General features: G+C 48.2%; 3 protein-coding genes across 4 annotated transcripts; 2 read left to right on the forward strand and 1 right to left on the reverse strand.

The window, feature by feature from the left end:
- The first annotated feature begins 5563 nt into the window (after positions 1-5563).
- On the forward strand, positions 5564-39416 carry TIMMDC1 (translocase of inner mitochondrial membrane domain containing 1). The gene is made up of 8 exons (XM_073551074.1): positions 5564-5710; positions 5807-5938; positions 13647-13812; positions 13894-13982; positions 14074-14141; positions 37488-37566; positions 38606-38716; positions 38798-39416. The coding sequence occupies exons 2-8, from the start codon at positions 5841-5843 to the stop codon at positions 38928-38930; spliced, it is 744 nt and encodes a 247-aa protein (XP_073407175.1). The 5' UTR covers positions 5564-5710; positions 5807-5840; the 3' UTR covers positions 38931-39416.
- On the forward strand, positions 11685-13024 carry LOC141053872 (uncharacterized; the record flags this gene model as incomplete). Its single annotated transcript, XM_073551015.1, has 1 exon — positions 11685-13024. A coding segment is annotated over exon 1 (1323 nt), but the record flags the coding sequence as incomplete, so codon positions are not given.
- A 1710-nt stretch (positions 39417-41126) lies between the features above and the next one.
- Positions 41127-96975, reverse strand: CD80 (CD80 molecule). 2 transcript variants are annotated; one of them, XM_073551073.1, is made up of 5 exons: positions 96896-96975; positions 64989-65094; positions 46095-46445; positions 44143-44415; positions 41127-44012 (listed from the first exon to the last, which is right to left on the reverse strand). In XM_073551073.1, the coding sequence occupies exons 2-5, from the start codon at positions 65083-65085 to the stop codon at positions 43885-43887; spliced, it is 849 nt and encodes a 282-aa protein (XP_073407174.1). In that variant the 5' UTR covers positions 65086-65094; positions 96896-96975; the 3' UTR covers positions 41127-43884. The 2 variants fall into 2 exon arrangements, with proteins under 2 accessions (XP_073407174.1, XP_073407173.1); XM_073551072.1 differs by having other exon boundaries at positions 64989-65097; positions 96896-96971.
- Between the last annotated feature and the right edge of the window lie 47204 nt (positions 96976-144179).

The raw sequence follows: 144179 nt of genomic DNA on the forward strand, positions 1-144179 counted from the left end.
GGGGGGGTCACTATAGGGGGTGGACAGCGTTACCGGGGGGTCATTATAGGGGGTGGACAGTGTTACAGGGGGGGTCACTATTACAGGGGGAGTCATTATAGGGGGTGGACAGCGTTATAGGGGGGGTCACTATTACGGGGGGGTCATTATAGGGGTGGACAGTGTTACAGGGGGGTCACTATTACAGGGGAGTCATAAGGGGTGGACAATGTTACGGGGGGGTCACTATTACAGGGGGAGTCATTATAGGGGGTGGACAGCGTTACGGGGGGGTCACTATTAGAGGGGGAGTCATAGGGGGTGGACAATGTTACGGGGGGGTCACTATTACAGGGGGAGTCATTATAGGGGATGGACAGCGTTACGGGGGGGGTCACTATTACAGGGGGATCATTATAGGGGGTGGACAGCGTTACAGGGGGATCACTATTACAGGGGGAGTCATTATAGGGGGTGGACAGCGTTACAGGGGGGTCACTATTACAGGGGGAGTCATTATAGGGGGTGGACAGCGTTACAGGGGGGGTCACTATTACAGGGGAGTCATTATAGGGGGTGGACAGTTACAGGGGGGTCACTATTACAGGGGGGTCATTATAGGGGGTGGACAGCTTTACAGGGGGGTCACTATTACAGGGGGAGTCATAGGGGATGGACAGCGTTACAGGGGGAGTCATTATAGGGGGTGGACAGTGTTACGGGGGGTCACTATTACAGGGGGAGTCATTATAGGGGGTGGACAGTGTTACGGGGGGGTCACTATTACAGGGGGAGTCATTATAGGGGGTGGACAGTGTTACGGGGGGGTCACTATTACAGAGGGAGTCATTATAGGGGATGGACAGCGTTATGGGGGGGTCACTATTACAGGGGGAGTCATTATAGGGGGTGGACAGTGTTACAGGGGGGTCACTATTACAGGGGGAGTCATTATAGGGGGTGGAAATTGTTACGGGGGGTCACTATTACAGGGGGGTCATTATAGGGGGTGGACAGCGTTACAGGGGGGGGGTCACTATTACAGGGGGAGTCATTATAGGGGTGGACAGTGTTACGGGGGGGTCACTATTGCAGGGGGAGTCATAGGGGGTGGACAGTGTTACGGGGGGGTCACTATTACAGAGGGAGTCATTATAGGGGATGGACAGCGTTATGGGGGGGTCACTATTACAGGGGGAGTCATTATAGGGCGTGGACAGTGTTACAGGGGGGTCACTATTACAGGGGGAGTCATTATAGGGGGTGGAAATTGTTACGAGGGGTCACTATTACAGGGGGGTCATTATAGGGGGTGGACAGCGTTACAGGGGGGGGTCACTATTACAGGGGGAGTCATTATAGGGGTGGACAGTGTTACGGGGGGGTCACTATTGCAGGGGGAGTCATAGGGGGTGGAAAGTGTTACAGGGGGGGTCACTATTACAGGGGGGTCATTATAGGGGGTGGACAGCTTTACAGGGGGGGTCACTATAGGGGTGGACAGTATTACGGGGGGTCACCATTACGGGGGGAGTCATAGGGGGTGGACAGTGTTACAGGGGGGTCACTATTACAGGGGGAGTCATTGGGGTGGACAGCGTTACAGGGGGGGTCATTATAGGGGGTGGAAAGTGTTACAGGGGGGTCATTATAGGGGGTGGACAGCGTTACAGGGGGGTCACTATTACAGGGGGGTCATTATAGGGGTGGACAGCGTTACAGGGGGGGTCACTATAGGGGTGGACAGTGTTACGGGGGGGTCACTATTACAGGGGGAGTCATTATAGGGGTGGACAGTGTTACGGGGGGGTCACTATTACGGGGGGAGTCATTATAGGGGGTGGACAGTGTTACAGGGGGGGTCACTATTACAGGGGGAGTCGTCATAGGGGGTGGACAGCGTTACAGGGGGGTCACTATTACAGGGGGGTCATTATAGGGGGTGGACAGCGTTACGGGGGGTCACTATTACAGGGGGAGTCATAGGGGTGGACAGCTCTACGGGGGGGTCATTATAGGGGGTGGACAGTGTTACAGGGGAGGGTCACTATTACAGGGGGGGTCATTATAGGGGGTGGACAGCGTTACAGGGGGGTCACTATTACAGGGGGAGTCATAGGGGTGGACAGCTCTACAGGGGGGGTCATTATAGGGGGTGGACAGTGTTACAGGGGGGTCACTATTACAGGGGGAGTCATTATAGGGGGTGGACAGCGTTATAGGGGGGTCACTATTACAGGGGGGGTCATAGGGGGTGGACAGCGTTACAGGGGGGTCACTATTACAGGGGGGGTCATTATAGGGGGTGGACAGCGTTACAGGGGGGTCACTATTACAGGGGGGGTCATTATAGGGGGTGGACAGCGTTACGGGGTGGTCACTATTACAGGGGGGGGTCATTATAGGGGGTGGACAGCGTTACAGGGGGGTCACTATTACAGGGGGGGTCATTATAGGGGGTGGACAGCGTTACAGGGGGGGTCACTATTACAGGGGGGGTCATTATAGGGGGTGGACAGCGTTACAGGGGGGTCACTATTACAGAGGGGGTCATTATAGGGGGTGGACAGCATTACAGGGGGGTCACTATTACAGGGGGAGTCATTATAGGGGGTGGACAGCGTTACAGGGGGGTCACTATAGGGGGTGGACAGCGTTACAGGGGGGGTCACTATTACAGATGGAGTCATTATAGGGGTGGACAGCGTTACAGGGGGGTCACTATTACAGGGGGGGTCATTATAGGGGGTGGACAGCATTACAGGGGGGTCACTATTACAGGGGGGAGTCATTATAGGGGGTGGACAGCGTTACAGGGGGGGGTCACTATTACAGGGGGATCATTATAGGGGGTGGACAGCGTTACAGGGGGGTCACTATTACAGGGGGGGTCATTATAGGGGGTGGACAGCATTACAGGGGGGTCACTATTACAGGGGGGAGTCATTATAGGGGGTGGACAGTGTTACAGGGGGGTCACTATTACAGGGGGGAGTCATTATAGGGGGTGGACAGCGTTACAGGGGGGTCACTATTACAGAGGGGGTCATTATAGGGGGTGGACAGCGTTACAGGGGGGTCAATATTACAGGGGGGGTCATTATAGGGGGTGGACAGCGTTACAGGGGGGTCACTATTACAGGGGGGGTCATTATAGGGGGTGGACAGCGTTACAGGGGGGGTCACTATTACAGGGGGGGTCATTATAGGGGGTGGACAGCGTTACAGGGGGGTCACTATTACAGGGGGGGTCATTATAGGGGGTGGACAGCGTTACAGGGGGGTCACTATTACAGGGGGGGTCATTATAGGGGGTGGACAGCGTTACAGGGGGGTCACTATTACAGGGGGGGTCATTATAGGGGGTGGACAGCGTTACGGGGTGGTCACTATTACAGGGGGGGTCATTATAGGGGGTGGACAGCGTTACAGGGGGGTCACTATTACAGGGGGGGTCATTATAGGGGTGGACAGCGTTACAGGGGGGTCACTATTACAGGGGGGGTCATTATAGGGGGTGGACAGCATTACAGGGGGGTCACTATTACAGGGGGGAGTCATTATAGGGGGTGGACAGCGTTACAGGGGGGGGTCACTATTACAGGGGGATCATTATAGGGGGTGGACAGCGTTACAGGGGGGTCACTATTACAGGGGGGGTCATTATAGGGGGTGGACAGCGTTACAGGGGGGTCACTATTACAGGGGGGGTCATTATAGGGGGTGGACAGCATTACAGGGGGGTCACTATTACAGGGGGGAGTCATTATAGGGGGTGGACAGTGTTACAGGGGGGTCACTATTACAGGGGGGAGTCATTATAGGGGGTGGACAGCGTTACAGGGGGGTCACTATTACAGAGGGGGTCATTATAGGGGGTGGACAGCGTTACAGGGGGGTCACTATTACAGGGGGGGTCATTATAGGGGGTGGACAGCGTTACAGGGGGGTCACTATTACAGGGGGGGTCATTATAGGGGGTGGACAGCGTTACAGGGGGGGTCACTATTACAGGGGGGGTCATTATAGGGGGTGGACAGCGTTACAGGGGGGTCACTATTACAGGGGGGGTCATTATAGGGGGTGGACAGCGTTACAGGGGGGTCACTATTACAGGGGGGGTCATTATAGGGGGTGGACAGCGTTACAGGGGGGTCACTATTACAGGGGGGGTCATTATAGGGGGTGGACAGCGTTACAGGGGGGTCATTATAGGGGGTGGACAGCGTTACGGGGTGGTCACTATTACAGGGGGGGGTCATTATAGGGGGTGGACAGCGTTACAGGGGGGTCACTATTACAGGGGGGGTCATTATAGGGGGTGGACAGTGTTACAGGGGGGTCACTATTACAGGGGGGGTCATTATAGGGGGTGGACAGCGTTACAGGGGGGTCACTATTACAGGGGAGTCATTATAGGGGGTGGACAGCGTTACGGGGGGGTCACTATTACAGGGGGGGGTCATTATAGGGGGTGGACAGTGTTACAGGGGGGTCACTATTACAGGGGGGGTCATTATAGGGGGTGGACAGCGTTACAGGGGGGTCACTATTACAGGGGGGGTCATTATAGGGGGTGGACAGCGTTACAGGGGGGTCACTATTACAGGGGGGGTCATTATAGGGGGTGGACAGCGTTACAGGGGGGTCACTATTACAGGGGGGGTCATTATAGGGGGTGGACAGCGTTACAGGGGGGTCACTATTACAGGGGGGGTCATTATAGGGGGTGGACAGCGTTACAGGGGGGTCACTATTACAGGGGGGGTCATTATAGGGGGTGGACAGCGTTACAGGGGGGTCACTATTACAGGGGGGGTCATTATAGGGGGTGGACAGCGTTACAGGGGGGTCACTATTACAGGGGGGGTCATTATAGGGGGTGGACAGCGTTACAGGGGGGTCACTATTACAGGGGGGGTCATTATAGGGGGTGGACAGCGTTACAGGGGGGTCACTATTACAGGGGGGGTCATTATAGGGGGTGGACAGCGTTACAGGGGGGTCACTATTACAGGGGGGGTCATTATAGGGGGTGGACAGTGTTACAGGGGGGTCACTATTACAGGGGGGGTCATTATAGGGGGTGGACAGCGTTACAGGGGGGTCACTATTACAGGGGGGGTCATTATAGGGGGTGGACAGCGTTACAGGGGGGTCACTATTACAGGGGGGGTCATTATAGGGGGTGGACAGCGTTACAGGGGGGTCACTATTACAGGGGGGTCATTATAGGGGGTGGACAGCGTTACAGGGGGGTCACTATTACAGGGGGGGTCATTATAGGGGGTGGACAGTGTTACAGGGGGGTCACTATTACAGGGGGGGTCATTATAGGGGGTGGACAGCGTTACAGGGGGGTCACTATTACAGGGGGGGTCATTATAGGGGGTGGACAGCGTTACAGGGGGGTCACTATTACAGGGGGGGTCATTATAGGGGGTGGACAGCGTTACAGGGGGGTCACTATTACAGGGGGGGTCATTATAGGGGGTGGACAGCGTTACAGGGGGGTCACTATTACAGTTGTCCTCCGTGCACACAGAGGGCGCTGTGCCGCAGACTGGTCGCTCAATGATTGGCCGATGACGTCCGCCCACCAATAAGATGGCGCTGCGCGGGCGGCGACATTCCACGCTCTCGGCGGTGGCGGCGCGGTTTCCGGGGCACGTGATGCCTCTGCTGCCTGGTGACGCCCTGTCTTCGGTGACCTGCAGCAGCTCGGAGGCCGGTGAGTAGCGGAGACAATCGCCGTATCGTGCAGTGTCTGTTCCGGGGCTCCAGCCCCGGCTCTGTACAAGCTGCAGTGATGTGGTATTTCCTGCAGGCGGCGCACGCTCGGTGGTCTGACGTGCCCTGTGATGGCGGAGATTTCCGGATCCTTCTTCCGCCCTGGATTCCGCGGTTCTGAGCGATCACCGAGCGGCTGGGAGCGGGTCCGGGAGCTCTACCGACGGAAGTAAGTGCAAGCGGCCGGCAGGGGGCGCTGCGCGGGGCGGAGCCCTGCAGGTGATGATCGTGTGACGTCATCCTCACCGCAACCAATCAGGCATGCCCAGGACGACACGTCTCTCCTGACCAGGATTGTGCTTCGGGGCGGCCTGTGGGCGGAGCTGTGAGCCAGGGGGGTGGGTCTGTGGGCGGAGCTATGAGCTCCTGCTGGTCTGTGGGCGGAGCTGTGAGCTTCTGGTGGTCTGTGGGCGGAGCTGTGAGCCCCCTGGGGGGATGTGGGCGGAGCTGTGAGCCCCCTGGGGGTTTATGGGCGGAGCTGTGAGCCCCCTGGGGGTTTATGGGCGGAGCTGTGAGCCCCCTGGGGGTTTATGGGCGGAGCTGTGAGCTCCTGGGGTCCTGTGGGCGGAGCTGTGAGCCCCCGGGGTCTGTGCGCGGAGCTGTGAGCCCCCTGGTGGTCTGTGGGCGGAGCTGTGAGCTCCTGGTGGTCTGTGGGCTGAGCTGTGAGCCCCCTGGTGGTCTGTGGGCGGAGCTGTGAGCTCCTGGTGGTCTGTGGGCGGAGCTGTGAGCCCCTGGTGGTCTGTGGGCGGAGCTGTGAGCCCCTGGTGGTCTGTGGGCGGAGCTGTGAGCCCCTTGGGGGCGGGGCTGTTGGCGCCAGTTTTCTGCAACCAAATTATTTTTTCCTGCAAGAAAACGCCGGCAGTGATTGCTCAGCAGCCTCGGTCAGTGACACATGCAGGATCCCGCACAGCCGCTGCCAGCGCTGCAGTTCTGCTAGATGTCATTTTATTTTTTAACATCACAGTATGTAAAATAGGGGGTGGTCAGTGCGGGATCAGTGACCAATCAGAAGCCCAGACTGATGAATGTGTCAGCAGAGCACCACATAAAGCCCCTCCCACTGGCTGCACACAGCCCCTCCCACTGGCTGCACACAGCCCCTCCCACTGGCTGCACACAGCCCCTCCCACTGGCTGCACACAGCCCCGCCCACTGGCTGCACACAGCCCCGCCCACATGCCACCCGTGAGGACGAGAATCGCAGTAACTGAAAACTACGACTAAAGATTCCACAACAACTACAAGACGGATTTCATCAGCAGGTATCGGTGTAATCAGTATAATGGCGCCGACCTGACACTGTCTGGAGTCACTGAGCACATGGCCCGTCCTCATATTCAGCTATGACCTCTCCCAGTTACCCAGCGCACCCACGTCCTCGTTGTTCTCCTCGATGTCGCCCTTGTTCTCCTCCTCGATGTCGCCCTTGTTCTCCTCCTCGATGTCGCCCTCGTTCTCCTCCTCCTCGTTCTCCTCGTTGTCGCCCTCGTTCTCCTCCTCGATGTCGCCCTCGTTCTCCTCCTCGATGTCGCCCTCGTTCTCCTCCTCGATGTCACCCTCGTTCTCCTCCTCGTTGTCGCCCTCGTTCTCCTCCTCGTTGTCGCCCTCGTTCTCCTCCCCGTTGTCGCCCTCGTTCTCCTCCCCGTTGTCACCCTCGTTCTCCTCCCCGTTGTCACCCTCGTTCTCCTCCCCGTTGTCGCCCTCGTTCTCCTCCCCGTTGTCGCCCTCGTACTCCTCCCCGTTGTCGCCCTCGTACTCCTCCCCGTTGTCGCCCTCGTACTCCTCCCCGTTGTCGCCCTCGTACTCCTCCCCGTTGTCGCCCTCGTACTCCTCCCCGTTGTCGCCCTCGTTCTCCTCCTCGTTGTCGCCCTCGTTCTCCTCCTCGTTGTCGCCCTCGTTTTCGATGTCACCCTCGTTCTCCTCCTCCTCCTCGATGTCGCCCTCGTTCTCCTCCTCGATGTCGCCCTCGTTCTCCTCCTCGATGTCGCCCTCGTTCTCCTCCTCGATGTCGCCCTCGTTCTCCTCCTCGATGTCGCCCTCGTTCTCCTCCTCGATGTCGCCCTCGTTCTCCTCCTCGATGTCGCCCTCGTTCTCCTCCTCGATGTCGCCCTCGTTCTCCTCCTCGATGTCGCCCTCGTTCTCCTCCTCGATGTCGCCCTCGTTCTCCTCCTCGATGTCGCCCTCGTTCTCCTCCTCGATGTCGCCCTCGTTCTCCTCCTCGATGTCGCCCTCGTTCTCCTCCTCGATGTCGCCCTCGTTCTCCTCCTCGATGTCGCCCTCGTTCTCCTCCCCGTTGTCGCCCTCGTTCTCCTCCCCGTTGTCGCCCTCGTTCTCCTCCCCGTTGTCGCCCTCGTTCTCCTCCCCGTTGTCGCCCTCGTACTCCTCCCCGTTGTCGCCCTCGTACTCCTCCCCGTTGTCGCCCTCGTACTCCTCCCCGTTGTCGCCCTCGTACTTCTCCTCGTTGTCGCCCTCGTACTCCTCCTCGTTGTCGCCCTCGTTCTCCTCCTCGTTGTCGCCCTCGTTCTCCTCCTCGTTGTCGCCCTCGTTCTCCTCCTCGTTGTCGCCCTCGTTTTCGATGTCACCCTCGTTCTCCTCCTCCTCCTCGATGTCGCCCTCGTTCTCCTCCTCGATGTCGCCCTCGTTCTCCTCCTCGATGTCGCCCTCGTTCTCCTCCTCGATGTCGCCCTCGTTCTCCTCCTCGTTGTCGCCCTCGTTCTCCTCCTCGTTGTCGCCCTCGTTCTCCTCCTCGTTGTCGCCCTCGTTCTCCTCCTCGTTGTCGCCCTCGTTTTCAATGTCACCCTCGTTCTCCTCCTCGATGTCGCCCTCGTTCTCCTCCTCGATGTCGCCCTCGTTCTCCTCCTCGATGTCTCCCTCGTTCTCCTCCTCGTTGTCGCCCGCGTTCTCCTCCTCCTCGTTCTCGCCCTCGTTCTCCTCCTCGATGTCGCCCTCGTTCTCCTCGTTGTCGCCCTCGTTCTCCTCCTCGATGTCGCCCTCGTTCTCCTCCTCGTTGTCGCCCTCGTTCTCCTCCTCGTTGTCGCCCTCGTTCTCCTCCTCGATGTCGCCCTCGTTCTCCTCCTCGTTGTCGCCCTCGTTCTCCTCCTCGTTGTCGCCCTCGTTCTCCTCCTCGTTGTCGCCCTCGTTCTCCTCCTCGTTGTCGCCCTCGTTCTCCTCCTCGTTGTCGCCCTCGTTCTCCTCCTCGTTGTCGCCCTCGTTCTCCTCCTCGTTGTCGCCCTCGTTCTCCTCCTCGTTGTCGCCCTCGTTCTCCTCGTTGTGCCCTCGTTCTCCTCCTCGTTGTCGCCCTCGTTCTCCTCGTTGTCGCCCTCGTTCTCCTCCTCCTCGTTCTAGCCCTCGTTCTCCTCGTTGTCGCCCTCGTTCTCCTCCTCGTTGTCGCCCTCGTTCTCCTCCTCGTTGTCGCCCTCGTTCTCCTCCTCCTCGTTCTAGCCCTCGTTCTCCTCGTTGTCGCCCTCGTTCTCCTCCTCGTTGTCGCCCTCGTTCTCCTCGTTGTGCCCTCGTTCTCCTCCTCGTTGTCGCCCTCGTTCTCCTCCTCGTTGTCGCCCTCGTTCTCCTCGATGTCGCCCTCGTTCTCCTCCTCCTCGTTCTAGCCCTCGTTCTCCTCGTTGTCGCCCTCGTTCTCCTCCTCGTTGTCGCCCTCCTTCTCCTCGTTGTCGCCCTCGTTCTCCTCCTCGTTGTCGCCCTCGTTCTCCTCCTCGTTGTCGCCCTCGTTCTCCTCGTTGTCGCCCTCATTCTCCTCCTCGTTGTCGCCCTCGTTCTCCTCCTCGTTGTCGCCCTCGTTTTCGATGTCACCCTCGTTCTCCTCCTCCTCCTCGATGTCGCCCTCGTTCTCCTCCTCGATGTCGCCCTCGTTCTCCTCCTCGTTGTCGCCCTCTTTCTCCTCCTCGTTGTCGCCCTCGTTTTCAATGTCACCCTCGTTCTCCTCCTCGATGTCGCCCTCGTTCTCCTCCTCGATGTCTCCCTCGTTCTCCTCCTCGTTGTCGCCCGCGTTCTCCTCCTCCTCGTTCTCGCCCTCGTTCTCCTCCTCGATGTCGCCCTCGTTCTCCTCGTTGTCGCCCTCGTTCTCCTCCTCGATGTCGCCCTCGTTCTCCTCCTCGATGTCGCCCTCGTTCTCCTCCTCGATGTCGCCCTCGTTCTCCTCCTCGATGTCGCCCTCGTTCTCCTCCTCGATGTCGCCCTCGTTCTCCTCCTCGTTGTCGCCCTCGTTCTCCTCCTCGTTGTCGCCCTCGTTCTCCTCCTCGTTGTCGCCCTCGTTCTCCTCCTCGTTGTCGCCCTCGTTCTCCTCCTCGTTGTCGCCCTCGTTCTCCTCCTCGTTGTCGCCCTCGTTCTCCTCCTCGTTGTCGCCCTCGTTCTCCTCCTCGTTGTCGCCCTCGTTCTCCTCCTCGTTGTCGCCCTCGTTCTCCTCCTCGTTGTCGCCCTCGTTTTCAATGTCACCCTCGTTCTCCTCCTCGATGTCGCCCTCGTTCTCCTCCTCGATGTCTCCCTCGTTCTCCTCCTCGATGTCGCCCTCGTTCTCCTCCTCGATGTCGCCCTCGTTCTCCTCCTCGATGTCGCCCTCGTTCTCCTCCTCGATGTCGCCCTCGTTCTCCTCCTCGTTGTCGCCCTCGTTCTCCTCCTCGTTGTCGCCCTCGTTTTCAATGTCACCCTCGTTCTCCTCCTCGATGTCGCCCTCGTTCTCCTCCTCGATGTCTCCCTCGTTCTCCTCCTCGTTGTCGCCCGCGTTCTCCTCCTCCTCGTTCTCGCCCTCGTTCTCCTCCTCGATGTCGCCCTCGTTCTCCTCCTCGATGTCGCCCTCGTTCTCCTCCTCGTTGTCGCCCTCGTTCTCCTCGATGTCGCCCTCGTTCTCCTCGATGTCGCCCTCGTTCTCCTCCTCGATGTTGCCCTCGTTCTCCTCCTCGATGTCGCCCTCGTTCTCTTCCTCGTTGTCGCCCTCGTTCTCCTCCTCGTTGTCGCCCTCGTTCTCCTCCTCGTTGTCGCCCTCGTTCTCCTCCTCGTTGTCGCCCTCGTTCTCCTCCTCGTTGTCGCCCTCGTTCTCCTCCTCGTTGTCGCCCTCGTTCTCCTCCTCGTTGTCGCCCTCGTTCTCCTCCTCGTTGTCGCCCTCGTTCTCCTCCTCGTTGTCGCCCTCGTTCTCCTCCTCGTTGTCGCCCTCGTTCTCCTCCTCGTTGTCGCCCTCGTTTTCAATGTCACCCTCGTTCTCCTCCTCGATGTCGCCCTCGTTCTCCTCCTCGATGTCTCCCTCGTTCTCCTCCTCGATGTCGCCCTCGTTCTCCTCCTCCTCGTTCTAGCCCTCGTTCTCCTCGTTGTCGCCCTCGTTCTCCTCCTCGTTGTCGCCCTCCTTCTCCTCGTTGTCGCCCTCGTTCTCCTCCTCGTTGTCGCCCTCGTTCTCCTCCTCGTTGTCGCCCTCGTTCTCCTCGTTGTGCCCTCGTTCTCCTCCTCGTTGTCGCCCTCATTTTCGATGTCACCCTCGTTCTCCTCCTCCTCGATGTCGCCCTCGTTCTCCTCCTCGATGTCGCCCTCGTTCTCCTCCTCATTGTTCTCCTCCTCGATGTCGCCCTCGTTCTCCTCCTCATTGTTCTCCTCGATGTCGCCCTCGTTCTCCTCCTCGATGTCTCCCTCGTTCTCCTCCTCGTTGTCGCCCGCGTTCTCCTCCTCCTCGTTCTCGCCCTCGTTCTCCTCCTCGTTCTCGCCCTCGTTCTCCTCCTCGATGTCGCCCTCGTTCTCCTCCTCGTTGTCGCCCTCGTTCTCCTCCTCGTTGTCGCCCTCGTTCTCCTCCTCGATGTCGCCCTCGTTCTCCTCCTCGATGTCGCCCTCGTTCTCCTCCTCGATGTCGCCCTCGTTCTCCTCCTCGATGTCGCCCTCGTTCTCCTCCTCGATGTCGCCCTCGTTCTCCTCCTCGATGTCGCCCTCGTTCTCCTCCTCGATGTCGCCCTCGTTCTCCTCCTCGCTGTCGCCCTCGTTCTCCTCCTCGTCGTCGCCCTCGTTCTCCTCCTCGTCGTCGCCCTCGTTCTCCTCCTCGTCGTCGCCCTCGTTCTCCTCCTCGTCGTCGCCCTCGTTCTCCTCCTCGTCGTCGCCCTCGTTCTCCTCCTCGTCGTCGCCCTCGTTCTCCTCCTCGTCGTCGCCCTCGTTCTCCTCCTCGTCGTCGCCCTCGTTCTCCTCCTCGTCGTCGCCCTCGTTCTCCTCCTCGTTGTCGCCCTCGTTCTCCTCCTCGTTGTCGCCCTCGTTCTCCTCCTCCTCATTGTCGCCCTCGTTCTCCTCCTCCTCGTTGTCGCCCTCGTTCTCCTCCTCCTCGTTGTCGCCCTCGTTCTCCTCCTCCTCGTTGTCGCCCTCGTTCTCCTCCTCCTCGTTGTCGCCCTCGTTCTCCTCCTCGTTGTCGCCCTCATTTTCGATGTCACCCTCGTTCTCCTCCTCCTCGATGTCGCCCTCGTTCTCCTCCTCGATGTCGCCCTCGTTCTCCTCCTCCTCGTTGTCGCCCTCGTTCTCCTCATTGTCGCCCTCGTTCTCCTCGTTGTCACCCTCGTTCTCCTCCTCCTCCTCGTTGTCGCCCTCGTTCTCCTCCTCCTCGTTGTCGCCCTCGTTCTCCTCCTCCTCGTTGTCGCCCTCGTTCTCCTCCTCCTCCTCCTCGTTGTCGCCCTCGTTCTCCTCCTCCTCCTCGTTGTCGCCCTCGTTCTCCTTCTCCTCCATTGTTGTCACCCTCGTTCTCCTCCTCCTCCTCGTTGTCTCCCTCATTCTCCTCCTCGTTGTCGGTTTTGTTCTCCTCGTTCTCCTCCTCCTCGTTGTCGCCCTCATTCTCATCCTCGATTTCACCCTCGTTCTCATTGTCGTCCTCGTTCTCCTCCTCCTCGATGTCGGTCTTGTTCTCCTCCTCGATGTCGGTCTTGTTCTCCTCCTCGTTCTCCTCCTCGATGTCGGGTTGTTCTCCTCCTCCTCGTTCTCCTCCTCCTCGATGTTGCCCTCATTCACCTCCTCGATGTCGCCCTCGTTATCCTCCTCATTGTTCTCCTCCTCGATGTCGCCCTCGTTCTCCTCCTCATTGTTCTCCTCCTCGATGTCGCCCTCGTTCTCCTCCTTGTTCTCCTCCTCGATGTCGCCCTCATTCTCCTCCTCGATGTCGCCCTCGTTCTCCTCCTCGATGTCGCCCTCGTTCTCCTCCTCGATGTCGCCCTCGTTCTCCTCCTCGATGTCGCCCTCGTTCTCCTCCTCGATGTCGCCCTCGTTCTCCTCCTCGATGTCGCCCTCGTTCTCCTCCTCGATGTCGCCCTCGTTCTCCTCCTCGATGTCGCCCTCGTTCTCCTCCTCGATGTCGCCCTCGTTCTCCTCCTCGATGTCGCCCTCGTTCTCCTCCTCGATGTCGCCCTCGTTCTCCTCCTCGATGTCGCCCTCGTTCTCCTCCTCGATGTCGCCCTCGTTCTCCTCCTCGATGTCGCCCTCGTTCTCCTCCTCGATGACGCCCTCGTTCTCCTCCTCGTTCTCGCCCATGTTCTCCTCCTCGTTGTCGCCCTCGTTCTCCTCCTCGATGACGCCCTCGTTCTCCTCCTCGTTCTCGCCCTTGTTCTCCTCCTCGTTGTCGCCCTCGTTCTCTTCATCGATGTCGCCCTCGTTCTCCTCTTCCTTGTTGTCGCCCCTCGTTCTCCTCGTTCTCTTCATTGATGTCGCCCTTGTTCTCCTCCTCCTCCTTGTTGTCGCCCTCGTTTTCCTCCTCGTTGTCGCCCTTGTACTCCTTCTCGTTGTCGCCCTTGTACTCCTCGTTGTCGCCCTTGTTCTCCTCATCTTCCTTGTTGTCGCCCTCATTCTGCTCCTCGTTGTCGCCCGTGTCATCCTCCGTTACCCCTGGACCACGGTCTCAGGCTTTGTTCGCCTTCTTGCAGTGAGCGCGGTGAGTTCTCGCCGGAGGTGGAGTTTATAGTGAAGAGCGCGCTGACCGGGGCAATGGTTGGCATGGTGTATGGCGGTGTACCAGCAGCTCGCATCAGCCGGGAGCAGTATATAAAGCACAGCCAGGCGGAGGTTTACCGTCACCGGATAGAGGCTGTGGTGAGGACCATGAGGCTTATATGGTGGTGGTTTATTTTTCGGGTCACCTCATCACATTACCGCATTTCCGTGTCTCCGTAGAGGTCAATGCATAATGCCGCCATCCGGAGCTTTCTTCGGTACGGATTCCGTTGGGGATGGAGAGTTGCCGCCTTTGTCAGCATCTTTAAGTAAGTGCCCCCTTAGTGCTTATCCCCAAAGTCATCTCTGTGCAGTCGAACCTCTTCACATCCGTCAACAACCATGACTTGTGCTCCACAGCGTAACCAACGCCAGCCTCGCTGCATACCGTGACAGAGTGGTGGTCAGCAACTTCGCTGCAGCCGGAGGTGAGGAGGAGAGGGTGGTCTGCGAGGATGAAGCCTATGAGGGAGACCCTGGTCTGTGTGCCCCTGATATGTGTGAATGAGAGGATGGTCTGCAATGATGAGACATATGAGAAAACCCTGTGTCACGGCTCTGTTGTCGGATGTCCCAGGACCATGGGCTTCTTCCCTGTCCCTAACTCTAGGGTCGCCCTTGCTTGCCCTGTTCCCCGGATTACTTCTGATGGTGAAGACGCCGGGGCCATGTACGTTGCCTTATCTCCTGAATCCCCACTCAGTCTGTACCCTTCGCCCACTCAGGGAAGAGGAGAGTAGTAGTGTACCGTAAGACACCAACTAGAGTAACAAGGTAATACGAACATGGATAAAGGAAAATGCCAAACATACAAATATACAGTTGTGCTCAAAAGTTTACATACCCCGGCGGAACCTTTGCTTTCTTGGCCTTTTTTCAGAAAATATGAATGATAACTCCAAACCTTTTTCTCCACTCATGGTCAGTAGTTGGGTGAAGCCATTTATTGTCAGACTACTGTGTTTTCTCTTTTTAAATCATAATGACAACCCAAAACATCCAAATGACCCTGATCAAAAGTTCACATACCCCATTTCTTAATACTGTGTATTGCCCCCTCTAACATCAATGACAGCTTGAAGTCTTTTGTGGTAGTTGTGGATGAGGTTCTTTATTTTCTCAGATGGTAAAGCTGCCCACTCTTCTTGGCAAAAAGCCTCCAGTTCCTGTAAATTCCTGGGCTGTCTAGCATGAGCTGCGAGATTGAGATCTCCCCAGAGCGGCTCAATGCTACTGAGGTCAGGAGACTGAGATGGCCACTCCAGAACCTTCACTTTCTTCTGCTGTAGCTAATGACAGGTCGACTTGGCCTTGTATTTGAATCGTCGTCATGCTGGAATGTCCATGTACGTCCCATGCGCAGCTTCTGGGCTGATGATTGCAAATCTGCCTCCAGTGTTTGCGGATAACGTGCTGCATTCGTCTTTCCTTCTACTTTGACCAAGTTTCCTGTGCCTTTGTAGCTCACACATCCCCAAAACATCAGTGATCCCCTCCATGCTTTACAGTAGGAATGGTGCTCCTTTCATCATAGTCCTTGTTGACCTCTCTCCAAATGTAACTGTTACAGAACCACTCAGCACCCAGAATATGTTGTGCAGTTATATGTATATATAATAGGTTCCATGTGAGATGCATGTCCTTAATGTATCAGCAGTGCCCGCCCTCCCCCTACCTTTGTAATTCCCACAGTAAACATACGCAGGCTCCGGCCACCTGCTGCTTTTGTAATGCATGTCTGGCCTGACGCTTTTCTATTGGCCGGCCCTCTGTATCTGTGTGATATATTCTGTGTCCTGTGAGTAAAGTGTTGTCAGACTGGAAATACATGGAGAAGCAGTGATCTTTTATATGCGCCCATGCACTCAGAGGAATTCCAGCCAGCGTCCTTCATTCAGACTCCAGCCAACGCAGAGCGGACCTCCGAAAACACGGGGTGGTACTGAAAGAGCTACCCCAGCTTGGTAGACCCCGTTACACTGGTGGCAGACAGCGGGATTTGATACCTCTTCTACAGGAGGAAAGGAATGAATGGAAAATAACTACCAGAAGTTAAAGAGGACTACATTAAAATATCTGGTGAAAGCCCGAGGGTTGATCGCCAGCAACAAAACAAAAGCGGATTTGATAGCAGCCATCATGGAACACGACAGTGCAGCGCCCCCCAACGTGAACGTGGAGGAGACCGAATTCCAGAGGGAGGTAAAGAACAGACTGGCGTTCTATGGCCCAAACCCTGCAGTAGAGATCATACGAGAGGTGATGGCTGATGTGCGTACTGATCTGAAGGAAAAGATGGCCGAGCGGACCAGGATAGAGCTTGCCAAGATGGAGATGGCAGAGCGGAGAGAGGAGAGTCGGCGAGCAGGGGGAGTGCTCGCCTTACCTTCAACAGTAAGCCACAAAAAGATCCATCATGGAACACGACAGTGCAGCGCCCCCCAACGTGAACGTGGAGGAGACCGAATTCCAGAGGGAGGTAAAGAACAGACTGGCGTTCTATGGCCTAAACCCTGCAGTAGAGATCATACGAGAGGTGATGGCTGATGTGCGTACTGATCTGAAGGAAAAGATGGCCGAGCGGACCAGGATAGAGCTTGCCAAGATGGAGATGGCAGAGCGGAGAGAGGAGAGTCAGCGAGCAGGGGGAGCTCTGGCCTTCAACCAGGTACCTTCAACAGTAAGCCACAAAAAGATCCAGTATAATGCCTTCCGACAGTTGGGGGAGGCAGAGGAAGACATTGATGGCTTTCTGCAGGACTTTGAGCGGCAGTGTGCCCTTCATCAAGTAAAGCCGGAGGAACGGGTTCAGATTCTGGCCAGCAAGCTGACAGGCCGGGCAGCGGACGCCTATCGCACGGTACCTGATGAGGACTGTATGGACTATGAGCGGATCAAAGAAGTGATCTTAGCCCGGTATGCGCTGACACCAGAGGCCTACCGCCAAAAGTTCCGCGGACTTATAAAACGCGTAACCGATACCCACGCTGAATGGGCCTGTAAATTACGGCAGTCACTGCAACAGTGGGTACAAGGGAGCCAAGCAACCACTAAGGAGGATGTCCTCCAGCTCTTCCTGTTAGAACGATTCTTTAATGGACTAAACCCCGAGACACAGGAATGGCTTCGGGACAGGCGGCCAACGACTCTTGAGGAAGCCGCTCGTCTGGCCGATGAACATCATGATGCCAGGAGGCCGCAGTTCTCCGGATCAAAGGTGGTCACTAGGGGCCCGCCCATGGACCTGGAGGGCCCCAAACCACCGAAGATTGTAGGGGGATCAGCTAGAAACCCGGCCTACCACAGTCCTCCTGGGGCGCGATGCCACACCTGCCGTCAGCTGGGCCACCTGCAAAGACAATGCCCCAACCGGACTCAGCATACCCAGTGGCCAAAGGCGGGAACAGCTACCTTCAGCCGGGCTGCTGTACACTGCTACCAAGGCGGAGCTGACCCGGCATTGGGGGCTACGACTAACCAAGGGGTGGAAGAGATGGAGGAAGTGCTGCATGAAGTAGACCCCGTGCAGGCAGCCCGGGCAGATAATCGACAACAGCATCGACAGGTCGTGTGGGTTAATGGGAAACGTATGCAGGGACTAAGAGATTCCGGAGCAACTTTGACCCTTGAGAAGACGGACCGGACAGTGGCAGTCCGTGTAGCAGGGGGAGCCATACATCGACTACCCACTGCCAGGATTCACCTGAACTGGGGAGTCGGGGATGGCCTTGTTGAGGTCGACTTGATGGAAGATTTGCCTGCAGACGTCTTGCTGGGAAATTACTTGGGGCCCATGTTGTCTGCATTCTCGGTGGCCCCTCTGGCTGAGACCTATCCTGTGACCACCCGGAGACAAGCTCGAGCTGCAGAGGCGGAATCACACTCAGAGGAGGCCCAGGTAAGACATCCCAGCCCTGCACGTATTCCCATAGCCAGACACATTTCTTGGGCCACCCCAGATGAATTTAAGAGGGAGTTACTTGAGGATCCTTCATTGGAGGGATATCGTGGGAAGGCACAGGAGGGGAGAGGAGTACTAGAAGGGGAACAGTTTGTATGGAAGCAGGGACTCCTCTACCGGATCACAGAGCAGCACCACACAGGGACGAGCCCCACTATAAAACAACAGCTGGTAGTTCCCAAGAAGTATAGGCAGGAGCTACTGCGAATCTCTCATGATATACCCTTGGCCGGGCACTTCGGCATCAGTCGCATCAGGCATCGTCTGACACAAAACTTCTTTTGGCCGGGGGTAACCTATGATGTTCGTCAGTACTGCCAGACCTGTGACAGTTGTCAGCGCATTGGCAAGAGGGGGGATCGATGCAAGGCCAAATTACGCCCCCTCCCCATTGTGGAGGAACCATTTAGCCGAGTAGCGGTCGATTTGATAGGGCCGTTAGCCAAACCCAGTCCGTCCGGGAAAAAGTATGTATTGACAGTGGTAGATTATGCCACACGGTATCCAGAGGCGGTTGCGTTACCTAACATACTGGTAGAGACGGTGGCGGCCGCCCTGCTCCAGGTTTTCTCACGGGTTGGATTTCCCCGGGAGATTATCTCGGACCAGTTTACCTAGTTTACAGCAGAGTTGACCAACCAACTGTGGAAGCTGTGCGGCGTAAAGTCCATTAGAAGCGCCCCGTACCACCCGCAAACCAATGGGTTGTGTCAACGCTTTAACGGGACATTAAAACACCTCATTGGGACTTTTACCAGGACCTACAGGGACTGGGAGAAATTCTTGCCACACCTCCTGTTTGCCTATCGGGAGGTGCCCCAAGAATCCACGGGGTTCTCCCCGTTCGAGCTGGTAAACGGGAGACGGGTAAGGGGACCCCTAGACTTAGTGCTGGAACACTGGGAAGGGGAGGGCCTCATAGAAGGGGTACCTATTGTACCCTATGTGCTGGAATTCCGGGACCGCCTACAGGAGCTGACTCAGGCTGTACGTGAGAACATGCAGGCGACCCAGCGGCGCCAGCGCATATGGTACGATCGGAGGGCCAGAGAGCGCACCTTGGAAATAGGACAGAAGGTCCTGGTGTTAGAGCCCACTAAGCAGAATAAGTTCCAAGCTGCATGGCAGGGGCCCTACCAGGTAGTGGGGAAAATAGCCGACACAACCTATAATGTCGCCGATTGTGACGACCCCAGGGTTATCCGCATGTTCCACGTGAATATGCTGAAGCCCTACCGGGAGCGCCCTGAAGAGGTAGTGACTATCTGTGCACCTGAAGCAGAGGATTTAGCCGGACTTCCCTTGCCGGATGTCTTAAGGGAAAGGACTCAGTCTAAAACATGGGACCAGGTACACTTGGGTGAAGACCTAGGCCCCCGGGAGAGACAGCAGGCGGAGGCGTTGTTGAGGCTGCGACAGAGGATGTTTTCAGAGAGACCGGGGTACACTCGCCTGGCACAACACAAGGTTGAGACCCAGGATCAGACCCCCGTGCGACAAAACCCCTTCCGCGTCCCTGAGTCGGTACGATAGGGGATGCGACAAGAGATACAAGAGATGTTGCGTTTAGGGGTCATTGAAGAGTCAGATAGTCCCTGGGCATTCCCCGTAGTGTTAGTGCCCAAGAAGGATGGGACTGCACGGTTTTGTGTAGACTATCGTAAGCTCAATGAGAAAACAGTGACGGATGCATACCCCATGCCGCGTGTGGATGAGTTTAGACCGGCTGGCGGGGGCAAAGTATTTGACCACCATCGATCTATGCAAAGGCTACTGGCAGATTCCCCTTAGTCCTGACGCTATTCCCAAGTCGGCATTTGTCACCCCGTTCGGCTTATTCCAGTTTCGAGTTATGCCATTCGGGATGAAGAATGCCTCGGCGACCTTCCAAAGGCTGACTGACCGGCTTCTGGATGGTCTCCAGGACTATGCTTGTGCCTACCTGGACGACATCGCCATCTACAGTGCGACATGGGAAGATCATCTAAATCACCTAGAAACAGTATTGGACAGGATCCACCAGGCCGGAATCACCCTGAACCCAAACAAGTGTCACGTGGGCAAAACAGAGGTTCAGTATTTAGGGCATTGGGTGGGAAGTGGGAAACAGCGACCAGAACCAGCCAAGATTGAGGCCATAGCCAAATGGCCCATGCCACGCACTAAAACCCAGGTCATGGCGTTTCTAGGGACAGCGGGGTATTACAGGAAATTCGTTCCCAATTACAGCAGCGTAGCCAAGCCCCTCACTGATTTGACCCGTAAGAACCAACCCCGCCAGGTAACCTGGACCTCAGAGTGTGAGGAAGCCTTCCGCCAACTAAAGGACGCCCTCACCAATACCCCTGTATTGGCCGCACCCGATCCAACTACACATTTCCTTGTTCATACAGACGCTTCTATGTTTGGATTGGGGGCTGTACTGAGCCAAGTCGGGCCGGACGGCCAAGAACACCCGGTAGCTTACCTGAGTCGGAAACTACAGCCTCGTGAAGTAAGCTATGCATCCATCGAGAAGGAGTGCCTGGCGGTAGTATGGGCACTCAAGAAGTTGCAACCATATTTGTATGGACGACAGTTTTCCCTCCTAACGGACCATAATCCCCTAGTCTGGCTTAATCGGGTCTTTGGAGACAACGCCAGATTGCTGTGGTGGAGTTTAGCCCTACAACCTCTGGACTTCAGCATCCACCACAGACCCGGCAAACAAAATGGTAACGCCGATGGACTAAGTCGACAAACGGAACTTGTACCAACCCCATAAACTTCGGTCATCCCCAAACCGATCCGTTGAGGATCAGACTGTGTATGTCGATCGCGTCGCTGAAAAGGGGAGCCGTGTTACAGAAACACTCAGCACCCAGAATGTTGTGCAGTTATATGTATATATAATAGGTTCCATGTGAGATGCATGTCCCTAATGTATCAGCAGTGTCCGCCCTCCCCCCACCTTTGTAATTCCCACAGTAAACATACGCAGGCTCCGGCCACCTGCGGTTTTTGTAATGCATGTCTGGCCTGCCGCTTGTCTATTGGCCGGCCCTCTGTATCTGTGTGATATATTCTGTGTCCTGTGAGTAAAGTGTTGTCAGACAGGAAATACATGGAGAAGCAGTGATCTTTTATATGCACCCATGCACTCAGAGGAATTCCAGCCAGCGTCATTCATTCAGACTCCAGCCAACGCAGAGCGGACCTCCGAAAACACGGGGTGGTACTGAAAGAGGTACTCCAGCTTGGAAGACCCCGTTACAGTAACGTTTATGGTTGTGGCCAAAAAGTTCAGTTTTGGTGTCATCACTCTAAACTACCTTGTTCCAGAAGGTTTGAGGCTTTGTGCTGTTTTGCGTATTGTAGGCGAGATACTTTGTGGCATTTGCGCAGTAATGGCTTTCTTCTGGCGACTCGACCATGCAGCCATTTTTCCTCCTTCTTGTGCATCTTGAAACAGCCACACCGCTAGTTCTCAGAGAGTCCTGTATTCCAGCTGATGTTATTTGTGGGTTTTCTTTGCATCCCGAACAATTTTCCTGGCAGTTGTGGTGGACAAATTATTTGTTGGTCTACCTGACCGTGGTTTTGTTTTTACAGAGCCCCTGATTTTCCATTTGTTAATCACAGTGTGAACGCTGCTGACTGGTGTTATCAGTTCCTCGGATAGGTTTTTGTATTACTTTTGTAAGGCAGCGCTCACTGAGTGCATTGGGGAGCGCCCGCTTGGCAGCGCTATAACATACAGTAAGACTCAATTTCCTTAAAAGTTCTGCTGGGTTTATTGCTCCATATCCCCAGCAGCACAAACACCGAGTAGTCAGCCTTTAGGTCCGGCAACATAAAATAATAATGCCCATAAACAGGGCTTTGCTCCCTCAGACCCTGTTCACACACAGGCCAGGGCAATGTCCGTTAAACACTCAGTTCCATCGGACAGTACAGTCTCTTACTGACTGGGGTCAGTGCCACTCACGGTTGTCCGACCGTCCACTCTGGAGGTATCTCACAGACCTCGTTCCTCTGGTTCAGGAAAGCCAGCAGGGTTGGCCTGGAGCCACACACACACGAGACCTTCTACCTCCCTGGTCACAGACAACTCTGTAGTGTCCCACCTGGACACATGGAAGTCTATGCACAATCCAGACTCCCAGCACTCTCTCATGTGCTAAACACACCTTCATTATGTAGGCTGTAACCCCACCCCCAGGTGAGGTATGGATCACATGGCTGGTCACTTGGTCATGACCTCACGGCAGGTCCCGAATATACCTGCAGCTTCTTAAGGAAAATGGGTACAGCCAGCACCCTCACCCAAATGTGAGGTCATATGGGTAGCCTGACCCTCCCATATCTCATAGCTACCTGCAACCCGGGCCCAGATGCATTAACCGTTATATTTGTGCTCACGTGCACTAAGGCTGAGTGTAGACGGACTTTTTGGCCCTGCGGATTTTTCCGCGCAGAATGGAAGAAATCCGCAGGTCAAATGACCTGCATTTTTCCTGCGGATTTCTTCCATTTTTCATGCGGTTTTTGTGCGGTTTTCCACTGTGGTTTTCCCCCTGCGGATTTGGTGACAGGGGAGATGGAAAACCGCACAAAAGAAGTAACATGGTGCGGATTTTGTACCGCAGAAAAATCCGCAGCGTCTGCACAGCGTTTTTTTTTTACATTGATTTTAAGGCTACTGTACATCACAATGCAGATATGCAACGTTTCTGCGCGGTAAAATCCGCTGCGGATCCGCTGCAAATCTGCATCGTGTGCACACAGCCTAATAATAAAACACTCCGGGTGGCATCTCAGGGGGCATCCATCCCTGTGACATACAGTATATCAGCCATTCACAACCCTGCCAGTCACTGTTTCTGCATCACCACAGAGGGAACGCCTGTATACATGACCTGGGGAGCCCACATAGCGCCCCCTAGCTGTCACAGGGGTCACTGCATTACACTTTCCTGTTTTATATTGTTCAACTACCTTTTTCCAGTAGATCCTTTGACAATTCGTTTTCTTTCCCCATGACTCACAATCCTGAAGTGTCAGTGGCTGGATGAAAGATGCAAGAGTCTGTCTGGATCCCAGAAACTCACTCAGCTTTTATTCCCACACACTGATGACAAGCAAACAGGTCACAAGTGAGGATGTTACCGTTAGTAGCCATTCAACCCCATTTGTGTCAAATTCTGTGCATGTTAGCAGCTAGAAAGATTGCACCTCAGTCAACAATCTATCGCATCATCAAGAACTTCAAGGAGAGAGGTTCCCTTGTTGCCAAAAAGGCTCCAGGGCGCCCAAGAAAGACCAGCAAGCGCCAGGACCGTCTCTCAAAAGTGTTTCAGCTGTGGGATCGGGCTACCAGAAGTGCAGAGCTTGCTCAGGAATGGCAGCAGGCAGGTGTGAGTGCATCTGCACGCACTGTGAGGCGGAGACTCTTGGAGCAAGGCCTGGTCTCAACGAGGGCAGCAAAGAAGCCACTTCTCTCCAGAAAAAACATCTTGGACAGACTGATATTCTGCAAGAGGTACAGGGAGTGGACTGCTGAGGACTAGGGTAAAGTCATTTTCTCTGATGAATCCCCTTTTCGATTGTTTGGGACATCTGGAAAATGGCTTATTCGGAGAAGACCAGGTGAGCGCTACCACCAGTCTTGTCTCATGCCAACTGTCAAGCATCCTGAAACCATTCATGTGTGGGGTTGCTTCTCAGTCAAGGGAATGGGCTCTCTCTCAGTCTTGCCTAAAAACACAGCCATGAATAAAGAATGGTACCAGAATGTCCTCCAAGAGCAACTTCTCCCAACCGTCCCAGCCATACATCATAAGTTATCTCTGGCAATGAGTGCTAGCTAGGACCCAGGTAATATAGGAGATGGGAGTGGTTAACAGTGAACAGCTGAGAGCCTTAATGCAGGAAAGCTTCCAGGAGCTCTCAACTGAGATTAACCCCTGCACTGCTAAAAAAAAAAAAAAAAAGAAAACCTGCACCATTTAATATGAAGGTGAAGTGCTTCTAATCAGTTCAGGACTTGGAGAAATCAGACGATGTGGTCTTCCAGCTTCTCTGTCCCGTGACAGTACCCCACCGTTCTACGAGGGACTTCCTAAACCTCAGAACCAGGTTTATCAGGGTGGCACACATATGGCATATGTTAAAAGACCGGATCAGCCTGGCCGCATGGATGTCAGATGTTGGTACCCACATCCTCTCTTCAGGACCGTATATCTTCCAGAGTACTAGTTACGGAAGCGACCAACTAAGCGAGAATTGACGACATTGGCTATTTGAAATTACAAATCATGCTGTTCGTTAAGGACTGTCAGACAAAGATTCACAGGAGCAAATAGTTCACCTAACAGGCAGCAGGGGCGTCCACCTGAGCGTCAACAGCCTCTTTCCAGGTCAGAGCCTATAGATGCCATAACCACCAGTTTTTGTAGTATGGGAACCGATTCGCCCTTATTTCCTCACCCAAGAAAACAATGAGATGAGGCATCCGCCTTAATGTTTCTGTTTCCCGACCTATATGTAGCAAAAAAGCTAAACCTGATGTACAACAATGCCCATCTTGCCTGTCGAGTCGTTAGACGTTAAACTGACTCTACAGATACGAGATTCTTATGATCCGTGATCATAACCAAATGATCTGCCCCCTAAACCAATGACGCCACTCTTCAGAAGCCCACTTCATTGCCAAGAGTTCCCGGTTACCAATGTCATTTTTCTCAGCAGATGAGTTTTTTAGAAAAGTATGCACAAGGTTGCCATTTACCAGAAGATACACCCTGCGACAATACAACCCCCACCTCAGACGCATCGACCGCAGCGATGAGAGGCTGAGAGACGTCAGGCTGTATGAGGATCGGCGCAGAAGAAAAACACCTTCAACGTATCAAATGCCTCCCTGGCCGGACTGGACCACTTGGAGAAGTCTGTCCCTTTCCTAGTCATATTCGGGCGTAGACCTGTGTAACGCCATCAGATCTCCAGGACGATCCCAATCCAATACCGCCTGAACTTTTCCCGGATCCATGCAAAAACCAGTGGACGATAAAACATATCATAGGAAAGGGATCTCCTCTACACAGAACATAAACTTTTCGGGTCTGACATATAACTTATTGTCTCTGAGTATCTGCCTGACATGTACCTGATGTGACTCAAGGTCAGGTGAATTAATATGTCATCAAGATAGATAACCACGAATCTGCCTACCAGGTGACTAAAGCTGTCCGTAATAAAGTGTTGGAAGACGGTGGCAGCATTTGTTAACCCAAATGGCATCACCAGGTTCTCATAGTGCCCCTCAGGTGTACTGAACGCTGTTTTCCACTCATCCCCCTCTCCCTTTGAGACGAAGCCTCTTTTCACCTTCATGACCGGGCCAATTTTTACAATTCTGACCACTGTCCCTTTATGAGGTAATAACTCTGGAACTTCCATGGATCCCGGTGATTCTGACATTGTTTTCTCGTGACATATTGTACTTCATGTTAGTGGTAAAATTTCATTCATATAACTTGCGTTTATTTGTGAAAAAAAACGAAATTTGGCAAATTTTTAAAATTTTGCAATTTTCAAACTTTGAGTTTTTAAGCTCTTAAATCACAGAGATACGGCACACAAAAAAACTTAATAAGTAACATTTCCCATATGTCTACTTTACATCAGCACAATTTTGGAAGCAAATTTTTTTTGTTAGGAAGTTATAAGGGAAAAAGTTGACCAGCGATTTCTAATTTTTTTCAACAAATTTTACAAAACCATTTTTTTTAGGGACCACCAAACATTTGAAGTGACTTTGAGGGGTCTATATGGCAGAAAATACCCAAAAGTGACACCATTCTAAAAACTGCAGCCCTCAAGGTGCTCAAACCCACATTCAAGAAGATTATTAACCCTTCAGGTGTTTCACAGGGCAGAAGCAACGTGGAAGGGAAAAATACCTTTAGTCACAAAAATGATCTTTTAACAACAATTTTTTATTTTCACAACTGTAAAAGGAGAAAAAGGACAGATAAAGTTTCACTGGTACCCCATTTGTGGGGGAAACCCACTGGGTACACGGTAGGGCTCGGAAGGGAAGGAGCACCGTTTGACTTTTTGAACACAAAATTGTCTGGAATTGAGATCGGGCGCCATGTCACGTTTGGAGAGCCCTGATGTGCCTAAACAGTGGAAACCCCCACAAGTGACCCCATTTTGGAAACTAGACCCTGCAAGGAACTTATCTAGCTGTGTAGTGATCATTTTGAACCCCCAAGGGCTTCACAGAAGTTTAGAGCTGTGAAAATAAAAAATCAAATTTTTTCCCCAAAAATGAACTTTTAGCAACAATTTTTTTTTATTTTCATAAGTGTAAAAGGAGAAAATGGTCTGCTAAAGTTGTTAAGCAATTTCTCCTGAGTACGCTGATACCCTATATGTGGGGGAAAACCACTGTTTGGGCGCACGGCAGAGCTCAGAAGGGAAGTAGTGACGTTCTGGAATGCAGACTAATGGAATGGTCTGCGGGCGTCATGTTGCGCTTGCAGAGCCCCTGATGTACCTAAACAGTAGAAACCCCCCATAAGTGACCCCATTTTGGAAACTAGACCCCACAAGGAATTTATTTAAATATGTGGTGAGCACAGTGAACCTCCAAGTGCCTCACAAAAAATTATAACGTTGAGTTGTGAAAAAAACTATTTTTTCATCCAAAATGATCTTTTAGCCTCAATTTTTTTTTTTTAATTTAGTTTTATTTTTTATTTTTCCAAGAGTAATAGGAGAAAATAGACTGAAAAAGTTGTGTAATTTCTCCCGAGTATACCGATACCCCATATAGTTGGTGTACGCAAAGAATTCAGAGCCCTTTAAATTTTTCACTCTTTGTTTCATTGCAGCCACTTAATAATATTAACAATAATAATAACTTTATTTCTATAGCGCCGACATATTCCGCAGCACTTTACATTTCGGAGGGGACTTGCACAGACAATAGACATTACAGCATAACAATAATCACATAGATCATAACAGATACCAAGAGGAGTGAGGGCCCTGCTCGCAAGCTTACAGTCTATGAGGAAAGAGGGAGACACGAAAGGTGGGTGGTAACAGTTGCTTTTATTGTTTTTATGGTTTGGACCAGCCCTAGTGTAAGAATCAGGTGTTCCTGTTGCTGCATGAACCAGTTAACAGTCTAAATATGTAACAGTACAGACACAGAGGGCTATTAAATGCAAAAAGCATGTGAGAACATGATGTGAGGAACCTGGTTATGGTAACATAGTTTTGAAGGCTGAAGGAAGACCTTATGTCCATCTAGTTCAGCCTATTTTTAGTGCAGCTGTTCTGCATTGTTGATCCTGGGGAAGGCAAAAAAACTCAGAGTAGAAGCCAATTTTCTCCATAGGGAAAAAAAATTCCTTCCCCTAAGCTGGGTCAACCATCTACCTATAATATTCTGTTATTCGTAACCTTCTATACTGTTACTCACAAGAAAAGCATCCATTCCTTTCTTACATTCATTCAGTGAGTTGGCCATCACCACTTCCTCAGGAAGAGAATTCCAGAGCCTCACTGCTCTTACCGTGAAGAACCCTCTTCTATGCTGGTGCAGAAATTGTCTTTCCTCCAAACGAAGAGAATGCCCCCTTGTTCTTGTCATAGTCCTTGGTACAAACAGTTCATTGGAGAGATCTCTGTGTTGCCCTCTGATATACAGTGGGGCAAAAAAGTATTTAGTCAGTCAGTAATAGTGCAAGTTCCACCACTTAAAAAGTTGAGAGGCGTCTGTAATTTACATCATAGGTAGACCTCAACTATGGGAGACAAACTGAGAAAAAAAAAGAAAATCACATTGTCTGTGTTTTTTTTTTCCTTTTATTTGCATATTATGGTGGAAAATAAGTATTTGGTCAGAAACAAAATTTCATCTCAATACTTTGTGATATATCCTTTGTTGGCAATGACAGAGGTCAAACGTTTTCTGTAAGTCTTCACAAGGTTGCCACACACTGTTGTTGGTATGTTGGCCCATTCCTCCATGCAGATCTCCTCTAGAGCAGTGATGTTTTTGGCTTTTCGCTTGGCAACACGGACTTTCAACTCCCTCCAAAGGTTTTCTATAGGGTTGAGATCTGGAGACTGGCTAGGCCACTCCAGGACCTTGAAATGCTTCTTACGAAGCCACTCCTTCGTTGCCCTGGCGGTGTGCTTTGGATCATTGTCATGTTGAAAGACCCAGCCACGTTTCATCATCAATGCCCTTGCTGATGGAAGGAGGTTTGCACTCAAAATCTCACGATACATGGCCGCATTCATTCTTTCATGTACCCGGATCAGTCGTCCTGGCCCCTTTGCAGAGAAACAGCCCCAAAGCATGATGTTTCCACCACCATGCTTTACAGTAGGTATGGTGTTTGATGGATGCAACTCAGTATTCTTTTTCCTCCAAACACGACAAGTTGTGTTTCTACCAAACAGTTCCAGTTTGGTTTCATCAGACCATAGGACATTCTCCCAAAACTCCTCTGGATCATCCAAATGCTCTCTAGCAAACTTCAGACGGGCCCGGACATGTACAGGCTTAAGCAGTGGGACACGTCTGGCACTGCAGGATCTGAGTCCATGGTGGCGTAGTGTGTTACTTATGGTAGGCCTTGTTACATTGGTCCCAGCTCTCTGCAGTTCATTCACTAGGTCCCCTCGCGTGGTTCTGGGATTTTTGCTCACCGTTCTTGTGATCATTCTGACCCCACGGGGTGGGATTTTGCGTGGAGCACCAGATCGAGGGAGATTATCAGTGGTCTTGTATGTCTTCCATTTTCTAATTATTGCTCCCACAGTTGATTTCTTCACTCCAAGCTGGTTGGCTATTGCAGATTCAGTCTTCCCAGCCTGGTGCAGGGCTACAATTTTGTTTCTGGTGTCCTTTGACAGCTCTTTGGTCTTCACCATAGTGGAGTTTGGAGTCAGACTGTTTGAGGGTGTGCACAGGTGTCTTTTTATACTGATAACAAGTTTAAACAGGTGCCATTACTACAGGTAATGAGTGGAGGAAAGAGGGGACTCTTAAAGAAGAAGTTACAGGTCTGTGAGAGCCAGAAATCTTGATTGCTTGTTTCTGACCAAATACTTATTTTCCACCATAATATGCAAATAAAATGGAAAAAAAAACAGACAATGTGATTTTCTGGATTTTTTTTTCTCAGTTTGTCTCCCATAGTTGAGGTCTACCTATGATGTAAATTACAGACGCCTCTCATCTTTTTAAGTGGTGGAACTTGCACTATTGCTGACTGACTAAATACTTTTTTGCCCCACTATACTTGTACATATATATTAAGTCTCCCCTAAGTCTTCTCTTTTCTAGAGTAAATAGACCTAATTTTGATAACCTTTCTGGGTATTGTAGTGAACCAACTCCATTTATCATTTTAGTAGCCGCCTTTGAACCCTTTCAAGTTCAGTAATGTCTTTCTTGAGCACCGGCGTCCAAAATTGCACACAATCCTTCAAGTGTGGTCTGACAAGTGATTTGTACAGAGGAAGAACTATGTTTTCATCTCGTGTCCCCAGACCTCTTCTAATGCATCCCATGACCCTATTTGCTTTGGTGGCAGCTGCCTGACACTGGGCACTCCAATTTAGCTTCTTATTGACTAAGATGCCTAAGTCTTTTTCCATGTCTGATTTCCCCAGCAGTTTCCCATTTAGTAAGTAATTGTAGCCTCTGTTTCTCCTTCCCATGTGCATAACCTTACACTTATCTGTGTTAACCCTCATTTGCCATTTTTCAGCCCAATTCTCCAATTTACTCAAATCTGTCTGTAGGTAAAAAATTTTGAATGAGCCACACAGGGATATTTAGGTCAATGTGTTGAGGCGATAGGCCAGTCTGAATAAATGAGTTTTCAGGGCACGCTTAAAACTGTGGGTATTGGGGATTCATCAAATTAACCTGGGTATTGCATTCCAAAGAATTGGCGCAGCACGTGTAAAGTCTTTGGAGATGGGAGTGAGAGGTTCTGATTATTGAGGATGCTAACCTCAGGTCATCAGCAGAACGGAGGGCGCGGGTAGGGTGGTATACTGAAACAAGGGAGAAGATGTAGGGTGGTGCTGAGCCATGGAGGGCTTTGTGGGTAAGGGTAATAAGTTTATACTGAAATCTGGAGTGGATGGGTAGCCAGTGCAATGACTGGCACAAGGTAGGGGGATCGATGTAACGATTGGTGAGGAATATGATCCTGGCTGCAGCATTCAGGACGGATTGGAGGGGGGAGAGTTTGGTAAGAGGGAGACCGATTAGAAGAGAGTTACAATAGTCGAGACGAGAATGAATAAGAGAAACAGTAAGAGTTTTTGCAGAGTCAAAAGTAAGAAAAGGTCGAATTCTAGAAATGTTTTTGAGGTGCAGATAACAAGAGCGAGCCAGTGATCGAATGTGGGGGGCAAAGGAAAGCTCGGAATCAAGTATGACCCCAAGACAGCGGGCCTGTTGCTGGGGAGTAATAGTGGAACCACACACAGAAATGGCAATGTCGGGTATAGGTACATTAGTAGAGGGAGGAAACACAAGGAGTTCCGTCTTTGACAGGTTCAGTTTCAGATATAGTGAGGACATGATATTAGACGCAGCGTTTAGACAATCGCCGGTGTTTTCTAGAAAGGCTGGCGTGATGTCAGGAGAAGAAGCGTATAATTGGGTGTCATCAGCATAGAGATGGTACTGGAAACCAAATCTTCTGATTACTTGACCAATAGGGGCAGTATGCAATTTGCCATTTGGTAAATTCAAATAATTTCTTTTTTTCCTCATTAATGTGCACTCTGCACCCCATCTTGACTGAAAAAAAATACAGAAATGTAGAAAGTTTTGCAAATTTATTAAAAACAAAAAACCTGAAATCTCACATGGTCATAAGTCTTCAGCCCCTTTGCTCAGTATTGAGTAGAAGCACCTTTTGAGCTAGTACAGCCATGAATCTTCTTGGGAATGATGCCACAAGTTTTTCACCCCTGGATTTGGGGATCCTCGGCCATTCTTCCTTGCAGATCCTCTCCAGTCCCGTCAGGTTGGATGGTGAGCGTTGGTGGACAGCCATTTTCAGGTCTCTCCAGAGATGCTCCATTGGGTTTAGGTCAGGGCTCTGGCTGGGCCAGTCAGGAATGGTCACAGAGTTGTTCTGAAGCCACTCCTTTGTTATTTTAGCTGCGTGCTTAGGGTCAATGTCTTGTTGGAAGGTGAACCTTCGGCCAAGTCATCCTGTCCCTGCAGCTGAAACAGCCCCATAGCATGATGCGGCCACCACCATGTTTCACTGATGGGATTGTAATGGGCAGGTGCCTGGTTTTCTCTAGATATACACTACGGTTCAAAAGTTTGGGCTCACCCCGACAATTGTGTTTTGCATGAAAACTCATACTTTTATTAATCAGATGAGTTGCCAAATGAATGTAAAATCTCGTCCAGACATTGACAAGGTTCGAAAAAAAGATTTTTATATGAAATAATAATTTTCTCCTTCAGACTTTTCTTTCGGCACATAATGCTCCTTTGCAGCAGTTCCAGCATTGCAGACCTTTGGCATTCTAGCAGGTAATTTGCTGCGGTAATCTGGAGAAATTTCACTCCATGCTTCCAGAAGCCCCTCCCACAAGTTGGTTTGGCTTGATGGTCACGTTTTGCGTACCATACGGTCAAGCTGCTCCCACAACAGCTCAATAGGGTTGAGATCTGGTGATGGCGCTGGCCACTCCATTACAGACAGAATACAAGCTGCCTGTTGCTTCCCTAAATAGTTCTTGCATAATTTGGAGGTGTACTTTGGGTCGTTGTCCCGTTGTAGGATGAAATTGGCTCCAACCAAGCGCTGTCCACTGGGTATGGCATTGCAAAATATATAGGCCGGTGAGTCTGACTTCTATACCTGGAAAGATCTTTGAACAAATTATTAAACAACATGTATGTCAGTACCTGGATAAGAATGAAGTGATTAAACAGAGTCAGCATGGGTTTCTAACTAATAAGTCATGTCAGACTAACTTAATTCCCTTCTATGACGGAATCACTGATTGTGTAGATCAGGGAAATGCTGTAGATATAGTATATCTTGACTTCAGCAAAGCATTTGACAAAGTATCTCATATGATCCTTATTAAAAAAAATGACTAAGTATGGAATGGACAAGGCAACTGTTAGGTGGATTCATAACTGGCTTAGTGATCGGACCCAAAGAGTGGTCGTAAATGGCTGCACATCCAGTTGGAAGAATGTCTCAAGTGGGGTACCACAGGGCTCTGTCCTGGGCCCTGTATTGCTCAACATCTTTATCAACGATTTAGATGAAAAAAATCAAGAAAGGCGCATCCAGCCCATGAACGGCAGCGCTTCCCAGGACTCACATCCAAAGATGATATTTCATATTTTTTAATTTCATAGGTTAAAAAAGAAGAGATACAATGCGTTTCGGATACAGTGCATATCCTTGATCAGGTATCATAAAAACACAGTACAAATCCTAATAGTATAAAATTCAGTTACACTTATAGTAGCAACCTTTTATCCCAGTCTCAGAAACTTGATTTAGGGTGTGGACCAAATTCAGGAACACACCCATTGATTGATTCAGCCTTGACAACATAGATGCAAGAAGGAAAGAAAAAATAAAAACCCCAAAAGGAAAAAAAACCCAGAGAGGAAAAAAAAGGCAACATTCAAACTCTCTCTCTATCATAGAGTGAGTTTGAACGTTGCCTTTTTTTTTTTTTTTTTTTTCTGAGAAGTATCCCAGAAGGAAGGATTTTTGAGGATACACAATCTAAAGCCATATTAGTCTTCTATCAGGTGAGTGCATAAAATTGTACACCCTTTAAAGACTACAATCTTGTGTCTACGCACTTAGGGCGCTGCGATTTGCCTGTTCTCTCCAAAACGGGTTTTTTTTGCAATGATTTAGATGAAGGAATTGAGGGTAAACTGATTACATTTGCTGATGACACAAAGCTAGGAGGGATAGCTAATACTAGAGAAGAGAGAGAGAGGATTCAAACAGATATAAATAAACTGGAGAAGTGGGCAGCAACTAACAGAATGGTTTTTAACAGGGAGAAATGAAAAGTACTACATCTGGGCAATAAAAATGAAAAAAGCATATACAGAATGGGAGGAATAGGACTAAGCAACAGCACATGTGAAAAAGACTTGGGTATACTAATAGATCACAGACTGAATATGAGTCAACAGTGTGATGCAGCAGCAAAAAAGGCAAATGCAATTCTAGGATGTATTAACAGAAGCATACAGTCTAGATCACGTGAAGTCATTATTTCCCTCTACTCCTCTTTGGTCAGACCTCATCTGGAATATTGTCCAGTTTTGGGCACCACATTTTAAAAAAGACATCAACAAACTGGAGCAAGTTCAGAAAAGAGCGACCAGAATGGTGACCGGTCTGCAAACCCTGTCTTATGAGGAAAGGTTTCAGGATTTGGGATTGTTGAGTTTGCAGAAGAGAAGACTGAGAGGAGACTTAATAGCGGTCTACAAATATCTAAAGGGCTGTCACATTGTAGAAGGATCAACTTTATTCTCATTTGCACAAGGAAAGACTAGAAGCAATGGGAGGAAACTGAATGGGAGGAGACACAGATTAGATATTAGAAAAAACTTTTTGACAGAGTGATCAATGAGTGGAACAGGCTGCCACGAGAAGTGGTGAGTTCTCCTTCAATAGAAGTCTTCACACAGAGGCTGGACAGACATCTGTCTGGGATGATTTATTGAATCCTGCACTGTGACTATGGCTGCGTTACCTCTATAACTACGCTGTACTAACTATTATTTTTTTTCCTACAATACAAACCGGACGTTGCTTAGACTGCGACATCCGCTACACTAACTAGCTAAAAAAAGAAAAAGTCCTGTGGCGCAGTCTTTGATCAACAGCAATACTGATCAGAGCGCTGCGGACATAGGAAGAGCACGAATGCTCTGCGCAGGATGCCACGCATGCGAAAAAAGTGCACTAAAACTCAATGGGGAGAGGAGGGTGGGGAGACGGATGGGGAGGGGCTGCTGTGATCACTGATGACTCACACAGCAGAGCACAGATCGCAGGAGATCGCAGGGCATACCACTGGCCACCAATGGATTCTTTCTCAGGTGACACAGAGGGGCTAGAGAACCGCTCTGCACACCAAATCTGAGACAAAGATGGCGTGCAGGGCAGTGATCGCTATTTTAAACTAACCTCTTTGGCGCTGATTGGCCAGAAACTATTGTTCAGCCAGTCGGCGCCATAGGGGTTAATCACGTGAGGTGACGCCACGATCACACCCCACCCATTGTGACAGCAGTGACTGGTGCCGTGTCACACAGCACAGATCACAGCATGCCACTTTTTTTCCTTATTAACTTTATTGTCACATTGGTCAGAATTGACCAGCCAATCAGCGATTGCGGGGGGGTTTTGCAGTGCAGCGATCACCTGCTCTGAGGGACAGCAGCCATTGTACCCCGATCACCGCGCGTTGACCGGAAGACGGCGGCACCGTACTAGCACTCTGGTCACAAATGCGCCTCCTGCAGAGCGGTACTAGTCCGGCGAAGGCCACGAACGGGTTCCTACAAATGAGATTATATGCCCCCTGAGGTCCAGTTTAGGAAACCATTTTGCTCCTACAATCTGATTAAAGATGTCCGGGATGAGAGGGAGCGGATACGGATCCCGGACCGTGATCTGATTGCGTTAATGGAAATATAGCAGACTCGTAACCCCCATCTTTATTTTTTTTACAAAGAAAAACCCTGCAACAATGGTGGAGGAGGCTGGTCTGATATGACCCATTGCCATGTTCATCGTGATATAGTCCTTCATGGCCTGTCTCTCTGGACCAGATATATTATATAGTCTGCTCTTTGTCAGCTTGGCCCCAGGGAGCAGATTAATGGCGCAGCCATAAGGACGATGGGGAGGGGGTTCTTGGCCCCCCCTGCTCTGCACATTTGGGTGTTTCTTTATATCTGTCGAAAACGGCAATCCACCCAGATAGCCAGAAACATGGCCGCCTCAAGGGAAACTGGAGTCTCATATAGGGCTAAGGCATCCTTCACCCTTACTCAACTGGCTACGGAGCATGGGTTCATTCCACTTAGGGTCCGTGGACCACCTCCAAAACTCTGAGCAATACTCCTCCGCCGGCCGGTCTCCATGCTGAAGCAGATGTAGAGTGGACTCAGCCAAGGAGACGTGGTCAGGGTCATTGCATATATTACCCAGTGCTATTAAAAATTGCTCCACCATCTGCAGCGACTGGGAATCGGTCAGGAGAGAGAATGCTCATGCTTGTGGGTCCCTTTGTAGGAGCGAGATTACTATCCCACACGTTGCTCCTCTGTACCTGAGAAACTAGGATGTAACCTGAAGTACAGTTTACAGGCCTCCCTGAAAACAACAAACTTGTCACGCCCCCCAGAGAACCTGTCAGGCAAAGCCATCTTGGGCTCCACTAAGAGTTGACTGAAAGTCATGATCCCCAAACCTGATGTGTTAGGGTGCTGTAAAACAACAGTGTGGAGATCTGGCACCTCCAGACTGCACTATTGCAGTTGCCCTGTCAGAGCAATAATAACATTCATAATGGACCAAAGAACGGATTCAGTCAGAGCTAATGTCACGTCTCTAGGGGGTCCTTCCCTGTCACTAACGCTAGGGGGTGCCCTAGCTCGCCCTGCTTCCCGAATTACTGAAGATGCCAGGGCCACGTACCTGGCTTTAGCTCTTGCATCCTCAATCAGTCTGTACCCTTCCCCCACACAGGGAAGAGCGGAGTAGTAGTGTACCGTAACACACCAACCGGACTAACATGGTAATACGAACAGGGATAATTAAAAATACCAAACATACAAATATACTCACACATACAGCAGAGGAATGCATCGAGGAGTGGAAGATGGGGTTAAACCATAGTAGGAGAAAGGGAATTATCACATATTCAAAACCTAGCAACAGTCTCAGATAAATCCACCAAACGCCTTCTCTAATAATAACCACCAACAACAACCTCCAGCCATGCAGCATAAGCTAGTTCTGACAATGAGTGGTAGCCAGGCCCAGATTATATAGGAGATGGGAGTGGCTAACAGTGTACAGCTGAGAGCCTAATGCAGGAAAGCTTCCAGGAGCTCTCAACTGAGCAGAATAACCCCTGCACTGCTAAAAGAAATCTGCACCGTTTAATATGAAGGTGAAGTGCTTCTAATAGGTGTAGGAGTAGGAGAAATCAGACGCTGCAGTCTTCTGGCTCCTCTCTGTCGCGGTAAACCTAGACACCCTGGTCTCTTTTCCCCCGATACTTGTGAGGAGATGGTAATCTTCAAGGATGAGGCAAGACTCTGGTCTGTGTGTACCCCTCCCAATATGTGTGAGGAGAGGATGGTCTTTGAGGATGAGACATATGAGGAGACACTGGTCTATGTGCCCTTGATACGTGTGAGGAGAGGGTAGTCTGTGAGGATGAGATATGTAGGTAAAGTGAGAGAATGTCCGTTGACATACATCAAGAGTCAACGAACAGTCTCACATGAAACAATGTCACTTTACCAACTGAACAAGGGAATAGTATATCTGGCACAATTAGTAAAAGTTCACCCCAGCAATGTGGCAAGTGGCCAGATTGATGCAGAGTCGTCACCCCAGGGTCTCTCTCCTATGTCTCATTTTCACAGACTACCCTCTCCTCACACGTATCGAAGGCACACAGACCAGTGTATCCTCGAAGACCACCCTCTCTCCTCACACGTATTGGGTCACAGAGACCAAGGTGTCTAGGGTTAATTTGTGGAATGCCTGTTGATTACTTATTGCATCTGCCACCTCGTGTGTACTCATGACTTGGAGGACAAATATGAAGTCTAATTGAACAATCAAACAATGAGGGAACAGCCATAAGTATCTCCCCCCCCCCCAATCCGGTGTGACACAATAGCCTGAAATGGGAGCTGAGGGGTATATAAAAAAAAAAAAAAAAAAAGCCTTTTCCTGTCACCGCCGTGATTCTGCAGGACATCTGCCCAGGAACCACGGTTCGAGCTGGTGGAATACAGATCTGCTCCACTGCCGAACTGCCCACAAAGTCGTTCGTCTCAACCTGAGTTATCCCATTAGGTCACCTGGCCACATACCTCGCTGTGCTCTGTCAGCGTCCTAAACTTGCTGCTGCTACCTCCTCTCTGTGGGTGCTCGCCAAACGCAGAGTGGTACTAGTTGGGGTACTTAATCTTAGATGCCCTGAAGTCGCATAGCTTCTAATCCCGGCAAGTCAGCGGAAAGGTGAGACTCTGTAATTTGCCCCATCTTGTGTACTTGCTGGGACTGTACTATATGCTGATAACGGTTTGTGGTTCAATAAATCATTGTCTCACTGTGTTACCCTCACCCTATGTTGTCTGAGTAGTGTTCTGCCCACCGGGAGAGAGAGAGAGTTCAGTGGTTTGAGCTCTGGTCCATTCAGTCTTTTTAAAGACAGCCAGGCCAGCAATGAGAGCCCCCACTGACCCTCGTGTCTCCACACCTGGTCAGTGTGCTCCTGATACATGTGAGTAGAGGGTGGTCTGCAAGGATGAGACATATGAGAGAAACTCTGGTCTGTGTGCCCCACAATACGTGAGAGAGGGAGGTTTGTGTGGCTTTGTCTACATGCCAGTCGAGGATGGTCTGCATGTTTGGCTGTATGTGCGAGTGGAGACATGCTGTACTTTTAAGTTGTGTGGCACCAGTATCAGCGGTGGCTGCACATAGAGTGACTTTTTCTGTCCTATTCACAGCTGTCACTGGTGGAATATTCAGGCTGAGCCTGGGCCTTCGGGGTCTGGTTGCAGGCTCAGTCATTGGGACCTTACTTGGGTGAGTGACACTTCTGTGGCAGCTCCTCCACATTAGTTTGGGGCTTGGTGAGTGGGACTTTCTATGGTGGGAGACCCTTCTGTTGCAGCTCTCCACATTAATTCGGGGCACTTCTTTGGCAGGTTTCCACATTTATTTGGGGCTTGATCAGTTGCACTTTCTGTGGTGATTGGCACTTCTGTGGCAGCTCTCCACATTAATTCGGGGTTTGGTCATTGGGACTTTCTGTGGTAGGTGGAACTTCTGTGTCAGCTCTCCACATTAATTCAGAGCTTGATCAGTGGGACTTTCTATACTGGGTGACACTTTTGTGGCAGCTCTCCACGTTAGTTTGGGGCTTGGTCAGTGGGACTTCCTATGGTGGGTGGCACTTATGTGTCTGTGGCAGCTCTCCACATTATATTGGGATTTTCTATGGTGTGTGGCATTTCTGTGTCTGACTGCTCTCCATATTAGTTCAGAGCTCGGTTATTGGGACTTTCTATGGTGGCTGGCATTTCTGTCTGTGGCTGCTTTCCGCATTAGTTTGGCGCTTGATCAATGGAACTTTCTATGGTGGTTGGCAAGTCAGTATCTATAGCAGCTCTCCACATTATTTCGGGGCTCAGTTATTGGGACTTTCTATGGTGGCTGGCATTTCTTTGTCTGTGGCTTTCATCCACATTAGTTCAGAGCTCGGTTATTGGGACTTTCTATGGTGGGTGGCATTTGAGTCTGGCAGCTCTTCACATTAGTTTGGAGTTCGATTATTGGGACTTTCTATGTTGGGTGACATTTCTATGTCTGGCTGCTCTCCACATTAGTTCGGAGCTCGGTTATTGAGACTTTCTATGGTGGGTGGCATTTCTGTCTCTGGCAGCTCTCTACATTAGATTGGGGCTTGGTTGTTGGGAATTTCTATGGTGGGTGGCACTTCTGTGTCTGTGGCAGCTCTCCACATTAGATTGGGGCTCGGTTATTGGGACTTTCTGTGATGGGTAGCATTTCTGTGTCAGCCTGTACATTGCTTGATCTCTCATGTCCATCTATCTCTCCTCAGGATTCCTGCTGGAGCTTTGATCTCTGGATTACAGACTCTCATTGGAGAGGATTTGGGTGAGCTGAAGCGGCAGGAATGTCAGCGGTTGCTTGACCTCCAGCTTCAGGAATGGTGCGTATGTTACATACCTGTACACACAGTGCATGGTGCTGAAGGTGGCGGTCACATGTCCATCTGGTCTCTGTCTCCTAGGGCCGATCGGGTGGCATTCACGGACGTTGTTGTGCAGGAGATTCAAGAAGCTGGAGAGGAGCCCACCGAGAGAGAGGTGGAAAAGATTAACCAGTTACTACAGATATCCAGAACTACTGCTCCAGAGCAATGAGGAGGAGGATGGGGGTTATACACAAGCTACAGTGCAGGAAGATGGATGTCATACTCGCTGTGCCGTATGGATCCTAGAGAAGGCAGTAGGATCTGGCCGCGGTTCTGCTCACCACCTGTATCCGAGGAGGACAATAAATATGAGAATGTCCTTGAGCGCCTTCTTGTAGTAATACTGATGTCTTCAGTCAGCTTGCCACCAGGTTTTAATATTTCTGAAGGCTACACATGGACTGATCCCTGAGGGCTGCTTTAACCCCCAATGGGTGACATGGTAGGCATGGGTGCAAGAAGCCTCCTAATGTCTGCTCTTACAGTGGCTTGTGAAAGTATTTACCCTCCTTGACATTTTTCGTATTTTGCTCCCTCGCAGCGTGGAATGTCACTGTTTTTATTGAGGATTTGCATCAGTTCATGTAGCGAACATGCCGACAACTCAATATTTTGTTTTTCCTTTCATTGTGACATAAACAACAAATAGGTCAAATATTTGAAAACTTCATTGTGTGTAACTATTCACGCCCCTAAAGTCAGTAATTTGTAGAGCCTCCTTTTGTGGCAATTACAGCTGCAGTCGCTTTGGATAAACCTCTGAGTTTTCCACATCTGGCCACTGGGATTTTTTTCACATTCCTCAAGGTAGAACTGCTCCAGCTCCTTCATGGTAGATGTTTCCTTGTGTGAACAGCGATCTTCAAGTCTGACCACAAATTCTCCATTGGATTAAGGTCTGAGCTGTGATTAAGCCACTCTAAAACATTTCCACATTTCCCCTTAAACCACTTGAGTGTTGCTTTAGCAGTATGCTTTGGGTCATGATCCTGCTAGTAGGTGAACCTTCGTCCCAGTCTCAAATCGCTGACAGATTGAATTAGACTTTGTTTAAGAATATCCCTTTATTTCGCACTGACCATTTTCCCTGTCCCTGCTGTCGAAAAAAATCCCACAGCATGCTGCCACCACCATATTTCATTGTGAGGATAGTATTTTTGGGGTGATGAGCTATGTTGGTTTGGCGCCAGACATGGTATTTACCTTGGTGGCCAAAAAGTTCAATCGTCTTATCTGACCACAGCACTTTCCTCCATACATTTTGGAAATTCTCCACGTCTTTTGGCAAACTCAGAACGAGCCTTACAATTTTTGTAAGTAAAGGATTTTTTCTACCCACTCTTACGTAAAGGCCACCTCTATGGAGTGTACGGCTTATTGTGATCTTATGGACAGATACTCCAGTCTCTGCTTGGGAACGTCTCGCTCCTTCAGGGTTACATTTGGTGTCTGTGCTGCTTATCTGATTAATGCATTCATGGTGTTTGGAAATCACCTTGGTCTTCATGGTGTTGTGTAGAGATCTCCTTGGTCTTCATGGTGTTGTGTAGAGATCTTGGTCTTCATGGTGTTGTGTAGAGATCTTGGTCTTCATGGTGTTGTGTGGAGATCTCCTTGGTCTTCATGGTGCTGTGTAGAGATCTCCTTGGTCTTCATGGTGTTGTGTGGAGATCTCCTTGGTCTTTATGGTGCTGTGTGGAGATCTCCTTGGTCTTCATGGTGCTGTGTGGAGATCTCCTTGGTCTTCATGGTGTTGTGTGGAGATCTCCTTGGTCTTCATGGTGCTGTGTGGAGATCTCCTTGGTCTTCATGGTGCTGTGTGGAGATCTCCTTGGTCTTCATGGTGTTGTGTGGAGATCTCCTTGGTCTTTATGGTGTTGTGTGGAGATCTCCTTGGTCTTCATGGTGCTGTGTGGAGATATCCTTGGTCTTCATGGTGCTGTGTGGAGATCTCCTTGGTCTTCATGGTGCTGTTTGGAGATATCCTTGGTCTTCATGGTGTTGGTCTTCATGGTGTTGTTTGGAGAGATCCTTGGTCTTCATGGGGGTGGTTGGTTAGTGGTGTCTCTTGTTAATGGTGTTGCAGGCTCTGTGGCCTTTTAGAAAAGGTTAGAAAAGTGTATATACTGACCGACATGTGATTCACACGGGTGGATGTCATGTCACTTATCATGGGACTTTCGAGGGGAATCACTTGCACCAGTAATTTATAGGGGCTTCATCTCAAAAGGGGTAAATCATATGCACATGTCAATTTTTGGCTATTTGATCCCATCAATTTAATTTTTGCAAATATTTTTTTTCTCACTTCACCAACTGAGACTATTTGGTGCTGATGAATCACGCACAAATATGAATACAAAAATATTTACACACAGCCTGTAATGTAACAAAATAGGTAAAAAGCCAAAGGGGGATACATTTGTATGACGCTAGATCTGGTGTTAGTTCCCGGAACCTGTAGTTACAGTACAGTACAACCCATAGAGCAGTGTCACCCCTCTATGGTAACGATAACTGGCATCTGACTAATGTGTCTTCTACATCCATCCTCCATTGTGAAGTGCGTCCTTCCTGCCCGCTGTGACCTTTACATTCTGTACTGTTCGGTGCATCCTTCCTGCCCACTGTTCCCATCACATCCTATGTTGCTCGGTGTGTCCTTCCTGCTGCCGTGCCATCTACATTGTGTACTGTTCGGTGTGTCCTTCCTGCTCTCTGTGTCCATCACATCCTAAGTTATCGGCGCATCTTTCCTGCCTGCCGTGCCCTCTACATTCTGTACTGGTCGGTGCTTCTCTTCTGCCCACTGAGCACTCTAGATCTTCCATTGGTCGGTGTGTACTTCCCGCTCGCCGTGCCCTCTACATTCTGTACTGGTTGGTGGGTTTCGTGCGTCCTTCCTGCCCGGTGAGCTCATTCTATTATGTTCTGTGTGTCCTTCCTGTCCATCCTACCCTCTACACCAGTCAGTGCATTCTTCCTGCCCACTGTGTCTTCTACATTTTGTTCTGATCATGGCCACCCTCCTGGCCACCGTGCCCTAAAAAATGGTGCATTTTTTTGCCACCTCTGCCCTCTACATTGACTGGTGCATCCTTCCTGTGCCCTCTAGGTTGGTCGGTGCATCCTTCCTGCCCCTCTACCCTCTACATTGTTCTGTTCATCTTTCCTGTGCCCTCTACATTTGTCAATGCATCTTTCGCACCCCTTCTGCCCTCTACATTGGTCGGTGTATCTCTCCTGTGACCTCTACGTTGGACAATGTGTCATTCCTGCCTCCTCTACATTAGTTGATGCATCTTTCCTGTGCCCTCTACGTTGGACAATGCATCTTTCGCACCCCTTCTCCCCTCTACATTGGTCGGTGTATCTCTCCTGTGACCTCTACTTTTATCACTGCGTCATACCTGCCCCCTCTGCCTTCCATATTGGTCGGTAGAGCCTTCTTGTGCCCTCTACATTTGTTGGTGTATCTCTCCTGTGACCTCTACGTTGGACAATGTGTCATTCCTGCCTCCTCTACATTAGTTGATGCATCCTTCCTGTGCCCTCTATATTGTCGGTACATCTTTCCTGTGCCCTCTTTACCTTGGTCTGTGTGTGCTCCCTGCCCCCTCTACGTTGATCGGTGCATCCTTCCTGTGCCCTCTACATTAGTTGGTGCATCCTTCCTGTGCCCTCTACATTGGTCGGTGCATCCTTCCTGTGCCCTCTATATTGGTTGGTGCTTCCTTCCTGTGCCCTCTATATTGGTCGGTGCTTCCTTCCTGTGCCCTCTACATTGGTCGGTGCATCCATTCTGTGCCCTCCATATTGGTCGGTGCATCCTTCGTGTGCCCTCTACATTGGTCGGTGCGTCCTTCGTGTGCCCTCTACATTGGTTAATGCATTCTTCATTTATCCTCTACGTTGGTCGGTGCATCCTTCCTGTGCCCTGTACATTGGTCAGTGCATCCTGCCTGTGCCCTCTGCCTGCTACATTGGTTGGTGCGTCCTTCCTGCGCCCTGTACATTGGTTGGTGCATCCTTCCTGTGCCCTCTATATTGGTCGGTGCTTCCTTGCTGTGCCCTCTACATTGGTCAGTGCATCCTTCCTGTGCCCTTACATTGGTCAGTGCATCCTGCCTGTGCCCTGTATATTGGTTGGTGCATCCTTCCTGTGCCCTCTACATTGGTCGGTGCATCCTTCCTGTGCCCTGTATATTGGTCAGGGCATCCTGCCTGTGCCCTCTGCCTGCTACATTGGTTGGTGCGTCCTTCCTGCGCCCTGTACATTGGTCGGTGCATCCTTTCTGTGCCCTCTACATTGGTCGGTGCATCCTTCGTGTGCCCTCTACATTGGTTGGTGCATTCTTCATTTATCCTCTACGTTGGTCGGTGCATTCTTCCTGTGCCCTGTACATTGGTCAGTGCATCCTGCCTGTGCCCTCTGCCTGCTACATTGGTCGGTGTGTCCTTCCTGCGCCCTGTACATTGGTCGGTGCATCCTTCCTGTGCCCTCTACGTTGGTCGGTGCATTCTTCCTATTTCCTGTACATTGGTCAGTGCATCCTGCCTGTGCCCACTGCCTGCTACATTGGTTGGTGCATCCTTCCTGTGCCCTGTACATTGGTCGGTGCATCCTTCCTGTGCCCTCTACGTTGGTCGGTGCATTCTTCCTATTTCCTGTACATTGGTCGGTGCATCCTGCCTGTGCCCTCTACGTTGGTCGGTGCGTCACTCCTGTGCCCTCTGCCTGCTACATTGGTTGGTGCGTTCTTCCTGTTTCCTGTACATTGGTAGGTGCGTCCTTCATTTGCCCTGTGTACATTAGTCAGTGCGTCCTCGTGTGCCATCTACACTGGTCGGTGCGTCCTTCGTATGCCATCTACACTGGTCGGTGCGTCCTTCGTGTGCCCTCTGCCCTCTACACTGGTCGGTGCATCCTTCGTGTGCCCTCTACACTGGTCGGTGCGTCCTTCGTGTGCCCTCTACACTGGTCGGTGCGTCCTTCGTGTGCCCTCTACATTGGTCGGTGCGTCCTTCCTTCCCCAGTGTGACTTTATGTGGAATTGTAACAATTCAGAATAATTCATAACCTCCCGGAGGTCGGAGAGGTCGCTCTATCCAGAAAGATGGGATTATCCCCACACACGTGCGCCCGCATACTGCAGTGAGAGCAGGATGAGCGGCATCATCAGACTGAGGAGAACTGTGCTTTCCCCGCTCTTTTGTCTCTCAGATCCAGATATTTCTGAGTGAATGTGGCCTGTGAGGAAGAGACCAAAAGTTACTGCCCAAGAAGGTGGCTATAACCCCATAAACCCCATAATGGTAGATACTGCCCCAGTATTACCCCCACCACATATTAAATATTTTCCCCATGTCTCCCCACTTACCAGTTTTATCACTGCAGACTTTTCGCCGCGCTGTCACCACACAACAGGAGATGGAGCCAGTTGCTGACTGTGGAAGGGTCAGACGTCCGGATACATTGTACAGCAGGGTTTGGGGATCACTGTCGTCCCAGGTCTCTGTCAAGTTCCTGAGATCGAGTTTGGGGTTAATAATCCACTCCACATCCCCCCTGGGGTAGCCTCCAGTAGACGAGCAGACTGCAGAGCGAACTGTCCCCTCCCTGAACACGGAAATCTGCGGCCTCGAGTAATCGGCTGCAAGGTGGAAAATAGAGCAATTGATACACAACCATGAAAGATGCAGCAAACACGGGATGTGATACTTCTATAAAGACGTGGCCTAGAACTCCGCACAACTCTGACATGCAGAATACAGCTTCACATCACACGCCATGTCCTCCATACACCTAATGGCTGTACACTCTTCCTTGTACCCCCACACTTATAACTAACCTCACCCTCTGTTACCCTCTACATCTCATTACACTTGACACTCTACTATTTATCCATTCTGCACCCCTGTCCTGTCTCCCTGCCACGCTCCTCTGTTCTTTTGTATGTTCTCCGTCCTTCTCTTCGTTGCCTTGCCCGTCGCCCTGCCCCTCTTTGTCTCCCTGCCATACTCATCTCCCCACCGCTCCCTTCTTCAGTCTCCCCCCAAGCCTCTATTCTGTCTCCCTGACACACCCATCTCCCCGCCGCTCCCCTCTTCCGTCTCCCTGCCGCTCCCCTCTTCCGTCTCCCTGCCATGCCCATCTCCCCACCACTCTCTTCTGTCTACCCACCGCTCTCTTCAGTCTCCTGGCTGTGCCCATCTTCCCGCCGCTCCCTTCTGTCTTCCTGCTGCTCTCGTCTCCCGGACTCACCCCTCTTCCGTCTCCCTGCCATGGCCATCTCCCCACCGCTCTCTTCTTCAGTCTCCCTGCCGCTCCCTTCTTCCATCTTCCTACCGCTCTGGTCTCCCGGCCGCACCCTTCTTGTATCTCCCTGCCATGCTCATCTTCCCACCACTCTTCTATCTCAACACCGCTCTCTTCCGTCTCCCGGCTGTGCCCATCTTCCTGCCGCTCTCGTCTCCCGGCCGCACCCCTCTTCCGTCTCCCTGCCATGCCCATCTCCCCACCGCTCTCTTCCGTCTCCGGCTGTGCTCATCTCCCCACCACTCTCTTCTTTCTCCCCACTGCACACTTCCGTCTCCCGGCTGTGCCCATCTTCCCGCCACTCTCTTCTTTCTCCCCACCGCTCTCTTCCATCTCCCGGCTGTGCCCATCTTCCCACCGCTCTCTTCAGTCTTGCTGCCGTGCCCTCTTCCGTCTCCCGGCTGTGCCCATCTCCCCACCACTCTCTTCTTTCTCCCCACCGCTCTCTTCCGTCTCCCGGCTGTGCCCATCTTCCCGCCACTCTCTTCAGTCTTGCTGCCGTGCCCTCTTCCGTCTCCCTGCCATGCCCATCTCCCCACCACTCTCTTCTTTCTCCCCACCGCTCTCTTCCGTCTCCCGGCTGTGCCCATCTTCCCGCCACTCTCTTCTTTCCCCCCACCGCACACTTCCGTCTCCCGGCTGTGCCCATCTCCCCACCACTCTCTTCTTTCTCCCCACCGCTCTCTTCCGTCTCCCGGCTGTGCCCATCTTCCCGCCACTCTCTTCAGTCTTGCGGCCGTGCCCTCTTCCGTCTCCCTGCCATGCCCATCTCCCCACCACTCTCTTCTTTCTCCCCACCGCTCTCTTCCGTCTCCCGGCTGTGCCCATCTTCCCGCTGCTCTCTTCAGTCTTGCTGCCATGCCCATCTCCGTCGTTCTCGTCTTCCATCTCCCCGCCGCACCCTCCACACTTAGCCCTGCTGTTCATCACATCTCCCACAGTTCTCCATTATTTGAGTTCTCTACCTTAATCCACTGGGGCAAGGAGTATCAATCCCTTTCTTCCCCGACTTACCCCATATGGACAGAACCAGTCGCCCCTTGTACTCCAGTTCATATCCCCAGGATTTTTTCAGGAAGACCTTGCAGTCATACTCTCCCTGATCACGGAGACTGACGTGTGAGAGGGACAGCGTGAGGTTGTCTTTAAGGAGGTGGCAGCGGTTCTTGTACTCCCCGTCCTGGTGATCGGGCTGCTCCTTGCCATTTGAGAAAGAGAATACCACTTTTGGAATGGCGGAAGGTAAAGGTCTCTGGAGGAAAAGCCGGAGCGTTCCCCACTGGGTAATGTTGGGCACCGGGTCCACACATTGCAGGCTCACGCTGTGCCCTACCTGTGCCTGTACCTGACGAGGCTGCGCAGCACCTGGGGGAACAGGCAAGCAACCATTACTATAAAGAATGCAGCAACGATGTGTGCAGGCACCATCCATGGGAGCCAGACCCTACAGGAACACGGGTGCGTATAAAACAACATAGCAGGAAAAATCGCACTCGCCGTCCTTTAAAACGTTTCTTTTTTGTTTGCGGGGATGAATGTTGTGCTTGCAGGACAATAAACGGAGCTTCTCCAGGTCCTTGAGTATCACCTGTTGGACCTGTTGAAGCTCCAGTTGGTTGGAACCGTCTGTCGTCCTGCAAGCACGCCATTCACCACTGCAAACAATAAAGAAGAAACGTTTTAAAGGACGGCGAGTGCGATTTTTTTTCTCTACTTTTTCCTGTTCTTACTGTAAACATACAGTAGTGTTCATAATAAAAGCCATGTGATCAGAAACATCCAGAATCTTTCTAGTTGTTATGGCCATCTGGCTGAGGAGCCCGGCGTTGCCCGGGCATAGTAACTGGTTAGTTATAACAAATAATGATTATATTGCACATAAAAACATTTCACATCATATATTCCACACTACAGATCTGCAACACAAATTAAATGATCACCCAAGTATTGGTAGGATTTGACTTTTGCTGGTGCTCCGGGACGTGCCGGTATGCGGATCTTTTATGGTGCTCTGACCTCATCATGATCATTCTGGGCTTAAATGACAGGTCACTGAACCTTCAGTAACATGCTTCCTATTTTAAATACTGCGCCTTTTAATATTTTGGGCTTCAAAGAATACAAAATTTTTCTTCAACAAAACCGTGCTGGCGCATGCGCAATAACATCTATCAGCAAGCCATGCGCTCAATCTGCACATGCGCAACCCACTGTGTTACGGTGACCAGTGTGAGAATGCGTAGAAGAAAAAGAAATTGTCGCTGTTGAACATAGCAACGCTCCCGCACTGGGATACGGATCACAACCAGCACCAGTTTGTTGAAGCAATTTTTTTTAACCCAATATTAACCCCTTAACGACTGCCGATATGACTTTTAACGGCAGCAGTTAAGGTGCCTTATTCCTCCTGCACCTCATACTCCTTTTTACACAGCACTCTTATTTTCCCCTCAATCCTCTCATTTTCCCCCTCACTCCTCATTTTCCCCCTCACTCCTCATTTTTCCCCCTCTCTTCTCATTTTCCCCCCTCTCTTCCCATTTCCCCCTCACTCTCATTTTTCCCTCTTCTCATTTCCCCCCTCCCCTCTTCTCATTTCCCACCTCACTCCTCTCATTTTTCCCCCTCTCTTCTCATTTCCCCCCTCCCTCTTCTCATTTCCCCCTCCTCTCATTTCCCACCTCACGCCTCTCATTTTTCCCCCTCCCTCTTCTCATTTTCCCCTCACTACTCTCATTTTTCCCCCTCTTCTCATTTCCCCCTCACTCCTCTCATTTTTCCCCCTCTTCTCATTTCCCCCCTCCCTCTTCTCATTTCCCCCCTCCCTTTTCTCATTTCCCACCTCACTCCTCTCATTTCCCCCCCTCCCTCTTCTCATTTCCCCCCCTCCCTCTTCTCATTTCCCCCCCTCCCTCTTCTCATTTCCCCCCCTCCCTCTTCTCATTTTCCCCCTCACTCCTCTCATTTTCACTTCACATCTCTCATTTTTCCCCTCACTCTTCTCATTTCCCCCTTCCCTCTTCTCATTTCCCACCTCACTCCTCTCATTTTTCCCTCACTCTCATTTTCACTTCACACTTCTCATTTTCCAATCACACCACTATTTTCCCCCTACTCCTCATTTTCCCCCCTCACTCTTCTCTTCCCCTCGCATGTGCACAGTAACTTCCTGTTATGAGCACAGTGGTGTAATCCATGAGGCTCCTCCCTTTCTCTTGACATCATGCCTCACAGGAGCAACTCCATTCTAGACATGACGGAGCTAGTTGTGGCCTGTGCCTGCTGCGCACTGATACTCTGAAGACAGTGGCCCTGATTGTAGGTCGCAGCGGCTGGGACGTCACAACCGGTGAGTTTTGCAGGGTGGCTTTCGAGGTGAATGTCTCCACCTGTGTGCGCTAACAACGTGGGCCGTGTGGACGGAGCTTTGCGTGTGGAGTGAGTGTGGCTATGCGGAGTGAGTGTGGCTATGTGGAGTGGGCGTGGCTTGATACATACACACACAGATACATACACTCAGCTTTATATATACAGACATATATAAAAAAAAATGTTTCAGGTCTCAGAAAATGGCAACTTTTTTTTTTTTTTTTTAAACACAAAAAAAATAAAATTTGGTATTGCCATAATTGTACCGACCCAGAGAATCGTGTCACCAGGTCATTTTTACCACAGAATGAACGTCATAAATAGGAAAAAAAAAAACAACAACAGTTAAATTGTTTTTTTTTCCTCATTTCACTGCACTGTGAATTATTTTTCCATTTTTTCCAGATTTTATGGTAAAATGAACAAAATTAAAAATGGCTACATTGGGAAGGGGTTAATGGGGGCGCTCCAGCATTTGGGGCTGTGGGATGCATTTATGAGGGGACTTGTAACACAAGATGACACTCAGCCACCCACCAGATAACGTGGGATATCAGTTGTGGTTTTACATTTCAAGGCAGATTACATGAATAAAGACCAGTAAAGGTGACATTTACCTCAGAAACCAATAATATCCGTACAATTCACCAGGGCCGGTTTTAGGCAAAGTGGGGCCCCAAATGCTGACATATTGCACATCACACAGAAGCATTTTGGTTGTAGTTACATGCGCTGAGTTCAGGACGCTAAAATGAGTGTGATCGACAATACTGAAGTTGTTAGACGCTTGTTTCCCGGCCTCTTTCCACCGTCTGAGAAAGAATGATGGGGACAGAATCATCACTAATGGATCAATCTGTCCCCATACAGTATCATGTTCATCCATTATAAGTTTATGCTTAGAACATACAACACTGCCCTTCACCTCTCCAAACAAATCTATTTCAACGTCCTCATCACCTCACTGTCCAATAACCCGAAACGTCTCTTTGACACTTTTCATTCTCTACTCAACCCAAGAGTACAGGCCCCAACCACGGAGCTCCGAGCTGACGATCTGGCCAATTACTTCAAAGAAAAAATTGACCAGATCCGACAGGAAATTATCTCCCAATCCCCTCATACCATGCACTGTCCTCCCTCCCCCACTGCATCTAGCTCACTCTCTGATTTTGAACCAGTAACAGAAGAAGAAGTAAGCAGGCTCCTTGCATCTTCTCGCCCAACCACTTGCATCAGTGACCCTTTTCTGTCACATCTCCTCCAGTCCCTTTCCCCTGCTGTCACTCCTCACCTAACTAAAATATTTAACCTCTCTCTCTCTTCTGGTATCTTTCCCTCCTTATTTAAGCATGCCATCATACATCCACTACTTAAAAAAATCATCCCTCGACCAAAACTGTGCCGCTAACTATAGACCTGTCTCTAATCTTCCCTTCATCTCTAAACTCCTGGAACACCTAATCCACTCCAGTCTTATCCGCTATCTCTCTGATAACTCTCTTCTCGACCCTCTCCAATTCGGTTTCCGCTCTTTACACTCTACTGAAACTGCCCTCACTAAAGTCTCTAATGATCTACTAACAGCTAAATCTAATGGTCACTACTCCATGCTAATTCTCTTGGATCTCTCTCCAGCATTCGACACTGTGGATCATCAGCTCCTCCTCACTATGCTCTGTTCCATTGGCCTCAAGGACACCGTTCTCTCCTGGTTCTCCTCCTATCTCTCCGACCGCTCCTTTACTGTATCTTTTGCCAGTTCCTCCTCCTCTCACCTTCCCCTTACTGTTGGGGTTCCTCAAGGATCGGTCCTAGACCCCCACCTCTTCTCTTTGTACACTGCCCCTATTGGTCAAACAATCAGTAGATTTGGTTTCCAGTACCATCTCTATGCTGATGACACCCAATTATACGCTTCTTCTCCTGACATCACGCCAGCCTTTCTAGAAAACACCAGTGAGTGTCTTACCGCTGTCTCTAACATCATGTCCTCACTATATCTGAAACTGAGAAAAACTGAACTCCTTGTGTTTCCTCCCGCTACTAATGTACCTATACCCGACATTGCCATTTCTGTGTGTGGTTCCACCATTACTCCCCAGCAACATGCCCGCTGTCTTGGGGTCATCCTGGACTCCGAGCTTTCATTCACCCCCCACATCCGATCACCGTCTCGCTCTTATCTGCACCTCAAAAACATTTCTAGAATTCGACCTTTTCTTACTTTTGACTCCGCAAAAACTCTTACTGTTTCTCTTATTCATTCTCGTCTGGACTATTGTAACTCTCTTCTAATCGGTCTCCCTCTTACCAAACTCTCCCCCCTCCAATCTGTCCTGAATGCTGCAGCCACCAATCGTTACACCGATGCCTCTACCTTGTGCCAGTCATTACACTGGCTACCCATCCACTCCAGAATTCAATATAAACGTATTACCCTCACCCACAAAGCCCTCCATGGCTCAGCACCACCCTACATCTCCCTTGTCTCAGCCTACCACCCTACCCGCGCCCTCCGTTCTGCTAATGACCTGAGGTTAACATCCTCATTAATCCGAACCTCCCACTCCCGTCTCCAAGACTTTTCATGAGCCGCGCCAATTCTTTGGCACTTCCCAGGTCAATACGATTATGTCACGCGGGGCTTAGGTCAACTAAGGCTGAAATACCCGGGGCCCCTGTGGTGTCCCTTTAGGGGAAACCCTGTCTGACCCTCAACCCAGGGTTTTTGCTGATGGTGCAAATGCCTGAGCCTCCAACCTCTCCTTATCTCCTGCTCAGCCCTAAGCTTAACCCTCCACCTTCCACCCAGTGAGGAGACAAACCACCAAAGCCCCACACAATAATGACAGACAGGGAGAACTTAAACTGCACCGCGCCGCACACACACAGGACTATACAGTAATGTGAACAGGGCACAACAAAACACAAATATGGGAAGGTGAAAAGGTAACAACGGATCATACGACACCAGATACGAATCTCTCTCTCTCCAACACCTCCACTCCAGACCGGAACCACTTGGTATGAAACACAAGCTATAATCGGCGATGCCCATAGGCCAGCACGACTATTTAAAGACCATGGGCGTGACCAAACATCCAACCTGATCTCCAGCTAGATTAACCCCCGATAGCCTGAGAAAATCAAGCCGGCGCCACTGAGGCTATAGTGGACGGAGGTGGAACTACCTCTGCCTGCCGGACACTGGTGTGAATAGCGTCCGACATGACAGTACCCCGTCTTCTACGAGGGACCCCAGGGCCCTCAAGACTCATAGGACCCGGCTTGTCCGGATGACGACGGTGAAAAGAACTGACCAGCCGATCCGCATGTATGTCCGAGGCTGGTACCCAAGACCTCTCCTCCGGACCATACCCCCGCCAGTGTACCAAATACTGAAGAGTACGGCGCACTACTCGAGAGTCCACTACCTTGGAGACCTCAAACTCTAAATCGCCATCCACCATGACCGGAGGTGGCATCGGCGTCGTGTCCACAGCCTACCACCTTTTTCAATAAAGCCCTGTGAAACACGTTGTGTATCTTGTATACCGCAGGAAGTTCCAACCGATAAGCAACTGGGTTAATGATGGCAGCAATCTTAAAAGGCCCAATAAACCTTGGACCCAATTTTAAAGATGGAATTTTGAGTTTTATGTTTTTAGTAGCTAACCACACCCATTCACCCACACACAGGTCCGGACCTGGCACGCGTCTACTGTCAGCCACCCGTTTGTACCTCGCACTCATGCTCAACAATCGCTGTTTCACCCTCCTCCAGACCGATGATAATTGAGCTCCTAGCTGGTCCTCCTCCGGATCGCCCCCCGAGTCACCCTGACGTAAGGTACAAAATTGAGGATATTGACCGTAAACACAAAAGAACGGAGACTCTCCCGATGACTCTTGGCGGTGATTATTTAACGCGAACTCGGCCAGAGGAAGGAAAATAGACCACTCCTCTTGGTTGTCGGACACAAAGCATCGTAAATACTGCTCCAGATTTTGGTTCATGCGCTCAGTTTGACCATTTGACTGTGGATGAAACGCCGATGAATGTGACAACTTGATCCCCAAACGTGAGCAAAAAGCTTTCCAAAACCTCGCCACAAATTGAGTTCCCCTATCAGATACTATGTCCGACGGAACTCCGTGGAGTCTGACCACCTCCTGCACAAACACCTGAGCCAACGTCTTTGCATTGGGCAAGGAAGGCAACGACACAAAATGCGCCATCTTTGAAAATCGGTCAACCACCACCAGGATGACCGTGTTCCCCGCCGAGGCTGGCAAGTCAGTGATAAAATCCATGGAGATTTCTGTCCATGGCCTATTAGGTACCCCCAGAGGCTGTAGCATGCCAGCAGGACGGGCTTGGGGCGACTTGACCCTAGCGCACGTGATGCAAGCTGCCACGTATGAGACCACGTCCTGCCGGATTTTGGGCCACCAGAAACGACGCGATACCAGCTCTAAGGTGCCCTTAACCCCTGGATGACCAGCCAGTACTGAGTCGTGGTGTTCCCTCAACACCTTAAGACGAAGATGAAGGGGTACAAATGATTTGTTGGTGGGTAGTCCTGGCGGTACCTCCTCTTGGGCCTTGGCAAACTCTGCCTCTACCTCAGTCGTGAGAGCCGAGACCACTACACCTTCCTGGAGGATGGGTACCGGCTCTTCCCGAGGTTCTCTCCCTGGAAAACACCTAGACAAGGCATCCGCCTTGGTGTTTTTAGCCCCGGGACGGTAAGTCACCAGAAAATTGAAACGTGTAAAAAACAATGCCCAGCGAGCCTGCCTAGGAGACAGAAGCTTGGCCGACTCCAGATAGAGCAGGTTCTTATGGTCGGTGATGACTGTGACCTGGTGAGTCGCCCCCTCCAAGAAGTGTCGCCATTCCTCAAAAGCCAATTTGATGGCCAACAACTCCCTGTTGCCGATATCATAATTCCGTTCGGCCGGCGACAGCTTCTTGGAGAAGTAGGCGCATGGATGCATATCGCTCAAGGACGAGCCTTGTGACAGTACTGCCCCCACTTCCACCTCAGACGCATTAACCTCCACCACAAAAGGTTTAGACACGTCCGGTTGTACCAGAATGGGGGCTGAAGCAAAACTGTTCTTCAGACGCTCAAATGCACGTATCGCCACCTCAGACCAGCTAGCCAGATCGGTACCTTTTTTTGTCATGTCCGTGAGCGGTTTGGCTATAGTAGAAAAATGTTTTATAAATTTCCTATAATAATTAGCAAACCCAAGGAACCGCTGGAGCGCTTTCAGATTATCAGGTCTTTCCCATTGCAGCACCGCTTGCACCTTCACGGTGTCCATTTTAAACCCTGCAGCGGACACAATATATCCCAAAAAAGGCAACTCCTGAACAAAAAACACGCATTTTTCAAGCTTAGCATAGAGCTTATTCTCACGGAGCAGCTGTAACACCTGCCTGACATGCTCTAAATGAGTGTCCCGGTCGCTCGAATAAATGAGGATATCATCCAGGTATACAATCACAAATCTCCCCAGGACATGAGCAAATACATCATTAATAAAATGTTGGAAAACAGCCGGTGCGGTTGTCAACCCAAATGGCATAACCAGGCTCTCAAAATGACCCTCAGGAGTGTTAAACGCCGCCTTCCACTCATCCCCCTGACGGACCCTTATGAGGTTATACGCCCCCCTGAGGTCAAGCTTGGAAAACCACTTCGCCCCCGCTACCTGGTTGAACAAATCAGGGATCAAAGTCATCGGGTAGGGATCACGGATCATAATCTGGTTTACCTCCCGGAAATCCAGACACAGGCGTAACCCCCCATCTTTCTTCTTAATGAAGAAAAACCCCGCTGCTACAGGCGAGGACGAAGGCCGGATGTGACCTTTGCTCAGACTCTCCGCGATGTAGTCTTTAAGAGCTTGTCTCTCTGGACCAGAAATATTAAACATCCTCGCCTTTGGCAATTTAGCCCCGGGTTTTAACCTAATCACACAGTCATAGGCTCTATGTGGAGGCAGTTCTGAGCAACCCCTCTCAGAGAATACATCCGCGAAATCCTGCAAAGCCTCCGGAAGGCTGGGCGTCACGGCGGACACACATGTGGCCAAGCAATTGTCCTGGCAGAAACCACTCCATTGGACTATGTCCTGAGTTTTCCAATCAATTACCGGGTTGTGCCTGGACAGCCATGGAAAACCCAGGACCATTTGTGCTGGGAGATTACGGAGGACCCTACATGTAACCCACTCAGAATGTAGGACCCCAATGTGGAGTTTCACCTCAGCCACAAACTCCGTAATCTCCCCCTGAGGGAGGGGAGCGGCATTAATGGTAACCACGCGAATAGGATGAGGGAGTTTTTCGATCTTAAACCCGGCAGTGCGTGCAAACTCCTCATCTATGAGATTGGTGGCTGAACCGCTATCCACAAACACTGATATTGGTAGCTCTCTGCCCGCGATAATAACCTTGGCAGGGAGCATACATTGAGATACCATCATGGAGGATATGCATACGCTCAGTTAGGCCTCCTCCATACCCTCTGAGCTTAACAGTTTTCCGCCGGTGTGACCCTCTTAGGTAGCACAGGACAAGCGTTAACATGATTCCTTTTACCACAGTAAAAACATGCTCCATGCTTCCTGAACCCAGGAACGCGACGCTGCACATGTGATACCCCAGCGATTTGCATAGGTTCCGTGGGCCCACCTGCAGCAACCACACGGGCACCCCTGCTTTCCCCCAGGGGCAGCGTCTCCTGTGCCCCCTGACGCAAACGGCGATCAATACGTATAACCAAACACATGGCAGACTCTAACGATGCAGGAGTCTCATACATCAGGAGGGCCTGTTTAACCCTCCCTGACACCCCATGAATAAACTGGCTCCGCAGTGCTGGGTCATTCCACTGTGTGTCTACTGCCCAACGGTGAAATTCCGCACAATAGTCCTCCGCCAAGCGCTCCCCCTGGCGGAGGGCGCGGATTTTAGATTCCGCTAGAGCAAGTCGGTCAGGATCATCATAAATGAGCCCGAGTGCAGAAAAAACATTATCGACAGAATGAAATGTAGCAGAGTCAGCTGGTAAGGAAAATGCCCATGCTTGGGGGTCACCACTCAGTAATGATAACACCAGACCCACCCATTGAGCCTCATTACCTGAGGAGACCGGGCGCATGCGGAAGTATAACTTGCAGGCCTCCCGAAAGATGACAAATTTGCTGCGTGCCCCTGAAAATCATTCTGGCAGCGGGATCTTCGGCTCTGCACCGATACCTGCAGATGCCGTTTGCACCTTCGCTACTACCAGGCCCTGCTGCTGAACTGCCCCTTTCAACTCGGAGACCTGTAAGGATAGCGCCGCCAACTGGCGGGTTATGGAATCTAAGGGATCCATGGACTCCTGAAAAATGTAGGCCGATTATAATGTCACGCGGGGCTTAGGTCGGCTAAGGCTGAAATACCCGGGGCCCCTGTGGTGTCCCTTTAACTAGGGGAAACCCTGTTTGACCCGCAACCCAGGGTTTTTGCTGATGGTGCAAATGCCTGAGCCTCCAACCTTTCCTTATCTCCTGCTCAGCCCTAAGCTGAACCCTCCACCCTCCACCCAGTGAGGAGACAAACCACCAAAGCCCCACACAATAATGACAGACAGGGAGAACTTAAACTGCACTGCGCCGCACACACACAGGAATATACAGTAATGTGAACAGGGCACAACAAAACACAAATATGGGAAGGAGAAAGGAAAACAACGGATCATACGACACCAGCTACGAATCTCTCTCTCTTCAACACCTCCACTCCAGACCGGAACCACTTGGTACTAAACACAAGCTATAATCGGCGACGCCCACAGGCCAGCACGACTATTTAAAGACCGTGGGCGTGACCAAACATCCAAGCTGATCTCCAGCTAGATTAACCCCCGATAGCCTGAGAAACTCAAGCCGGCACCACTGAGGCTATAGTGGACGGAGGTGGAACTACCTCTGCCTGCTGGACGCTGTGGTGTGAATAGCATCCGACATGACAGATTAGTCCCCAATTCCCACAGTTTTAAGCGTGCCTTAAAAACGCATTTATTCAGACTGGCCTATCATCTCAATGCATTAACCTAAGCATCTCTGTGTGGCTCATTTCAAAATTTTTTTACCATAACCAGGTTGCTCGCATCATGTTCTCACATGTTTTTTTGCATTTAATAGCCCTCTGTGTCTGTACTGTTACATATTTAGACTGTTAACTGGTTCATGCAGCAACAGGAACTCCCAATTCTTACACTAGGGCTGGTCCGAACAACAAAATCAATAAAAGCAACTGTTACCACCCACCTTTCGTGTCTACCTCTTTCCTCATAGTCTAAGCTTGCGAGCAGGGCCCTCATTCCTCTTGGTATCTGTTATAATCTGTGATTATTGTTATGCTGTAATGTCTATTGTCTGTACAAATCCCCTCCGAAATGTAAAGTGCTGCGGAATATGTCAGCGCTATAGAAATAAAATTATTATTATGTTAGCAGCATATCTGCAGATTACATCGGCGATGTGCTGCTGAGAACAATGATTTTTGTTCCGGCATAAACAATCCAATCACTCAATGAATATGCAGCATTTTTGCTTGTTTAGTATAATACACCCCATAGTCCTCCATATATTATAATGTGCTCCACAGTCCTCCATATTGCAAAATGCACACCCCATAGTCCTCCATATAATATAATGTGCCACCATAGTCCTCCATATATTATAATGTGCCACCATAGTCCTCCATATAGTATAATACACTTCTCATTGTCATCCATATAGTATAATACACTCCCCATAGTCCTCCAGATAGTATAATGCACTCCCCATAGTCCTCCATATAGTATAATGCACTCCCCATAGTCCTCCATATAGTATGATACACTCCCTATAGTCCTTCATATATTAAAATAGACTCCTCAGTCCTCCATATAGTATTATACACTTCCCATAGTCCTCCATATAATATAATACACTCCTCCTAGTGCTCCATATATTAAAATACACTCCTCAGTCCTCCATATAGTATTATACACTTCCCATAGTCTTCCATATAATATAATACACTCCTCCTAGTGCTCCATATATTAAAATACACTCCTCAGTCCTCCATATAGTATTATACACTTCCCATAGTCCTCCATATAATATAATACACTCCTCCTAGTGCTCCATATATTAAAATATACTCCTCAGTCCTCCATATAGTATAATACACTCTTCATAGTCCTCCATATATTAAAATACACCGCTCAGTCCTCCATATAGTATAATGCACCACCATAGTCATCCATGTAGGACAATTCACTTCCCATAGTATAATGTACCCCATAGTTCTTCATAAAGTATAATGTATTCTCCATAGTCCTTGATACAGTATAATGCAGACCACGTATAGTAAATGCAGCCACCCCACAGAATATAATGTAGCCCCCTCAGAGTATAATGCAGCCCCGCCATACAATAAAATGTAACCCCCCATAGAATATAATGCAGCCCCTTTATATAGTATAATGGGGTCCTTTCATAGAATACAATCTAGCCCTCCTCATATAGTATAATTCAGGCGCCCATACAATATAATGTAGCCCCCCCCATAGAATATAATGCAGCTCCCATAGAATACAATGTAGCCCACTCATAGAGTATGATGTAATCACCCCTCATAGAATATAATAAATATAACACAGCCCCCCATAGACTATTATGTAGCCCCCCATAGAATATAATACAGCCCACCTACCCATAGAATATAATGTAGCCCCATCGAAGAGTATGATGCAATCCTCCCTCATAGAATATAATGTAGCCCCCCCTAGAATATAATACAGCCCACCTCCCCATAGATTATAATGTACCTGCCCACCTCTCCATAGAATATAATGTAGCCGCATCGAAGAGTATGATGCAATCCTCCCTCATAGAATATAATACAGCCCCCCATAGAATATAATGTAGCCCCCCATGGAATATAATACAGCCCACCTCCCCATAGATTATAATGTGCCTGCCCACCTCTCCATAGAATATAATGTAGCCGCATCGAAGAGTATGATGCAATCCTCGCCCATAGAATATAATACAGCCCCCCATAGAATATAATGTAGTCCCCCATAGAATATAATACAGTCCACCTCTCCATAGAATATAATGTAGCTGCATCGGAGTATGATGCAATCCTCCCTCATAGAATATAATACAACCCCCCATAGAATATAATGTAGCCCCCCATAGAATATAATACAGCCCACCTCTCCATAGATTATAATGTACCTGCCCACCCGAGAATGGCCCAACAGTCCAGTCCAGCGGCAGCACACAGTGGGTGCGCGATGAAGTGATGTCATCGCACACCCGCAGTGTCAGGCGGAGGGGAATGATGGGAGAGGGAGCATCATCTGATGCTCTCTCCATCATTGCTTTGAACTGTACCAGTATAGTTGAATGTGGCGCAGGGGTGGGGTGGAGTCAGCGCTGGCGGCAAGCGGGCCCCCCCGACTCATGGGCCCCATAGCGGATGCATGATGTGCCGCTATTAGCTGGCTGGGGGAGCGGGGACCCTAGGCGTCTGCCTGCCTCTAACACCAGCGCTGCCATTCACCACAAGGAGAGAACCACATGTGTCATTGTAAAATGAGGGCAGGGTTGTAGTCTTGTCAGCAGAATCCACACTCACTGTGCCGTCAGCTGCTTCTTCCCTGCTGTCCCCCGTTCTTCCTTTCACTCAAAAGACAGGAGGCAGAGTCCAAAGCAACTTTAAACCAAACAGATTTATTCTCTTCAGGACACATCCATAACACTTCCAGCACACGTGTCACAGTACCAGCCATGCATCTTCCTCGTCTTTCCCTGACTTCTTCTGTTTCACAGGAATAGGTCGCAGAGATGTAACGGGACGAGGAGCCCGATGAAAACGCCACTTCAATATATCTCTCTGGAACCGACTTCAGCCCAGACACAGAAATACTATCTACTGGGTCGTCCACCCCCTTACGGTTATCCTGTCCACGCTCTTTCACGGTGGCCCACTCTACTTCTTCTGTACCCGAACTTCTTCTGTCACTTCTTCCTTAATACTCCCACTCTTTCCTTGGATGGCTGGGCTTCTACTTCAGAACGTTTCGTGGTAGCTAAGCAGCCCCAAGCCAAAAGCCACCTGAGCAGCACCCAGGGGTTTACCCCGACTATGAATAGGAAATCTGTCTCACTTACTCCCTAGCTCCTAGTATTAACCTCTAAGTGCCCTACAACTAAACCTTCCTATGCAGTGCACCCAGTGCCCCCATGTAGTGGCCCTTTTCCCTAACTGCACAATGAAATATATAACAATTATATACACGACCCATACAAATACGGCAATTATGTACATGTAAATAGTAGCATCAACATTTACAGGAGCAGACGTGATGTATGGGGGGTGTAGTCCGCACACAGATGTGATGTAAGGGGGGGTGTAGTCCGCACACAGACGTGATGTAAGGGGGGGTGTAGTCCGCACACAGACGTGATGTAAAGGGGGTGTAGTCCGCACACAGACGTGATGTATAGGGGGGTGTAGTCAGCACACAGACGTGATGTATGGGGGGGTGTAGTCCGCACGCAGACGTGATGTATGGGGGGGTGTAGTCCGCACGCAGACGTGATGTATGGGGGGGTGTAGTCCGCACGCAGACGTGATGTATGGGGGGGTGTAGTCCGCACGCAGACGTGATGTATGGGGGGTGTAGTCCGCACGCAGACGTGATGTATGGGAGGTGAAGTCCGCACACAGACGTGATATATGGAGGGGTGTAGTCCACACGCAGACGTGATGTATGGGGGGGTGAAGTCCGCACGCAGACGTGATGTATGGGGGGGTGTAGTCCGCACGCAGACGTGATGTATGGGGGGGTGTAGTCCGCACGCAGACGTGATGTATGGGGGGGTGTAGTCCGCACGCAGACGTGATGTATGGGGGGGTGAAGTCCGCACACAGACGTGATGTATGGAGGGGTGTAGTCCGCACACAGACGTGATGTATGGGGGGATGTATGGGGGGGTGAAGTCCGCACACAGACGTGATGTATGGAGGGGTGTAGTCCGCACACAGACGTGATGTATGGGGGGGTGAAGTCCGCACACAGACGTGATGTATGGGGGGGTGTAGTCCGCACACAGACATGATGTATGCGGGGGTGTAGTCCGCACACAGACATGATGTATGCGGGGGTGTAGTCCGCACGCAGACGTGATGTATGGGGGGGTGTAGTCCGCACACAGACGTGATGTATGGGGGGGTGTAGTCCGCACATAGACATGATGTATGGGGGGGTGAAGTCCGCACGCAGACGTGATGTATGGGAGGTGAAGTCCGCACACAGACGTGATGTATGGGGGGGTGAAGTCCGCACACAGACGTGATGTATGGGGGGGTGTAGTCCGCACGCAGACGTGATTTTTGGGGGGTGTAGTCCGCACGCAGACGTGATGTATGGGGGGTGTAGTCCACACGTAGACGTGATGTATGGGGGGTGTAGTCCATACACAGACGTGATGTATGGGAGGGTTGTAGTCCGCACGCAGACATGATGTATGGGGGGTGTAGTCCGCACGCAGACGTGATGTATGGGGGGGTGTAGTCGAAACGCAGATGTGATATATGGGGGGCTAGTCCGCACGCAGACGTGATGTATGGGGGGTGTAGTCCGCACGCAGACGTGATGTATGGGGGGGTGTTGTCCGCACGCAGACGTGATGTATGGGGGGTTGTAGTCCGCACGCAGACGTGATGTATGGGGGGGTGTAGTCCGCACGCAGACGTGATGTATGGGGGGGTGTAGTCCGCACGCAGACGTGATGTATGAGAGGGTGTAGTCCGCACGCAGACGTGATGTATGGGGGGGTGTAGTCCGCACGCAGACGTGATGTATGGGGGGGTGTAGTCCGCACGCAGACGTGATGTATGGGGGGGTGTAGTCCGCACGCAGACGTGATGTATGGGGGGGTGTAGTCCGCACGCAGACGTGATGTATGGGGGGGTGTAGTCCGCACGCAGACGTGATGTATGGGGGGGTGTAGTCCGCACACAGACGTGATGTATGGGAGGTGAAGTCCGCACACAGACGTGATGTATGGGGGGGTGAAGTCCGCACACAGATGTGATGTATGGGGGGGTGTAGTCCGCACGCAGACGTGATGTATGGGGGGGGTGAAGTCCGCACGCAGACGTGATGTATGGGGGGGTGTAGTCCGCACGCAGACGTGATGTATGGGGGGGTGTAGTCCGCACGTAGACGTGATGTATGGGGGGGTGTAGTCCGCACGCAGACGTGATGTATGGGGGGGTGTAGTCCGCACGCAGACGTGATGTATGGGGGGTGTAGTCCGCACGCAGACGTGATGTATGGGGGGTGTAGTCCGCACACAGACGTGATGCATGGGGGGGTGTAGTCCGCACACAGAAGTGATGTATGGGGTTTGTAGTCCGCATGCAGACGTGATGTATGGGGGGTGTAGTCCGCACACAGACGTGATGTATGGGGGGTTTAGTCCGCACACAGACGTGATGTATGGGGGGGTGTAGTCCGCACGCAGACGTGATGTATGGGGGGGTGTAGTCCGCACGCAGACGTAATGTATGGGGTGGTGTAGTCCGCACGCAGACGTGATGTATGGGGGGTGTAGTCCGCACGCAGACGTGATGTATGGGGGGGTGTAGTCCGCACGCAGACGTGATGTATGGGGGGGTGTAGTCCGCACACAGACGTGATGTATGGGAGGTGAAGTCCGCACACAGACGTGATGTATGGGGGGGTGAAGTCCGCACACAGACGTGATGTATAGGGGGGTGTAGTCCGCACGCAGACGTGATGTATGGGGGGGGTGAAGTCCGCACGCAGACGTGATGTATGGGGGTGTAGTCCGCACACAGACGTGATGTATGGGGGGTGTAGTCCGCACACAGAAGTGATGTATGGGGTTTGTAGTCCGCACACAGACGTGATGTAAGGGGGGGTGGAGTCCGCACGCAGACGTGATGTATGGGGGTGTAGTCCATACACAGACGTGATGTATGGGGGGGTGTAGTCCACACACAGACGTGATGTATGGGGGGGTGAAGTCCGCACACAGACGTCATGTATGGGGGGATGTAGTCCGCACACAGACGTGATGTATGGGGGGGTGTAGTCCGCACACAGACGTGATGTATGGGGGGGGTGTAGTCAGCACACAGACGTGATGTATGGGGTTTGTAGTCCGCACACAGACGTGATGTAGGGGGGGTGTAGTCCGCACACAGACGTGATGTATGGGGGGGTGTAGTCCGCACACAGACGTGATGTATGGGGTTTGTAGTCCGCACACAGACATGATGTATGGGGGGGTGTAGTCCGCACACAGACGTGATGTATGGGGGGGGTGTAGTCAGCACACAGACGTGATGTATGGGGTTTGTATTCCGCACACAGACGTGATGTAAGGGGGGGTGTAGTCCGCACACAGACGTGATGTATGGGGGGGTGTAGTCCGCACGCAGACGTGATGTATGGGGGGGTGTAGTCCACACACAGACATGATGTATGCGGGGGTGTAGTCCGCACACAGACATGATGTATGGGGGGGTGTAGTCCGCACACAGACGTGATGTAAGGGGGGGTGTAGTCCGCACACAGACGTGATGTATGGGGGGGTGTAGTCCGCACGCAGACGTGATGTATGGGGGGGTGTAGTCCGCACGCAGACGTGATGTATGGGGGGGTGTAGTCCACACACAGACATGATGTATGCGGGGGTGTAGTCCGCACACAGACATGATGTATGGGGATGTGTAGTCCGCACACAGACATGATGTATGGGGGGGTGTAGTCCGCACACAGACTTGATGTATGGGGGGGTGTAGTCCGCACACAGACATGATGTAAGGGGGGGTGTAGTCCGCACACAGACGTGATGTATGGTGGGGTGTAGTCCGCACACAGACGTGATGTATGGGGGGGTGTAGTCCGCACACAGACTTGATGTATGGGGGGGTGTAGTCCGCACACAGACATGATGTAAGGGGGGGTGTAGTCCGCACACAGACGTGATGTATGGTGGGGTGTAGTCGGCACACAGACATGATGTATGGGGGGTTGTAGTCCGCACACAGACATGATGTAAGAGGGGGTGTAGTCCGCACGCAGACGTGATGTATGGGGGGGTGTAGTCCGCACGCAAACGTGATGTATGGGGGGGTGTAGTCCGCATACAGGCGTGATGTATGGGGGGGGTGTAGTCCGCACGCAGACGTAATGTATGGGGGTTGTAGTCCGCACGCAGACGTGATGTATGGGGGGGTGTAGTCTGCACCGCAGACGTGATGTATGGGGGGTGTAGTCCACACACAGACATGATGTATGGGTGGTGTAGTCCGCACGCAGACGTAATGTATGGGGGTTGTAGTCTGCACCGCAGATGTGATGTATGGGGGGTGTAGTCCGCACACAGACGTGATGTATGGGGGGGTGTAGTCTGCACCACAGACGTGATGTATGGGGGGTGTAGTCCGCACACAGACGTGATGTATGGGGGTCGTAGTCCGCACGCAGACGTGATGTATGGGGGGTGTAGTCCGCACGCAGATGTGATGTATGGGGGGTATAGTCCGCACGCAGACATAATGTATGGGGGAGTGTAGTCCACATACAGACGTGATGTATGGGGGGGTGTAGTCCGCACACAGACGTGATGTATGGGGGGGTGTAGTCCGCACACAGACGTGATGTATGGGGGGGTGTAGTCCGCACGCAGACATGATGTATGGGGCGTGTAGTCCGCACACAGACATGATGTATGGGGGGGTGTAGTCCGCACGCAGACGTGATGTATGGGGGGGTGTAGTCCGCACGCAGATGTGATGTATGGGGGGTATAGTCCGCACGCATACATAATGTATGGGGGAGTGTAGTCCACATACAGACGTGATGTATGGGGGGGTGTAGTCCGCACACAGACGTGATGTATGGGGGGGTGTAGTCCGCACACAGACGTGATGTATAGGGGGGTGTAGTCCGCACATAGACATGATGTATCGGAGGTGAAGTCCGCACGCAGACATGATGTATGGGGGGGTGTAGTCCGCACGCAGACATGTTGTATGGTAGGGTGTAGTCCGCACGCTGACATGATGTATGGTGGAGTGTAGTCCGCACGCAGACGTGATGTATGGGGGGGTGTAGTCCGCACGCAGATGTGATGTATGGGGGGTATAGTCCGCACGCAGACATAATGTATGGGGGAGTGTAGTCCACATACAGACGTGATGTATGGGGGAGTGTAGTCCGCATACAGACGTGATGTATGGGGGGGTGTAGTCCGCACACAGACGTGATGTATGGGGGGGTGTAGTCCGCACATAGACATGATGTATGGGAGGGTGTTGTCCGCACGGAGACGTGATGTATGGGGGGGTGTAGTCCGCACACAGACGTGAGGTGTAGTGGGGTGTGGACCCCACCGTAGGAAGCGCTACACATAGGGATTACAAGTTACCTGCAGTGATGAGGCTGCACAGAATCGCACTCACGTCCAGTAACACCCCGACTCTCCGGATGCGCCGCACATCTCTGGCCGCCGTGGTCTCAGGCATGTCCCGCTGCTGCTGTAGGAGGCAGATGACATCGTGTGATCGCACCATCATTTCATACAGACACCCAAGAGAACAAGCGATCGTACGGCCCAGGGTGATGACAAGGTAAAAAGCAGGTAAGAAAAGGGGAGACCACAGAGCGCATGTGTGCAGTATCCAGGGAGAGGAGTCAGCGCGCTGGGGTGGGGGGCAACACATATTGTATGATCTGTAATTGGCAAAATCTGAAACTGCTCAGACCCCACAATATCAATCACACCAGCATGATGGTCAATCACAGGACGTCCGCATACACCGGCATAGGTGGAAAACGATATACATAGATATGGAGCAAATAATTACAGATGGGCGGCGTACCTCCCCGAGACAACAGGGAGGGGGCATCCGATAGCACAGCGTCCTAATATTGGCCATCAGTCTGCTAGTCTGTCCTTTATTCGTGTGCCATGTTAGGTCACAGATAGTTCATTGTGATAATGTGCTATTATTTCTGTGGAGCTATGTTCACATCATTTCATTCACTCTAACCATTTATTCTTTGTATATATACCTCATAGAAGGAAACAAAAATCATTTGGTGACAAATTTATTTATTTTCATTTAATCTTTTTTATTAGTAACAAATGTAAAAATATTAAGAAATTTACAGGAAAAAGTCCTGGAAACCAGAAACTCTCAGAGACCCACAGAAGCTCTCGGAGACCTGCAGAAGCTCTCAGAGATGCACAGAAGCTCTCGGAGACCTGCAGAAGCTCTCAGAGACGCACAGAAGCTCTCGGAGACCCGCAGAAGCTCTTGGAGATCCGCAGAAGCTCTCGAAGACGCACAGAAGCTCTCGGAGATCCACAGAAGCTCTCAGAGACCCACAGAAGCTCTCGGAGATGCACAGAAGCTCTCGGAGATCCACAGAAGCTCTCAGAGATCCGCAGAAGCTCTCGGAGACGCACAGAAGCGCTCAGAGATGCACAGAAGCTCTCAGAGACCCACAGAAGCTCTCGGAGATGCACAAAAGCTCTCAGAGATCCACAGAAGCTCTTGGAGATCCACAGAAGCTCTCGGAGACGCACAGAAGCTCTCAGAGACGCACAGAAGCTCTCGGAGACACACAGAAGCTCTCAGAGACACACAGAAGCTCTCAGAGACCCGCAGAAGCTCTCAGAGACGCAGAGAAGCTCTCGGAGACGCATAGAAGCTCTCAGAGACGCAGAGAAGCTCTCGGAGACACACAGAAGCTCTCAGAGACGCACAGAAGCTCTCGGAGATCCGCAGAAGCTCTCGGAGATGCGCAGAAGCTCTCAGAGACGCACAGAAGCTCTCAGAGACACACAGAAGCTCTCAGAGACACACAGAAGCTCTCAGAGACCCGCAGAAGCACTCAGAGACGCAGAGAAGCTCTCGGAGACGCATAGAAGCTCTCAGAGACGCAGAGAAGCTCTCGGAGACACACAGAAGCTCTCGGAGACGCACAGAAGCTCTCGGAGATCCGCAGAAGCTCTCGGAGATGCGCAGAAGCTCTCGGAGACGCACAGAAGCTCTCGGAGACGCACAGAAGCTCTCGGAGAGCCACAGAAGCTCTCAGAGATCAACAGAAGCTCTCGGAGACGCACAGAAGCTCTTGGAGGCGCACAGAAGCTCTCGGAGACGCACAGAAGCTCTCAGAGATCAACAGAAGCTCTCGGAGATGCACAGAAGCTCTCGGAGGCACACTGAAGCTCTCAGAGACGCACAGAAGCTCTCGGAGGCGCACAGAAGCTCTCGGAGGCGCACAGAAGCTCTCGGAGACCCGCAGAAGCTCTCGGAGGCGCACAGAAGCTCTCGGAGATGCACAGAAGCTCTCAGAGATCAACAGAAGCTCTCGGAGACGCACAGAAGCTCTCGGAGACGCACAGAAGCTCTTGGAGGCGCACAGAAGCTCTCGGAGACGCACAGAAGCTCTCAGAGATCAACAGAAGCTCTCGGAGATGCACAGAAGCTCTCGGAGGCACACAGAAGCTCTCGGAGGCACACAGATGCCATCGGAGTGGCCTATTTATCACACTTTATACAAGAGATTAAAGTGGAAATACAAGAAAAAAATAGAAATGTGCTCATAAATCAAAATAAAGTGCAATACCACCAGAATTACCGAATATATCTGATAGAACAAGTAAGTGCTCAGTGCTGTCAGTAATGTGATCCCCTATATGGGATCAACCGTGAGATTTCACAGACAGTTAGAGTTGCTCTTCCTTGGTTTAACCATTTATGGCCTCTAATATTACACTATTCACACTAGCAATGTATAAATCATTTCCATTGCCACTTATAAGCCTGCGCCTATAACCAAGCGCCACACGTTTCACCAGGCAGCACATGGGGGCCCCAGACAGTGCACAGGGCCTCAGGCAGCACACAGGGTCCCCCCGCAGCACACGGAGCTCAGGCAGAGCACAGGGGCCCCAGGCAGCACACAAGGCTCCAGGCAACACACGGAGCCCCCGGCAGCGCACACGGTCCGCAGCAGCACACGGGGGCCCCAGGCAGCACTCATTCAAGCTGTGCAAGAGCGAGCAGCGTTGTGGGACCCCTGTGATCTGAATCATTCCGACTCACCCTTGATCGGACGACTCTGGGAAGAAGTGGCCAGATCGCTTCTGGATGATTGGGACCGTGCCACGCCACATGCCAGAAGGATTGTTGTAAGTATTGCAATGTGGTCTGATGCGGCAGTGAACCTGGTAATGTAGGTGCACTGTTTTACAATTAGTTTTTCCCTTTTTTCTCCTTTACAGCGAAGAGAATAAAAGTTTGTTGGTGTTCGATGAAGAATCATAAGGTCATGAGAGAGGAGAGTCGGGTTTGAAGTGGTGCAGTGCGAAAAATCAGAAAATATAAGTACCCTCAGCAGCTTTCTTGTTTGAAGCCTGCGCTTGCTCAGCGAACGCGAGTATCTTTTGTGTTGTTACTATGATTTAAACATTTTTTTTTTACTAATGTTTTTCATTTATTTTCCACACAGAACCTGGAGCAGCACAACACAACCTGAATCGTCCTCAGTTGGAGTGGCCCCTCATCGACCAGCCAACGAACCGGCACAATCCCAATCATCCACCAGCGATGGAGCAACCAGCCAGGCTTCACAGGCTGGGATCAGGCAGCCGCTCCAGCAGGTTTTCCCCTCTCCCAGCCGTCTGCCTCTACTATACTTGGGTCTGCTCGCCTGCGGCAGAGGAACTGGAAGAGGACACTCATGCCCGAGTTTATTCACTTAAGCTCGACTATCCAGGATGGGATGAAGGCGGTTTTCATTGGACAGTGGGATCACACTCTTCCAGGATTTCCACAGATGCCTTGACTGCCTGGAAGCCAACCTTAACAGCATCTGATCTCCAGCTGAACGTGATGCAGACCTGCCAGGCTGCTTACAGACAGGCATTGCAGCAGTCCCGATATCAGCAGCAGGCACAAAGTTCTTTCCTTACAGGTCAGCAAACTCCAGCACAGCATCAGTGGCAGAATCCACCAGCACCTTTCCCAACATCAAAAGGACTTGGATGCCAGTCTGCTCACCAAGTGACCTACACCAAGCGACCTATCCACCACCACAACCGCCGCTGGACATTAGGACTGTTCCAACACATGCAGCTGAGTGCAGCAGCCCAGCCTTCCACTTCCACCATGCAGCCAAGTGCAGCAGCCCAGCCTTCCACTTCCACCATGCAACCGAGTGCAGCAGCCCAGACTTCCACTTCCATCATGCAGCCGAGTGCAGCAGCCCAGACTTCCACTTCCACCATGCAGCCAAGTGCAGCAGCCCAGACTTCCACTTCCACCATGCAACCGAGTGCAGCAGCCCAGACTTCCACTTCCACCATGCAACCAAGTGCAGCAGCCCAAACTTCCACTTCCACCATGCAGCTGAGTTCAGCAACCCAGTCTTCTACTTCCACCATGCAGCCGAGTGCAGCAACCCAGTCTTCTACTTCCACCATGCAGCCGAGTGCAGCACCCAGTCTTCTACTTCCACCATGCAGCCGAGCTCAGCACCCCAGGAATAGGGAAAAAACACAGAGGAACCAGCAAAACAAAGGTCAGAAAAAGAAAAGTAGCGGTGAAACACTTCACACCCCCTCCACCCTCACCTCAGAATGTGTCTCCATTTCCATGTATCTCCCCACCTTCCCTTGGTTCTATCCCATCCAATGTGTCAATCCCCTCCAATATGTTTTCCACTCCTTATGTGTCCTCTTCCCCAATGTTACATCTCCTGCCAATATATCTGATCCGATTCACCAATTAAGTGCCACTTCCCCTGTAACAACTTCCCCGGCCACACCTAGAGAATTATCCCAGCCCGACACACCCGTGGTGCACAATGTCACACCCTCCACCGATCCTAAACCCACTTTTTATTTATTGTTCTTTGGTTAATAAAAAAAATTTGTTTTCACAATCACTGTGTTTATCTCTTTATTTGAAAACGCACCCATGTGTATAACGGGTGTTACAGTGGAGGTTTTATTATTATTAAAGTTAACAAGCAATACAGATACAAATAGAAAACAAGAGAGGCAGAAGTATCAAAAAATACAGGTACATTTACAAGAGGCTTCAATCATTTCGTCTTGCCATGCCACATGTCCAATATCCGAAACAAAGAAGGCAGCAAATTTATCTCTCATTTGGGCAACTTCCACTGTAGTCCTCAGAGGGTGATCTTGGTAATCCTGCAATGTGGTTGTAACAGGTTCCTCAGGTTCTAATTGTTTTCGCTCTTTCACCAGGATGTAATTGTGCAGAACAACACACGCTTTCACAACCTCATCAATTGTCTCAGTTTTTAGATTGATGGATGTGCACAAAATGGGCCATTTAGATACTAGCAATCCAAAGGCACACCCCACAATTCTTCGTGCCCTTGTCAGTCGGTAGTTGTAAACCCTTTTTGTGATTCAAGTCCCTACTTGAGTACAGTTTTATGAGGTTGGCAAACATTTGGAACGCCTCATCCCCAACCACAACAGATGGCATTGGCGGTCCTTCAGTGTTGGGAAGAGTTCATGGCTGTGGAATATTGAAATTATTGCCATACAAATGTTGGCCCATGTCAGGGGTTTTGAAAGTCTGTGAGTCATTTCCTCATCCAAATGAGCCAATGTCCACGGCGACAAATCCACAGTCAGCATCTGCAATCACCATGAGAACTATGGAAAAGTATTTTTATAATTGAAATACTCTGTTCCACTTCCAGCAGGTTTCATAATCCGAATGTGTTCGCTGTCTACAGCCCCCAAACATTTGTGAAAATTGCAAATGTTCATGAATTTGGTAAATTTTCCGGCCAGAGTTCAGTTGTGAGTTGGGAGAGGAAATCTTCATGCAGAATGTCACATAAAGCACGGCAGGTGTCTGCAACAATCCCAGAAAGTGTGGACACTCCAATCCGGAACTGGGAATAAAGAGATGTTAAGGTCTCTCCGCTACCCAGGAATGTGCAGAACAGAAAATGGAGAAAAAAAATCTGTACATGGCTTTTACAACAATCATATTAATAACAGGTGTTTATTTTTCAAACTTACGTACCTCAGGGTCACCAACAGACGTTCCTCAGCAGGAATTGCTCACCGGAGCTGTGTGTCCTGCCTGGTGATGGATCCCTGGACACGTTGCAGCAAGTCATGGAAGCTCTGTTGCGACATTCTCATGTACTCAAAAAACTTCTCCGGGTATCAGCTCAGTGTATAACGAGTGGTAGGCTCCACAGCTCTCTCGGACTTCAACGATGGGGTATTGCCAATAGCGACAACGACGTCTTCTTTGTCTTTCTCTTCTTTCTTCACAAACCATAGCAAAGGCAACAGCCAATTTGAATGACAAATCAAGAATAATCGTGAAGTTCTCCACACTAAGAACCATCTTGAAGATAGACACAGCAGTAAATGATGAGGATTGCATCTGTGCAGAGTGTATAAATAGAAATCCCATGAGACACGCCCATTGGGTATCTGGTGTCATATCGAACGCATGTAAGGGAGGGACAGGACGGTAGTCGTGACCAGAATAACTATATCTATATAGCTATATCCATGTCCAGTCCTTCCCCTACAGAAAACTGTACTCTTCTCTTCTGCATACCTGCATCTCCAGGACCAGCTTACCCTGGGCACTTCCCAGGCGATAACGATCCCTCTTCCAGGTGACCCACAGCAATGGAGACACAGTCCAAGTCAACTTTCTTTAACACTTTCACACGTTAAATCCACAGCTGGTACATCAAGACATACACTGCAAAAACCCTAGTCCATGCCCTCATCATCTCCCGCCTTGACTACTGCAACCTCCTGCTCTGTGGCCTCCCCTCTAACACTCTTGCACCCCTCCAATCTATTCTTAACTCTGCTGCCCGACTAATCCACCTGTCCCCCCGCTATTCCCCGGCCTCTCCCCTCTGTCAATCCCTTCACTGGCTCCCCATTACCCAAAGACTCCAGTTCAAAACCCTAACCATGACATACAAAGCCATCCACAACCTGAGTCCTCCGTACATCTGTGACCTAATCTCCCGGTACTTACCTGCACGAAACCTCCGATCCTCACGAGATCTCCTTCTGTACTCCCCTCTTATCTCCTCTTCCCACAATCGCATACAAGATTTCTCCCGCGCATTCCCCCTACTCTAGAACTCTCTACCACAACATATCAGACTCTCACCTACCATGGAAACCTTCAAAAAGAACTTGAAGACCTACCTCTTCCGACAAGCCTAAAACTTGCAGTAACCACCGATCCACCAAACCGCTGCACGACCAGCTCTACCCTCGCCTACTGTATTCTCACCCATCCCTTGTAGATTGTGAGCCCTCGCGGGCAGGGTCCTCTCTCATCCTGTACCAGTCGTGACTTGTATTGTTTAAGATTACTGTACTTGTATGTATTATATACACCCCTCCTCACATGTAAAGCGCCATGGAATAAATGGCGCTATAATAAAAAGTAATAATAATACTTGTTTCCTCATCTTTCCCTTTCTGTCTGTCGTTTTTGTGCCAGTACATGCCCGGACCGGACCGTCCTAGACTGCTCCCCAGTTCCTCCCAGGCCTGACCTCGTCATGATAATTCCTTCTGCCTGTTTCACCCCAGACTCTAAATCATTAGTCATCAAGTTTGGTTGGCTCAGGTAAAGCATCCGGCCCGTTTGTACTGATCTTGTCGAAGCTCCAACTTCCTTCATCTTGGCTGTCCAACCAATTCCTGCCCCAAAAGCATCTGCCCAGGCGAGAAGTCACCACATTCTTCCTTTCTTGCACCGGCCCACTGCTATGATACACGGTGGCCATGGGTAAAGTGGGTTGCAGCACTTAAACGTTACGGGACTGTCAAGCTGTCCGGCCCTATAGCCCATGTGGACGCTATGGCACTATGGCCCTGTCTGACCTAACTTCCCAACAAGATTCCCTCTCACTACCCGGCAGCCCCTCCTACAATTAACCCTCTATAACCATCCTATCAACTATACCTAACAGGCCCACTAGTATGCCCCCATCTAGTGGCCCTCAACAGAACTACACTTACCCGTGTCTATAGGAACTACAGTTAGGTCCATATATATTTGGACAGAGACAAACATTTTTCTAATTTTGGTTCTAGACATTACCACAATGAATTTTAAACAAAACACTTCAGATGCAGATGAAGTTCAGACATTCAGCTTTCATTTGAGGGTATCCACATTAACATTGGAGGAAGGGTTTAGGAGTTTCAGCTCCTTAACATGAGCCGCCCTGTTTTGAAAGGGACCAAAAGTAATTGGACAGTTGACTCCAAGGCTATTTCATGGACAGGTGTGGGCAATCCCTTCGTTATATCATTCTCAATTAAGCAGATGAAAGGCCTGGAGTTGATTGGAGGTGTGGTGCTTGCATTTGGAAGGTTTTGCTGTGAAGGAAACATGCGGTCAAAGGAGCTCTCCATGCAGGTGAAACAAGCCATCCTTAAGCTGCAAAAACAGAAAAAACCCATCCGAGGAATTGCTACAACATTAGGAGTGGCAAAATCTACAGTTTGGTACATCCTGAGAAAGAAAGAAAGCACTGGTGACCTCATCAATGCAAAAAGACCTGGGCGCCCACGGAAGACAACAGTGGTGGATGATGGCAGAATAATCTCCATGGTGAAGAGAAACCCCTTCACAACAGCCAACCAACTGACCAACACTCTCCAGGAGGCAGGCGTATCAATATCCAAATCTACCATATAGAGAAGACTGCCAGAAAGTAAATACAGAGGGTTCACTGCATGGTGGAAGCCACTCATAAGCATCAAGAATCACAAGGCTAGACTGGACTCTGCTAAAAAACATCTAAAAAAGCCAGCACAGTTCTGGGAGAACATTCTTTGGACAGATGAAACCAAGATCAACCTCTACCAGAATGATGGAAAGAGAAAAGTATGGCGAAGGCGTGGTACAGCTCATGATCCAAAGCATACCACATCATCTGTAAAACACGGCGGAGACAGTGTGATGGCTGGGGCATGCATGGCTGCCAGTGGCACTGGGTCACTAGTGTTTATTGATGATGGGACACAGGACAGAAGCAGCTGAATGAATTCTGAGGTATTCAGAGCCATACTGTGTGCTCAGATCCAGCCAAATGCAGCCAAACTGATTGGTCGTCGTTTCATACTACAGATGGGCAATGACCCAAAACATAAAGCCAAAGCAACCCAGGAGTTTATTAAAGCAAAGAAGTGGAATATTCTTGAATGGCCAAGTCAGTCACCTGATCTCAACCCAATTGAGCATGCATTTCACTTGTTAAAGACTAAACGTCAGACAGAAAGGCCCACAAACAAACAGCAACTGAAAACCACCGCAGTGAAGGCCTGGCAGAGCATCAAAAAGGAGGAGACACAGCGTCTGGTGATGTCCATGAGTTCAAGACTTCAGGCAGTCATTGCCAACAAAGGGTTTTCAGCCAAGTACTAGAAATGAACATTTTATTTACAATTATTTTACTTTTTGTCCCATTAAAAACAGGGTGGCACATGTTAAGGAGCTCAAACTCCTAAACCCTTCATCCAATGTTAATGTGGATACCCTCAAATGAAAGCTGAAAGTCTGAACTTCAACTGCATCTCAGTTGTTTTGTTTAAAATTCATTGTGGTAATGTCTAGAACCAAAATTAGAAAAATGTTGTCTCTGTCCAAATATATATGGACCTAACTGTATGTCCTAAAAGTGTCCTCCTCTAAAATCCCCAACAGGATGCACTAACTTATCCTAACTCAGAGTTCCCAACCTTTCTGACCTTGAGAGCCATATCCAGCCTTGAGAGAGGGTCGCGAGCCACATTCATCTCCCGCCCCCCTCACAATAGTGGAAACCAAAGTCCCCATTACAGGCATAATGGTAACCAAACATTTTCCAAAGAAATCACTCCAAAGCAGTATATCAAGATCCAGGGGTTCCCACAATACCCTCATTCAGTTATCTCACCAAGCACTCCCAACACACTCACATCAAGCTTCAAGCACCTCCTCTGACAGGTGGTATCATCTTGTCTCCAGCGTACGATACTTAAATTCTCTCAAAACCCCTAAGACCAGTATATGTGCATCCAGATCTGCTCTTCTGTGCAGGGCTGCTCACAAAATTCACCATTTTCAGATGCACTCTTCATACCTGTTTGTCAGCTTGGCGCATTAGCTCCAGATCTAGAAGACATTCGCGAGCCACATGTGGCTCCAGAGCTACAGATTGGGGACCCCTGCCTAACTGTACATGCGCAACAGACACATTATATTATGCAATAATATAATACAGGAACACAAGACAATATATTACAGCTTTCTACAAAATGATAACACATATATGTGGCAATACCATTAAAGATGAGTGATAATACAGATTTTATATGTAGCAGTACCGCAGGCATTTATCATAGACATATTTGCAAACATTAACAACCGGAAAACCATCAGAGGGAAGGGAAGCAAGAAAGACATCCAATCTCACCCCCTTACACGTATGCTCATAAACAACGCATACGCATGCAAAACGCAGCCGTCATGCGTAAGATAATGCGGATAAAAAATGTTGTATTAACATGCATTTCAATGTATAATGAAAAAAGAAGAAAGATGCAGCACTCACCAATAAAGCTGAAAAACTGTTCGTCTTTCACATGTGGACACACAGGACGTTAGAGGAATGCTAGGGGAGGGAGGTGCCGGACAACGGTCGTTTCGCAATTACTGCGTTTTTGCATACGTTTGGGCATGCACATGATACGCTGCACACACAAACGCAAATGTGAACCTTACAGAAGAGAGTATCATACTGTGCATAGGGGAGCTGTACAGGAGGGAGACTCGGGACAATATTCAATGTTAAGTGGGCACTTACTGTATTACTTTCTAGGGGGGAAAATGTGGGCACCGTTTTTAAGGCACTTGTGCTCAGCATTACTAGCATTCTAGAGAGTTGCTTTAGAATTTAGAGGGCACAAAGAACCAACCACCCAGCAGGTGCAGTAATAGGGGCACATACGGCAGCAGCATTGGGGTACCAGTAGGATGAGGCGTTCGTGCAGGTTGAGAATAGATTGTGACGCGCTAAAAATATGAGACATGAAATGTGTCTGTGCTGTAATCTCTGCAGATGAGTCCTTTGTGGAAGAAGTTGTGTCGGTCTGGGCCAGATGGAAAAGACCGGAAAAGTGAACGATTCCATCAGAAAGAATGTCAATGGTAAGTCACCATCTGTGTAGCAATATGTTATATGTTGATGTGGCCTCTAGGGGTCTCACTACTTGGATGTGTGTACTATAGAGTTTTGGAACTTGTTGGTTCGTTGTTGTTAGGAGACATCTTGTAATGGAGGATTGCACCTCTTGTAATAAACAGCCTGCAGATATCCACAGAGTGTGATCCTTGACCGGAAATCCATAACAGAACATGGTGGCAGCTGGACACAGAACCTGTAAATCCTCAGAGCTTGTGTGAGGCTGGGACTGGACAGAGGATCACAGCACCTGTAAGTGCAGACTCCCTGACATTACTGCAAAATGGAGACTGGTCTGAAGCCCCTCCGGGACTGGATGTGACTTCATGTAATCTGTCCCAGACTTGGAGACATTGGAAGGAAGAGTTTACACTGGATGTGGATCTCACAGTGGCCCCCAGTGATGACAAACAGAAAGTGAAGCTGTTTTATGACCTTATTGGGGAAAGAGAATTAGCCCACGCCTTACTGCCACACACAGACAACCTCCTTCTAGCAGATATTGTGCCGGCATTAGAGAAACACGGTGACCCAAAGAAGAATGAGACAGTGGAAAGATATCACTATTTCACAAGACATCAGGAGGATGGTGAAAATGTGGACAGATATCTGGCAGAGCTGAGGAGGCTGGCAACAACATGTGGTTTTGGAGAGATCAGGGACAGACTAATCAAAGACAGAATGGTGTGTGGCATAAGAGACAGTCATCTCAAAGAAAGATTACTGAGAGAGGAAGACATGACTTTAGAGAAATGCATGCAAATCTGCAGGGCTGCTGAGCTGTCAAAACACAGCCTGAAGATGATGGCAGGCACCAGTGATAATGATGATGATAAGGTACATGCAGTATCTATGAAAGGAAAGACAAGACCAAGCTCCCCTATAAGCACTGTCCACTGCAAGTATTGTGGGAAAAGACATGAGAGAGGCAAAACCAAGTGTTCAGCATATGGTGAAACCTGCAGGTCATGTGGCAAGAAGAATAATTTCTCAGCTGTCTGCAGGCAAGGAACAGGCAAACAGTACAGACAGCGGGGGCGTGGTTATGTAGCCGAGGAAGAGGGACACACGCTACAAGAGCTCTTGATCATCCTGCCTGTATCCTGTATCTAACGCCTGGTTACCATGATATACCTGGCGGCGCTCGGTGCCTCTGGATACCGGGACCCTCTGGAACCCTGCGGGTGGGTGCAGGACAGCTATTGTGAGCTGGCGGCTGGAAAGGTCCGGATGGGCGGCGGGGCCTGCACGAGGCAGCGGCCATCTTAGACGCGCCTCTATCAGTAAGAGCGGCGACGTCCAGCTTCCAGCACTGCAGCATTACCGGACAGCGATCTACATTCAAAAGAATTGAGGGGATATGCGGTGAGTGCCCTGAAAAATTGGGCCCCGCGTTATTCCCCCTCTTATTGATAGACTCACTTGCCTGTTGGCGATATTACTGTGGGAGCATCTTCTCCTCCCCCACCGCTGCTGTCTCTGTGGGTGGATATCTCTCTCCCCCCCGGCCTCAAAAAGCCTTAGTGATATAATATTTCCCTCTGCATGGACGCTGCTCCCAGGCCGTAATTATTAAACCTGATCCCTGCTGTGCCTATAATTGAAGGGGAGGACACCCTGGAGTATACACTTCTAGCTACCCTGGTGTGCCTCACTGCATTGATCATGAATCGATCTAAAGGATCGGCAGCAGCAGAAAAATTAAAAGAGTTTGCCAGACCCAACCCCTCTGAAGGTGCACGGTCTCTAAGAAATGACCCTTCACAAACTCAGCGTAAAAATCATCCCTCTGGAGGTGGAGAGGAAGATGAACAGGAAGAATTGACTCTGAAACAGGCATCTGAGCGGCTGATGCAGGCCATCTCCCTAACCCTAACTAGGATATCCCTGACTGAGAAAATAGAGGATGTCTACACTGAGGTGGGGAGACTCCATCAAGATATTCAGGTCATGAGGGGACATATTATGGAGGTAGAGACAAGAGAGTCCCAAGTAGTGGACACCATCACACCTATGGAGGCCAAGTTAACAAAGGTGGCAGGTTCTATGAATGCCTGGAAGCAGAAGGCGAACGATCTGGAGAACAGAATGCGTCGGATCAATATCCGTGTCATCGGTCTTCCGGAACGCTCAGAAGGTCAGCATCCTGAGCAGTTCCTGGAGGGCTGGCTTAAGGCCTCTCTGGGAGATGAAGTCTCCTCAGTATTCGCTGTTGAAAGGGCTCATAGGGTGCCTACAAATCCCCTTCCGGGAGCCCCACCTAGACCCTTCCTGGCACGTCTCCTCAACTGTAAGGACAGCGATACCATTCTGCGCCTTGCACAGCAAAAGAGTCCCATCAAGTTCAATAATGCTGTGATTTCGATCTTCAGAAGCAGTGCGCACAATTCATTGAAATCAAGAAACGGCTCAGGGAGAGGAACATTATGTATTCAATGATTTATCCGGCCCGACTCCGGATTGGCCACGGGGGCACCTCCATGTTTTTCACGGATCCAAAGGAGGCGACCGAATGGCTGCGGGCCCATAAAGGATCTCCTGCAAAGGGATCCTAATGCGCCTACTTTCATCTGGATCCTTCAACTAAAGGCCTAATTGGAGCGCTCTCGGCGAGTATCCAGTTACCAACAATACCGGACACTGCGTTCAGTGATGGTATCCCCTTGTTTGCTTTTCAGTAGGGGCGTGGGACCTTGCTCCTATATTGTTGGATTTTTATTCTGCTTTCTTCTTTTCAAAAGTTTTAGTTTTAACTGTTATTTAGGTTAAAGCCGCAGCCAATGGCAGTCTAGTTATCTATGTGATGTCTCTGAATTCTGCTCGGGCCTTGATATGCATCATATCCAGATAAGTAAAAATGGGTTCTGAATTGATATGCATGACATGGAATGTGAGGGGTACTAAAACACCCTGGAAGAAAATTAAGGTGTTCTCACAAATTAGGCAATATCATCCCCACATTGTGTCTCTGGTCGAGACTCACCTGACCAGAGACACAGTTCGGTGTGTGCAAAAACCGTGGGTGCAATGGTCTATACATGCGTTTCATACCAGTTATTCAAGGGGGATTTCATTACTAATACATAAGGACGTTAGGTGGGAAACTAGGGAGGCCCGGAAAGATCCTAAGGGGCGTTTCATATTTATGCACGCACTGATCAAGTCTAGAAAATATGTTATTTTGTGTGTTTATAACCCCCCGGCTAATGTGTCAATTCTCCAGAAACATTGAGTTTTGCCTCGAATTATCCAGATGCAGACGTCATTTGCATAATGCGTCATCTGCATAATATGTCATCTGCATAATGCGTCATCTGCATAATACGTCTTCTGCATAATGCGTCATCTGCATAATACGTCATCTGCATAATGCGTCATCTGCATAATGCGTCACCTGCATAATACATCATCTGCATAATGCGTCATCTGCATAATGCGTCATCTGCATAATATGTCATCTGCATAATGCGTTATCTGCATAATGCGTCACCTGCATAATACATCATTTGCATAATGCGTCATCTGCATAATGCGTCATCTGCATAATGTGTCATCTGCATAATACGTCACCTGCATAATGCGTCATCTGCATAATACGTCATCTGCATAATGCGTCATCTGCATAATACGTCATCTGCATAATGCGTCATCTGCATAATACGTCATCCGCATAATACGTCACCTGCATAATACATCATCTGCCTAATGCGTCATCTGCATAATACATCATCTGCATAATGCGTCACCTGCATAATACGTCATCTGCATAATGCGTCATCTGCATAATGGGTCATCTGCATAATACGTCACCTGCATAATGCGTCACCTGCATAATACGTCATCTGCATAATGCGTCATCTGCATAATACGTCATCTGCATAATGCGTCATCTGCATAATACGTCATCTGCATAATGCGTCATCTGCATAATGCGTCATTTGCATAATGTGTCATCTGCATAATGCGTCATCTGCATAATGCGTCACCTGCATAATGCGTCATTTGCATAATGCGTCATTTGCATAATGCGTCATCTGCATAATACGTCATCTGCATAATGCGTCACCTGCATAATACGTCATCTGCATAATGCGTCATCTGCATAATACGTCATCTGCATAATGCGTCATCTGCATAATGCGTCACCTGCATAATGCGTCACCTGCATAATACGTCATCTGCATAATGCGTCATCTGCATAATACGTCATCTGCATAATGCGTCATCTGCATAATACGTCATCTGCATAATGCGTCATCTGCATAATACGTCATCTGCATAATGCGTCATCTGCATAATACGTCATCTGCATAATGCGTCATCTGCATAATGCGTCATTTGCATAATGTGTCATCTGCATAATGCGTCATCTGCATAATGCGTCATCTGCATAATGCGTCACCTGCATAATGCGTCATTTGCATAATGCGTCATCTGCATAATACGTCATCTGCATAATGCGTCACCTGCATAATACGTCATCTGCATAATACGTCATCTGCATAATGCGTCATCTGCATAATGTGTCATCTGCATAATACGTCACCTGCATAATGCGTCACCTGCATAATACGTCATCTGCATAATGCGTCATCTGCATAATACGTCATCTGCATAATGCGTCATCTGCATAATACGTCATCTGCATAATGCGTCATCTGCATAATGCGTCATTTGCATAATGTGTCATCTGCATAATGCGTCATCTGCATAATACGTCATCTGCATAATGCGTCACCTGCATAATGCGTCATTTGCATAATGTGTCATCTGCATAATACGTCATCTGCATAATGTGTCATCTGCATAATACGTCATCTGCATAATACGTCATCCGCATAATACGTCACCTGCATAATACATCATCTGCCTAATGCGTCATCTGCATAATATGTCATCTGCATAATACGTCATCTGCATAATGCGTCATCTGCATAATGCGTCATTTGCATAATGCGTCATCTGCATAATGCGTCATCTGCATAATACTTCATCTGCATAACACGTCATCTGCATAATGCGTCATCTGCATAATACGTCATCTGCATAATACGTCATCCGCATAATACGTCATCTGCATAATACGTCATCTGCATAATGCGTCATCTTCATAATGCGTCATTTGCATAATGTGTCATCTGCATAATGCGTCATCTGCATAATGCGTCATTTGCATAATGTGTCATCTGCATAATACGTCAACTGCATAATGCGTCATCTGCATAATACTTCATCTGCATAACACGTCATCTGCATAATACGTCATCTGCATAATACGTCATCTGCATAATGCGTATCATTGATCACTCTAACTGTCAAAAAGTTTTTTCTAATATCTAATCTGTGTCTCCTCCCATTCAGTTTCATCCCATTGCTTCTAGTCTTTCCTTGTGCAAATGAGAATAAAGTTGATCCTTCTACAATGTGACAGCCCTTTAGATATTTGTAGACAGCTATTAAGTCTCCTCTCAGTCTTCTCTTTTGCAAACTAAACATTCCCAATTCCTGCAACCTTTCCTCATAAGACGGGGTTTGCAGACCGGTCACCATTCTGGTCGCTCTTTTCTGAACTTGCTCCAGTTTGTTGATGTCTTTTTTAAAATGTGGCGCCCAAAACTGGACACAATATTCCAGATGAGGTCTGACCAAAGAGGAGTAGAGGGAAATAATGACTTCACGTGATCTAGACTGTATGCTTCTGTTAATACATCCTAGAATTGCATTTGCCTTTTTTGCTGCAGCATCACACTGTTGACTCATATTCAGTCTGTGATCTATTAGTATACCCAAGTCTTTTTCACATGTGCTGTCACTTAGCCCTATTCCTCCCATTCTGTATATGCTTTTTTCATTTTTATTGCCCAGATGTAGTACTTTGCATTTCTCCCTGTTAAAAACCATTCTGTTAGTTGCTGCCCACTTCTCCAGTTTATTTAAATCTTTTTGAATCCTCTCTCTCTCCTCTCTAGTATTAGCTATCCCTCCTAGCTTTGTGTCATCAGCAAATTTAATCAGTTTACCCTCAATTCCTTCATCTAAATCGTTGATAAAGATGTTGAACAATACAGGGCCCAGGACAGAGCCCTGTGGTACCCCACTTGAGACATTCTTCCAACTGGATGTGCAGCCATTTACGACCACTCTTTGGGTCCGATCACTAAGCCAATTATGAATCCACCTAACAGTTGCCTTGTCCATTCCATACTTAGTCATTTTTTCAATAAGGATTGTGTGAGATACTTTGTCAAATGCTTTGCTGAAGTCAAGATATACTATATCTACAGCATTTCCTTGATCCACCCAGCCAGTGAATCTGTCATAGAAGGAAATTAAGTTAGTCTGACATGACTTATTAGTTACAAACCCATGCTGACTCTGCTTAATCACTTCATTCTTATCCAGGTACTGACATACATGTTGTTTAATAATTTGTTCAAAGATCTTTCCTGGTATAGAAGTCAGACTCACCGGCCTATAGTTGCCTGGGTCCACCTTTTTCCCCTTTTTGAAGATAGGAACAACATTTGCTCTTCTCCAGTCTTCTGGGACTTCTCCTGTTCTCCAACAATTTTCAAAGATTATAAAGAGGGGTTCAAAAATTTCTTCTGCTATCTCCTTCAGTACTCTGGGGTGTATTTCATCTGGACCTGGAGACTTGAATTCATTTAGGTTAGCTAAGTGTTTCCTCACTATCTTTCTGTTTAGAGATATCCTGGATTCTTCTATTCCTTTAATAGGACAGTGAAGAACAGTTGATGTTACATTTCCTTTCTGAGAGAAAACAGATGCAAAATAGGAATTTAAAAGTTCGGCCTTCTCAACATCCTGTCTTACCATTTCATCATTTTCATCCTGTAAAAATCCTATAGCATCTTTGACTTTTCTTTTACTTTTGACATATCCCCAGAATCCTTTATTATTGCTTTTGACATCTCTTGCAAGCCTCAATTCATTGTCAGCTTTAAATAATCTGATTTGTGCCCTGCAGGTTCGGCAGACTGCATTATATTCTTCTTTAGATATGCCTCCCTCTTTCCATTTTATAAACATTTTTTTCTTCCTTTTTAGCATGTGCTTAAGTTCTGTATTCATCCATCCTGGCTTCCTTAAATGCTTCCTATTCTTCCCTCTTTTCGGAATTGTTAACAATTGTGCTTTGAGAATTTCATTTTTCAAGATTTCCCATCCTTCCTGGACATTTTTGTCTTTAAGGATATCCAGCCATTGGATTCCTCCAATTCTCTTTCTGAATCCCTTAAAATCTGCCTTTCTGAAATCTAACCTTGACGTCTGAGTCTTCACAGGTCTTCCTCCTCTAGTTATCCAAAATTCTAAAATAGCATACGCGTCAATCCTATTTTGAGCTGGGGAATCAGTCCAGTAAATTTTTGGCTTATTTGGTGCGTCAACACAATGCAACCAATAGAATATTACAGATTCGCAACTCAGACGGTACCTTGGTATCCTCAACTGAAGAAATACTGGTCTGTTTTCATGATTATTATGGTTCATTGTACAACTCTAAGAATGACGTTGATAGCCGGGTGTGTCTAGACTACCTGTCGGATATAACATTCTCCACATTATGTTCTTCCCAGCGGGCCTTTATGGACGCTGAATTCACCTTGGAGGAGATAGAGGACGCCATGAAGGACATGGCCTCCCCATCGAGCTTTACAGGAAATACCGGGAGATATTGGGGGATCTGGAGGGGTGGGCCTTCTATAAGGCTAATATAATAGTGCTTAAGAAGGAGGGGAAGGACCCTTTAGATTGTGTATCTTATCGCCCTATATCATTAGTAAATGTGGATTATAAGATTTTTACGAAAATTTTGGCTACCAGGTTGAACTCAATTACATTGGAACTTATACACCCTGACCAAACCGGCTTTATACCTGGTAAAAGCACTTCCATTAATATTAGACGAGTCCAGTCGGTGGTCCAATACAGCTCTCTGGTGCCAGATAATAAATGGGCATTGGCATCGTTGGATGCAGCCAAGACCTTCGACTCCCTTGAGTGGCCTTTCAACCACGCATGTTTACAGAAATACGGATTTGGTGATAGATTCCTAAAATGGATTAATATATTATATATGAAGCCCCAAGCCCGTGTCATTGTGAACAATTCCATATCTGAGTCCTTTTCTCTACACAGGGGAACCTGTTATGATTGAGTCACCGTAGGAGGCAAAAACAGAAATGCTAGCTAAGTCCAGAAAACCAGAGAAGTTGGCAGCTATCGGATTGCAGACCCCTGAACCTATCAACACAACTAGCAGTAGCCGTGGGGGGTTGCTACAATGCCCTAGACCCCTCGATCACAGCCGGAGAATTAAATAGGCCTAAAGAAAGAAAGGGGAAATCTAAACTGCCCCAGAGCAGACCCCAAAGCAATATGCAGCCCCCAACATATAATGACGGTGAAGCAAGATGAAAACACTAACACAGACAGAAAGATAGACTGAGCAAAGACGGGGCCCCAGCTAACTAGAAAGAAAAGGACAGGAAGGTTGCTGTCTGCAATCCGAGAAAAAACCCTATGAAAATAAGAGCCAACAGACCGACAGTGAAAAATGCCCTGAAGACGCTAGGCTTCAAAAAGCTATGTCAGTACTCAGGAATATTCTGAAGACAGAGCAACAGGCAAAAGGAGATTCAGCTCACCCCAGCAGGGAATGGCAGAATCCAGAAAAGCAAGGAAAACAAAAACAAAACACAAATGCAACAGGCAAAGCAGAAATCTTAGCTTTAGAGGAGCAGGAATCAGACTGGTGTCCTAGAAGTCCACAGAGAAATCACCCGCAGGGCAGAAGGGCGTCGGCAGCCTTATATACAGTCCGTGACTCCACTCAGCCAGTCATCCTCATTAGACTCAGGTGCCTGATAATCAGGCTCATTACCTTCCTTTACCAGAATAGGGAGTTCACCAGACCTCAGTGACGAAGGGGAAAATGAACTCACAACAGGAACCCATCAGGGGTGTCCCCTTTCCCCGGCCCTTTTTGCTCTTGCGATCGAGGCATTGGCAATTCGCATAAGATCCTCCCCTAGTATTGTGGGCATAGAAATAGTGGATAGGATGGACACCATAGGTTTATATTCTGACGACATGGTGATATTTATGGACAGAGCGGAAGAAACACTGGCAATACGCATAAGATCCTCCCCTAGTATTGTGGGCATAGAAATAGCGGGTCGAGTAGACACCATAGGCTTATATGCTGATGATATGGTGATATTTATGGATAGAGTGGAGGAAACACTGGCAAGAGTGATCACCACTATGAATAAGTTCAGTAAATATTCTGTGTTATGAATGGGTCACCGAGGAGGAACAGCAAAAAGCTAAGTCCCACAAAACCAGAGAGGTTGGTCACTATGCAGATTGCAGATCCCTGATCTTAACCACACAACTAACAGTAGCAGTGGAGCGTTCCTACGTTGTTCCTAGACGCCTCGTCACCGCCAGAGGACTACATAAACCTAAAGCAAGAAAAGGGAAAACTAACTGCCCCAGAGCAGACCCCAAAGGAAAAGACAGCCCCCACACATGTATTGATGGTAAAACAAGATGAAAACACAAACACAGGCAGGAAAATAGGCTGAGCAAATGATGGGGCCCAACTAACTCGAAAGGACAGGAAAGGAAAGCCACTGTCTGCAATCTGCCAAAAAACCCTACCAAAAATAATGTCCAACACGTCTGATAGCAAAATTAACCCTGAAGTCACTAGACTTCTCCCACTATATCAGCACTCTGAAATATTCTGAGACAGAGCAAAAAGAGGCCAATCTAATAAGGGACAAAAAGGCAAATTGGCAAATACAGATAAATAGGAGTGGAAGTTCAGCATAGTCCCAGCAGGGGCAAGCTGACCACACAAGAAACTGAATTGACCAACAAGCGCAAGTGTGAACATTAGCAAAAAAACAAACTTAACTTGAGAAGACTGGAAGAGACCTGAAGTCCAAGACCTGAGAAGCAGACTGAATCACCAGCACCCGGATAGGGCGTCGGCTGTCTTATATCCAGTCTGATACTCCAGAGATCCAATCGCTATCCTTCTCATCAGGTGGCAGATCACTACCACTCAAACCAACATCACTACCTCCTGTCACCACCAGAGGGAGAACGGAAGGAGAACTCTCAACTGGAGGAGCAGAAAATGAGCTCATAACATTCTGGCTTGTACAGTCATGGCCAAAAGTTTTGAGAATTACACAAATATTAATTTTTACAAAGTCTACTGCGTCATTTTTTCTAATGGCAATTTGCATATACTCCAGAATGTTATAAAGAGTGATCAGCTTAACAGCAATTACTTGCAAAGTCAATATTTGCCTAGAAAATGAACTTTATCCCCCAAAACACATTTCAACATCATTGCAGCCCTGCCTTAAAAGGACCAGCTAACATCGTTTCAGTGATTGCTCCATTAACACAGGTGTGGGTGTTGATGAGGACAGGGCTGGAGATCAATCTGTCATGATTAAGTAAGAATGACACCACTGGACACTTTAAAAGGAGGCTGGTGCTTGGCATCATTGTTTCTCTTCTGTTAACCATGGTTATCTCTAAAGAAACACGTGCAGTCATCATTGCACTGCACAAAAATGGCCTAACAGGGAAGAGTATCGCAGCTAGAAAGATGGCACCTCAGTCAACAATCTATTGCATCATCAAGAACTTCAAGGAGAGAGGTTCCCTTGTTGCCAAAAAGGCTCCAGGGCGCTCAAGAAAGACCAGCAAGCGCCAGGACCGTCTCTTAAAAGTGTTTCAGCTGCGGGATCGGGCTACCAGCAGTACAGAGCTTGCTCAGGAATGGCAGCAGGCAGGTGTGAGTGCATCTGCACGCACTGTGAGGCGGAGACTCTTGGAGCAAGGCCTGGTCTCAAGGAGGGCAGCAAAGAAGAAACTTCTCTCCAGAAAAAACATCATGGACAGACTGATATTCTGCAAGAGGTACAGGGAGTGGACTGCTGAGGACTGGGGTAAAGTCATTTTCTCTGATGAATCCCTTTTTCGATTGTTTGGGACATCTGGAAAACGGCTTATTCGGAGAAGACCAGGTGAGCGCTACCACCAGTCTTGTCTCATGCCAACTGTCAAGCATCCTGAAACCATTCATGTGTGGGGTGGCTTCTCAGCCAAGGGAATGGGCTCTCTCTCAGTCTTGCCTAAAAACACAGCCATGAATAAAGAATGGTACCAGAATGTCCTCCAAGAGCAACTTCTCCCAACCGTCCAAGAGCAGTTTGGCGATCAACAATGCCTTTTTCAACATGATGGAGCACCTTACCATAAAGCAAAGGTGATAACTAAATGGCTCAGGGAACAAAACATAGAGATTTTGGGACCATGGTCTGGAAACTCCCCAGATCTTAATCCCATTGAGAACTTGTGGTCAATCATCAAGAGACGGGTGGACAAACAAAAACCTTCAAATTCAGACAAAATAAAAGCATTGATTTTGCAAGAATGGACTGCTATCAGTCAGGATTTGATCCAGAAGTTGATTGAGAGCATGCCAGGGAGAATTGCTGAGGTCCTGAAGAAGAAGGGTCAACACTGCAGATATTGACTTGCTGCATTAACTCATTCTAACTGTCAATATAACCTTTTGTTACTCATAATATGATTGCAATTATATTTCTGTATGTGATAAAAACATCTGACAGACACACATAAAAACCAGAGGCCAGCAGATCATGTGAAAATATAATATTTGTGTCATTCTCAAAACTTTTGGCCATGACTGTATATAAATTGGGAGAAATCTGCCCTGATGCCTCTCTCCCTTGCCCCAATGCCATGGCTTGAGACCCTCTCCTCATTGCCCATTGTACCCAGCTTTAAATATCTAGGTGTCCATATTTCTCAAGGCAGTACGCTTGATCTGCAACTTAACATACATCCACTGCTGGAAATGGTTAAAGCTAAATTCACAATTTGGAGTAAACTCCCGCTGTCTGTAGCCGGACACATTAACTTAATTAAAATGATATTACTCCCTAAGCTCAGCTATTCTCTCCAACATAGTGCCGTGGTGGTGCCCAGATCCTTCTTTGCGAATCTGAACTCCCAGATTACGTCTTTTATATGGGGGAAAACCAGGCCTAAACTCAAGCTGTCTACCCTGCAAAGACCTAAAAAGGGGGGGGGGGGGCAGCGTTACCGGACTTTTTTTCTGTATTATCTGGCTGGACAGGCCAGAGCTATAAGTAGGTGGATGCCCGGTGATCATCTCCCTAACTCTGAAAATCATCTGCTCCATGCCACACGTGCTGATTGCCCATTGGGTTTTTTGGAATTGAGAACAGTAAATGTCCCACGTTTATTACCCCTACTTCGTCTGGCGCGATCAGTGTGGAGACAGATTAAGAGGGTGATTGGATTTAGAGACATTATAGCTGAAATGCCCCTATGGAATAATAGTTATCTTCCGGCATTACTTGAACACCCATCCGCCGAATTCTGGAGTCAATACACTGTTTCCACGATAGGTGATCTACATGATAATGGAACTCTACTATCTTTTGAACAATTACAAGCTAAATGTGATGTCCCGAGATCCCAATTCTTCCGTTATTTGCAACTGAGGTCAGGCTTTCAGTCACACATGAGGTGTGTAGGTGTGGACGGAGCTATCTCGTCTCTACCCTTGATAGGAATCCTTAGATCGCAGGGTGCCCAGGGTCTCATCTCCTCTCTGTACACATACATGCTGTCAGTAGGGGCAGAATCCACCATAAACTCGGTTAGAGGGAAAAGGGAAAGGCTCATCCCTGCTGTACAGGGAGAGGAGTGGGAAGAGATTCTGGAGACATCGGGGTATCTCCATCTATTGACAACAGAATGCTACAACTCTACATCATAAACCAATCATATTTGACTCCGACACGACTCTTCAGGATGGGCCGACTCCAATCATCGGAATGTCTGAGATGTCATTCATTAGATGCAGATTTCATTCACATGATCTGGCAGTGTCCAATTATAGCACATTATTGGAAGGAGGTGACGTCGTTATTAACTTCCCTGGTACAAATTCCTGTTCCCCTTGAGCCACTGGTTTGCTTGTTTGGGGTGTGGGATGAGGAATCCTGGGGTCACTATACTGGGTTTTCTTATGGGAGACATTGTTTATGGCACGAAAGGTGCTGGCACTGCGGTGGATGGGGGGCTCATGTCCTTCCCTTATGATCTGGACGGATTTGGTGAATTCGATCATCCCATATGAACGTACGCTGTACTGAAACAGAGGATGCCCGGGTACGTTTGAGAAGATTTGGGAGAAGTGGAATTCCTCTCATCTTACTCTGTAAGGTGGAGATGTCGCATGATAAAAAGCTAATTATGTGGAATTAGGCTGCAAGTAGTTGTTGTTTTGTAGTTATAGTAATGGTTTAGAAGTTTGACAGGGTTCATCACTTGAATAGTGCCATGCTGACCAAGGTACGTTAATTGACATTATGTTTACTCGGTATGCACATTTTGCTTTGAAGTTAATGCTACGTGGAACAGATATACTTTGTACAGTATTTATCACCATGTGCGAGTTTGTATGTTGTATACCTTGTCTATGGTTTAATGAACGAATTTAAAAAAAACCAGTACAGACAGCTCCACCCTGTGACCCCCGACACTGACAGTGCAGAGGACATTACATGGCTACGACGGCAGCAGAGAAAGTCAATGTAGTCAGGCAGTCAGTAGGCAAGGATGCCAAGCAGCTTTATGCAACATTCTTGTTGGAGGAGAAGCCCATTAGATTTCAGCTGGATTGTGGAGCAAGCTGCAATGTAATTCCATCTGCTCTGCGGAACAAACAGGTTTCTATTGAGCCAACGGACAAGGTCCTGGTGATGTACAACAAAAGTGTCCTGAAACCGATGGGGACATGTAAGCTCATGATACGGAACCCATGTAACAGAAAGAGTTATAGAGCTGAATTTACCGTGCTGCGTGGTGGTAACCATGTGCCATTATTGGGAGTAAAAGCTGGTCAGGCGATGGACTTAATAAAAGTACAGTCACAGAATATTATGTCTGATGTTTCCCAGGATAAACCAAATCCCAACGCAGAGCACAACTTGGATATTCAGAACATAAAAGTGAAGTATGCTGATTTATGTGAAGGTGATGGGTGCTCTGAAGGCAAATATTGGCTAGAAATTGACAACACCGTGCCGCCTACCAGATTACCTACAATGTTGGCCATAAGTATTGACACCCCTGCAATTCTGTCAGATAATACTCAGTTTCTTCCTGAAAATGATTGCAAACACAAATTCTTTGTTATTATTATCTTCATTTAATGTGTCTTAAATGAAAAAACACAAAAAGAATTGTCCTAAATCCAAATTGGATATAATTCCACACCAAACATAAAAAAGAGGGTGGACAAAAGTATTGGCACTGTTCGAAAAATCCTGTGATGCTTCTCTAATTTGTGTAATTAACAGCACCTGTAACTTACCTGTGGCACCTAACAGGTGTTGGCAATAACTAAATCACACTTGCAGCCAGCTGACATGGAGTAAAGTTGACTCAACCTCTGTCCTGTGTCCTTGTGTGTACCACATTGAGCATGGAGAAAAGAAAGAAGACCAAAGAACTGTCTGAGGACTTGAGAAACCAAATTGTGAGGAAGCATGAGCAATCTCAAGGCTACAAGTCCATCTCCAAAGACCTGAATGTTCCTGTGTCTACCGTGCACAGTGTCATCAAGAAGTGTAAAGCCCATGGCACTGTGGCTAACCTCCCTAGATGTGGACGGAAAAGAAAAATTGACAAGAGATTTCAACCCAAGATTGTGCGGATGTTGGATAAAGAACCTCGACTAACATCCAAACAAGTTCAAGCTGCCCTGCAGTCTGAGGGTACAACAGTGTCAACCCGTACTATCCGTCGGCGTCTGAATGAAAAGGGACTGTATGTAGGAGACCCAGGAAGACCTCACTTCTTACCCCGAGACATAAAAAAGCCAGGCTGGAGTTTGCCAAAACTTACCTGAAAAAGCCTAAAACGTTTTGGAAGAATGCTCTCTGGTCAGATGAGACAAAAGTAGAGCTTTTTGGGCAAAGGCATCAACATAGAGTTTACAGGAGAAAAAAAGAGGCATTCAAAGAAAAGAACACGGTCCCTATAGTCAAACATGGCGGAGGTTCCCTGATGTTTTGGGGTTGCTTTGCTGCCTCTGCCACTGGACTGCTTGACCGTGTGCATGGCATTATGAAGTCAGAACACTACCAACAAATTTTGCAGCATAATGTAGGGCCCAGTGTGAGAAAGCTGGGTCTCCCTCAGAGGTCATGGGTCTTCCAGCAGGTCAATGACCCAAAACACACTTCAAAAAGCACTAGAAAATGGTTTGAGAGAAAGCACTGGAGACTTCTAAGGTGGCAAGCAATAAGTCCAGACCTGAATCCCATAGAACACCTGTGGAGAGATCTAAAAATGGCAGTTTGGAGAAGGCACCCTTCTAATATCAGGGACCTGGAGCAGTTTGCCAAAGAAGAATGGTCTAAAATTCCAGCAGAGCATTGTAAGAAACTCATTGATGGTTACAGGAAGCGGTTGGTCGCAGCTATTTTGGCTAAAGGTTGTGCAACCAAGTATTAGGCTGAGGGTGCCAATACTTTTGTCTGGCCCATTTTTGGAGTTTTGTGTGAAATGATCAATGTTTTGCTTTTTGCTTTATTCTCTTTTGTGTTTTTTCATTTAACCCCTTCACCCCCAAGGGTGGTTTGCACGTTCATGACCGGGCCAATTTTTACAATTCTGACCACTGTCCCTTTATGAGGTCATAACTCTGGAACGCTTCATTGGATCCAGGTGATTCTGACATTGTTTTCTTGTGACATATTGTACTTCATGTTAGTGGTAAAATTTCATTCAAATAACTTGCGTTTATTTGTGAAAAAAATGGAAATTTGTCAAAAATTTTGAAAATTTCGCAATTTTCCAACTTTGAATTTTTATGCCCTTAAATCACAGAGATACAGCACACAAAAAACTTGATAAGTAACATTTCCCACATGTTTACTTTACATCAGCACAATTTTGGAACCAAAATTTTTTTTTGTTAGGAAGTTATAAGGGTTAAAAGTTGACCAGCGATTTCTCATTTTTACAACACCATTTAATTTTTAGGACCACATCACATTTGAAGCCACTTTGAGGGGTCTATATGATAGAAAATACCCAAAAGTGACACCATTCTAAAAACTGAACCCCTTAAGGTGCTCAAAACCACATTCAAGAAGTTTATTAACCCATTAGGTGCGTCACAGGAATTTTTTTGAATATTTAAAAAGAAATGAACATCTAACTTTTTTTCACAAAAAAAATACTTCAGGTTCAATTTTTTTTATTTTACCAAGGGTAACAGGAGAAATTGGACTGCAAAAGTTATTGTGCAATTTGTCCTGAGTACGCTGACACCTGATTTGTGGGGGGGAACGACTGTTTCGGCGCATGGCAGAGCTCAGAATGGAAGGAGCGCCGTTTGACTTTTTCAATGCAAAATTGGCTGGAATTCAGATCGGACGCCATGTCACGTTTGGAGAGTCCCTGATGTACCTAAACAGTGGAAACCCCCTACAAGTGACCCCATTTTGGAAACTAGACCCCCCAAGGAACTTATCTAGATATGTGGTGAGAACTTTGAACCCACAAGGGCTTTACAGAAGTTTATAACGTACAGCGGTACAATTAAAAAATCATATTTTTTCCACAAAAATGATCTTTTCACCCCAATTTTTATTTTCCCAAGGGTAACAGGACCCTAAAAGTTATTGTGCAATTTGTCCTGAGTACGCTGATACCCCACATGTGGGGGTAAACCACTATTTGGGCGCATGGCAGAGCTCGGAAGGGAAGCAATGCCATTTGACGTTTTTGGCTGGAATTGAGATCGGACACCATGTCGCGTTTGGAAAACCCCTGATGTACCAAAACAGTGGAAACCCCCCACAAATGACACCATTTTGGAAACTAGACCCCCTAAGGAACTTATCTAGATGTGTGGTGAGAACTTTGAACCCCCATGGGCTTCACAGAAGTTTATAACATACAGCCATACAATTAAAAAATCATATTTTTTCCACAAAAATGATCTTTTCACCCTCAATTCTTATTTTTCCAAGGGTAACAGGACCCTAAAAGTTATTGTGCAATTTGTCCTGAGTACGCTGATACCCCACATGTGGGGGTAAACCACTATTTGGGCGCATGGCAGAGCTCGGAAGGGAAGCAGCGCCATTTGACGTTTTTGGCTGGAATTGAGATCGGACACCATGTCGCGTTTGGAAAACCCCTGATGTACCAAAACAGTGGAAATCCCCCACAAATGACACCATTTTGGAAACTAGACCCCCTAAGGAACTTATCTAGATGTGTGGTGAGCACTTTGACCCCCCCAGTGCTTCACAGAAGTTTATAATGCCCGGGCGTGAAAATAAATAATTCGTATTTTTTCCACAAACATGATCTTTTAGTCACCATTTTTTTATTTTCCCAAGGGTACCAGGAGAAATTGGACCCCAAAAGTTGTTGTCCAATTTGTCCTGAGTATGCTGATACCCCATATGTTGGAGAAAACTACTGTATGAGCACACGTCAGGGCTCGGAAGGGAAGTAGTGACGTTTTGGAATGCAGACTTTGATGGAATGGTCTGCGGGTGTCATGTTGCCTTTGGAGAGCCCCTAATGTACCTAAACAGTGGAAACCCCCCACAAATGACACCATTTTGTAAACTAGACCCCCCAAGGAACTTATCTAGATGTGTGGTGAGCACTTTGAACCCCCCAGTGCTTCACAGAAGTTTATAACGCCCGGGCGTGAAAATAAAAAATTCGTATTTTTTCCACAAACATGATCTTTTAGTCACCATTTTTTTATTTTCCCAAGGGTACCAGGAGAAATTGGACCCCAAAAGTTGTTGTCCAATTTGTCCTGAGTATGCTGATACCCCATATGTGGGTGAAAACTACTGTATGGGCACACGTCGGGGCTCGGAAGGGAAGTAGTGACGTTTTGGTATGCAGACTTTGATGGAATGGTCTGCGAGTGTCATGTTGCCTTTGGAGAGCCCCTAATGTACCTAAACAGTGGAAACCCCCCACAAATGACCCCATTTTAAAAACTAGACCCACTAAGGAACTTATCTAGATGTGCGGTGAGCACTTTGAACCCCCAAGGGCTTCACAGAAGTTTATAATGCCAGGGCATGAAAATAAAAAAATCGTATTTTTTCCAGAAACATGATCAATTAGTCCCCAATTTTTTCATTTTCCCAAGGGTAACAGGAGAAATTGGACCCCAAAAGTTGTTGTCCAATTTGGCCTGAGTACGCTGACACCCCATATGTGGGAGAAAACTACTGTATGGACACACGTCGGGGCTCGGAAGGGAAGCAGTGACGTTTTGGAATGCAGACTTTGATGGAATGGTCTGCGGGTGTCATGTGCGTTTGGAGAGCCCCTGATGTACCTAAACTATTGAAACTCCCCACAAGTGACCCCATTTTGGACACTAGACCCCCCACGGAACTTATCTAGATGTGTGGTGAGCACTTTGAACCCCCAAGTGCTTCACAGAAGTTTATAACACTCGGACGTGAAAATAAAAAAATCATTTTTTTCCACAAAAATGATATTTTTGCCCCCAATTTTTTATTTTCCTAAGGGTAACAGGAAAAATTGGACCCCAAAAATTGTTTTGCAATTTGTCCTGAGTAGGATGATACCCTACATGTGGGGGTAAAACACTGTTTGGGCGCATGGCAGAGCTTGGAAGGGAAGGAGCACCATTTGACTTTTTCAACTCAGAATTGGCTGGAATTGAGATCAGACGCCATGTTGCATTTGGAGAGCCCCTGATGTGCCCAAACAGTGGAAACCCCCCAATTATAACTCCAACCCTAACCCCAACACACACCTAACCCTAATCTGAGCCCTAACCCTAGCCCTAACCCTAGCCCTAACCCTAGCCCTAACCCTAATGGGAAAATGGAAATAAATACTTTTTTTTTATTTTATTATTTTTCCCTAACTAAGGGGGTGATAACGGGGGGTTTGATTTACTATTTATGGCGGTTTTTATGTTTGGCAGCTGTCACACGCTAAAAGACGCTTTTTATTGTAAAAATTGTTTTTGCATCACCACATTTTGAGAGCTATAGTTTTTCCGTATTTTGACCCACCGAGTCATGTGAGGTCTTATTTTTTGCGGGACGAGTTGACGTTTTTATTGGTACCATTTTCGGGCACGTGACATTTTTTGATCGCTTTTTATTCCGATTTTTGGGACGTAGAATGAACAAAAACCAGCGTTTCATGAATTTCTTTTGGGGGGGTGCGTTTACACCGTTCCGCGTGCGGTAAAATTGATAAAGCGGTTTTATTCTTCGGGTCAGTACGGTTACAGCGATACCTCATTTAGGTCTTTTTTTATGTTTTTGTCGGTTTTATGCAATGAAAACTATTTTATATAAAAAATAATTATTTTTGCATCGCTTTATTCTGTGAGCTATAACTTTTTTATTTTTTCGCTGATGATGCTGTGTGGCGGCTCATTTTTTGCGGGACAAGATGACGTTTTCAGCGGTACCATGGATATTTATATGCGTGTTTTTCATCGCGCGTTATTACACTTTTTGTTTGGCGGTATGATAATAAATCATTATTTTTTGCTTCGTTTTTTATTTTTATTTTTTAAGGGGTTCGCTAAAGGGGTTAACTATTGGGACAGTTTTATAGGGCAGGTCATTACGGACGCGGCGATACCTAATATGTGTACTTTTATTGTTTTTTTTTTATTATTTTCAAAAAATGAATTTATTGGGGAAATATTTTTTTTTTTTTTTACTAATTTATTTGGCGATTTTTTTAAATTTATTTTTACATTTTTTTTTAATTTTTTTTTTACTTTATTACATAGTCCTAGGTGGGACATCACTGTCCTGTGACAGATCGCTGATCTGTCACATCACAGATCACTGTGACAGATCAGCAATCTGTCACAGGCACTACTGCAGACTTCCTCATGCCTGCGCTTTGCAGGCACTGAGGAAGCCAGCTTCCCCAGGCCCCTGAAGGTCCCCGTCGCCATCTTGGATTCGGGGGCCTGGAGGATAGGAGCCCCCCGCAGCAGCGCTGCACATTGCGCTGCTGTGGGGGGCTCAGGGAAGCACGGAGGGAGCCGCCTCCCTGCCGATGCTTCCCTTTAACTCCCGGTACACCGCGATCATGTTTGATCGCGGTGTGCAAGGGGTTAACGTGTCGGGGGCGGTCCGTGACCGCCCCTGACACATAGTGCCGGGTGTCAGCTGTGATAATCAGCTGACACCCGGCCGCGATCAGCGGTGCTCACCACGGGGGCGCCGCTGATCGCGGTAGACGTACTATCCCGTCCACGGTCATACGGGCCCGGGTACCGTGGACGGGATAGTACGTCGGATGTCAGGAAGGGGTTAAAACAAATTAAATGAAGATAATAATACCAAAGAATTTGTGTTTGCAATCATTTTCAGGAAGAAACTGAGTATTATCTGACAGAATTGCAGGGGTGTCAATACTTTTGGCCAACACTGTACAAGGAGAGTGCCTGTAGCTTTAATGCAACCGCTGAAAGTAGAACTGCAAGATTTACAGAGAAGAGGCCTGATGGCACCAGTCCACAAGAGCCCAGATGGGATCAGCAGTTTGGTCATAGTGCAGAAACCATCGGGCAAGGTAAGAATATGCATAGATCCGAAGCCACTCAACAAGGCGCTGAAAAGGAATCATTACCCCATGCCGACATGAGATGATGATCTACCAGATCCAGGCCCGGATTGGCAATATAACTAACCGGGCATTTTCCCGCTGGGCCGCTGTTGCTCCTGCCGCCGGCCCTCTGTGGGCACGGCGGTGATAGTTTCAAGTTCCTCCCGCACTGCAGGGAGATAAGCCGCCACGCCCCCCATCCTCGCCCCCCATCCTCGCCCCCCATCCTCGCCCCCGCATGAGACCCCCTCCCCCGCAGCCACTCACAGCATCGCACTCGCTTGCCTGCTCGCTCTGTTCGCAGGACCTGTGATGAGGTCACAAGAGGGGAGGAGTCAGGGGGTCACATGATCAGCAGGAGCCTTTGTCCAGACCCCCGAACATGTCACCCCTGACTCCGCCCATCCTGTGACCTCATCACAGGTCCTGTGCGCTCAGCCTTGCCTCTACCGTCTGCAAGACTCTGCTTTGCTGTTGTCATGGTGCTGGTTGAGGTAAGTATGTGTGGGGTCAGGATTTACAGTGTGGATGTAGCAGAGCCGTGTGTGTACGAGGTGTACGGAGCAGAGCCGCGTGTGTACGAGGTGTACGGAGAGGAGCCGCGTGTGTACGAGGTGTACGGAGAGGAGCCGCGTGTGTACGAGGTGTACGGAGAGGAGCCGTGTGTACGAGGTGTACGGAGCGGAGCCGTGTGTGTACAAGGTGTACGGAGCGGAGCCGTGTGTACGAGGTGTACGGAGCGGAGCCGTGTGTACGAGGTGTACGGAGCGGAGCCGTGTGTACGAGGTGTACGGAGAGGAGCCGTGTGTGTGTACAAGGTGTACGGAGCGGAGCCGTGTGTGTACGAGGTGTACGGAGCGGAGCAGTGTGTGTACGAGGTGTACGGAGCGGAGCCGCGTGTGTACGAGGTGTACGGAGCGGAGCCGTGTGTATGAGGTGTACAGAGCGGAGCCGTGTGTATGAGGTGTACAGAGCGGAGCCGTGTGTGTGTACGAGGTGTACGGAGCGGAGCCGCGTGTGTACGAGGTGTACGGAGAGGAGCCGTGTGTGTGTACGAGGTGTACGGAGCGGAGCCGTGTGTACGAGGTGTACGGAGCGGAGCCGCGTGTGTACGAGGTGTACGGAGCGGAGCCTTGTGTACGAGGTGTACGGAGAGGAGCCGTGTGTGTGTACGAGGTGTACGTAGAGGAGCCGTGTGTACGAGGTGTACGGAGCGGAGCCGTGTGTGTGTACGAGGTGTACGGAGAGGAGCCGTGTGTGTGTACGAGGTGTACGGAGAGGAGCCGTGTGTGTGTACGAGGTGTACGTAGAGGAGCCGTGCGTGCACGAGGTGTACGGAGCAGAGCCGCGCGTGTACGAGGTGTACGGAGAGGAGCTGCGCGTGTACGAGGTGTACGGAGAGGAGCCGTGTGTGTGTACGAGGTGTACGTAGAGGAGCCGTGTGTATGAGGTGTACGGAGAGGAGCCGCGCGTGTACGAGGTGTACGGAGAGGAGCCGTGTGTACGAGATGTACGGAGCGGAGCCGTGTGTGTGTACGAGGTGTACGGAGAGGAGCCGTGTGTACGAGGTGTACAGAGCGGAGCCGCGCGTGTACGAGGTGTACGGAGAGGAGCCACGCGTGTACGAGGTGGACGGAGTGGAGCCGTGTGTATGGAGTGGAGCCATATGTGTACGGGATGTACGGAGCAGAGCCAAGTGTGTACGAAGCATACAAAGCGGGCTTTTCCCACGGACACAGGAGTACACGGCGGAGCCCCGAGGAGCATTTTAAAACACACACATGACGTTCCACCGGAAGTGATGTGCTGGAAGCTGACCGGATATGAGAATTTCTTGAGGAGATTGTGACGGAACCAGGAATGCTTCAGATCCATCACCGTGTCCTCCTCCGACAGCGCAGACAGCAGGATCGCCTTGGAATCGGGGATGCCGGCCATGTGAGCGGATCATGATAGGTCCTGCACCGGGAGGCTCAGGTGGGCACTACAATGGGAGCCGGGCTGCTATAGTATCTTTGTAGAATCTTTCTTTATTTCTTTCTCTCTTTTTCTTTCTTTCTCTGTTCTTTCATTCTCTGTTCTGTCTTTCCCTCATTTTCTTTCTCTCTCTGTTCTTTCTTTCTCTCTCTGTTCTTTCTTTCTCTCTCTAATCTTTCTTTTTTCTCTCTCTGTTCTTTCTTCCCCTCTTTCTTTCTTTTTCTTTCCTCTCTTTCTCTCTGTTCTTTCTTTTCTTTACTTCTTTCTTTCTCTCTCTGTTCTTTCTCTGTCTCTCTCTGTTCTTTCTTTCCCCTCTTTCTTTCTCTCTCTGTTCTTTCTCTGTCTCTCACTGTTCTTTCTTTGTCTCTCACTGTTCTTTCTTTCCCCTTTCTTTCTCGCTCTCTCTGTTTTCTTTTTTCTCTCTCTCTCTGTTTTCTCTCTTCCTTAGTGCCAGTCAGTGTGCCCATAATGCCAGCCACTGTGCCCTCAGTACCAGTCAGTGTGATGAGCAGTGCTAAATGGGTGCGATTAGGTGTGCACATGGGTGTGACTAATTGTAAAATGGGTGTGACTGGGCGTGGCCAAAATTTGCAGCGGCGCGCTATGCGCGCCGCAGTCTTTGTTCATCTTTCCCTTCTTCAAAAGTTGGGAGGTATGATAGGGGCAGCTATGACAAGGGGGTCTGGTTGCCCAATAGAGAGCAGTTCTGCCAGGAATTCTGTAATCATGCATACAAAAGGGGACAGAGATTTGGGAGGAGTACTGTACCTAAAAGCAATAAATAGGACTGAGCTGAAATACTGGGCACAGCTGTGACTACATGTTATATAGTTGTGTTAATCTCCTCTCACTTCTTGTAAACTACAAGTGTACAAAGATATTATATAGTCACCATGTGACTAGTGGGCCTGTGTAACTTCAAATGCCAGGGCTGAATTTTAGTCCCAGTCCGGCCCTGACCAGATCTATCACAAGCTAAAATATTTTCTGTATGTGATGTGAAAAATGGATTTTGGCATGTGGCACTGACTGAAGAATCAAGTTTATTGACAACATTTTCTTCACCATTTGGACGCTTTAAATGGCGGAGAATGCCCATGGGACTATAGCCTGCTCCCGAGGTGTCCAGCAGACGGTAATGCAGGCTTTGGAAGGACGTCCTGGAGTGAAGACAATAGCAGATGATATACTAATAGTGGGAGAAGGTGAAGAGATGGAATCTGCAATCAAGGATCACGATCAGAGAAGGATACAATGTTTGGACAGATGCAGAGCAAAACACATAAAGGTGAACGGGGACAAATTCAAACTGGAAATGACAGAAGTGGCCGCTATTGGACATCACCTATGTGGTTTCATTCTGGATCCCGTGGAAGCTCCTGCACTCTTCTCTCCTCACTATATTGGACATTGTCTGACTTCAAACGGTGTAAAAGTGGATCCTGAAAAGGTGAGAGCAATACAAGATTTGCCTACCCCTACTGATGTTTGTGGAGAATGGTAAATTATCTCTCCAAACTTTCCAGTCATCTGTCAGACATGTGTGAGTCACTGAGACAGCAAACCCGCAAAGATGAGCTCTGGGAATGGACGGAAAGTCAGGAGACTGCTTTCCAATCAGTAAAGAAAGCTATTGCAGATACAGCCACCCTAAGGCTGGGTTCACACGTCGCGTTTTTTTCGCATTGGTTTTTAACACGCGATTTTGCCGCGAAAACGCAAAAACACAGCATCCCCTGCATTCCTATGGGAATCCGCAATGCTGTGCTAATGCTGTGGATTTTCCCACTGTGGAACCACATCACAGAAAAATATGCAGCATGCTCATTAATTTTGCGGAATCACGGCGATTCTGCCCATATAGGAATACATTGTTCTGCTTACTTTCCGCATGTGGCTGTGCACACCATGCAAAAAGTAAGCAGAACATTTGCGGATAGTACCCACGATCCGGAGGAGGGGAGACTGTCCTCCGGGCTCTGGGTACCATATCCCTGTAAAAAATAGAATTAAAATAAAAAATTGGGTTATAGTCACCTTCCGGCGTCCCGCGCAGCCTTACCGATGCTCCCGCCAACTCCCATTCCCAGTAATGCCTTGCGGCAAGGACCTGTGATGACATAGTGGTCTCGCGACACCGCTACAGTATCACAAGACCGCGACGTCATCAAAGGTCTCACAAGGCATTACTGGGAACGGGAGCATTGCGGGAAGGCTGCGCGGGACGCCGGAAGGTGAGAAAAACGCGATTTTTTATTTTTTTTATTATTTTATATTATTTTATCTTTTACTACCGAGGCTGCATAGGCGGCCTCAATAGTAAAAAGTTGGTCACACTTGTCAAACACTATGTATGACGAGTGCGACCAACCTGTCAATCAGTTCTCCAAGCGATGCTACAGATCACTTGCAAAACGCTAGTTTTTCTGCGGGAAAATCATGGGAATTTAAAATGCGGTTTTCCCGTTGAATGGAATTGCGGAAGTTACCGCTGGAATTCCGCAACGTGTGCACATAGCCTAAAGTGTTTTGATCCAGATGAAGAAGTGGTACAATGTGATGCGTCAGAGAAAGGCCTTGGAGCCACATTAATGCAGAACAAGCAGCCACTCACATCTGCAAGCAGAGCCCTTACAACAACGGAGCAGGGATATGCTCAGATTGAGAAGGGACTACTGGCTGTGGTATTTGGGTTGGAGAAGTTTCACCAATACACCTATGGTCGATGGGTAAGAGTACGGTCAGATCACAAACCTTTGGAGAGCATTACAAAGAAACCACTACTGACTGCCCCAAAGAGACCACAGCGCATGCTGCTACGACTTCAGAAATAGGATTGTGACATCGGGTACTGTCCAGGCAGAGACTGACTGCAGAGCTTACCTTCCTATCACAAAGGATGAGGAGAAAGACACTGAAGCCATCAATATGTGTAACTATCTGGCAGTGTCAAAAGAAAAGTTGAAGCAAATCCAGACTTTCACAGAGATGGATAAAAGTCTCCAGAGTTTACAGACTGTCATCTTGCAGGGCTGGCCAAAATACAAGCAACATGCTCCAAGGGAAGTGTCACCATCCTTCCACATAAGAGAGGAATCGTCAGTGCAGCAAGGAATCATCTTTAAAGGAGACAGGGCGGTGATACCCGAAGTTCTCAGAAGAGACACACTGAGAACATTGCACTCTTCTCACTTGGGCATGGAAGGATGTCTACGTCGAGCGCGAGAATCTGTTTATTGGCCAAGTATGAATGACCACATTAAAAATGATATAGCACAGTGTTAACTATATGCATCCTGCAGTGATAAGCAACCAAAGGAGACATCGCAACCACATGAAATTCCACATAGGCCAGGGTCAAAAGTAGGAACGGACTTGTTCACATGGAATGACAAAGACTACCTGATTACAGTGGACTATTTCTCCAACTTCTGGGAGGTTGATTTGTTGCAGGACACAAGGGCGGGAACAGTGATTAAAAAACTCAAGGCCCATTGTGCCAGGTATGGCATTCCAGATGTCGTTTTCTCGGACAATGCGGCGCATTTTACTTCGCAAGAGTTCAAAACCTTCAGCAAGAAATGGGAAAGCAGAGTCAGCAGTAAAAACAGCCAAAAGACTCATGCAGAAAGCAAAACAAGCAGGTACTGATGTATCTCTGTCTATACTGGATCATAGAAACGCACCCACCCAAGGCCTAGACCGCGGCACAGAGGCTCATGAGTAGGCGCACAAAGACACTCGCACCAACTGCTAGTCATCTGTTAGAGCCAAAGCTGCTGGGAAACATCAAAGCTAAATTACAGAAGAATCAGGAGAGGCAAGCTCTCTATTACAATAAATCTGCAAAGGATCTGCCGGAGCTCCGGAGACATGACGACATCCGGCTGCAGCCAAGCAGCTCGTGTGACAAACACTGGCAAAAGGCAAAAGTTGTCCAGAAACTAGGACCTCGGTCCTACGAAATTCTAACAGAGGAAGGAAGAAGACTAAGGAGAAGTCGGAGATACCTGAGGAAATCACAAGAAAGAGATGATTCATTTTCAAGGCCTTTTGAGCAGTATCCTGACACCCAAGACAATGAGGCAGCAAGTACAAGTCAAGTACCAAGAGTGACAGCTGACCATCAGGGTGAGGATTCCGACCAGAGACAGGAAATATCAGAAGGCATATTACCAGGATCAGAAGATCTACCAGATGTAGGCAGTGACACATCTTATGTTACTAGAGCTGGCAGAATTATCAGAAAGCCGGCGCACCTCAAGGATTATGTCTAACTGGACTTATTATGTTATAGCTCTAACTTGGTGATGGTATCCATTATTTTATTTTTTATTGTTCCTCCAGTTAAAAGAGAAAGGATGTAGCAATATGTTATATGTGATGTGGCCTCTAGGGGTCTCACTACGGTGATGTGTGTACTATAGAGTTTTGGAACTTGTTGGTCAGTTGTTAGGAGACATCTTGTAATGGAGGATTGCACCTCATGTAATAAACAGCCTGCAGATATCCACAGAGTATGATCCGTGACCGGAAACAACTAACAGAACAATCTGTAACTGTACTTTGATCTGTTACATGTTCTGCAGGACTGGTATCTACCACTGACCATATGGAGGTAATATCAATGGCTGTCTTTGTATAGAGATTATTTTCAGTAACAGCGCAGTCATCTGCTGAGGTTCTCCTCCACTATTAGGGTGCATCACCCAGTTGTAATCAAGGTTACCTGGTTAAGGGCCCACTCAGAAGCTTCGCCCCCCTTAACCCTAGCTACGCCTCTGCCTCCAGAGCTTTTCCTTTAAGCCCCGGAGCAAAATATCAGGCCCATTGTTCCTCAGACAGCTGGTTCTGTCTGCAGGCTTTTTCAAACCCCCACAGAAATATGTCCAGTCCCCGTCCTTTTCTATCATTGGAAAGTGCTCTGGCCGGGATTTAAAGGTTGGTAAATTATTGGACTCACAGCTCCGTGAGATAGATGGTGATATCCTGAGTCAGACCATCTCCAGCCCATGGTTTCTCTGAGCTTGGGCCTCTGCTCACCGCTCTGCAGCCTCCCAGTCAACTCTCTCAGCCTCTCACTGGGCTTGGGCCTGCCGCTCTGCTCTCTTGGCCTCTTGGTGTTGCTGGATCAGCTTCAGACATCCCTCACGATTGTCTACATGGAGTTGCTCCAAGGCCATCTGCAGATATGGGGTCCACACTGCCCTAGTTGTGAGTAGGACTGGCATTCACCGGTTGGATCTCCGCAGCAGCACCACTTGCGCTTGGGCGAGCTTCTGCGTCACCTTGCATCAGTTCAGCGACCATTTGGGACTTGGTTTTGCCCATGGAGTCAATGTGTCTCGTTGTACATAGGGCAATAAGAGTGCCCTTGGATTGCTGGTTATACAGGCGCTCTCTCATCATAGCCATCATTGCTAAATAAAAGGTAGGACAGAAAAATGAAGAGAAGGGGGGGTGTAACTGCTACACACACAGTATTGTCTCAGATCTAACAAACACTGAGTTCGATCTTCAAAGCTTTTTGCACAGGGTCCTCGCAAGAACCGTGCAAGATTTTAGTGAGAGGAATGATGGCTCAAACCAAGTCACTAATGCTCTACTATCCTATCTACTATAATGCTCTGCCACCAATATGTCAAGGAAACACCAACTTTTGTTTCCGTTCATTACCTTGCAGCTCTCTGGCGCCTCCCTTACCTTTAGGTCAGTCAGGGAACTGCACCTACGATAAGTTGTCGCCGGAAACTCTGCCCTGTCACATACTGGCTATTGGGAGGATCTGTAGCGAGGGCGGTATATATATGACCAGTCCCAGGCCGGGAATACACACCTAAACCTCCGATCCCCAACAACCCAGAATGCTACGATGCCACCAGTTCCTCGTTTGATGCAAACTAGGTCTATTACCAAAGCCTATATCGGGTCAGAAACCAAAGGTAGCGGGAATTTGCGCGAACATGTCGGTTCGATCATAGAGCAAAGCTAGCAAATTTATAAGTTTACTCCAGAAAATAACTGTGTTTACAAAAATACAAAAGATGTTACAAAAAGAGACAAAATACAATAAGTACAAAAATTAGGAAATAAAAGTGATTAAAATGTGAAACTTACTCAGTCAAAGGTATGACGTGTCGATACAGGGGAGGAGAGAATCCCACAGAAAATATTTAGTCCACAGCATGCTGTCTAGCTGTCTCTCTGGGTTCTGAACATGTCCCAAAATGTATGTTTATGTTTTATGCTTTGCCCACTGTCCTGGAGACTCCTCCCTTACTGACCTCACTGGTGGGCTGTGTGTAAGGGGGTACACCTCTTTTGCAAAATATCAACACACTTCTACTTTTCATATCTTTGGCTGGAAAGCTCACAGGGTGATGAGACGGGCATTATATTTTTCCCCTGCAAATTTACCATTGTTTTGAGATCAAACGCGACATGTTGATCAACATGTTAGAGCAGGTTAGGATAGGATATGGGTTGAACTAGATGGACTTAAAGGCTTCCTTCAACCTTAATAATTATGTTACTATGTCTGTGTGTTACTGAGGGGCAGAAACTTATTTCCCAGGTTTCTGATGTTCCTAAAGGCCGCACAATGTTGCCATACGTAGCCCTATGTGTCCCGATCCTGGAATCCAATTTTCACATTTCTAGGTTTAATGGGAGTTATTAAATTTGATTTCCAGTAGTTTGGGAGGAGAACAAAGAAATTTCCGGCAGGAAACTTCACTCCTTGCTAGAGCTGGCAGACCATGGTCTCACATTACACAAAGACCATTTATCTGAAGGGATGGGGCGAGTGGAAATTCCAAAGGAGAGAGAGGGGGGAGTAGAGTTTCACAGAGGGAGACAGACGGGGCCAGCAGCAGCGAGGGGGATGTAGCACACTTTTGGTTGTGGCAAAACCACTGGCAGGAAGGGTAGTAAGTCAGCTTAGCTTGTGTAACCCGGATGATGGGAAATCATTCATATTTTCCTGACAAATAATCATATAAATCAACAGATACCAAGAGGAGTGAGGGCCCTGCTCGCAAGCTTACAATCTATGAGGATGAACTGACGAGCAAGCAAATCACTAATAAATCACAACAATATTGACGGTGCTCCATGCTGGAAAAGTCCGTGGACTCTGCTCTATGTCTATTCATCCTAAAGACTTTAGTAAGTAGCCATAGCCTCACAACTGCCATCTTTGATGTTTGTGATGACAATAACAATGGAAGCGCTCAACATGTGGCTAATAACGATCCCTCCACTTAGCATATCCTTGCACTGCAGGGTCATATCCCGCCATATAATACAGAGGAGGGGGGAATATTTGTATTACACATGTGATATTACACAGAGGAGTGTCTGTGTTACACGTGTTACCATCTTTTCAGTAAGCCATTAAAAGGTATCAACCACTGAGGACTCTCAATTCTGTGTTACACATGTGATATTGCACGGTGGGAGTGTCATAGAATCATAGAATTGTAGAGTTGGAAGGGACCTCCTGAGCCTTCTGGTCCAACCCCCTGCTCAAAGCAGGATTCGCTAAATCATCCCAGACAGATATCTGTCCAGCCTCTGTTTGAAGACTTCCATTGAAGGAGAACTCACCACTTCTCGTGGCAGCCTGTTCCACTCATTGATCACTCTGTCAAAAAGTTTTTTCTGATATCTAATCTGTGTCTCCTCCCATTCAGTTTCATCCCATTGCTTCTAGTCTTTCCTTGTGCAAATGAGAATAAAGTTGATCCTTCTACAATGTGACAGCCCTTTATATATTTGTAGACAGCTATTAAGTCTCCTCTCAGTCTTCTCTTCTGCAAGCTAAACATTCCCAAATCCTGCAACCTTTCCTCATAAGACAGGGTTTGCAGACCGGTCACCATTCTGGTCACTCTTTTCTGAACTTGTCTGCATGACATCTGTGATATTACACAGAGGGAGTGTCTGTATTACATGTGTAATATTACACAGAGTTGTGTCTGTATTACACATGTGATATTACACAGGGGGAGTGTCTATTACACCTGTGATATTACAAGGGGAGTGTGTGTATTACACGTGTGATATTACACAGGGGAGTCTCTGTATTACACGTGTTATATTACACGTGGGAGTGTCTGCATTACACGTGAAAAAAATCTCACAGTGATCTGCTGTGAATACACTGAGCTTGAACAGTGGTGACCTCATCACTGGCATTTTCCCTTGGTCAAGAGGTAACCGCAGCCTCAGTGATGATGGGAGTGCAGCATCAGTGATGTCACTGCTAGTCACTGAAGCTCCGCTCCCAGCAGCTCATTCACCAGTGGTTTTCAGCCAGGGTGGTCGCATCTTGGCACCGTCCAGGTTGAAAACTGTTTATCCCCCAGACATGGATAACGGCATGGGACAGAACTATGAACAGGTATGGTATATTGTTGTTTTTTTATTTTAATTTTATTACAGGAGATCGATGGCTTCAGTGGAATTAGGCGATGCAGTAAGTATGGTTTAATTGAAATTATTAAAGTCTACCGTATGTCCTTTTCAATTAAAGGACTTTTTTCTGGGTGTCTGTGTTTTCTTAAAATGTGACTATGGGGTTAGTAACGAGGGCATCTTTTTGACGCCTCTGTATTACTAACCTTGGGGCTTGATGTCACCTTGGTATTGTCTGGTGACATCAACCCCCCAACTATTACCCCACTTCCCACCGCTACAGGGCAAGTGGGAAGAGCGAGGCTAAGTGCCAGAATTGGCGCATCTTATAGTTGTGAGTTTTCTAGGGAGTCTGAGAGCTAATGTGTTTAGCCGGGGGGGGGGCAATATCCATGGCCTCTTCCTAAGCTATTAATATCAGCCCCAAGCTGTCTGCATAGCCTTTGCTGGTTATTAATTATAGGGGACCCCACGTCATTTTTTTGGGATACCCCATTTTAATAGCCAGTAAAGGCTAGGTATACAGTTGTGAGCTGATATTAATAGCCTGGGAAGTTCCATGGGTATTACCACCTTCCCAGGCCATAAACATTTGCCCCCAGTCGTCGGCTTTCCCTCTTCTGGTTGTGAAAATTGCACGGGAGCCCACGGCATTTTTTTTCCCGAAAAATAATCTAATAATTTTATTTGTATTTACCATATATAATGCATCTCTTCTATCCTATCGGCTCCTGCAGTGATTTTACAGAACATAGCAGATTAAATACAGGCTTTTCTTCTATCTATATCTCTATGCAATATAAATAAATATATATGTGTGTGTCACTGACATATATATATACACACATCTATTCTATGTGTATGCATCTATTCTGTTCTAACCTGTCAGTGTGATTTTACTGTACACCGCACATGAATTGCCGGCATTTGAAAGGACACCGGTGCATAAACATTGGAAAGCACACACATAGTCCGTGTGGTGTCCGATTTTTTCTCGCACCCATAGACTTGCGTTGGCGAGATTCTGCTGATATACCCATAAAATAGCACCATACTGTCGTTTTAAATGCACGTAGAATGCGCTCGAGAAAAAAATACGGTGATGTGAGCTGCCCCATAGATTAACACTGGTCTGAGTGCTATGCAATGTTTTCTCACATAGCACTCGTCCGTATTCTACGGTAGTGTGACACCGGCCTTATACATGTGATATTACACAGGTATAGTTTCTGTATTACACGTGTTATAACACACGGGGAGTGTCTGTGTTACACCTTTGATATTGCACAGGGGAGTTTCAGTATTACATACCCGACATTGCCATTTCCGTCTGTGGTTCCACTATTACTCCCCAGCAACATGCCCGCTGTCTTGGGGTCATACTTGATTCCGAGCTTTCCTTTGCCCCCCACATTCGATCACTGGCTCGCTCTTGTCATCTGCACCTCAAAAACATTTCTAGAATTCGACCTTTTCTTACTTTTGACTCTGCAAAAACTCTTACTGTTTCTCTTATTCATTCTCGTCTCGACTATTGTAACTCTCTTCTAATCGGTCTCCCTCTTACCAAACTCTCCCCTCTCCAATCTGTCTTGAATGCTGCAGCCAGGATCATATTCCTCACCAATCGTTACACCGATGCCTCTACCTTGTGCCAGTCATTACACTGGCTACCCATCCACTCCAGAATTCAGTATAAACTTATTACCCTCACCCACAAAGCCCTCCATGGCTCAGCACCACCCTACATCTCCTCCCTTGTTTCAGTATACCACCCTACCCGCGCCCTCCGTTCTGCTGATGACCTGAGGTTAGCATCCACAATAATCAGAACCTCCCACTCCCGTCTTCAAGACTTTACACGTGCTGCGCCAATTCTTTGGAATGCACTTCCCAGGTCAATACGATTAGTCCCCAATCCACACAATTTTAAGCGTGCCCTGAAAACGCATTTATTCAGACTGGCCTATCGCCTCAACACATTAACCTAACCTATCCCTGTGTGGCAGAGCCAAAAGTTTTACCATAACCAGGTTCCCCGCATCATGTTCACACATGCATTATGCATCCATTAGCCCTCTGTGTCTGTACTGTTACACACTTAACATTATGGCTGGTCCATACAATCAGGGCAACTGTTACCACCCACCTTTCGTGTCTCCCTCTTTACTCATAGACTGTAAGCTTGCGAGCAGGGCCCTCACTCCTCTTGGGATCTGTTATAATCTACTGTATGTGATTATTGTTATGCTGTAATGTCTATTGTCTGTACAAGTCCGAAATGTAAAGTGCTGCGGAATTTGTCGGCACTATAGAAATAAAATTTATTATTATTATTACTACACGTGTGATATTACACGGGGGAGTATCTGTGTTACACGTGTGATATTACACGGGGGAGTGTCTGTATTACACGTGTGATATTACACGGGGGAGTGTCTGTGTTACACGTGTGATATTACACGGGGGAGTGTCTGTATTACACGTGTGATATTACACGGGGGAGTGTCTGTATTACACGTGTGATATTACACGGGGGAGTGTCTGTATTACACGTGTGATATTACACGGGGGAGTGTCTGTGTTACACGTGTGATATTACACGGGGGAATGTCTGTATTACACGTGTGATATTACACGGGGGAGTGTCTGTATTACACGTGTGATATTACATGGGGGAGTGTCTGTGTTACACGTGTGATATTACACGGGGGAGTGTCTGTGTTACACGTGTGATATTACACGGGGGAGTGTCTGTGTTACACGTGTGATATTACACGGGGGAGTGTCTGTGTTACACGTGTGATATTACACGGGGGAGTGTCTGTGTTACACGTGTGATATTACACGGGGGAGTGTCTGTGTTACACGTGTGATATTACACAGGGGAGTGTCTGTGTTACACGTGTGATATTACACGGGGGAGTGTCTGTGTTACACGTGTGATATTGCACAGGGGAGTGTCTGTGTTACATGTGTGATATTACACGGGGGAGTGTCTGTATTACACGTGTGATATTGCACAGGGGAGTGTCTGTATTAGGCCGGAGTCACACTAGAGAGAAATATGGACGAGTGTTATGTGAGAAAAAAATTGCCTGGCACTCGTCCCAATGTTGATCTATGGGGCAGCTCCCATCATCCGTTTTTTTTCTCGCCTTTATTATACGTGCGGAGGAAATCGCAGCATGCTGCAATTGTTCCCGTATCTCGGCTGAGACTCTCCAATGCAAGTCTATGGGGGCGAGAAAAAAACGGATTACAGACGGACTATGCCGGTGACTTGCGAGAAATACGAACCGGTGCCCTTTAGAAAAGCCGGCAATTCAGTGCGATATGCTGTAAACTCACACTGACAGGAAAAAATAGACTCGATAGAATACATGTATACACATAGTATAGGTATATATATATATCAGTGAGACACACACACACACATATATATATATATGCATTTATATTTCATAGAGATATAGATAGCAGAATAGGTTAAAATTCAATTGTCGGCATTTACATACAGTAAATCATTTGCATATCTGTTAGATTTACATATGTCCCTCACTAATAATGTTAGTAGTGTGTGTGTGTGTTAAATTATAAGATTAATTCACGGAAAAAACTGGCGTGGGCTCCCGTGCAATTTTCTCAGCCAGAGAGGGCAAGCCAGCGACTGAGGGCAGATATTAATAGCCTAGAAGGGGACCATGGTTATTGACCCCCCGGCTAAAAACATCTACCCCGGCCACCCCAGAAAAGGCACATCTGTAAGATGCACCAATTCCGGCACTTAGCCTCTCTCTTCCGACTGCCCTGTAGAGATGGCATATGGGGTAATAAGGGGTTAATGTTACCTTGCTATTGTTAGGTTAATAATGGAGAGGCGTCAATAAGGCACCTATTATTAATCAACTAGTCTGAAAGGGTTAAAAAAAACACACTTATAAAGAAATAAATATACACACATTTTTTTCCATCTTTATTTCACTCCAAATCCATTCAAAGCCCGGCTGTAGACCACGGAGGAATGAAGGAAAAGCTGCCTGCGCAGCCTCCCCGCCTGACTGGTCATGAACTCATTAGCATGGGAAAGATTCTGATTACTTTCCCACGCTGTCAGTTCATCGCGGGTCAGGTGGGAAGGCTGCGCAGGCAGCTTTTCCTTCATTCCTCCGTGGTCATCTCTAAGCTGGTCAAACTTTGCCATCCTAAAGTTCAGTGTTTTTGAGACTCCCTGACAAGTCTCCCTAGCGAAAGACAAGTGACACTGTACAATATTGTGGTTGCTATTCCATAGATGCCCGACCACCTGCAGATCTGTTATTCTGTCATTTCTATTAGAAATCCTCTGGTTGGATTCTGCACCATTTGTGAATTGCTGTAGATATAGTATATCTTGACTTCAGCAAAGCATTTGACAAAGTCTCTCATACAATCCTTATTGCAAAACTGACTAGGTATGCGATGGACAAGGCAACTGTTAGGTGGATTCATAACTGGCTTAGTGATTGGACCCAAAGAGTGGTCGTAAATGGCTTCACATCCAGTTGGAAGAATGTCTCAAGTGGGGTACCACAGGGCTCTGTCCTGGGCCCTGTATTGTTCAACATCTTTATCAACGATTTAGATGAAGGAATTGAGGGTAAACTGATTAAATTTGCTGATGACACAAAGCTAGGAGGGATAGCTAATACTAGAGAAGAGAGAGAGAAGATTCAAAAAGATATAAATAAGCTGGAGAAGTGGGCAGCAACTAACAGAATGGTTTTTAACAGGGAAAAATGAAAAATACTACATCTGGGCAATAAAAATGAAAAAAGCATATATAGAATGGGAGGAATAGGGCTAAGTGACAGCACATGTGAAAAAGACTTGGGTATACTAATAGATCACAGACTGAATATGAGTCAACAGTGTGATGCAGCAGCAAAAAAGGCAAATGCAATTCTAGGATGTATTAACAGAAGCATACAGTCTAGATCACGTGAAGTCATTATTTCCCTCTACCCCTCTTTGGTCAGACCTCATCTGGAATATTGTGTCCAGTTTTGGGCACCACATTTTAAAAAAGACATCAACAAACTGGAGCAAGTTCAGAAAAGAGCGACCAGAATGGTGACTGGTCTGCAAACCCTGTCTTATGAGGAAAGGTTGCAGGATTTAGGAATGTTTAGTTTGCAGAAGAGAAGACTGAGAGGAGACTTAATAGCTGTCTACAAATATCTAAAGGGCTGTCACATTGTAGAAGGATCAACTTTATTCTCATCTGCACAAGGAAAGACTAGAAGCAATGGGATGAAACTGAATGGGAGGAGACACAGATTAGATATTAGAAAAAACTTTTTGACAGTTAGAGTGATCAATGAGTGGAACAGGCTGCCACGAGAAGTGGTGAGTTCTCCTTCAATGGAAGTCTTCAAACAGAGGCTGGACAGACATCTGACTGGGATGATTTAGCGAATCCTGCATGAGCAGGGGGTTGGACCAGATGGCCCAGGAGGTCCCTTCCGACTCTACGATTCTATCATTCTATAATTCTTTTTGGTTACTAGCTGATATTACACAGGGATAGTTTCTGAATTACACATGTTATATCACACAGGGGAGTGTCTGTATTACATGTGATATTACACAGAGGGGTGTCTATTACACTTGTGGTATTACATGGAGGAGTGTCTCTATTGCATGGGGAAGTGTCTGTATTACACCTGTGATGTTACACTTGGGGAGTGTCTGTATTAGATTTGTGATATTTGTCATGATCCATTTTTGGATTTGTGGCAGCTCTGGTTTCACTGTAGCTTTTTTCCTTTCAGGACCAGCGAGGGTTAATGTCAGAGTTGCTGGGTCAGCTGATGTCGGTGGTGACCACTCCCACCATCCTTTAAATGGTCACCTGATACATCAGCTGACTGTTGGTGATAGAGTTCCTCTATGGAGACCAGCCTTGCAGTGGCAGCTCTCTGGTGTCTGCTGTTTCTGGAGTTTGGAGTCTGGCTTCTGTACTATCTGCGGTGTGGAGCTTGGCAGCGGAGTTTGGAAGCTAAGTGTGATGTTTGTTCCACGTCCCTTTTGTGTTTGTCACTGTCCCCTGTGTGGTACTATTTGCAGTGGTGAGTCCAGCGCAACTTGCCAGCCAGTGCACTAGACAGGGTAGTGCTAGGTGACAGTGAGGGATGAGGTTCCTGACGGCGGTGAGGGGAAGGAACCATTTAGGGCGTTGGAGGAGTGCATAGACATGCTCAGGTTTGAGCTCAGGTGGTGACCATTCCCCATTTCCCTATCAGTAGGCCTTCCTCTCCTCATTTCTATTCTGTTGTGTGTGTGTTGTGCTGTCCGCTAACCGACCCCCCCGTTGGGTCGTGTCACATTGTCACTATAATATAAATATGATGTATGGTTTTCTTTATCATGACACATTTCTAGAACAATCCATGGCTTCACTGACGCTCTCCGCAGACACACGCTGTGGGCTTTTGACCCTCCCTCCCAGCTTCTTCTCCCTACACACTCTCTGTAACGTGAGACTCCAGTGTGTGATTTCACCTTCCCTCCTTCTACCAGCTAAAATTGGTAGGGCAGCTTCCAAAACCGCATGGTGACCCCTCTGTTCACTTAAGATCTTAATAGTATGGCATAACTTGACCCCAATTAGTGATAGAGATTTAAGAATTACATATTCTTAATGTTCACTGATTGACCTACACACCAGTGACATTTCTATGCTCCAAACCCAGCAGTATCCGTGGAATGGATTTCTGCTTACCCCTAGCTGGCAGACAGTGTGTGTTTGGACTTAAATGAACACCAATTTCAGGCTGAGTAAGATGATCAATTTGTCATCCTTCTATGAGCTTCCCTCCCTGAGATATGATACTTATGAGGTTTTTGGCATTTCTGAAAAGGGGATTGCTTCCATAGCTCCGCCCACCCCAGTGATGTCACAAGCAGAGGGTATATGATCAGGAACCTCAGTCTGAGGTCAGAGAGACCTGGAGGGAGACAGCGTATACCATCCATGCTGTGGGCTGAATCCTTGCCTTTGGGAACCCCTCCCCCCAAACCACATGTTTACCATGGACTTGTAGTGAAACCTCCACCAGGGGGAGCTGGTGAGGGAAGAGAGGTTATACACTAAGAGCAGCAACCCTGAGCAACAGCACAGGTGCCACAGGTAACGAGAGAGAATAGTCAGACGAACCGAGTCAGAAACTAGCAGGAGCAGACGTACCAGAAGGAGCAGCAAAACACGTAGTCAAAATACCAAAGCCGAGAGTCAGAAAGCCAGAACATGAGCACGGGGTCCAAAACGTGAGACGAAATACGTGGTCGGGGTACAAGCCAGGGAGTCAGATGCCAGAGAGGGAACGTAACTGCAGAGACGAATACCAAGAGACGGGGTCAGAAATCAGTCCGGGTTATACACGTGAATATCAGTCCAAGGCAGGAGGATCACCAGGGTACAAGGGTCAGCGGCTCTAAACTGCAAGCTTGAGCTATCACTAACACTGGTCAGCAGGCTGTGAGGGATTTAAATAGCCCAGCTAGCTCCAGAACAAGGCTGAGGAGATTAACCCCCGCATGACCAGTCCGGAGTGAAGACAGCAGAAGATAAACTCCGGACTGGACCATGACAGGACTGAGATATCGGTAAGTGCTTATTTTCACCCTTAAACCTTCTTTATTTTGTAATTGCCTGTATGTCCTATAATTGTCTCAATTTGTAACATCTTTTTGTATATTTGTAAACACTGCTTGCTTTTTGGAGTAAAATATAAAATTACTAGCTTTGTTTCTCCTTGCTTTATAACATATCCTTATGACCTCCATGCTAAATTAAGCCAACGCTACAGACCGGGTGGCTCCTGACTTGATCTTATTTAGAACAAGGAGCTGGTGGTGGCGTAGAGTGTGTTCTGGACTTTTGGGGGAGACCCTGGCGGTGATGGACTGAGTTTGAGAAGTGTATATCCTGCCTGGGACTGGGATTAATCATCTCCCTCACTGCAGCCTTCCCATTAGCCCGTACACGGCGAGGCGGCCCGTCTGGCAACTACTTACCCTAGATGCAGTTCCTTGACGGACCTGAGGGTAAGGGGGGCGCCGGAAAGCTGCAAGTTCCAAACCGGAACTGGAAAGTGGGATATATAAATCCTTGCTGAAGAACTGGGGACAACCAAAAAAACCCCTGCAATTCGTGACACACATCGTGACAAAATTACACAGAGGGGTGTCTGTATTACACATGACATGTGATATTACAAAGGGGAGTATCTGTATTACACGTGTGATATTACACAGAGGGGTGTCTATCACACTTGTGGTATTACAAGGGGCAGTGTCTCTATTACATGGGGAAGTGTCTGTATTACATGTGTGATATTACACAGGAGGAGTGCCTATATTATATATGTGATATTACACAGGGGAGTGTCTCTATTGCATGTGTAATATTATACGGGGGAGTGTCTCTATTACATGTGTCACGATCGGAGATGCGTGACCTTTGGCTACACACGGCAATCACAGGTGCAGGGGGCTTATCTTAGTTATCCCACCGCTGGCACCATATGATAAAAAATAGCAAGCTAGTCTTGCCCTAACAATTTACCGCAGGGGGGTTTATTTTGGTTATCCCACCACTGCCAACAATGTGTTACAAGCTGTCGGGATTTATGTATATCCCACTTTTAGTTCCACTTTGGAACTAGCAGCTCTCCGGCGCCCCCCTTATCCTCAGGTCAGTCAGGGAACTACACCTAGGATAATTAGTCGCCGAACGGGCTGCTTGTTGTGCACTGGCAATTAGGCCGCAGCAGTGAGGGAATTATAAATGCTTTGGCCACACAAACAGCTTATAAAACCCCTTCCGTCACTGCCAGCTAGCTCACCCGGCCAAAACACACTTCGCTGCCACCAGCTTCAGATTTATCCGATTAATATTTAAAATAGAGGGGTTCGATGCAAACCCAAATCAATAGCGTAATTATCTTCTAGGTGCGTGAATTCATCACAGAGCAAAGAGGCGGAACTAATAAATTTTATAGTTTATTCCCAAAAATGGGCAGTGCTTATAGAAGAAAAAAAAGGCTTTACAAAATGAGACAATAAGAATATGTACAATATGATTACAAATAAAATAAGGGTTAAAATGGAAAGTAGACACTCACATGTTGGTCAGATCATCTTAGGCAAAACCATGCGGGGAGGAGGAGGAGCCAAATGTCACCATTCATTTGAGATCTTACTGGCACAACATCTCAGGCTGGAATGAATGAAGGTTTAGGGGACAATGCCTTATAGCTTTGGGCTAGTGACATCACTGAAGGGGCTGACTTGTGACTGTCCTCCCCTTACTCTTGGAGTTAGAATCTTACTACAAAACTTATAATAACTATATCTCGCAGAGGGTACCTCGTATAGACACACACATAGTATTAACCTTTTCCTGCTCGTCGCTGGCATTAATTCAAGACCAAACACGGACTAATTATTTTACATGGTTCAGGAGAAATCCATTTCCCGGGTTCTGTTGGTGCTTGGACCGTGAAAAACATGGGCTAGAAAGCTTGGTCGGCGCACATCGCAGAAATGTAGTTTTCATATTTCTGTCACGGATTGGGTCCAAGATCCGGTCTCTTTAATATTTCCCACACTTATCCAAGCACATGGGCTTCAGGCAAAGGAAATTCTTTCCACTAGCTAATTAACATTCCTAGCAGTGACGAGGAGGGGGGGGAGACACAGGAAAGGGCTGGTATAGTGTTACAGAGTGTTTGTGTGGATCTGCAAGCACAAGGCTGCAATATGTGACAGGCTAAGAAGAGGAATGCAGGGGTCACCCGGCTCTGGGCTGCTATGAATCATACTAGAGAGTGTAGAGAATGGAAGATTCTGGAATGTTCCGTAGAAATCATACATGATATTTTACATTACCATTACATGTGTGATATTATACGAGGGAGTGTCTATATTACATTTGTGGTAATTTTTCTTGTTTATTAGCTGATATTACATAGGGAGAGTATCTGCATTACATGTTGTAACAACCCTGCTGGCATCACTGCATGGCCTCCCATCCCCCGCACACCAACTTACTTTCTGCTTCAAGCCATGCTGTGAATTCTGTCTGTTGCCAGCTCTGTGCCTCTGCTCTCCATTTTTCCTGACTGTGTGTATAGGGGGGCGGCGCCTGAGCTCTCTGGTTCTTATGCAGTCGGGGTGCACCTGTGTAATGTGTCCCTTACCAATCACCTAGAGCCCTTGATTATTTAGTTTCGCCACAACCACTGAAACATTGCCTGAGCAATGTCTATACTCAGTTAGTATCTTGCTGCTGAGGAAGCCAGGCCCTGTTCTGTGTGTCTCCTTCTCTGGAGGAATACTTCTTGTCTTGCCTTGTACCTTGTCTGCCTGCCAGGAGGCTGAATATCCTGGCCCTTGAGTCTTGGTTCCAATACCCTGTCTGTACTCTGTCCTACCTAAGTCTCCCTTTCTCCTTGTTCGTGGCTTCCTTCCCTGCTGTGTCTTTCCTTGTGTTCTCCCTGTCTGTGAATCTGCACCCTTGCAGCTCTGTCTGTGAATCTGGACCCTTGCAGCTCTGTCTGTGAATCTGCACCCTTGCAGCTCTATCTGTGAATCTGCACCATTGCAGCTCTGTCTGTGAATCTGCACCCTTGCAGCTCTGCCTGCAAGGCTCTCTAGCCGCTCTGCCTGCACGGCTCTCTAGCCGCTCTGCCTGCCCGGCTCCCTAGCCGCTCTGCCTGCATGGCTCCCTAGCCGCTCTGCCTGCCCGGCTCCCTAGCCGCTCTGCCTGCCTGGCTCCCTTGCCGCCCAGCCTACTGTGCACTCCTGCGGCTCTGCCTACTCCACACTCCTGCCTATATCCATACCTGCACTTCCTGTGTGAACAGGTCCAAATCCTGTTCCAGCATACACCACTCCCTCCTGCCTGCACCTGCTGTGTGAACAGGTCCCTACCTGCCCCTTCTCATACCACGCCAGTCTGTCCTGTGTCTCCAAGCCGTGCCCGCCTGTCCTGTGTCTCAGCCTGCTTGTCACTCGCACCTGTCCAGGTGTCCTGTTCCCGAGTGGGATCAGCAGCCACAGCCAGACACCACCCTAGAGTGGCAACCAGCAGCTACCTGCCGCACAAGCCTGACCTCACCATCAGAGTAGTTACGCCCCTTCCAGGGTAGTCTGGTTTGTGGCACAGTGGGGCCACAACCCCCCGGCTCGCGCCATTCAGCCAAGGCGCGAGCGTGACACATGTGTGATTTTACACGAGAGGAGTGTCTGTATTACACATGTGATATTACACGGGGGACCATCTGTATTACACGTGTGATATTACACTGAGGAGTGTCTGTATTACACGTGTGATATTACACTGGGGAGTGTCTGTATTACATGTGATATTACACGGGGGAGTGTCTGTATTACACGTGTGATATTACACTGAGGAGTGTCTGTATTACACATGTGATATTACACGGGGGAGTGTCTGTATTACATGTGATATTACACTGAGGAGTGTCTGTATTACATGTGATATTACACGGGGGAGTGTCTGTATTACACGTGTGATATTACACTGAGGAGTGTCTGTATTACACGTGTGATATTACGCTGAGGAGTGTCTGTATTACATGTGATATTACACTGAGGAGTGTCTGTATTACACATGTGATATTACACGGGGGAGTGTCTGTATTACATGTGATATTACACGGGGGAGTGTCTGTATTACATGTGATATTACACGGGGGAGTGTCTGTATTACACGTGTGATATTATACAGGGGGTGTCAGTAATATACCTTAAAGTGGTTTGGTGCCATGTTAGCCAGTATATAAAGTGCTCTCAGTTAGAGAAACATAATAGGAATCTTGTGGGTGTGATACCTTTTAATGTCTAACAAAATATAGTTGTGAATACTTTTCCGCCCAATGATGACAAAAGTATTCTCAGGGTGATACCTTTATTGGCTAACCAGAAAATAATATGTTTGCTAGCTTTCAGAGCACAGAGGCTCCTTCTTCAGGCGAGATAACAAACGGTACAATATAACTTATTACTGTACATCATCAACAAAATCTAGTGAATGATGTTACAAAGCAAGCTTTCGACTGCTTACGTCTCTTCATCAGGCTGATATAACAAAATATCTGAAGAAACCTTATTTCTGTACAGTGGAGAGCACAGGCTGGTGTGAGACTGGACCTTTCCATAATCACTGAGCTTGAAGAGAGAATCCTTCATTGGGTGAGATTAGATCTAAGGGCTGCTGGTGCCTTCATTGTTTTTGGAGGAAATAGCTCAGATTTGGTAATGGGCCATAAATCTTTCTGACAATTTGACTCCTGTGTGAACAGAATCAAAGACTGTAATGAATTTCTGCTCCCAGACTCTGCAATGTTTCTGTGATGTAAAATTGCCTTTCAAAATGACAACTTTCATATTGCCTATGTTGTGTCCTGGATCACAGAAATGATTGGCCACAGGTAAATGGGTTTTTTGTCTGTAATTGTATGACGATGAGACCTCATCCTTGCTCTCAGTCTCTGTCCTGTTTCTCCAACATAGAGGCCACCTACAGGACATATAGTGCATAGAAATAAATACCCCACATTGGAGGAGGAACATGAGAATGTCCCTGGGATCTTATAGTCCTGCTGTGTGTTGGGGATTTGGATCTTCTCATTGGTCTCCATATGAATGCAGGTTTTGCATCTCCTCCCATTGCAAGGATATGTCCCTCTTGGTGAATCTGGGAGTGTCTGTATTACACGTGTGATATTACACTGAGGAATGTCTGTATTACACAGGGGGTGTCTTTATTACACATATCATATTACACAGGCAGTGTCTGTATTACACATGTGATATTATATAGGGAGTGTCTGTATTACACCTGTGATATTAAACAGGGGAGTGTCTGTATTACACGTGTGATATTACGGTGACGAATGTCTGTATTACACGTGTGATATTACAAAGGGGGAGTGTATGTATTACACCTGTGATATTAAACAGGGGGAGTGTCTGTATTACATGTGTGATATTACACAGGGGGAGTGTCTGTATTACACCTGTGATATTAAACAGGGGGAGTATCTGTATTACACGTGTGATATTACATGGTGGAGTGTCTGTATTACACTTGTGATATTTCTCGGGGGAGTGTCTATATTACATGTGTGATATTACACAAGGAAATGTCTGTATTACATGCGTGATATTACACAGGGGGTGTCTGTATTATACCTGTGATATTAAACAGAGGAGTGTCTGTATTACACGTGTGATATTACACTGAGGAGTGTCTGTATTACATGTGTGATATTACACAGGGGGTGTCTGTATTATACCTGTGATATTAAACAGGAGAGTGTCTGTATTACACGTGTGATATTACACTGAGGAGTGTCTGTTTTACATGTGTGATATTACACTGAGGAATGTCTGTATTACACAGGGGGTGTCTTTATTACACATATGATATTACACAGGCAGTGTCTGTATTAGACATGTGATATTATATAGGGAGTGTCTGTATTACACCTGTGATATTAAACAGGGGGAGTGTCTGTATTACACGTGTGATAATACATGGTGGAGTGTCTGTATTACATGTGTGATATTAAACAGGGGAGTGTCTGTATTACACGTGTGATATTACGGTGACGAATGTCTGTATTACACGTGTGATATTACAAAGGGGGAGTGTATGTATTACACCTGTGATATTAAACAGGGGGAGTGTCTGTATTACACGTGTGATAATACATGGTGGAGTGTCTGTATTACATGTGTGATATTACACAGGGGGAGTGTCTGTATTACACCTGTGATATTAAACAGGGGGAGTATCTGTATTACACGTGTGATATTACATGGTGGAGTGTCTGTATTACACTTGTGATATTTCTCGGGGGAGTGTCTATATTACATGTGTGATATTACACAAGGAAATGTCTGTATTACATGCGTGATATTACACAGGGGGTGTCTGTATTATACCTGTGATATTAAACAGAGGAGTGTCTGTATTACACGTGTGATATTACACTGAGGAGTGTCTGTATTACATGTGTGATATTACACAGGGGGTGTCTGTATTATACCTGTGATATTAAACAGGAGAGTGTCTGTATTACACGTGTGATATTACACTGAGGAGTGTCTGTTTTACATGTGTGATATTACACTGAGGAATGTCTGTATTACACAGGGGGTGTCTTTATTACACATATGATATTACACAGGCAGTGTCTGTATTACACATGTGATATTATATAGGGAGTGTCTGTATTACACCTGTGATATTAAACAGGGGAGTGTCTGTATTACACGTGTAATATTACACGGGGGAGTGTCTGTATTACACGTGTGATATTACGGTGACGAATGTCTGTATTACACGTGTGATATTACAAAGGGGGAGTGTATGTATTACACCTGTGATATTAAACAGGGGGAGTGTCTGTATTACACGTGTGATAATACATGGTGGAGTGTCTGTATTACATGTGTGATATTACACAGGGGGAGTGTCTGTATTACACCTGTGATATTAAACAGGGGGAGTATCTGTATTACACGTGTGATATTACATGGTGGAGTGTCTGTATTACACGTGTGATATTTCTCGGGGGAGTGTCTATATTACATGTGTGATATTACTCAAGGAAATGTCTGTATTACATGCGTGATATTACACAGGGGGTGTCTGTATTATACCTGTGATATTAAACAGAGGAGTGTCTGTATTACACGTGTGATATTACACTGAGGAGTGTCTGTATTACATGTGTGATATTACACAGGGGGTGTCTGTATTATACCTGTGATATTAAACAGGAGAGTGTCTGTATTACACGTGTGATATTACACTGAGGAATGTCTGTATTACACAGGGGGTGTCTATATTACATGTTTGATATTACACAGGGGGTGTCTGCATTACACATGTGATATTACACAGGCAGTGTCTGTATTACACATGTGATATTATAAAGGGAGTGCCTGTATTACACCTGTGATATTAAACAGGGGAGTGTCTATTACACGTGTGATATTACACGGGGGAGTGTCTGTATTACACGTGTGATATTACGGTGACGAATGTCTGTATTACACGTGTAATATTACACGGGTGGAGTGTCTGTATTACACGTGTGATAATACACAGGGGGAGTGTCTGTATTACACCTGTGATATTAAACAGGGGGAGTGTCTGTATTACACGTGTGATAATACATGGTGGAGTGTCTGTATTACACCTGTGATATTAAACAGGGGGAGTATCTGTATTACACGTGTGATATTACATGGTGGAGTGTCTGTATTACACGTGTGATATTTCTCGGGGGAGTGTCTATATTACATGTGTGATATTACACAAGGAAATGTCTGTATTACATGCGTGATATTTCACAGGGGGTGTCTGTATTATACCTGTGATATTAAACAGAGGAGTGTCTGTATTACACGTGTGATATTACACTGAGGAGTGTCTGTATTACATGTGTGATATTACACAGGGGGTGTCTGTATTATACCTGTGATATTAAACAGGAGAGTGTCTGTATTACACGTGTGATATTACACGGAGGAATGTCTGTATTACACAGGGGGTGTCTATATTACATGTTTGATATTACACAGGGGGTGTCTGCATTACACATGTGATATTACACAGGCAGTGTCTGTATTACACATGTGATATTATAAATGGAGTGCCTGTATTACACCTGTGATATTAAACAGGGGAGTGTCTGTATTACACGTGTGATATTACACGGGGGAGTGTCTGTATTACACGTGTGATATTACGGTGACGAATGTCTGTATTACACGTGTAATATTACACGGGTGGAGTGTCTGTATTACACGTGTGATAATACACAGGGGGAGTGTCTGTATTACACCTGTGATATTAAACAGGGGGAGTGTCTGTTTTACACCTGTGATATTAAACAGGGGGAGTGTCTGTATTACACGTGTGATATTAAACAGGGGGAGTGTCTGTATTACACGTGTGATAATACATGGTGGAGTGTCTGTATTACACCTGTGATATTAAACAGGGGGAGTATCTGTATTACACGTGTGATATTACATGGTGGAGTGTCTGTATTACACGTGTGATATTTCACGGGGGAGTGTCTATATTACATGTGTGATATTACACAAGGAAATGTCTGTATTACATGCGTGATTTTACACAGGGGGTGTCTGTATTATACCTGTGATATTAAACAGGGGAGTGTCTGTATTACACGTGTGATATTACACTGAGGAGTGTCTGTATTACACGTGTGATATTACAGGGGAGAGTATCTGTGTTACAAATGTGATATTACATGGGGGAGTGTCTGTATTACATGTGATATTACACGGGGGAGTGTCTGTATTACACGTGTGATATTACACTGAGGAGTGTCTGTATTACACATGTGATATTACACGGGGGAGTGTCTGTATTACATGTGATATTACACTGAGGAGTGTCTGTATTACATGTGATATTACACGGGGGAGTGTCTGTATTACACGTGTGATATTACACTGAGGAGTGTCTGTATTACACGTGTGATATTACGCTGAGGAGTGTCTGTATTACATGTGATATTACACTGAGGAGTGTCTGTATTACACATGTGATATTACACGGGGGAGTGTCTGTATTACATGTGATATTACACGGGGGAGTGTCTGTATTACATGTGATATTACACGGGGGAGTGTCTGTATTACACGTGTGATATTATACAGGGGGTGTCAGTAATATACCTTAAAGTGGTTTGGTGCCATGTTAGCCAGTATATAAAGTGCTCTCAGTTAGAGAAACATAATAGGAATCTTGTGGGTGTGATACCTTTTAATGTCTAACAAAATATAGTTGTGAATACTTTTCCGCCCAATGATGACAAAAGTATTCTCAGGGTGATACCTTTATTGGCTAACCAGAAAATAATATGTTTGCTAGCTTTCAGAGCACAGAGGCTCCTTCTTCAGGCGAGATAACAAACGGTACAATATAACTTATTACTGTACATCATCAACAAAATCTAGTGAATGATGTTACAAAGCAAGCTTTCGACTGCTTACGTCTCTTCATCAGGCTGATATAACAAAATATCTGAAGAAACCTTATTTCTGTACAGTGGAGAGCACAGGCTGGTGTGAGACTGGACCTTTCCATAATCACTGAGCTTGAAGAGAGAATCCTTCATTGGGTGAGATTAGATCTAAGGGCTGCTGGTGCCTTCATTGTTTTTGGAGGAAATAGCTCAGATTTGGTAATGGGCCATAAATCTTTCTGACAATTTGACTCCTGTGTGAACAGAATCAAAGACTGTAATGAATTTCTGCTCCCAGACTCTGCAATGTTTCTGTGATGTAAAATTGCCTTTCAAAATGACAACTTTCATATTGCCTATGTTGTGTCCTGGATCACAGAAATGATTGGCCACAGGTAAATGGGTTTTTTGTCTGTAATTGTATGACGATGAGACCTCATCCTTGCTCTCAGTCTCTGTCCTGTTTCTCCAACATAGAGGCCACCCACAGGACATATAGTGCATAGAAATAAATACCCCACATTGGAGGAGGAACATGAGAATGTCCCTGGGATCTTATAGTCCTGCTGTGTGTTGGGGATTTGGATCTTCTCATTGGTCTCCATATGAATGCAGGTTTTGCATCTCCTCCCATTGCAAGGATATGTCCCTCTTGGTGAATCTGGGAGTGTCTGTATTACACGTGTGATATTACACTGAGGAATGTCTGTATTACACAGGGGGTGTCTTTATTACACATATCATATTACACAGGCAGTGTCTGTATTACACATGTGATATTATATAGGGAGTGTCTGTATTACACCTGTGATATTAAACAGGGGAGTGTCTGTATTACACGTGTGATATTACGGTGACGAATGTCTGTATTACACGTGTGATATTACAAAGGGGGAGTGTATGTATTACACCTGTGATATTAAACAGGGGGAGTGTCTGTATTACATGTGTGATATTACACAGGGGGAGTGTCTGTATTACACCTGTGATATTAAACAGGGGGAGTATCTGTATTACACGTGTGATATTACATGGTGGAGTGTCTGTATTACACTTGTGATATTTCTCGGGGGAGTGTCTATATTACATGTGTGATATTACACAAGGAAATGTCTGTATTACATGCGTGATATTACACAGGGGGTGTCTGTATTATACCTGTGATATTAAACAGAGGAGTGTCTGTATTACACGTGTGATATTACACTGAGGAGTGTCTGTATTACATGTGTGATATTACACAGGGGGTGTCTGTATTATACCTGTGATATTAAACAGGAGAGTGTCTGTATTACACGTGTGATATTACACTGAGGAGTGTCTGTTTTACATGTGTGATATTACACTGAGGAATGTCTGTATTACACAGGGGGTGTCTTTATTACACATATGATATTACACAGGCAGTGTCTGTATTAGACATGTGATATTATATAGGGAGTGTCTGTATTACACCTGTGATATTAAACAGGGGGAGTGTCTGTATTACACGTGTGATAATACATGGTGGAGTGTCTGTATTACATGTGTGATATTAAACAGGGGAGTGTCTGTATTACACGTGTGATATTACGGTGACGAATGTCTGTATTACACGTGTGATATTACAAAGGGGGAGTGTATGTATTACACCTGTGATATTAAACAGGGGGAGTGTCTGTATGACACGTGTGATAATACATGGTGGAGTGTCTGTATTACATGTGTGATATTACACAGGGGGAGTGTCTGTATTACACCTGTGATATTAAACAGGGGGAGTATCTGTATTACACGTGTGATATTACATGGTGGAGTGTCTGTATTACACTTGTGATATTTCTCGGGGGAGTGTCTATATTACATGTGTGATATTACACAAGGAAATGTCTGTATTACATGCGTGATATTACACAGGGGGTGTCTGTATTATACCTGTGATATTAAACAGAGGAGTGTCTGTATTACACGTGTGATATTACACTGAGGAGTGTCTGTATTACATGTGTGATATTACACAGGGGGTGTCTGTATTATACCTGTGATATTAAACAGGAGAGTGTCTGTATTACACGTGTGATATTACACTGAGGAGTGTCTGTTTTACATGTGTGATATTACACTGAGGAATGTCTGTATTACACAGGGGGTGTCTTTATTACACATATGATATTACACAGGCAGTGTCTGTATTACACATGTGATATTATATAGGGAGTGTCTGTATTACACCTGTGATATTAAACAGGGGAGTGTCTGTATTACACGTGTAATATTACACGGGGGAGTGTCTGTATTACACGTGTGATATTACGGTGACGAATGTCTGTATTACACGTGTGATATTACAAAGGGGGAGTGTATGTATTACACCTGTGATATTAAACAGGGGGAGTGTCTGTATTACACGTGTGATAATACATGGTGGAGTGTCTGTATTACATGTGTGATATTACACAGGGGGAGTGTCTGTATTACACCTGTGATATTAAACAGGGGGAGTATCTGTATTACACGTGTGATATTACATGGTGGAGTGTCTGTATTACACGTGTGATATTTCTCGGGGGAGTGTCTATATTACATGTGTGATATTACTCAAGGAAATGTCTGTATTACATGCGTGATATTACACAGGGGGTGTCTGTATTATACCTGTGATATTAAACAGAGGAGTGTCTGTATTACACGTGTGATATTACACTGAGGAGTGTCTGTATTACATGTGTGATATTACACAGGGGGTGTCTGTATTATACCTGTGATATTAAACAGGAGAGTGTCTGTATTACACGTGTGATATTACACTGAGGAATGTCTGTATTACACAGGGGGTGTCTATATTACATGTTTGATATTACACAGGGGGTGTCTGCATTACACATGTGATATTACACAGGCAGTGTCTGTATTACACATGTGATATTATAAAGGGAGTGCCTGTATTACACCTGTGATATTAAACAGGGGAGTGTCTATTACACGTGTGATATTACACGGGGGAGTGTCTGTATTACACGTGTGATATTACGGTGACGAATGTCTGTATTACACGTGTAATATTACACGGGTGGAGTGTCTGTATTACACGTGTGATAATACACAGGGGGAGTGTCTGTATTACACCTGTGATATTAAACAGGGGGAGTGTCTGTTTTACACCTGTGATATTAAACAGGGGGAGTGTCTGTATTACACGTGTGATATTAAACAGGGGGAGTGTCTGTATTACACGTGTGATAATACATGGTGGAGTGTCTGTATTACACCTGTGATATTAAACAGGGGGAGTATCTGTATTACACGTGTGATATTACATGGTGGAGTGTCTGTATTACACGTGTGATATTTCTCGGGGGAGTGTCTATATTACATGTGTGATATTACACAAGGAAATGTCTGTATTACATGCGTGATATTTCACAGGGGGTGTCTGTATTATACCTGTGATATTAAACAGAGGAGTGTCTGTATTACACGTGTGATATTACACTGAGGAGTGTCTGTATTACATGTGTGATATTACACAGGGGGTGTCTGTATTATACCTGTGATATTAAACAGGAGAGTGTCTGTATTACACGTGTGATATTACACGGAGGAATGTCTGTATTACACAGGGGGTGTCTATATTACATGTTTGATATTACACAGGGGGTGTCTGCATTACACATGTGATATTACACAGGCAGTGTCTGTATTACACATGTGATATTATAAATGGAGTGCCTGTATTACACCTGTGATATTAAACAGGGGAGTGTCTGTATTACACGTGTGATATTACACGGGGGAGTGTCTGTATTACACGTGTGATATTACGGTGACGAATGTCTGTATTACACGTGTAATATTACACGGGTGGAGTGTCTGTATTACACGTGTGATAATACACAGGGGGAGTGTCTGTATTACACCTGTGATATTAAACAGGGGGAGTGTCTGTTTTACACCTGTGATATTAAACAGGGGGAGTGTCTGTATTACACGTGTGATATTAAACAGGGGGAGTGTCTGTATTACACGTGTGATAATACATGGTGGAGTGTCTGTATTACACCTGTGATATTAAACAGGGGGAGTATCTGTATTACACGTGTGATATTACATGGTGGAGTGTCTGTATTACACGTGTGATATTTCACGGGGGAGTGTCTATATTACATGTGTGATATTACACAAGGAAATGTCTGTATTACATGCGTGATTTTACACAGGGGGTGTCTGTATTATACCTGTGATATTAAACAGGGGAGTGTCTGTATTACACGTGTGATATTACACTGAGGAGTGTCTGTATTACACGTGTGATATTACAGGGGAGAGTATCTGTGTTACAAATGTGATATTACACGGGGGAGTGTCTGTATTATACGTGTGATATTACACAGAGGAGTGTCTGTTTTACATGTGTGATATTACACTGAGGAGTATCTGTTTTACACGTGTGATATTACATGGGGGAGTATCTGTTTTACAAGTGTGATATTACACAGGGGAGTGTCTGTATTACACGTGTGATATTACACGGGAGAGTGTCTGTTTTACACGTGTGATATTACACGGGGGAGTATCTGTTTTACAAGTGTGATATTACACAGGGGAGTGTCTGTATTACACGTGTGATATTACACGGGGGAGTATCTGTTTTACTAGTGTGATATTACACGGGGAAGTATCTGTTGTCACGCTCGCGCCTTGGCTGAATGGCGCGAGCCGGGGGTTTGTGGCCCCACTGTGCCACAAACCAGACCACCCTGGAAGGGGCGTGACTACGACAGCTGCCTCGGTCTTCACTGGAGCCTCTGATGGTGAGGTCAGGCTTGTGCGGCAGGTAGCTGTCGGGTGCCACTCCAGGGTGGTGTCTGGCTGTGGCTGCTGATCCCACACGGGGACAAGTCACTCGGACAGGTGTGACTAACAGGCAGGCTGAGACACTGGGCAAGAGGGCACGGCTTGGAGACACAGGATAGGTGGGCACGGCTTGGAGACACAGGACAGGCGGGCACGGCTTGGAGACACAGGACAGGCAGGCGTGGTAAGAGAAGGGGCAGGTAGGGACCTGTTCACACAGCAGGTGTAGGCAGGAGGGAGTGGTGTATGAGAGAACAGGTTTGGACCTGTTCACACAAGAGGTGCAGGTATGGATATAGGTATGGATATAGGCAGGAAGGAGTGGAATATGAAGGAACAGGTTTAGACCTGTTCACACAGGAGGTGCGGAGCAGGCAGAGCCGCAGGAGTGCGGAGCAGGCAGAGCCGCAGGAGTGCGGAGCAGGCAGACAGAGCGGCTAGGGGGCCGTGCAGACAGAGCGGCTAGGGTGCAGATGCACAGATAAAGCTGTGAGAGTGCAGATGCACAGATAAAGCTGCGAGGGTGCAGATGCACAGATAAAGCTGCGAGGGTGCAGATGCACAGATAAAGCTGTGAGGGTGCAGATGCACAGATAAAGCTGCGAGGGTGCAGATGTACAGATAATGCTGCGAGGGTGCAGATGCTCAGACAAAGCTGCGAGGGTGCAGATGCACAGACAGGGGGGACACAAGGAAAGACACGGCAGAGAAGGAACCACAAACAAGGAGACTGAAAGACAGAGGTAAGACTGAGTTCAGACAGAGACACCGGGACAAAGACACAAGGACCAGGATATTCTGCCTCCTGGCAAGCGGACAGAGAACAGACAAGGCACTGGGAACAAGACTCAAGGGCCAGGATATTCAGCCTCCTGGCAGGCGGACAAGGTACAAAGCAAGACTAGGAGTAATCCTCCAGAGAAGGAGACACACAGAACAGGGCCTGGCTTCCTCAGCAGTGAGATACTAACTGAGATTAGACATTGCACAGGCAAAGGTCAGTGGGAGTGGCGACACTAAGTAGTCAAGGGCTCCAGGTGATTGGTCAGGGACAGATTACCCAGGTGCACCCTGACTGCATAAGAACCAGAGAGTTCAGGCGCCGCCCCCCTATACACACAATCAGAAAATATGGAGAGCAAGCAGGAAAACACGAGGCATAGCACATGGAGCACAGGGCTGGCAACAGACAGTATTCACAGCATGGCTTGAAGCAGAAAGTAAGTTGGTGTGCGGGGGATGGGAGGCCATGCAGTGATGCCAGCAGGGTTGTTACAGTACCCCCCCTTTACGACCCCTCTTCCTCAAGCCTGCCAAAATGACCAGAAGAAGGAGTATGGGACCGCACACAGTCCAGGTTGACACAACATCCTTCAGGTAGGGTGGAGTATGTGTGCCATCAGGAATCCCAAATTGCCCGGTTTCTTGGTGCCCAAGGGAGTCAGTTTCCAACACAGAGGGTACAAAGACTTCTTCCTCCAAATTGGCAAAAGGCGGGAACCAGGCAGCTTCAGACTTTGCCCCTACCTCCGCCGGCCAGCTAGAAACAACAGACACCTTCACCGAGTCCGACTTCAGCCCGACATGCCAGAAAAACTGGACCTCCTCCTCCCGGTTGGTGAGAAACGGAGATACGTAGGTCACTGTTCCAACCTCTTCACCCACCTGCCAAATGGAAGCTGGAGGCATACATACAGGGAGCCACTTCAGCCTGTTACCCTGAAAAAACTGGGCCTCCTCTACCAGGTTAGAGGGTGAGAAAATCTCTGTCTCAGTATCTTCACTCACTGGCCACATGGGGATTGAAGGCATATATTTAGGACCCATCTTCAGCCCGTAATCCAGGGGAGGACAATCAAGAGACAGGGATGCTCCTGGGAGCAGATCACTGGTATAGTCGCTGGAGACTAGAGTTGAGCGACTTTTGGTTTTTTAGGGTCGAGTTTCGTTTTGTGAAACCCGACTTTTCCAAAAGTCGGGTCGACCAAGATCGGCCGATTATAGGGAAAAGTCGGGGTCGTCCTGAAACACGAAACCCAATGTAAGTCAATGGGGAATAAAAGTCGTCAGTGAGAGGAGGACAGGAAACACACCTACAGTGCCCATTTGAATGCCAAAAGCATCAATTCTTCTTACTTAAGCTTGTCAACCTTAATTAACTTCATAATACAAGTTACGCACTGAAAAATGGGGGTTATTTGGCTAAAGTTGTGGGGGGGTAGGGCTGGCTCCAGGTTTTCATGTGCCCTGGGCGAAAGAGCGCCCCTTTAACACATACCACAACTCATCATGCTCCGATACAGCAGAGAAATAGTGGTATAGTACAATGAAAAATACCTCACTTTTTACATCTCATGACGAGGCCCATCTATTTCTCCATACAGAATCATTGGTCCCATATAATGTTTGAAACAGTATATGATGAGCTCCACATAATGCTACAGTATATGTTGGTCCCCATGGATGAAGCTCCACTGTCTTATGGGCCCAAATAATGCTCCAAACATAATGGGCCCCATTTCTAATGCTCTAGTGTATAATGGGCCCTGTAAATGCTGCTCCAGTGTCTGATGTCCACCTTTGGAATGCTCCAGTGTATGGTGGGCCCCATCCATCATTCTCCAGAGTATAGTGCTCCCCAAAAATTGCTGTCCCAACATTGAAAACAATCAAATAAGTCTCCTCGCTAGGGAATCCCTGTACTAGTCTGGACTCCTCGTCGTCCCCATCTTCCATCTCACTGCACAGTATTTCAACCTTGCAAGTGCTGTGATCCTGAGCAAGCAGGGGGGGCCCACTCGTTGGCGACGGCACTGGCACAGGGCCCCTGATAGTACGGTGGTGTGTCTGATGGCGGGTGGGCCGAACCTGCACTTTCATCTGCAGCTTCCTCTTTGTCACCGTGTAAGATGGAACTGTATATGGGAAGGGTAACCTGAGTTTCATCAGGGTCAGATTCAGGCCGTGTAGCGTGCGAGGGGAATGTAGTGGTCTGGGTCAATGTACCAGCAGATTCATCGAGCAGTAGCTGGGCATCAGTGCACTTGTGTCGCCCCCAGGAGTACGGTCGCCACAGTGGCATTACCTTCCTCCTAGGGAGTGTGATGTCATGCTTGGGAGCAACGAAGGATCTCTCTAGCAGGTTAACTGATTGGGCGGCGTTATTCCCACGAGTCATGACCCTCCAAACAGCGTTCATGAAGGCAAAGTGTTTGTTTTACGTGGGCAGTATGGTTGCAAAGCTGAACCTTAAAGGAATGTCCAGAAGGGCACCACCAGGAGTGGAGCCTACGGTTAAATTCGACTCCACCTGGGAAACCTCAACCATGCCAGCTACAGAACAGATGCACACATTGCAAGCTTAATTCCGTTAACGAACGAGACTCCGTCATGCCCCGCGGTCCGAGTCCGGCTTACTAGAGGGACACGTGAGGCTCTGGCACATGAGATTGGCCAATAACTGGTGTGTCATGCCCTTACATGTCCGTGACTGCATGTGCGCTACACTGAAAAGGCCAGCGTTTGTCGCTTACAGGTGCAGATAACCCGCTGAACAACGTTAGTGATGGGGATCACTGATTACAATTATTACCCGCGAACGCTGATTTCCCAGTAAGTGCAGGTCAACCGCAGTTCCGGAATTAGGCCTAACTGTCATTCCTGAAAAAATGAAAAACTTACGTGTGCAAACCACAGGTGCTGTAGCTTGCTTAACAGCTCGCCAGTCGTTCTCACGCCCAGTATGGGTTACACGTGATTGCACAAAGGTGAGAAAGGGGTACCGTATCCCCGGATAACATGTATGGATAGCGTACACATTCAAAAGATATGTCTATACATCAGGAGGCAGGCTCAGACGGTGTTAGGCCCAGTATGGCTTGCACGTGATTGCACAAAGGTGAGAAAGGGTACCGTATCCCCGGATAACATGTATGGATAGCGTACACATTCAAAATATATGTCTATACATCAGGAGGCAGGCTCAGATGGTGTTAGGCCCAGTATGGCTTGCACGTGATTGCACAAAGGTGAGAAAGGGTACCGTATCCCCGGATAACATGTATGGATAGCGTACACATTCAAAATATATGTCTATACATCAGGAGGCAGGCTCAGATGGTGTTAGGCCCAGTATGGCTTGCACGTGATTGCACAAAGGTGAGAAAGGGTACCGTATCCCCGGATAACATGTATGGATAGCGTACACATTCAAAATATATGTCTCAGGAGGCAGGCTCAGACGGTGTCAGGCACAGTATGGATTTGACGGCCTAGACTACACAGCGGAGGAGCAGGGAGAGGTAAAGATTGCAAATGCTGGGGCCCTGCCCAAGCAAGGGGGGGCCCACTCGTGGGCGTCGGTACTGGCACTGGGCCCCTCATAGTACAGCGGTGTGTCTGACGGCGGGTGTGCACCACCACCGTCAGAGACACTTGATTGCACTATGAGGGACCCTGTGCCAGTGCCCGCGCCGAAGAGTCGGCCTACCCACCTGTCCAGGGCAATGGCACTCGCACGGTGTCGTGCGCTAGGTGGTGACCCCGGCCATGGGGGGGGGGGAGGCAGCACAGTTAGGGAGTTTTAGAAAGTGGCATATGTTGATGTTGGACATTCAGCTGATGCAAAAGGCGAAATAAGTGAAGTACCAGGAAGAGGTGGACCAAAGCAAGCCATTTTTCTGTCACCCTATGTGTCATCAGGGGAAGGTGGGACAAAATCCTTGGAAACCCATGCATGGTTCATTTTAATGAAGGTTAGATCATCCACATTTTGGGTTGACAGACGGGTCCTTTTTTCTGTCAGGATTGATCCAGCTGCACTGAAGACTCTTTCCAATAGCACACTTGCAGCTGGGCAAGCGAGCTCCTGTAAGGCATATTGGGCCAATTCAGGCCAGGTGTCCAGTTTAGCGGCCCAATAGTCAAAGGGGAATGACCTGTGTGGGAGAACATCGATATGGGAGGAAAAGTAGTTTGTAACCATAGTTGACAACTGCTGTCTCCTGTCACTTTCCATCGATGCAGTATTACCAGTTGTGTGAGCGGTACTTGAAAAATCAGTCCACAACATTGTCATGAAACCCCTGTCTCCAACGCCACTTCTGCTGTGTGCACCATGAACACCTCTGCCAAGCTGCCCCCCCCCCGTACGGCTCATGTGAGAACCATCACCGCTGCTGTGTGCTGGGAATGCCTCAAGCAACCGATTTACCAGAGTTGCTTGTTTATTAGCCAATATTAGGTCAAGGTTCTCCTGTGGCATGATGTTTTGTAATTTGCCTTTATAGCGTGGATCCAGGATGCTGGCCAACCAGTAGTCGTCATCGTTCATCATTTTGGCAATGCGGGGGTCCCTTTTTAGGATCTGCAAGGCATAATCTGACATGTGGGCCAATGTTCCCGATGTCAATGATGCACTGCGAGTGCTGGGTGGAGGAGCACTTTCTGGCAAATCCACATCCCTCCAGTCACGCACAAACCCTGTACCAGACCTTGCCACGCCAACATTTTCACTTGCCCCACGAGATGCATCCTCCTCCCCTAAGTAATCATCCCCATCATCATCCTCCTCCTCCTCTTCTTCCTCCACCTCATCCAGGTGAGGTCCCTGAGCAGACAATGGCTGAATGTCATCAAGGATTCCCTCCTCTTCCTCCTCATCAACATTGGCTGCAGACGCCTGATCCTTAAGGTGCGTCAAAGTTTGCATGAGCAGACGCATAAGTGGGATGCTCATGCTTAGGATGGCGTCGTCTGCGCTTACCAGCCGTGTGCATTCCTCAAAACACTGAAGGACTTTACAGAGGTCTTTCAGCTTTGACCACTGCACACCTTTCAACTCCATGTCTGCTCTTAAAGTGCCTGGCCGTTTATCCTCCCACAAATGCATTATGGCCTGCCTCTGCTCGCACAGCCGCTCCACCATGTGCAGGGTGGAGTTCCACCTTGTTGCAATGTCGATAATGAGGCGGTGGTTGGGAAGGTGGAGCAATCGCTGCAGCTTCTGCATACGAACTGAGTGTACAGGTGACCGGCGGATGTGCGCGCACAGTCTTCGCACCTTCTGGAGCAGGGCTGTTAACTCCGGATAATTTTTGAGGAAGCACTGCACCACCAGGTTCAAGGTGTGAGCCAAGCAAGGTATGTGGCTGAGTTTTGAAAGGGCTATGGCTGCCACAAAATTACGGCCGTTATCACTAACTACCTTGCCTGCCTCAAGATGTACACTGCCCAGCCATGACTCAGTTTGTCGCTTCAAGTACTCGGCCAGCACCTCGGCGGTGTGTCTGTCGCCCAAACACATCATCTGCAACACAGCCTGCTGACGCTTTCCACTAGCTGCTCGATAGCCACCTCGTGTGCAACAGTGGCAGCTGCAGATGGAGTGCTCGTACGACTGCGCTCTGTGGACGAGCTTTCGCTTCTGGAGGAGGAGGAGGAGGGTCGAACGCCTACAGCCAACTGTTTCCTATACCGTGGGCTAGGCAGCACTGTCCCACCACCGCTGTCCCCTGTGGACCCTGCATCCACCACATTAACCCAGTGCGCAGTGATGGACACGTAACGGCCCTGGCCATGCCAACTGGACCATGCATCAGTTGTGAGGTGCACCTTTCCACTCACTGACTGCTTGAGTGCATGGACAATGCGGTCTTTTACATGATGGTGGAGGGCTGGGATGGCTTTGCGAGAGAAGAAGTGGCGACTGGGTAGGTCATAGCGTGGTACTGCATAGGCCATGAGTTCGCGGAAAGCTGCGCTTTCCACCAACCGATAGGGCATCATCTCAAACGAGATTAGTTTGGCAATGTGGGCGTTCAAACCCAGTGTACGCGGATGAGAGACTGAGTACTTTCTTGACCTACTCATAGTGTCTGGGAGGGTGAGCTGGACTTGAGAGCTGCATATGGTGGAAGTAGCGGTGGACAGGGCGGACTGAGAGAGGGTTTATGATGGTGATGGAGTTGGTGTTCTTTCTGATGGCCTAGATTCAGTATTTCGTTGATATAACAGTGGGATTCCCTGACTGCTGTGGCCTTGCAACGACACCTCAACATTTGCTGCTGTGCTAACCTGTGGGCTTACAGTGGGGGAAACAATGTAGCGTTGTTGACTACCTTCTTTGTGATCAGTTGCACATGTGGCACTTGAGGTTTGGTGTTGTGTCCACGCTTGCAAGTGCATGCTGGTTAAATGTCTAAGCATGCAACTGGTATTCAAATTTTTCAGATTTTTCCCTCGGCTAAAGGTCTTTGCGCACTTCTTACAGATAACCTTGGCCTGATCATGAGGATTTTGTTCAAAAAAGTGCCACACTGCACTCTTCCTACTTTGGCAGACATTTTGAGGCCTTGCACGCTGTGATCTTTTGACCGTCTGGACAAGCTGTCCAGCAACTCTTTTGATTTTTGGAACCTGTCTTTGGAGTGCTCCGGGCCTGCCAGATAACAGCTGTTGCGATGTCGATGTCTGCTGTGGATGCTCCTCCTCCTCATCTGAGCTATTGGAAGCAGCACCCTCTTCCCCCAATGGATGCCAATCTGGGTCAACAACTGGGTCATCCATCACCTCCTCTTCAATGTCATGTGCACCTTCCTCTGTGTCACCGTGTATGGTGGTATAGTGTGCGGGAAGGGGCACCTGAGTCTCATCAGGGTCAGAATCTGGCTCTGTACACTGCGAGGACAATGTAGTGCTCTGAGTGAATGTACCAGCAGAATCATCTATCAACGGCTGTGCATCAGTGCACTCCATGTCAGATTCATCTTGGCCTGGGTAATTCACCATTTCACTTGATAATCCAGGCATGGTATGTGAAAACAGCTCCATGGAGTAATCAGTAGTATGGCCTGCGTCATCCTTCAATCTTGGTTGGGGTGAAGGACACAAGGAAAGGTGTGGTTCATGAACATGAGCCTCCAATGACGACTCATTGCTTTTACTTTTTACAACTTCAGAAGAGGAGGCGATAGAGCTGGAGGCTGAGTCATCAATGTAATACAAAACTTTTTCGTGATGCTCTGGCTTTAAAAGCGGTTTGCCAACTCCTAGAAAACTAAGCCTTCGAAGCCTTATGGAGCCAGACGATGACGCAGGCTCAACACCTCCTGCATTCGGTCCTATTTTGCTCTTGCCACTACCATCAGATCCACCACCAACACCATCATTAACAGCTGCCAACCCCCGCCCAATTCCATGGCCTCTTCCACCAGCCTTCCTCATTTTTTGTAGAAATGTAGACAAAATCCAACAAACTATATAGTAATGTAAAACAAGGTACAAGGTGTCTATATGACAGGGGAGATTTTGAATTTCTGCAGACACTAGTGGACACTGGACACTTTTGGATTGTGTGAGGCCCACTGAATATCAGAGCGCTATGTCACAGGCTCGATGGCACAGGTGTGAAAAAAGTGACTACAGGATAAGGGAGATTTTGAATTTCTGCAGACACTTGTGGACACTGGACACTTCTGGATTGTGTGAGGCCCACTGAATATCAGAGCGCTATGTCACAGGCTCGATGGCACAGGTGTGAAAAAAGTGACTACAGGATAAGGGAGATTTTGAATTTCTGCAAACACTAGTGGACACTGGACACTTTTGGATTGTGTGAGGCCCACTGACGCTGTATGGTGTGAAAAAATGCACGCTCAGTACCTCAGCAGGACAAAAAAAAAATTGGGATTGCTTTTAAAAAAGCAGTTTGCAGAGCAGTGGGTAAACAGCAATGCTGCTGTCAGGAAGCCTTAGAAGGCAGCCTAACAACCAACACCGCTGATCCACCACAATATAGCCTCCCCTTGCACTGCACACACAGTGACTGGTGTGTTGTACAGGCAAAATCGCTAGCAGCAGAAGCAGTTTTTTTTTCTTCTTCCCTGCCTAACGCTCTCCCTACAGAATCAGCAACCTCTCCCTATGCTAAGATCGGCAAAAGTAAGATGGCGGTCGGCGTGCACGCCCTTTTATAACCCCTGTGACGCCCACCAAAGCAAGCCAATCACTTGCATGCCCTTCTGAAAGATGGTGGTGACCCCTGTCTATGTCATCACGTTGCCCACAGTGTCCGTGGATCCTGATTGGCTGAAAAAGAGCGCAAAACAAACTTTTGAAACGCGACTTTGGCGCGTAAGTCGCCGACCTCGTGGCCGACCTCATCCTAGGGTCGGGTTTCGTTTCATGAAACCCGACTTTGCCAAAAGTCGGCGACTTTTGAAATTTTTCGACCCGTTTTGCTCAACTCTACTGGAGACGTGTGAGGAGAGTGACACCGCTTCCCCTTCTTCGGAGACGTCATCACCCCTTGACTCGACGACTAGCAGACCAGATGAAGAAGGTGACATTGCTGACCGACTCTGACGCAAGAGAACCAGACACCTCTTGTCACTTGATTGTTTCAAGCGTGGTGCCCTACTAGGTTTCCAGACATAGACGGGTACTAGAATCTCTGGATCAGAATGACCCATGGGCATACCAGTCAGCAGATGGAAGATGAACTTCTTCATGTATAAAGCTCCGACCTGGAGCTGTAGTTGTCCTTGCAAGACTAGACTGTTTTCCAACAGGGCTCGACCACCTCAAGACAATGCCCACGTCGGCTTCGGGAGCTGTATGACAGAGACGACACACTGACTCCGTATGGCTGGCGGTTTATACACACCAAAGCTCCCAGAAGGCAGAGAAACAGTCATTGGCGTCACAGGACAGAGACCGTCGGGATGTTCCTTCACGAGACCAGATTGCGGCTGTAAGCTTGCCAGCCGCTTTTTCTTAGACCTCTAGGACCTTACACGGGAGGCCGCCTTAGCAGGCTGAGGAACAGGAGTGTCAGGGACGGTCACAGACGGATGAGAGGATTCACCCATAGGTTCCTCTTGTCTGGTCTGTATCTGGAAACTTGAAGAGGAAGACTTTTCAAGAGCAGCTAGACGAGGCATGTCGAACACTTTACGGAAGGCCACTAGGAAGGCCCCAGGCTCATGACGACAGGGTCCCCTGCTTCCCAAAGGGGACAGATCCATATCAAGGCATCACCAGCTAGGTAGGACATGATGTATCCCACCTTGACCCGGTCAGAGGGGAAACAAGCTGCATTCTGCAGGATGTAGTGCAGGCACTTCTTCAGGAACCCTTGGCACTCTTTAGGGTCCCCATAGAATCTAGGCGGGTCTGCTGGGTCGTGCTCTTCATAGGCCAGGAGCTTCTCATAGATGGCCTTGGAGACTATGAGTGGTTCAGAAGTCTCAACAATTGGAACCACACAAGGCGGAACAAACTCTTCCGGTGGCTCACACTGGCGGAACACAGGTTCATGGCGCTCTGTGAGCGGAAGGACATGGGACTCAGCGGGGACCATGGCCTGTGCAAACTGTCACGCTCGCGCCTTGGCTGAATGGCGCGAGCCGGGGGTTTGTGGCCCCACTGGGCCACAAACCAGACCACCCTGGAAGGGGCGTGACTACGACAGCTGCCTCGGTCTTCACTGGAGCCTCTGATGGTGAGGCCAGGCTTGTGCGGCAGATAGCTGTCGGGTGCCACTCCATGGTGGTGTCTGGCTGTGGCTGCTGATCCCACACGGGAACTAGTCACTCGGACAGGTGTGACTAACAGGCAGGCTGAGACACTGGGCAAGAGGGCACGGCTTGGAGACACAGGACAGGCGGCCACGGCTTGGAGACACAGGACAGGCGGGCACGGTTTGGAGACACAGGACAGGCGAGCACAGCTTGGAGACACAGGACAGGCGGGCACGGCTTGGAGACACAGGACAGCCGGGCGTGGTAAGAGAAGGGGCAGGTAGGGACCTGTTCACACAGCAGGTGTAGGCAGGAGGGAGTGGTGTATGAGAGAGCAGGTTTGGACCTGTTCACACAGCAGGTGTAGGCAGGAGGGAGTGGTGTATGAGAGAACAGGTTTGGACCTGTTCACACAGCAGGTGTAGGCAGGAGGGAGTGGTGTATGAGAGAACAGGTTTGGACCTGTTCACACAAGAGGTGCAGGTATGGATATAGGCAGGAAGGAGTGGAATATGAAGGAACAGGTTTAGACCTGTTCACACAGGAGGTGCGGAGCAGGCAGAGCCGCAGAGGTGCGGAGCAGGCAGAGCCGCAGGAGTGCAGAGCCATGCAGACAGAGCGGCTAGGGTGCAGATGCACAGATAAAGCTGCGAGGGTGCAGATGCACAGATAAAGCTGCGAGAGTGCAGATGCACAGATAAAGCTGCGAGAGTGCAGATGCACAGATAAAGCTGTGAGAGTGCAGATGCACAGATAAAGCTGCGAGGGTGCAGATGCACAGACAAAGCTGCGAGGGTGCAGATGCACAGACAAAGCTGCGAGGGTGCAGATGCACAGATAAAGCTGCGAGGGTGCAGATGCACAGACAGGGGGGACACAAGGAAAGACACGCCAGAGAAGGAACCACAAACAAGGAGACTGACAGACAGAGGTAAGACTGAGTTCAGACAGAGGCACAGGGACAAAGACACAAGGACCAGGATATTCTGCCTCCTGGCAAGCGGACAGAGAACAGACAAGGCACTGGGAACAAGACTCAAGGGCCAGGATATTCAGCCTCCTGGCAGGCAGACAAGGTACAAAGCAAGACTAGAGTAATCCTCCAGAGAAGGAGATACACAGAACAGGACCTGGCTAGCTCAGCAGCAAGATACTAACTGAGTATAGACATTGCACAGGCAATGTTTCAGTGGGAGTGGCGAAACTAAATAGTCAAGGGCTCCAGGTGATTGGTCAGGGACAGATTACCCAGGTGCACCCTGACTGTATAAGAACCAGAGAGTTCAGGCGCCGCCCCCCTATACACACAGTCAGGAAACATGGAGAGCAAGCAGTAAAACACGAGTCATAGCACATGGAGCTCAGGGCTGGCAACAGACAGATTTCACAGCATGGCTTGAAGCATAAAGTAAGTTGGTGTGCGGGGGATGGGAGGCCATGCAGTGATGCCAGCAGGGTTGTTACATCTGTATTATACGTGTGATATTAAACAGGGGAGTGTCTGTTTTAGACGTGTGATATTACACGGGGGAGTGTCTGTATTATACGTGTGATATTACAATGAGGAGTGTCTGTATTACACGTGTGATATTACACGGGAGAGTGTCTGTTTTACACGTGTGATATTACACGGGGGAGTATCTGTTTTACAAGTGTGATATTACACGGGGGAGTGTCTGTATTATACGTGTGATATTACACGGGAGAGTGTCTGTATTATACGTGTGATATTACACGGGAGAGTGTCTGTATTACACGTGTGATATTACACTGAGGAGTGTCTGTATTACACGTGTGATATTACAGGAGAGAGTGTGTTTTACACGTGTGATATTACACGGGGGAGTATCTGTTTTACACGTGTGATATTACACGGGGGAGTGTGTATTATACGTGTGATATTACACTGAGGAGTGTCTGTATTGCACGTGTGATATTACACGGGGGAGTATCTGTTTTACAAGTGTGATATTACACGGGGGAGTGTCTGTATTATACGTGTGATATTACACAGAGGAGTGTCTGTTTTACACGTGTGATATTACACGGGGGAGTGTCTGTTTTACACGTGTGATATTACACGGGGGAGTATCTGTTTTACACGTGTGATATTACACGGGGGAGTGTCTGTATTATACGTGTGATATTACACGGGAGAGTGTCTGTATTACACGTGTGATATTACACTGAGGAGTGTCTGTATTACACGTGTGATATTACAGGAGAGAGTGTGTTTTACACGTGTGATATTACACGGGGGAGTATCTGTTTTACACGTGTGATATTACACGGGGGAGTGTGTATTATACGTGTGATATTACACTGAGGAGTGTCTGTATTGCACGTGTGATATTACACGGAAGAGTGTCTGTTTTACACGTGTGATATTACACGGGGGAGTATCTGTTTTACAAGTGTGATATTACACGGGGGAGTGTCTGTATTACACGTGTGATATTACACTGAGGAATGTCTGTATTACACGTGTGTTATTACACTGAGGAATGTCTGTATTACACGTGTGATATTACACGGGGGGGTGTCTGTATTACACGTGTGATATTAAACGGGAGGGTGTCTGTTTTACACGTGTGATATTACACGGGGGAGTGTCTGTTTTACACGTGTGATATTACACGGGGGAGTGTCTGTTTTACACGTGTGATATTACACGGGGGAGTGTCTGTATTACACGTGTGATATTACACTGGGGAGTGTCTGTTTTACACGTGTGATATTACACGGGGGAGTGTCTGTATTATTATACGTGTGATATTACACAGAGGAGTGTCTGTTTTACACATGTGATATTACACGGGGGAGTGTCTGTTTTACACGTGTGATATTACACGGGGGAGTATCTGTTTTACACGTGTGATATTACACGGGGGAGTGTCTGTATTATACGTGTGATATTACACAGAGGAGTGTCTGTTTTACACGTGTGATATTACACGGGGGAGTGTCTGTTTTACACGTGTGATATTACACGGGGGAGTATCTGTTTTACACGTGTGATATTACACGGGGGAGTGTCTGTATTATACGTGTGATATTACACGGAGGAGTGTCTGTATTACACGTGTGATATTACATGGGGGAATGTAATCAACCTGGATAGTCAGAGACATGGTCGCCTCAAGGGAGACTGGAATCTCATACAGTGCAATAGCATCCTTCGCCCTTACTGCGAGCCCCTCACAGAACAGGTTACGGTGTGTGGGATCATTCTACTTAGTGCCCATGGCTCACCTTCAAAACTCAGAGCAATATTCCTCCCCTGACCGGTGTCCTTGCTGAAGTTGGCACAGTGTGGACTCGATGTATTCACTTGGGGTCGATGTATTTAAGACGGGATAAAACAAACGCCCATATTTGGGGTCACCCTGAAGGATCAATATTGTTATCCCCATATGTTGCTCCTCTGTATCTGAGGAAATAGGACATAACCTAAAGTACAGACATGATACCTACACCAGATGTGTTAGGGTGCTGCAAAACAACCGTGCGTAGATCTGCCACCTCCAGACTGAGCTGCTGCAGTTCCCCTGTCTGAGCAGTAAGAGGATCCATAATAGATCATAAAATGGTTAAGGTCAGAGCTAATATCACAGCCCAGCAGTCGGGTGACCCGCGACCAAGGGCTCCTTCCCTGTCCCTACCACTAGGGGTGCCCTATCTCACCCTATTCCATGGATTACATTTGATGGTGAAGATGCCGGGGCCACCAACCTTGCCTCCTTAATCCACCCTCCATCTGTTCCCCTCCCAGGGAAGAGGGGGCGCTACTGTGCACCACACTGCACCAACCCGACGAACAAGGCAAAACAAACAATGGGAAACTGAAAATACCATGCATACAAATATTCAATCATATATAACGGAGGAATGCATCGGGGAGTGGAGGACTGAGAAAAACCAAAGTAAAGGGGGTTTTACATAACGTCACGTTTTTATAACGTCACTGATTTTGTGACGTTATAGCGATATTGCTAGCGATATCGCTATGTGTGATACTTACCTCCGACCGGCTCCCCCGCTGCTCATCGCTGGTCATGCGAGATTGGGAGGCTCCATTTCTTGTCGTCTGCTTCCTGCTGGGCTTCCTGCTGGGTGAGACGAGCGACGCTGGACGCGGGCGGGAGGACGTCTTCATCGCGGTGTGTGAAAGGTGAGTATCGTGCGCTGCGTCGCTGCTGCATCGCTGTGAGATCTTTCTGTATGAAATCTCACTAGCGATCATTTAGCGATGCACCAGCGATCCTGACCGGGTCGGATCGCTGGTCGGATCACTGGTGCACCGCTAAATGTAAAAGGGCCTTAAGAGAAGGGAAGAGAATTACCACACATACAAACCACACAACAGTGACAGATAACTGCTCCAACACTCCTCATATAAACACCTCTCCTCCCAGCCATGCAGCATTAGCTAGCTCTGACCATGTGCTTCAATCAGTACCCAGATTATAAAGGGGATGGGAGTGGCTAACCAAGCTCAGCTGAGAGCTCAGATTCCCAGGGCTCCCAACATGGCCGATTAACCCCTGTTCTGCCAAAACCTTGTTGCGGTAACCCCGTGACACAATCCCTATACACATAATGGACACATATCATATGCGTTACTACGTTGTCACACAATGGCCCCCACATCCTTACCTGCCCCCAGTTTCTTGGCCCCTGCTCAGTGTCCTCGCTGACTAAACTTCAGGTCTTTCTACT

Source organism: Dendrobates tinctorius, unplaced genomic scaffold (assembly GCF_039654945.1).
Source record: "Dendrobates tinctorius isolate UK_male_01 unplaced genomic scaffold, ASM3965494v1 ptg000172l, whole genome shotgun sequence".
Classification (NCBI taxonomy): Eukaryota; Metazoa; Chordata; class Amphibia; order Anura; family Dendrobatidae; genus Dendrobates; species Dendrobates tinctorius.

Coding starts and splice junctions, on each gene's coding strand:
- TIMMDC1 (XM_073551074.1), top strand. CDS start 5,841: ATGGCGGAGATTTCCGGATCCTTCTTCCGCCCTGGATTCCGCGGTTCT. Junction 13,983..14,073: donor GCCTTTGTCAGCATCTTTAA/GTAAGTGCCCCC, acceptor TGTGCTCCACAG/CGTAACCAACGCCAGCCTCG. Junction 38,717..38,797: donor GACCTCCAGCTTCAGGAATG/GTGCGTATGTTA, acceptor TCTGTCTCCTAG/GGCCGATCGGGTGGCATTCA.
- CD80 (XM_073551073.1), bottom strand. CDS start 65,085: ATGCCTGAGACCACGGCGGCCAGAGATGTGCGGCGCATCCGGAGAGTC. Junction 44,416..46,094: donor ACTGGTTCTGTCCATATGGG/GTAAGTCGGGGA, acceptor TCCACCTTGCAG/CCGATTACTCGAGGCCGCAG. Junction 44,013..44,142: donor AGTCTGCAGTGATAAAACTG/GTAAGTGGGGAG, acceptor TCTTCCTCACAG/GCCACATTCACTCAGAAATA.